The sequence below is a fragment of the Dermochelys coriacea genome, chromosome 24 (assembly GCF_009764565.3).
Source record: "Dermochelys coriacea isolate rDerCor1 chromosome 24, rDerCor1.pri.v4, whole genome shotgun sequence".
In the NCBI taxonomy this organism is placed as follows: Eukaryota; Metazoa; Chordata; order Testudines; family Dermochelyidae; genus Dermochelys; species Dermochelys coriacea.
The window spans coordinates 12748750-12881155 of record NC_050091.1 but is presented as its reverse complement, the minus strand read 5'-3'; the positions used below and the strand labels follow the sequence as shown (position 1 = coordinate 12881155).

Sequence of the window (132406 nt, the reverse complement as noted above, 5' to 3'; positions counted from 1 at the left end):
CTTCCTGGTGCTGATAGATTGTTCGTTTCAATCCTCCCTCTCGCTCAGTCTCTTCCTCTTGGCTAACTCCACGCCGACCCCTCCTATCATGCCCTTGCCCCCTAGACCCACTTCCCTTCCCATTTAGTGGATCCCCACCTAACTAACCCACCCTCCCCCACAAAAAACAATTGAGGCACTAACATGCCATTCGCTGCCCACCCATTGGTCACTCTGCTGGTGTGTTGTACCCTGTCCCCCTGCCCTGGTTTTGCTTGTCAAGTTACATTGTCAGCTCTTTGGGGCAGAGGTGTCCATGACTCTGGGTTTGTACAGGTGGAATCCAGGCAGGATTCCACCTGCCACCAAAATGCGGCCAGCTCCGGGGCACTGCCTGGCAGTTTTTTGGCAGCTAAGAATGACAATATGCAACCATGTGTCTCGCAGATAGACATTCACACAACAGGCCTGTGAAATGCCCCCTTAACAAGGGTTTGTGTACACTTCAAACACAGCACCGGCACAGCTGTAACGCTCCCGTATAGACACCTCCTACACGGGGCCAGTTGAGAAAACTGGCATGATTTGGGGAACATTTTTCCATAGACAAACTTTCATTGTGTTTGAAATGTTGTGAGGAGTTTTCCAATGAAGTGATTCAAAAAAACCAAATGAGGGATTTGGGCTTGGATTTAAAATTGGGGTAAAAATCCAGCAGGGTTTGTCTCCCTGCCTCCGTTTCAGTTCTGTTTCTTTCAAATTAGTTCATGGAGTCCTTTGAATGATGCAAACGTTGGTTTTTTTTAATTTTTCTCTAGTGCAAAATGCCGTTGTCTGCGGAACAAAAACATTTTTGCAAAGCCCTAGGAGATCGAGAAAGAAAAAGAGGGAGAAAGAACATGGGCTTGTCTACGCTACGAAGACACTACAGCAACAGAGGGAGTTTCCAGTCAATGTAACTAATCCCTTTCCCCAAGCAGAAACAGCTAGGTCAACTGAACCATTCTTCCCCGGGCCAAGCCACATCTACACTAGGGGTTAGGTGGGCATAGCCATGGTGCAGCGGAGTGTGGATATTTTCGCATTCCTGAGCAAAACAGAGTAAAAGAAGGGGGGGAGGGGAGAGAATTAACTCCCATGTGGCATTGTGGTTAGGCATTCACATGAAGCACAAGAAGAGTAACTATGTTGCATCATGGGAGATGTAGTCCAACCAGCGAGCCCAGCCTCTAGAGAATGGATGAGTGAGGCACATGTGCTAGAACTCCCATGAGGCATCACGGCAATGGAACTATTCCAGCTTTCAAATCTCCATCCGAGGGGAAAAAAGAATCAAAATTTTCTGCCAAACAAAATTTGAAATTCTGTGCCCAAAAAATGGAGAAAAATTTGTTTTCACATTCATCAAAATTTTCTAAGGAAATGCTGACTTGCTTTTCACTCTGCCAAAGAAGTACAGGGTGCAAGGCAGCGTGATGGGATGGATCACTCGTGAATTGCCTTGTTCTCTTCATTCCCTCTAAAGCATCTGGTACTGGCCCTTGTCAGAAGATAGCAGACTGGGTGAGATTGACCTTTGGTCTGACCAGGATGGCCCGTTCTTATAGGGTTATGCAGAGGGAGTGACTCCCACAAAACAGTGTTGTGAATGCTGGGAAAATCCTTCAACTGCCTCCCCTTGACAAGGAACAAGCAGACATCTGAATGGTTTCAATGCCATTTTTATTCAACCCACTGGATTCATTGATTTACTGATTTTAAGGCCGTCTATGGCTGATGTCCTGCATAACTGAAGCAGGAGAATTACACCTAGTTCCCCCCCACTCCCGCTGCACACCCGTATAGAGCCCAACATCCTGTGATGAACTCATCTCCCCAAAAGCACCCCTAAATCCCAAGGGGTATGTGTGGGGCGGATTCTCCAGGAACTTGCAGAGCAAGGGCAAATCAGGACAGCTGTTTCACCAGGAGCAGCCCAGCCAACGTTGGAAAGAACGCCAGGGCACGAACAGCAGTGTAACAGCCTTTGCTGGTAGCCTGAATGCAGTTGGCTTTGGTCAGCGTATACATGCCTTGGGAATAGTAGAAGCTGCCATTGACTTTCAGCTCAAAGGCGCTCTGGGTGGCGCAGCCTTTCAAGACCAATGAGGTGTTGGTGGTGTTAGCTGTAGATGGAAATTAACAGGAGATAAGAATCCAGAATGGCCTGGCCTTTTCCATCTTGTCCCCTCCCCAGCATCCTGGGCCACAGAGCTTTGCCAGTAGCCCATTTGGGGGGGGGGGGTGTCAGTTTCCAGCCTGACAAATCGTTGGAAACTCAGTTTTGAGTCGACCCAGAATGGACAGTTTTTGGAAAAATGGAAGTGGTGACAAGTTAGTTACATTTGGGGTTGAAAGGGAATGTTTCATTGGAGGGTTTTTTTGAGGAGTTCTTAATGCTTTTTTAAAATATAAAAACTGACAGAAAATGGTATTTTGAATATGAACTTTGTTTTTTTCCAGCAAAAACAAATTGGCAAATTTGATACATTCTCAAAATGCTTCAGTTGTCCCAAATCGGCTCTAACCCATTAGACCCCACCCTATCCCAGAGCTGGAGATAGAACCGAGGAGTCCTGGCACCCAGCCCCCTGGCTCTAACCATTAGACCCCACTCCACCCTCTATGAGCTAGGGATAGAACCCAGGAAAAACTAGGACTCCAGATGTTGATTCTCCTAAATCTTCGATGCTGAAAAACAGGGGCATGTATCAATGAAAATAAAGGTGTTGCTCGATAAATGTCACCAGTTGTAGGTTAGGGAATTCTGGATTTCACCAGCTCTAGTAGGAATTCCCAGCTGCCTGGGAGAGCTCACGTAAGTTCCCACGCTCCAGCCAGACTGCGCATTTGGAGGAATTACCAAGCGTCCCAGAAAAGTTGATGTAACAATCTTCAGAGCCCAGGCAGGGGATGTTCACATTGTCCTTGCACTGGTCAGCGTTCGGCTCATCACAGGCTGCGCACTGCAGCCCATTCTTGGCTGAACTTTTTGGTGGCACTGGGAACAATCGAAGAAAGAACCATGGGTCAGAATTTCAGGACACAGAGGCTCATGATGGAGAATCATTTGAACTATCCATCCACACGGCTAGAACTCTCAGTCAGATCTCATCATCTCTCCTCTCAATTCCCACACCAACCGGCTCTCTGGCTTTGACCAATGCAACCTGGCCCCGTTCAAATGCTGCTGCCAAAGTTCTCCAAGCCTGTCGCTTGGACCGTGTCACCCAATTCTTTGGGTCACTCCCTTTTTTCCATCACATCAAACATAAGCCAAATGTCCCACTGGAAAATCATTTTTTTTTCTACTGGAAATTCCTAAGTGAACATTTTCAATTTGCTGCCACTTGATTTTCATTCTGATTTTCAAAAGCTTTTCAGCTTTCAAGGCCAGCGAACCATTTTTTGCCAGCGAATGTAACAGACAGAATGAAATCTGTGTTTTCGGATGTTTTTTCCTGTAACGTTTCCAAACATCTCCAGTTTCGGGAAAAGGTGCAGAGCAGTTAAAGGAATAAAAATGAAATGAAGCATCTCCGGCACTTTGTAACTTTGCTAGCACTGATGACATTTGGAAGCATTACAGAGAGAAAAAAGGAGAAGACTGGAAATAGCTCAAACAAGCCCTGGGGTTTATTTAGTTACAAAATGCCAGAGGAAGAGGAAGAAGAGGGAGTTGGATGTGGGAGACCCAGGTTCAAAATGTGGGGCGGGGGGAACCAAAATTGACTTTTTAAATTTCCGGTAATGACTGAAAATATTTTGGATTAAACACAAGTTGAAACAAAATTTGTTCCGATTTTTCAGAGCTGCCACTGAACGGGGAAAAAAAAGTCAGTCTCTCTTCATTGTGGCAGGAGATGAAATGTGGCCAGTTTGAGTTTTTGTAAAACATTTCACACACGCAAAAATATAAAGCTCAGTTTTTAAACCTGTGAAACAGAAACAGTTTTGAAATTTCAGACGTTCACAGGCAAATTGTTTTCCTGCCTGTCAACCAGCTGTGCCTAGTATATACCGGCCATGGTTATATTCTGGTTGCAGATGCTGCCTGGAAGACACAGAGATGGTCCTCACTTGTTTGTCGGGCCCGACGAACAGGCTGATATAGTGCTGTTCTCCATGCAAGCTGTGACGGTCACGTTGTCCTTTCCTAGGTGCAGAGGAAAACGACAACAAAATCAGCCTGCGTGTGTGCACACATGCACCCCACATCTCCTCCGTCCACTCTCAACACAACCCACCCACTCAGAACACAAACCTTTCTTCACACAACCCTCCACCACACAAGCCCTCCACAACACACACTTCCCCCCACAACCCCTCCATCCACAGACCTGACAACCCACCCACACACCTTCCCCCCCACAACCCTCCCCACAACACCCACACATGCACCCCACAATCCCTTCATCCACACTTCTGACAAAACACACACACACCTTCCCCCACCCACAAGCCCCTGCCCCACAATAAACCCCATCACACACACAGTACCCAACCCATAAGCATAAGCTTTCGTGAGCTACAGCTCACTTCATCGGATGCATTTACAGCTTATGCTCTAATAAATTGGTTAGTCTCTAAGGTGCCACAAGTCCTCCTTTTCTTTTTGCGAATACAGACTAACACGGCTGCTACTCTGAAACCTTTAGAATAACAATCACTGACAGCATCCGGCCACAAGTGGCGATTTATAGGGGCCCGCGGTGCCCACGCTCCACCAATATTCAGGAAGGTGGACCCGGTTCCTCCAATGTTTGGGCCCCGGGGCTGAGACTGAGCCATTGCTGAATGAGCCGGGGGACATCAGGCCCATTAACCCCTCGGCTTGTTTGGAGCGGAGGGTGAGGACGGGGGCTAAGGGACATGTCAGGGTGACACTGTCACGCCACAGAAACTTTTTCTTTCTCCAGCAGGTTCCCTGTATGTGGCTCGTGGCTGCCTCTCGGGGGCAGGAGAATCCACCCTGGGTAGGTGACACCGCCGTCAACCCAGGCCATCGCGATCATCCGGCGCTCCAGCCGGGCAGCAGGGTCGGGGGCCGCTCCATGAGGCTCCTGGAAGCAGTGGAATGGCCCCCCTCTGGCTCCTATGTGCTCCAATGGGAGCTGCCAGGGCGGTGCCTGTGGATGGGGCAGCGTGCAGAGCCACCTGGCTGCGCCTCTGCTTAGGAGTCGGAGCAGGGACATGCTGCTGCTTCTGGGAGCCATTTGAAGTAAGCGGCGGCCCGGAGCCTGCACCCCGAGCCTCTCCCCGTGCCCCAAACCCCTGCCCCATCCCTGATCCCCCTCCCACCCTCCAAACCCCTCAATCCCAGGCCGGAGCACCCTCCTGCACCCCAAACCCCTCATCCCCAACCCCATCCCAGAGCCCACAGCCAGAGCCTGCACCCCTTCCTGCACCCCTGCCCCAGCCCTGATCCCCCTCCCACCCTCCAACCCCCTCAGTCCCAGTCCAGAGCACCACTCTACACCCCAAACTCCTCAGTCCCAGCCCCACCCCAGAACCCCAGTGGGAACATGGCTGTAACCCAGGTTACTATATGTAGACTCCAACAGTCCTCCAGTGCCTTACCCATAATTCCTTCGGGGCCGTGTTTTCCTGCCCTTCTGCCTACTCCCTTCTGCACCAGAAGTCACCTGCCGGTTGACTCCTTGGTGATTTGTAGCAGGGCAGTCACCCCGCTCCGGCCCTGAAGGGCTTCAAAGCAGCCTGGGAGAGGGCTGCGGCTGGGAACAGTTTGGCTGATTGGGGGAGGCATCCACAGCTGGGGCCATGCCCCAACCAGGGCCCAGCTGGCCCTTATAAGAGGGCTGGAGGCCAGAAGCAGAGGAGACTCCTTCTAGCCCTGGAGTGGGATGGGCTGAGCTGCCTAGGAGCAAGGTACCTGAAGGGAAGCACGGCAAACGGCAAACGGCAAACGGCAACGGGAGCTGGAGCTGGAGCTGGAGCTGGAGCTGGAGCTGGAGCTGGAGCTGGGGAGCCCCAGCCTGGTAAAACCCCCAGGGTGAGGCCTTGATAAAGGCCAGGAAAGGTGCTGGGGCTGCAGAGGGGCAGCCCGGGGATAGGCAGAGGCAGCTGGTCCTACCCCTTTGCCAGTGATGAGTGGTCATTACAGATGGCAGCCTGCCCCAGGGAAAGGGGGCTAGATGAGGACTGGCAGTAGCCACTGAGGCAAGGTGGGTTTAGAGGGTTGGGGGTTCCCCTAGGAGGGGAGTCCCAGAGTGTGGGGGTACTGCTGGGGCAGAACCCCAGGGTAAAGGGTACCGAGGTCTGGGAGGGACACGGGGGCCCTAAGGCAGGCGAGACACTGGCCTGCAAAGAGCTAAATCCCAAGATGACCAGCAGGAGGTGCTGCGCCGGTGAGTCGTCACCTCACTACTGTAATGTTTTAAACTCCACATTCCCTGCAGCCGGATTCATCTATACCTGCCTCTCAAGCAGAGACACCGTCACAGAGACTCACGGCAGAGAATGGCACAGCTCAGGGCAGTGCTAACAACCATGGGACATGCCCCCAAAAGGCCTAGCACTGCCCCGGGGTTAGTGCAGCACCGGCCTGGCGGTGTCTGGGTGGATCAAACCCCCGGGAGGCTTAGCAGTGTGGACGCTCACACCAGAGTGTGGCTAACCAGGGTTCTCTCTGCAGTGCAGCCACTGCCACGGATTCCTAGACGCCAGGGCCACAAGGGACCACTGTGATCGTCTCGTCTGACCCCAGCACAGCACAGCACAGCCCAGGCCAGAGACCTGCCCCCAGATCATCCCTAGAGCCTCTCAGTTCTGTTCCTTGTTTTCTTTCTTTAAAACAGGTGGGACACTGACCATGGAGTGCTCCAGAAGCTGTCTACAGGACTATACTGGCAGTGTAAAATAACCTCACTGCTGTTGCTCAAGATTTCCCTTTGCATCTCTTGTTTTCTATTTTGGTTTTCTGTCTTTAACAAAGAGGGGACAAGGACCCCGTTCTTCTACAAAGAATGTGTAAGTATCTATAAAAGTCCCCATCTCGCTCACTGTTGGGAATGGCACGTATCTGAGGATCAACACCAAACGATGCAACGACGCAGATAACTGTAACTCTGCTGTACTTGGAGGCAAGTTGTGAGTCTGTTTTTATTGTCCCTGTTTCATGGCTTGTTGACATGAACAGTTAGATGGCGCTGAGCTGGGGTGTGACTGCAGCTCTCAGCGTGCCCCCTGCTGATGCATGTGACCGTTGAAGTGCGTTGGAAGGGCACTAGCTCAAAGCACGTTAACAAAGGGTTCACGTGCGTCAGCAGGGCGCATATGGCAGCTAGGCTGTGGCAGGTTGGCACAGGGTCGATTCACACCCCAGCGAACCTTATGTCCCACCCCCCCACCACCCATTGTCACAGTCGAATGGTTCATTTGGAAAAGCCCCGGCACAATTGTATTTGTGATCATTTCTCCCCTTTCTTGCCCCCAACGTCCATTCACTCAAATGGCATTTCTATCACCATTGAAATGCCTGTAGCTGGTGGGTCTCCAAACCAGGGTGTGGAATAGTCCTGGCCCATGTGAAATCAGATGGGCGAGGGCTGCAGGTGAGAGAGGGGGCAGCAGCCAGGATGGGCTCAAATCTAAACCTCCCTGAGCCTATCAGCCTCCACTTCAAACTTGCTGAGGGCTTTGCCCCCCACTTACCGTGGGAAGCTGCTCCAAGATCTCCCTCTTCTGATGGCTGGAAACTGAGTTCAGAGACTCAGGACTGTTCATCACTGGCCAGTTTATCCCTGTTGGTCCTTGGGCAAAAAATTCAAACCCACCTGTTTGGCCATTTCCCAAAACAACTGGATTTCCTGTCGCTTTCAGTTTTTTTTTGATTGAGTGAGAGATCACAGCTGTGACATCGCCGGCGTCACAGAGATGTGGGTGAGAACATACACAGCTGGGATATTGGCCCCGAGGGGCACAGCTTGCTCCAGGTGGGCAGGGGTAAAGGGAGGAGGGGTTGCCTGGTATAGCAAAGGTGTCTGCACCTGCTCTGAGGCTGAGATAGGAATAGGAGATGGACTTGTTGAAAGTCTCTGGTTAGGGATAAAAGGGATAAAAACCTAGGGGGAACACCATGGTAGGGTCAGCTACAGACCAGCTAACCAGGAAGAAGAGATGAGTGAGGCTTTTTTAAACAACTCACAGAATCATCCAAAGCCCAGGCTGTGGTGTTGAGGGGGGCTTTCAACCACCCAGAGATCAGCTGGGAAAATAACAAAGCCGGGCACAGATCATCCAGCAAGTTCTGGGAATGCCTTGGAGACTCTTTTTGTTGCAATCTCCCCTGTCTTGCCAAGGATTCAGTGCAACCCTCTGTCACGGAGTCCCCGGCCGGGCGATGCTCTGGAACTGCTCCCTACAAAGCCAGGCAGGACTCTGGGGAAGTCTCCTCTCTGTGAGCAGACACAGAGCTCACACAACTTCCACCTTCCTGGGTCTGACCTCGGAGCATCCAGCATCCTCTGCCCCTCCGTGCGCTTCCCACAGCCAGTCCGCCCAGGCGGGGTCCTGGGGAAGCCAGAGGGTCCTGCCCCCCACCTCCGCAGTCAGACGTGACTCTCTCTCTGCATCGTGGGGGGCCTGTTCTTTTGGGACTCCTCCCTGCTACCCCCGGACCGACTGTTCACAGACTCGTCGGCCAGCTGCCCTGCATGCTGTGGGTTCTCTAGCTTTTTGTCCACCAACCGTAGCCTCAGGTCGGAAGGGCACTGTTCATACAGTTGCTCCAGTACGATTAGGTCAAGCAGGTCCTCTTTAGCTTGGGCCCCAGCTGTCCACTTGCGGGCATATCCCTGCATTCGGTTGACCAGTTGTAGGTATGTGACCTCAGGCGTTTTACGCTGACTCCGGAGCCTTTTCCAGTACATCTCGGGGGTCAGTCCAAACTCACGGAGCAGGGCCTTTTTGAACAGTTTGTAGTCCCCTGCCTCCGCCCCTTTCATTTGGCTGTACAGCCCCACGGCTTTGGAGTCCAGTAAGGGGGTGAGAAACTGGAACCTGTCTGCAGGCTCAACCCTGTGAATCTCGCAGGCATTCTCAAAGGCCGTCAGGAAGCTATCTATGTCCTCCCCCTCCTTACGCTGGGCCAGGAAGCACTTATCAAAGCTCCTTGCAGTCTTGGGTCCATTTTGGGGGGCAGTGAGCCAGACAACAACATCTGCACTTCACTCCATGTCCCCAGCCATCCCCCAACTGCCTCGCCCTCCAGCCCCTCCTCCTCTGGGCTTTGTCCCCTTCCCAGGCCAGGAGGGCACCTGATTCCTTTGTTCTCCAATCCTTTAGCTCTCACCTTGCAGGGGGGACGGGCCCAGGCCATCAGTTGCCAGGAAACAGGGTGTCGGCCATTCTCTGTGTCCAGATCCCTGCACACACCTGCCCTCTAGGGCTCTGCAATGATCATACACCCTTATCCCACCCCCTAGATACTTAAGAACTGCATAGGGGAAACTGAGGCACCCCCACAATATTCAGAGGAAACATTAAGAACAGTCCCACTTCATCACATCTCTTCCCCCCTTAGAGACCGAACTGAGCGGGGTCACTTTAGCCAGTGACCTGGGGAAGGTCGAACCCACCAACATTCCCATGGATGTCCCACCATCTCTCCCCTCCCTCGGTGGGAGTTACACCAGGCCCTTCCAGTTTCACACCCTCCCTTAGGTTGGGAATGGTTGATAGCACTCGCATGCCACATGTGGGGAGGTTTATGCGGCCCGTGCCCTTTTGCCACTCCAAAACTCCTGGGGGTCAACCTGGGATTGGGTCTTCTCCCAGAGCTCCAGTCTGGAGGGCTGCAATTCGGGCTCTCTTGGTTAAGAGCCCCCATCTTGACCTGGGTCACATACTGTTCACTTACAGAACTAGCATGGAAACATCCCTTTCTCAACAACCTTGTCTCCCCAACAAGCTGGCCAAACACAGCCACTTGGTGATAGGACCGTTTAACTTTCTTAACAGCTTTCACTCCATCTGAGACCTTCTCAAAGCCATCCACACTGGATCCTTCAACAGGAAAGTCAGTGGCTTCATTCACAACAGAAAATTTCTGGCCGTTAGGAACTGAAACTTTTTGATTAAATCACTTTCACACCCTTCAGTGGCAGTAAACTGCTTGCAAAGACTCCAGGAGGATTCCTTTCCCTAGGGGCTTTTCTATGCAACAATTCACCCTTCACAGAAATTCTGCCCTTTCCCTCTTTACCTAGGGCTTGCTCTAGAGGAATATTTTCCTGAGCAACAACAGACTCTTCCTGGGTCTCACTTACATCCAGAATCACTCTGGCCCATCAGGCGGATTCCTACACAATCCCCTTTCAGGCAAACTCACAGACTTCCTAGAGAAAAGGTTGGAAGCCTTCTCCTTCCCTTTGCCACACACAAGTTCAGGAATCTTTTCCTTCTTGCTACAGGTTTCCACACCCTCAGTAGGTTTCCACACTCTCAATCAAATCACATTTATTCTCTCCTTGTGCCAGACAGATTAGACAGAGTTGCTACACCCTTTCCCAGCCATACACTAGCAACAGGCAAAATACAAGCACCAGAATCGTCTGGGCTCTGGGATTTTACATAGACACGAATTCAATGCGACCTAGTTACAGGGCCATTCTCCCAAACAGACACAAACTTCGGACCATTCCCTTCCTGGGCTTTAGCTGAATCCAGAACCAACTCTGAGACAACTGCACTATCCTCAACCATCCCAGGCTGAAAGGCCCCTTCTGTCTGCTCCACAGACAAAGAAGAGCCGGAGACACTTTCTCCTTTCCCAGACACCCAGCTCGGGATCCCATTCCCCTGGTCCCAGCATACAGGGCTGTTCACAGACAACTGCTTGGAGACGGGGGTAGCTCGCTCCATAGGCAAGTCAATACCCCTGACAGACACAGGCACATTTCCCCCCCCCCGCCCCTTTTCCCCCATTCCTATCCCCCCTGGCCAGGTCTGTGTATATGTCCCCTTCATCCCCTTGCCCCAATATCCTCCTTCTTTCTGTCTGGGAGATCAGTCATTGTGGGTGTCACCATGTTACACCCCGGGGACGGTGGGCAGAGCAGAGATGGGGTGTCAGTGGGGCCATTGTCCAGGGTTTGATCTGAGACAATTGCAGAGGTGGCTGGGCTGATCACGTGGCGGGTGGGGGGGGGGTCCGATTTCTCCCAAAGACAGCAGGGTTCTGGCCCTGGGGGCCTAAAAAATGCCCAGAAATTGGTCGGATGCAGGATTCAGAGGTCGCCGTGCCCGCAGGCTGGGCCCTTCCCACGGTCAAGCAATGCAGGGCAACGGGCGCATCCACCAGTTTGAATGAGGTTTAATCCACCCATAATCATGTCTCTCTCTCGGTTCTTCATGCCCAAGGGGAGCACCACACAGTGCTTTGTGCTGAACTCCCATGCCTGTGACAGCCACATCGCCCCTTGTACAGGGGATGAGACCTATCGCATCGATTTCACTGGGGAGATACTGAATGGAAATGCTGCCAGCTGGCCGCAGTGCAGGAGCTACCCCAGGAATCTCACGCCTCGGGAACTCCCCAGAGAGCTGGTGAAACCTAGAGTCTGTGCTGAGCTCTTGGGCAGGATGAGGGTGGCCAAGGGAGGTTTTGGCTGGAAGGAAGGAGAGAGAAACTTGGAAGTTTTCCCTTCTGGACCAGCTCCCCCCGCCCAGTGTTGCCGCCCTGGAATTATGACAACACGGTCTCTTGCCATGGGAAGGGTTGTTATGTCAGTGATGCCGAGCTGGGAAGAGAACCCAGGAGTCCTGGCTCCTAGCCCCCACTGCTCTAACCACTAGACCCTACCCCCTGTACGTTTAAGGTGGAGCTAAGCCATTGCTCAGTGCAGAAGCTCCTGTTCTCAGTATCTGTCCAGGACTCCCAGCGCTTTGGGGTGTTTATAAAATAACTGAACCGAGCGGTCGGGGCTGCCGGCGATGCTGAGAGCTGGGCGTGTTCCCCGGGGGGCCATGCGCTGGGGAAGGAGCTGCCCCCAGGCGATCAGCTGGGTTCCAAACTCCAGCTTCAGTCTCTTGTGGAGCTGCAGAAAGGGGCACGGGGGAGGCAAGAGGGGACCAGATGCCCGGCCTGCCGGGCTGGTTACAGCGAGAGCAGGGAGAGCACCGGGTGGGTGGGAACGGGTGGCAGAGGCTGGAACTGCTGGATGGTGGAGACAGAGGTTCTGGGGGCAGAGAAGGAACCAGAGCTGCCCCTGCCTAATAACAGGCTGGTTTCCTCCCTCAGGTCCATCTTCTTCGACATTTGTTGCAAAAGGCTGCGCTACTGCGTCTGCTCAGGACATTAAACCTGCAACCTTCCTGGCTTCAGGAACCTACAGATTCCTCTTTTTAGAAGTGATCTCCATTGTGGCCACCCCGGTTCCAACCACCGCCAGCCCCACAGCAGCAACCACTCTTGAAACAACCACCCATCACAACACCACCCATCGCGACACAACCACCACCACCATCATTATCACTGTCATGAAAACAACCATCACCATCATAACACCCGTCACCACCACCTCCCTCATGACCATCACAACTACAACCACTACCACCATCCTCCCCCACAGCAAACATCTTTGAAACAACCACCACCACCGCTGATGTAACCACCACCCCTACAGCACCTGCTCTTGAAACAACCGGCCCACCACAAGCTCCCACTCTTGAAACAAACCCCTCCCACAAAAAACAACCCCTCTCCCCCAAACCAACCCCCAGTGGAGGCAGCCAGCCTCTGGGGAAATTCTCCTTTGCCCTCTACCTGCCTGGTCTGACTGGCCTGCTGCTGGTGAAGCTACTCTCCTGACCCCCCCCGGCCCTGCACGGGCCACGCAGCACCTGGTGCCTGTGAGTAAAGGCTGAATTCCCAGCATTGCCCCCTCCGAGGCCCCTCCGCGCTGCCGGGGCGATGCAAAGGGGCCGTTGCATAACCAAGAGTCTGCCCAGAATATGGGTGTGTGTCTGTCTTGGTACCTCATGGCTGGCTGGAATCTCTCTGTGCATTAGCAAATTCACTGGCATATGAATAAATCAGGATCCGAAATAAAAGCCCCCAGTGTGTTGTTATGTTTGGGTTGCCTGTTGCTGAGCCCGTCTGCTGGAGACTGGGGCACTGTCAGATTAATTTAGCCACATAAGAATTTGCTTGGCTCTGTGTGTTTCTGTACACACTGGGCAACCCGCATGATGTTCTGGGGCCCTGCGGGGTCTCCACTGCTAGGCCCACGCTGCTGGTCGCCCAGCGCTGAGATGCAGCTGTCTCTGGGGTGGGGCATGGGGGCTGTTTATACAGGGATCCTTTACCCAGCGCGGAGATGCAGCCACTTCTAAGGTGGGGCGGGGCAGCACAGCCCCGGAAGGTTTGATTTGGCACCCATGCCGACCTGCAGGGCAGATGACCCCACTGTTGTGAAATGGGGCTGGAATCAATACAGAACATTTATTTTGGGGTTTAGCCCCAGGGCAGCTGCACTGGTTGGGGGCTGGGGGAGCAGAGTGCCGAGCGAGCTTCAACCAGCATCACGATGGGGTGAGGCCCGGGAGCCGATTATTAGCTGTGGAGCAACTTTACACAGGAGCTTAGGGCAATTGTCATATTTACAGGAAACATTCCTGGCTTGAGGCCAAAGCCAAATAAGGAAACTGCCTGGTTACTGGGAGTCAGGGGATAAAGCTTCCACTCCGCCCTTGTCTCATTTATGGTCCTTTGTATTGACATGTCCTTTGCTCAGCAACTCTGGGGAAAGTCCATGTGCCCAGGAAATGGAAAGTGAAAAATACAGCTGCCCTCAGAGTCACTAAAACCAGAGTTGCGGAGAAGGATGGGAAACTGGCTTTCAAGGTCATAAGTTTTGCTACCACTCAGCAGAGAGGGTAACACTGGTGTCAGAGGTGGGATACTGATGTGAGAATGGGATACAAGGCAATCTCGCTCCCTCTTGGTTTCATACCCTGCCCATCCCTGTAGTAGCTCAGCGCCTACCACAAAAGCCGTGGCCTTCCAGCACCCACACAGCAGCCAGAAACTCGCAAACTCACTCCAGAACGTGTGTGTGAAATCCACCCCTCCCGTGGAGAGGGGCCGGCACAAAGTCCCCTCCAAGCCCTCGAAATAAAACCCTCTGTAGAGGGGTACATTTCAACCTTGTTGATTGAAATGGGCCCAGCTCCAAGCAAGGAAGGCTGCTTCTGTCATAGATTCATAGATACTAAGGTCAGAAGGGACCATTCTGATCATCGAGTCCGACCTCCTGCACAGCGCAGGCCACAGAATCTCACCCACCCACTCCTACAAAAAACCTCACCTATGTCTGAGCTATTGAAGTCCTCAAATCGTGGTTTAAAGACTTCAAGGAGCAGAGAAGCCTCCCTCAAGTGACCCATGCCCCATGCTACAGAGGAAGGCGAAAAACCTCCAGGGCCTCTTCCAATCTGCCCTGGAGGAAAATTCCTTCCCGACCCCAAATATGGCGATCAGCTAAACCCTGAGCATATGGGCAAGATTCACCAGCCAGATACTACAGAAAATTCTTTCCTGGGTAACTCAGATCCCATCCATCTAATATCCCATCTTAGGGGATTTGGCCTATTTACCCTGAATATTTAAAGATCAATTACTTACCAAAATCCCATTATCCCATCATACCATCTCCTCCATAAACTTATCAAGTAGAATCTTAAAGCCAGAGAGATCTTTTGCCCCCCCTGCTTCCCTTGGAAGGCTATTCCAAAACTTCACTCCTCTGATGGTTAAAAACCTTCGTCTGATTTCAAGTCTAAACTTCCTGGTGGCCAGTTTATACCCATTTGTTCTTGTGTCCACATTGGTGCTGAGCTTAAATAATTCCCCTCCCTCTCCTGTATTTATCCCTCTGATATATTTATAGAGAGCAATCATATCTCCCCTCAACCTTCTTTTAGTTAGGCTAAACAAGCCAAGCTCCTTAAGTCTCCTTTCATAAGACAAGTTTTCCATTCCTCGGATCATCCTAGTAGCCCTTCTCTGTACCTGCTCCAGTTTGAATTCATCCTTTTTAAACATGGGAGACCAGAACTGCACACAGTATTCTAGGTCAGGTCTCACCAGTGCCTTGTCTAATGGTACTAAAATCTCCTTATACCTACTGGAAATGCCTCTCCTGATGCATCCCAAAACCGCATTAGCTTTTTTCACAGCCATATCACATTGGCAGCTCATAGTCATCCTATGATCAACCAATATTCCAAGGTCCTTCTCCTCTTCTGTTACTTCTAATTGATGCGTCCCCAAGTTATAACTAAAATTCTTGTTATTAATCCCTAAATGCATAACCTTACACTTCTCACTATTAAATTTCATCCTGTTACTATTACTCTAGTTTACAAGGTCATCCAGATCCTCCTGTATAATATCCCCATCCTTCTCTGAATTGGCAATACCTCCCAGCTTTGTATCATCTGCAAACTTTATTAGCACACTCCCACTTTTTGTGCCAAGGTCAGTAATAAAAAGATTAAATAAGATTGGTCCCAAAACCGATCCCTGAGGAACTCCACTGGTAACCTCTCTCCAGCCTGACAGTTCGCCTTTCAGTAGGACCGGTTGCAGTCTCCCCTTTAACCAATTCCTTATCCACCTTTTGATGTTCATATTGATCCCCATCTTCTCCAATTTAAATAATAATTCCCCATGTGGCACGATATCAAATGCCTTACTGAAATCTAGGTAAATTAGATCCACTGCATTTCCTTTATCTAAAAAATCTGTTACTTTTTCAAAAAAGGAGATTAGGTTGGTTTGGCACGATCTACCTTTTATAAAACCATGTTGTATTTTGTCCCATTTACTATTGACTTCAATGTCGTTAACTAATTTCTCCTTCAAAATTTTTTCCAGGACCTTGCATACTACAGATGTCAAACTAACTGGCCTGTAGTTACCCGGATCACTTTTTTTCCTTTCTTAAAAATAGGAACTATATTAGCAATTCTCCAATCATTCGGTACTACTCCTGAGTTTACAGATTCATTAAAAATTCTTGCTAATGGACTTGCAATTTCAGGTGCCAATTCCTTTAATATTCTTGGATGAAGATTATCTGGGCCCCCCGACTTAGTCCCATTAAGCTGTTTCAGTTTCGCTTCTACCTCAGATATGGTAACATCTACCTCCATATCCTCATTCCCATTTGTCATGCTACCATTATCCCCTGACTGAGGCAAAGTATTTGTTTAGATATTGGGCCATGCCTAGATTATCTTTAACCTCCACTCCATCCTCAGTGTTAAGCGGCCCCACTTCTTCTTTCTTAGTTTTCTTCTTATTTATATGGCTATAGAACCTTTTACTATTGGTTTTAATTCCCTTTGCAAGGTCCAACTCTACTCGACTTTTAGCCTGTCTCACTTTATCCCTACATGTTCTGACCTCAATTAGGTAGCTTTCCTTGCTGATCCCTCCCATCTTCCACTCCCTGTATGCTTTCTGCTTCTTCTTAATCACCTCTCTAAGATGCTTGCTCATCCAGCTTGGTCTACAACTCCTTCCTATGAATTTTTTCCCCTTTCTTGGGATACAGGCTTCCGATAGCTTCTGCAGCTTTGATTTAAAGTAATCCCAGGCCTCCTCGACCTTTAGATCCATAAGTTCTTCAGTCCAATCCACTTCCCTAACTAATTTCCTTAATTTTTGAAAGTCAGCCCTTTTGAAATCAAAAGCTCTAGTTGCAGATTTATTTTTGTTAATCCTTCCATTTAGTTTGAATTGAATTAGCTCATGATCACTTGAGCCAAGATTGTCCCCTACAACCATTTCTTCTATGAGGTCCTCGCTACTCACCAAAATTAAATCTAAAATGGCATCCCCTCTAGTCGGTTCAGCAACTACTTGATGAAGGAATCCATCAGCTATCGCATCTAGGAAAATATGAGCCCTATTATTATTACTAGCACTGGTCCTCCAGTCTATATCTGGGAAGTTAAAGTCTCCCATGATCACGCAGTTTCCATTAGTATTTACTTTATTAAAGACATTAAAAAGGGCTCTATCCATATCCAAATTAGATCCAGGAGGTCTATAGCACACCCCAAGCACTATCGTAGGAGAGGCTTTACTAGTTTTCTTCCCCAATGTAATTTTTGCCCAGACGGACTCTGTCTTATCCATTGCATCGCTTCTTATTTCTTTACATTCTACCTCATCATTGATATACAATGCTACTCCACCCCCTTTACCTTTGTTTCTGTCTTTCCTAAACAGCACATACCCTTCAATACCTGTAGTCCAGTCATGACTACTATTCCACCATCTTTCTGTTATCCCTATAATATCTGGTTTCACTTCCTGCACCAGTAGCTCTAGTTCCTCCATTTTGTTACCTAGGCTCCTCGCATTGGTGTATAAACATCTTAATTTTTGCTGTTTGGCCTCGCTCACATTTTGTACCCTATTAGGCACAGTCATTCTACAGCCAGTATAACCTATTAGACTAGTATCCACACCGCCCTCGCTCCTTATATACATTCTCCTACCCACGGCTGTATCCTTTCTTACTTCGTCTTCTTCCCTCTCAATGCTAAAATCTGGCGTGGAGATTACCTGGACATCTCCCAACCATCTCCCCCAAATTCCTAGTTTAAAGCTCTCTTTATCAGTTGTCCCAGCCTCGATCCTAGGAGTCTATTTCCTTCCCTACTCAGATGAAGTCCATCCCGAGAGAACTGTCCTCTGTCCGTGAATGCCTCCCAGTGGCCATACATCCCAAAGCCCTCCTTATAGCACCACTGCCTAAGCCATCTGTTGACAGTCATAATCTTGTCAGACCTTTGTTGCCCTTCTCTAGGAACAGGAAGGATCCCGCTAAAGATCACCTGAGCCTCAATTTCCTTAAGCGTCTTCCCCAGCCTAGCATAGTCTCCCTTAATACTTTCCAGCGAGAATCTAGCCGTATCATTTGTTCCCACATGAAGGATAATTAGGGGATTCTTTCCCGCTCCCTTTAGGATCCTTTTCAACCTCAGGTCTACATCCCGTATCTTAGCACCCGGAAGACAGCACACCCTTCTATTCTCAGGATCAGCTCTAGTTACAGGCCTGTCTATTCTTCTCAATAAAGAGTCCCCGATCACATAGACCTGCCTTTTCCTGGTGACGGTGCTATTCTCCAGTCTCTCCCCTGTTCCCTCTGGCTGCAAGTTCTTTCCATTCCTATTTTCCCTTATAATCCTCTTCAACCCATCCTGTATCCTCCTGGGGCTCATATTTGGTGTAGTCTCCCTTGACTCTTCCGCTTTTCCTATAGGACTAGCCTCTCTTCTCTTCTTCCTTACCCTTCCACCTTCAGCGACTATGTGCTGAGCCCCTTCTTCATTTTCCAACTCTGCAAACCTGTTCCTAAGCTCTATTTCTCCTTCACTAGCCCGTCTTTTCCTCTGCCTGGTTCTTTTAGTCACATGCTTCCACTGACCACTTTCCTCACCCAGTCTCCCCTCAAAATTCCCCAGCCCTGCTTCCATCCATGAGTCTGAGCTTTTCCCTTCAGATACCTCATGTCTTTGCTCCATCATCTGCTCAAACCCCTTCCTAAACTCAACCAGACTTTCCACCTGCATCTCCAAACCTCGGATCTTTTCCTCCATCAGCTCTATCAGACGGCATTTCATGCAGACAAAACTCTTACCGGTTCCCCCCTCCAGGATCATGTACATACCACAGCTTCCACATCCAGTCATCCTCAATGTGTCTTTCACTACAGGAGTCACTCCCACAGCTGCCTCCATATCTGTCATCGCCTTCCCACCTAAATCCTGTTAATCTGGGAAACACAAGCCACACCAAAAAGACCACCCCGCCCAGCAAAAGCAAACCCCAAACAAGCACCACAATACAAACTCCCACTCAAACTCCTGTTTAGAGCTCTGTTTGCTAGCTCCTGTGCCGCTGCCTGATTGGCTAGCTACCTTTACCTGTCAACAATGGAGGCTGTTGCGAACCGGGCCAATGCCATTGTGGGATGTATTACCGGCGTGTCGTCAATCTGACCCGGGAGGTCGTTGGCCCGCTCCGCTCGGCGCTGCTGGGACCCAGCTGGAGCCCTGTGCCCGGTTCGGGGCACCGCGCTCTAGGAGAGATGTGGACAAACTGGAGGGAGCCCAGACAGGCAGCGGAAGTGCTTCGCGGTTTAGGAAACCTGCCCCAGGAGGAAAGGCTGAAGGAACTGGCCGTGTTCAGTCAGAGACGGGGGGTAGGGGCGGGGGACGACACCTGACAACAGCCCTCAGAGGTTTTTATACCGCGGCCGGGGAGCGATTGTTCTCCAGGCCACGGCGGAAGGAGAAGCAGGAGCCGGCTCAGGTGCTGCAGGGAGCTGGAGATTGGAGGCAGGAAACTCTCTAACTCCCAGGGCAGCTCAGCTGCAGGATCAGCTCCCCGGGGCTGTGGTGGGATCCTGGCACTGGAGGGTTTTAGCACCAGCTTGGACAAACCCCCATCAGGGCTGGTCTGGGTCACGTGGCCCTGCTTCAGTGCCGGGGGCTGGACACAGGGACCTCGCGAGGTCCCTCCAGCCCCACATGTCTCTGATTCTGAGCCCATTTCTTCACCATCCCTCACATGGACCCTGCCCCACGGCCCAGCCGGCTGGACTGAGACTCAAACCTCTGGTCACTGCCAGGCCAGTCCTGGGTTCTCTCCCTGGCTCTGGGCGGGGAGTGGGATCTGGTGGGTTAGAGCAGGTGGGGCTGGGAGCCAGGACTCCTGGGTTCTCTTCCTGGATCTGGGAGGGGAGTGGGGTCTAGTGGGTTAGAGCAGGTGGGGCTGGGAGCCAGGACTCCTGGGTTCTCTTCCTGGCTCTGGGAGGGGAGTGGGGTCTAGTGGGTTAGAGCAGGTGGGGCTGGGAGCCAGGACTCCTGGGTTCTGTCCCCAGCTCTGGGTTCCACTAAGCTCCAAATTCCCATTACATAGCCATACAGATGAAGGGACCTATGCAGTGCCCAGGCCCACAAATACAGCCCCAGGAGCACCCCGTATCCATGCAGCCCCTGTGGGTGTCCCAGTGAGGGGACTGGCCTCTGCCAGCTGGGAAAGGCCGACAGCTGCGCCAACCACGCTGCGATTCCCACTTCAGGCTGAGTCCAGGCGTGGTCCTGCAGCCGGAGTCATGCCCAGCCCACATGGCAGGGGGCAGCAGGGGTGGACCTGAGCCTGGGGGGGTCGCGTTTCCCACCCACCCCGAGGGACACTGCTGGAGAAGTGGAGGAGAAATAAAGCTCTGTGCTAGTTGAACAGGGGTTAATGCCGGGAAATCCCCTGGGCTGGGCCCCACAGGTCGGAGCAACTGAGCACGGAGATCTCAGCTGGCCCTAGAATCGAGTCAGTGGGGCCGGATCCCCCGGGGGCTCGATCAGCTGTCGCTCCGTTGGAGCCAGTGAAGCTGACTGGCACCGGCTGAGGCCCAGGCCCCTCGGCGCGCAGGATGCTGGGCAGGAATTCACCCACCTCACCGTCAGCGTGTGGCATTCATGGGAGAGTTTGTTTGTCGGCTGCCCCCACCCTCAGCTCAGTTCGGATCCAAAGGTTCTTAATTAATCCCCGACTGGGTGCAGCCTGCCGGAAAATGGAAAACGAAAGGGGGTGGAAGGGTTAGGATGGTCGCAGCTTAAATTGGAACTGGGGAGATAAGGGGTCTGTTCCCTGCTCTTCCACTGAGTGCGGGGGGACTTGGGCAGGTCATGTCTCCTCTCTGTGCCTCAGTTTCCCCCACCATCCTGAACACTTGTCGAGTCCACAGGACCGTCTGCTGTGGAGCTGAGGTTCAGCCCTCGGCCAGGAAACTCACGCAGGGGGTCAACTGCACCCTAGAGGGAGCTACTATAAGGTGGGTGCAAAACTGGTTGGGAAACCATTCCCAGAGAGTAGTTATCAGCGGTTCACAGTCATGTGGGAAGGGCCTAATGAGTGGGGTCCCAAGGGATTGGTTCTGGGTCTGGTTCTGTTCAATGTCTTCGTCAATGATTTTGATCATGGCATCGAGAGTACACTGATAACATTTGCGGACGATACCAAGCTGGGAGGGGTTGCAAGTGCTTTGGAGGACAGGATTAAAATTCAAAACGATCTGGACAAACTGGAGAAATGGTCTGATGTAAATAGGATGAAATTCAATGAGGACAAATGCAAAGTACGCCACGTAGGAAGGAACAATCAGTTGCACACATACAACATGGGAAATGACGACTTAGGAAGGAGTTCTGAGGAAAGGGATCTGGGGGTCAAAGTGGATCACAAGCTAAATATGAGCCAACAGTATAACACTGTTGCAAAAAAAGCGAACATCATTCTGGGATGTATCAGCAGGAGTGTTGTAAGCAAGACACGAGAAGTAATTCTTCTGCTCTACTCCGTGCTGATTAGGCCCCAGCTGGAGTATTGTGTCCAGATCTAGGTGCCACATTTCAGGAAGGATGTGGACAAATTGGAGAAAGTCCAGAGAAGAGCAACAAAAAGATTAAAGTTCTAGAAAACATGACGTATGAGGGAAGACTGAAAAAACTGGGTTTGTTTAGTCTGGGGAAAAGAAGCCTGAGGGGGGACATGAGAAGAGTTTTCAAGTACGTAAAAGGTTGTTACAAGGAGGAGGGAGAAAAAATTGTTCTCATTAACCTCTGAGGACAGGACAAGAAGCAATGGGCTTAAATTGCAGCAAGGGAGGTTTAGGTTGGACATTAGAAAAAACTTCCTATCAGGGGGGTTAAGTACTGGAATAAATTGCCCAGGGAGGTTGTGGAATCTCCATCACTCGGGATTGTTAAGAGCAGGTTGGACAAACCCCTGTCAGGGATGGGCTAGATAATACTTTGTCCTGTCATGAGTGCAGAGGACGGGACTAGACCCCTCGAGGTCCCTTCCAGTCCTATGATTCTATGATTTTGACTCCTCTCTGCGTGGGGAACCAGGCCTATGGAGCAAAAGGCTCACCCAGGGGGATCCAGAGCAGAACCTGGGGCTGTTCTGAACCCCGATCCCACACCTTGAACCCAGAGCTCAGCCTGCGACCTGAGTCCCAGGCTTTCCCCGCAAAGCACTGATGGCAGAGTCCCCGCAGGTCGGCCTTCCATTGCCAGTGCTGAGTAAAACTCAGGGCCCGGCCACCCCGTAGGGCCGCATGGTTATTTTGACCCCCTCTCCAGACGACGTCAACGCGCCTGTGGAGGCCTCGAGCCTCAGCCTCTAGCCTGGAGGGGTTTGCACAGGCAAAGCTGACAGGAGAACTGAGGAGCTGCAGCATGTGGGCAGGGTTTTGGAGGACGTTTTGGTGAGTAGCCCTGAAGAGCCTGGGGTTATTGCTGGTTGGAAAACAAGATTCTGCTCTGCAAGAAGTGCCGAGGTTTAGACACGGGTTTCTGTCTGCTCTGGAAAGAATCACACAGACACGCATGCCATGGCGGGGCAGCCACCCCACTCCTGAGGGAAAAGGCGGGGCGGATGGGGGAAGCAGCCACAGCTGGGGCCATGCCCCAGTCAGGCCACAGCCAGCCCTATAAAAGGGCTATGGGCCAGGAGCTAAGTCAGTCTCTCTCTAGTGGTGGAGAGAGAAGGACCTGGCTGCCTGGAAGAAAAGGGTCCCTGAAGTGGAGCAGGGCTGGGGAAAGGCAAGAGGGGCTGGGGAGCTCCAGCCTGGCAACTCCCCAGGCTGAGGCCTTGTGCAAGGCCTGGGCTGCAGAGAAAGGCAGCAGGTCCAAACCCCCCTTGCCCGTGATGAGTGGCCATTGCAGATGGCAGCCTGTCCCAGGGAAAGGGGGCTAGATGAGGACTGGCAGAAGCCACTGAGGCAAGGTGGGGATAAAGGGTCGGGGGTTCCCCTGGGAGGGGAGAGCCAGAGTGTGGGGGCACTACCAGGGGGCAGCACGCAAGGTAAAGGAGCACCGGGATCTGGAAGGGATACAGGGGCCAGCGGCAGGCAAGACACTGGCCAGGAGGAGGTGCTCCGAATGCTGGAGAGCTAATTCCCAAGACGACCAGCAAGAGGCACCACACCAGTAAGTCATCGCCTCGCTACAAGGTGGTGGAGAATGCGGGCACATGCTGTCCGCCCCGATACAAGGGGCAGGGCAAGGACTGTGGGACTATTGCCTGGAGAAAGGGGATGATGGAACCCGGGTATACTGGGGCTTTCTTTGCAGAGGCCCCAGGTGCTACCCCGGGGACAGGCATCAGTGCCCTGGCGAAAGGGGGCTGATGACCCACAGAGACTATGGGAGGTGCAGTGGGCCCTCCATGAACAGTTGGACCAGCTGGCGGAGGAGCAGCGAGCCCTGGTAAAGCTCCTCTGGAGGGAGTTTCGGAGGAGCCGCCGAGAGAGGGATGGAAAGCCCAGCGCCAGGACCCGGAGGCCGGGCAGGGAACGTAGGGCGTCTTATGCCTGCACAAGGCAGCGACATTTAAAAAGAGATTGTCCCTGTTGGGCTGGGGGAAGGGCACCTCGCCCTGAGCAGGGACAGGGACAAGTCCCTAAGACAGTCCGCTGGGTGAGGGAACCCCGGCGCCTATGGACATGTTGGGCAGCGAGGGCATCTCTGGAGGGGTTGCCCAGCCCAGGGAACACAACCCAGGGCAGCCCAGGCAGGGCTAGGCCAAGAAAGAAAGGGAAAAGGCCCGGGGAGGTGGGGAGCCTGCTGGGGCTGCCAGAAACCGGGCCATGTTAAGAGACACTGTCCCCTCCAGGGCAGGGTGGAGGCGGCAGAGATAATGGCTGACTGGCCACTGGGCCACCCACGGGAGGTGGCAGAGGCAGAAACAGAGATGGAGGGGACCCGGCAGGAGGTTGGGACCCAGACTGTCGCCGAGCCAGGCGCCAATGAAGAAACCCAGACAGAGTGGGGCCTGCAAGAGGCCGGGACCCAGGTGGTCATGGGACAGGTCACCAAAGGGACCCAGACCCTGAGGGTGGAGGGTCCAGGAGATACGGACCTGAGGGCGCAGCTCGAGGCCGCGGAAGGCAGAGGCCCACACGTGGGAGGAAGCGTCCGGGCCTGGAGGGGCAGTCCTGGAGGGCCAGCTTTGGGGAGCCCAGGCCAAGAGTCCCCCTTACCCCAGGGGCGGGGGTTTTGAGGAGGAGGGTTTTGAGGAGGGGGGATAGATGGTTGGGGGCTCCCCTGGGAGGGGAGACCCAGAGTGCGGGGCACTTCCAGGGGGCAGCACCCCAAGGTAAAGGGGCACCGGGGTCTGGAAGAGATACAGGGGCCAGCAGCAGGCAAGACACTGGCCAGGAGGAGGCGCTCCATATGCTGGAGAGCTAATTCCATATGCTGGGATGCGGGAAACCCATATTTAAGTCCCTGTTCTTCCTGATTCAGACAAGGTCTGTGCAGCGCCCAGTGTGATGGGGCCCTGATCTCAGTCAGGGTCTGTGCGGCACCCAGTGCGACGAGGCCCTAATCTTATATTTGGGTCTCTTCCAGCCTAGGTGAAAGCACTTGCCACTCGACTTTTGGCTAGTCTGGTGGGGACGGGGGTTGAGGGAAGGACTTTCTGTCTAGTGTTAACCAGACTTTCCGTCTTGGCCCTGAGAAATCTTCCAGACAAAAGTTTTGTTGACCCTGAGACAGTTCGGGCAAACATTTTAATTCCAACTGTAATTAGATGTTTGGCTATGTGTGTGTTTTTTCCTGTGTGCTGCCCCAGCTCTGCGCAGACAGCCAGCAAAGCAGACCTCGAGCAAACCACCCAATGACCACAAGATCCGTTAAGGGATGAAGACACCCGGCCAGGTTTATTGTTGACAAAGTATGGTACTAGTATCCCGCAGACTCTACTGGACCACCAATACAGGTATGCCTGTAACAATGGACCAGCTCAGTGACCGGCGGGACTTTCCGTTCCTCCCTAGGCCAGACAAAGACACTCCCTCTGAGAGACCTCTTTATACCCCGATACAAACAAGTTACATGCTGCCCCTCTGACATAGTTACTGCTCCCTGATGGGGCTCATTCTCACTGATCACCTTGTACATGTTGGTTCAATCAAAACCTCTCTATTATGTTCTGTCATCCTGACCTTCTCTTTTAGGAGGGGTCAGTGCATTCCAGTTATCTGCGGGGAATGGTTTTGTACCATCCTTGATATCGGGATGTCCTGATACCACATGATATCGGGCTGTGTTTGCATGAGTGCTCTGTGCCTAGTGCTTCGAAGTCATGTGTATTTCTGCAATATCCGCCCCGTGCTTGCCAGATTTCGTGAGCAGGTCCCGTCTCTTGCTCACAACTAGTCATCGTCGTAGTTAAGTTTTGACTACTTTAGCTCAGGCCTTATACCAGGCCGGAAACAAGGCCTTAGGTCTCAGGCTGTCTTCTTCCTACACCAACAAACCTGCATTTTCTCCCCGTTGATCAAACGGCGTCGAAAAGTTCCCCAACAGCTTGACCACTGTTGCTTTTCGGGGCTTGTTCGCTTCACTTTGTTGAAATTTCGCCCTGATCGTGCAGCGGGGCTGACCGCTCCGCTCCGCCCCAGAGCTGGCCACCGCTCGGCAGTGCCGCAGAGATAGCATTTGGGTGGCCCCGTGAAGCCCTGTCGTTGTCTCTGTTTATTGTGGTTCTGTGGTGCATGACCAACCGGAGGTGGCTGCCTTCTCTCCTGAGCAGTAAAAGGGGTTAAGAAATCACAAAGAAACAAACCGAAAGCAGAGACACTTAACTGAGATAGGCTTCTAGGTGCCTTTCCATTGGGCTGGGAGTCCAGACTCCTGGGTCCTATTCCCAGATCTAGGAAGGGATGGAGGGTCTAGTGGGTTGGGACTGAGAGCCAGGACTCCTGGGTTGTCTCCCTGGCTCTGGGAGGGGAGGAGAGTGCTTTCTAGTGGTTAGAGCTGGGGGGCTGGGAGCCAGGACTCCTGGTTCTCTCCCCAATTCTGGGAGAGGAGCGGGGTCTAATGGCTGGAGCTGGGAGCCAGGACTCCTGGGTTCTCTCCCCAGCTCTGTGCAGCACCCTGCTAACATAATAACAGCCCCTGATTCTCATGGCGATCTCCCGAATCCTTACTGGTTTTGAAGCATTTCATTTCTGGTTTGCAGGTCCCGGCCTCAGGAAACCAGCAGTGGGCGGCTCCCAGGCGCTGCGGCAGGGGCAATAAAAAGGGCTGAAAACCAGAAAGGAGACGCTCAGAATAGCAACCCCGGGTGACCGAAGGGGAAAAGTCTATTTGTGGAGGCAGCAGCTGTGCAAAGTGAACTGCTGCCGACAGCTGAGCGGGTGGCAGGGGGAATCCAGGGCCCAGCAACCTCCAGCCCAGGCGTGGCCCGAAAAACAAAGGGACCGTGGGGATCATCTGCCTGGCCCCCAAGGAGCCCTCGGGAGCTGGTTCCCAGCCACAAACTGCAGTTGCTTCTACTCAGGGCCCTGGGCTGTGGACTTGTTTCTGAGCCTCTCTGGCCAAAGGGGCCCATTAGCTCCTCTCCTGGGCCAAGCACCTGTAACCCCCTCCCCATGCTCCCCCACCACCAAGCCTGTTAGACCCAAGAATTCCAGGGAGCTGTCCCAGTATGCAATGGGGCAGACAGGGTTTGGGGGTTAGCACCCTGGGAGCCTTCCCAGAATGCAATGGGGCAGATGGGTAGGGGGTCAGTGGCCTAGGAGCCTTCCCAGAATGCAACGGGGCAGACAGCTAGGGGATTAGTGCCCCAAGACCCTTCCCAGAAGGAAATAGGGCAGATAATACAGGGGTTAGCACTCCAGGAACCTTCCCAGAATGCAATGGTGCAGACAGGGTTGGGGGATAGCACCTCAGGACTCTTCCCAGAATGCAACGAGGCAGACAGGGTAGGGGGTTAGTGCCGCAAGAGCCTTCCCAGAATGCAGTGGGTCAGAGAGGGTGGGGGGATGTGATGGCTGGTTAGAACCTGTGGCTTGTTTCTTTGAGTATCTTGTTCCTTCTAACCAGGGAAATTATCCCCTGCGTGGTGCCCTGTGGTGTCCCTCCCACGCCCGCTCCTTTGTATGCTGCTCCGGATTTGCATTGCCCTTTGCATGAGATGCCCTGGCATCTCGGCAACACCTGCTCCAGGAGGAGGCCCACAACTGGGCCCGTTTGCCTCTGTCCTGCCGACCCTCAGAGGGGTGGAGGCTCCCCCAGGCCAGGCCCAAGATACAGAACAGCTGAACAGAGATCACATGCATGGGAAGGGTTGTTCAGATACCACGGGGATGGATATAGAGGGGGTGGATAGGGATAGTCAGTCTTCCAATGTTGTTTGCAGAGGTGTAGCAATGCCGGTCCCAGGATATGAGAGAGGCGAGGAGGAAATAGCTTTTGTGGGACCAGCTTGTGCGGATGGGCAGGACAAGCTTTCGAGCTCACATGGACCCAAGGAAGAGTTCTGTGACGCTCGAGAGCTTGGCCCTTCCACCAACAGAAGGTGGGCCATTAAAAGATATTACCGCACCTAGCTTGTCTCTCAGATGGAGGGAGGGATGGATGGATGGGGTGTCTGGGGAAGGAGGGAAGCAGGGATGGATGGATGGGTATGTGTGGGGAGGGATGGATAAATGGATGTTATGGAGATGAATGGATAGACACAGATAGATGGGAGGTCTGGGGGGACGGATGGATGGGGGCGTTGAGGGATGGAGGAAGGATGGATGGATGGATGGGGGTGTCGGGGGATGGATGGATGCATGGGAGGGTATGGGGAGGGACGGACGGATGGATGGGGTGTCGGGGGATGGATGGATAGAGGGATGGGTGGATGGATGGACGTTACGGAGATGAATGGACAGACAGACACAGACAGATGGGAGGTCTAGGGGGGACAGACAGACGGATGACTGGCACAGAGTGCAGGCAGGAAATCATCTCCCAGCCCTTCCCAAGCAGGGGCTGTCATATTTTCCAGCAGCTCTCGGTGACCAGGCTCTGCCCACAGCACATCGTGTGCCCGTGGCACCGTCGGCTCTGCAGGCGGGTTAATGGTTGCTGGCTCCTGTGTTTCGAGGGGTCCCGTGCACGGCAAGCACTGGCTCCGGCAGTAGGAAGAATGCATCGGGGAGGGAGCAGCATACGCTGAAATCCACCGAGGGGCGGGAGCTGCCCTCACTCCCGGCGTCCCCTGCAGCAAGGGCTGATGGGAACTCCGCTCATGGCAAGGTTGGGTTGTTGGCGTGAGAAGGGGCCTGGGAATCTGGGCTCGGTTTCCCCACCTGCTTCCACTCCCTTCCCCTGTCACAACAGCCATGCCAGGAGGCTGGTAGTGGGATGGGTGGGAGGGAATGGAGAATTTGGTCCTCTCTGAAATGCCCATCACCATGGCCTCTGGCCGTTCACGCACCATGCAGGAACCCCTTCCCCGACGTGAATTCACCCCTAGAAATCAACGGGAAAGTCTGATTATTCCAAGCAGAGCCGGCAGCAAGCCAAAGGCCAGGGACAGGCCATCGCGGGGCATAACCGGCTGGGCCGCAGTGCTGCCGAAAAGGCTCTAGGGATGACGGCGGCTCCTGAACGGATCCGGCACAAGCAGCGTGATGCAGCTGCAAACAAGGTCGTTGTCCTTCTGGGGCGGATTACCCAGAATGTCGGATGTGAGACACGGGAGGGAATTGTCCCATCCCGGGGGGCCCCAGCTGGAGTCCCGTGTCCAGCATGGGACCCGCACTTTGGGAAAGATGTGGGCAAATTGGGATGAATCCCAAGAAGAGAAACAAAAGGGATGAAAGGTTTAGAAAACCCGACCTGTGAGGAAAGGTTAAAACCCTGGGTCTGGTTAGTGTGGAGAGAAGACAACTGAGGAGCGAGCTGGTAGGTTGTCAGATCTATGTTCGGGGCTGTTATAATGAGGACAGGGATCCATTGTTCTCCGTGTCCCCCGAGGGGGAGATAAAAGAATTGTTTCGTTTTCTGCCAGGGAGATTTGGGTTCAATTTTTACGGATAACTCTCAGGGGAGTTCAGCTCTGAAATCGGCTTCCAAGGGGGGTCTTGGGCTCCCCATCATTGGAGGGTTTGAAGATCAGGTTGGACAAATCCCCGTCAGGGCTGGTCTAGGTTGGCTCAGTCCTGCCTCAGCGCCAGGGGCTGGACGTGACGACCTCTCTGGGTCCCTTCTAGCCCGTCGATGCTGCATTGTTAAGCTAAAAAGCTGGCAGGTCCTGAACCTCTCATCCTACGACGGGATTTCCAGCCCTCATTCATTCTCGTCACTCTTCTTGGACCCTGTTCTGGCCACTCCTTCCTTGTCAGCGCCCATCGTCTGGAATCCACCGGGGGATTTCCATAGGACGTTAGATCTACGTCCACTTGTCAAAGACTTCCTCACCGGACCATGGCCCAATACGCAAAGTGGAGAAGAATTCCGTGGCCGGGAATATTTCCAGTCAAACAGGAAAACCAAAAAAAGAGTGTGCTTTATTGTACCAGAAAGTCCATTCCCTCCAACAGATCAATGGCCAATCGACCCCAGCTGGGGGTCTGGCCCCATTGACTCTCTCTGCTCGGTGACAAGCTATATCTCCGAGACCTCCAAGGGTGTCCTCCAGGGGAAACCAAAGCTCCCGCTGCTGCGATTGCCAAGACATAGGATATAGCACAGATCCCCTGGCCTTGTGGGGTGTCTTTCCTGGGTGCAGGAGGCCCTGGCTCTAGTACTGTGGCTTCAGTTTTTACTGTTTAACTTTTATGGCTTCTCGTGTCTAGTTCCCATTGTTTTAAATTCCATTGTCTCCAGGGAGGTTCCCGTTCTGCCGAGGATCAATATTTGTGCAGGTTTCCAAATAAGTCCAAAGCGGGGGAGTGCCCTAGGAGCTAGGACTCCTGGGTTCTATGCCCAGTCCGCAGAAGGGAATGGAGTCTGGTGGTCCAGGGGGTGTGCAGGAAGCCAGGACTCCTGGGTGCTATGTCCAGTTTGGGGAGGGAAGTGGGGTCTAGTGGAAATGCAGAGGCATGGGAGTCGAAGATGGCACCGAAATCTTTCAATCAGCACAAAGAAAAACACCCTCAGCTAAAGAAGAGGCCCAGTCTATAGCATATGTGTTCAGCCCCCAAGTCCCTGGGGCTCGAGGAAGGAATCCCTGGCTGAATTTCTGTGGCCTGGGTTACACAGCAGGTCAGACCGGATGGTCAGAGCAGTCCCTTCCACCCTGCGAATCTTTGAGTCTGATCCTCGATTGCTTTAAGGACCGGCGGGTACATCACTTTTGCCGGATTCAGAGGCCTCGAAGTGGAGGTCCGTGTATCTGGTGTGCAATAACCTGTTATATCATCCGACTCTTATGTTGTGTTTTGACTCGGAGCACGTTATACCCCCCATATTCCAGGTGGGGAGACTGCGGCCCAGAAAGGGGATGTGACCTGCCCGAGCTGGATCCAGCCGGCCTGTGGCAGAGAACCCAGGAGTCCTGCAGCCCACCCGCCCCCACAGGCGACTCTGACCCGGCCTAGAGGACCTGTGGATTCAGGCCTATAAATCCAGCTCAGCCTCCCTAGCTTGGGAGAAGCCGTTTCTCACACACACACCCCCCCGGGAAGGTGACTGAGGACGCTCTCCAGCCGAGGCACTGTCGTGCCGGGACGTGGTGCTCACCGGGCATCCCCTGCTTCCAAGCCAGGCAGCCAAAGCTCCGCAAGGGGCCAGTGGCAATGCGGGGGGGGGCGCGGGGGGGAAATACAGGTGCCCAGGGCGGAACTGTCGCCTCTCACGCCGACTTGTGAAACACGCCCGGGGGTCGGTGACCGTCCCCAGCTGCTCAGCGGTGCCACGACGCCCTCTGGTGACAGGCTGGCACACGGGCCTGGACCACAACCCGGAGTGCAGAGAGCGCCCCCTGCTGCCTCTCCGACGCCATCACACCGACCGATTTCTAAGAGCAGGTTTCAGAGTAGCAGCCGTGTTAGTCTGTATTCGCAAAAAGAAAAGGAGGACTTGTGGCACCTTAGAGACTAACACATTTATTAGAGCATAAGCTTTCGTGAGCTACAGCTCACTTCATCGGATGCAACCAAATGCATCCAATGAAGTGAGCTGTAGCTCACGAAAGCTTATGCTCTAATAAATTTGTTAGTCTCTAAGGTGCCACAAGTACTCCTTTTCTTTCTAAGAGCAGAAAACCCGAACACCCTGGCCCCGCCCCTTCTCCGAGGCCCCGCCCCCGGCGCACTCCATTCCTCCCTCCCTCCCTCCCTTGCTCACTAGCTCATTTTCATGGGGGCTGGGGCAGGGGGTGGGGATGCAGGGGGCTGAGGGCTCTGGCTGGGGTGGGGCCAGGGCCGAGGGGTTCGGAGTGTGGGAGTGGGCTCTGGGCTGAGGCAGGGGGGTGGGGTGTGTGGGGGGAGATACTGTCTCTGGGCTGGGGGTGCAGCTTCCAGGGTGAGGCCAGAAATGAGGTATTCATGGTGTGGGAGGAGGCTCAGGGTTGGGGCAGGGGTTGGGGTGCAGGAGAGAGTGAGGGCTCCGACTGCAGGTGTGAGCTCTGGTGTGGGGCTAGGGATGAGGGATTTGGGGTGCAGGAACGGTGCTGGAGCCGAGCTGTTCGAAGAGTGGGAGGGGGCTCCAGGCTGGGGCAGGGGGTTGGGGTGCAGAAGGGAGTGAAGGCTCTGACTGGGGGTGCGGGCTCTGGATGAGGGATTTGGGGTGCAGGAAGGGGCTCCAGGCTGGGGCAGGGGGTTGGGGTGTGGGAGGGGGTTCAGAGTGCAGACTCCAGGTGGCGCTTACCTCAGGTGACTCCCAGAAGCAGCAACATGTCCTCTGGCACCTAGGCAGAGGCGCGGCCAGGCAGCTCTGTGCGCTGCCCTCGCCTAGAAGCGCTGCCCTGGCAGCTCCCATTGGCAGCGGTTCCCAGCCAATGGGAGCTGCAGAGCTGACACTCAGGACAGGGGCAGCGCATGGAGCCCCCGTGGCCGCCCCTGCACCTAAGGGCCCCAGGGACATACCAGCCCGGTCAGCAGCGCTGACAGGAGCTGCCAGGGTCCCTTTTCGACCAGGCGTTGGCAACCCTATTGCAGCCGGAGACTAACCTCTTGTGCGCCACAGGCAGAGAATAGGAGGGGCCGAGGCGTCACCAATGCGTGAGGCAGATGGTCCACAGCCCAGGCTACAGAGGATGGGAAACTCGCCCCCCACCCCAGGGTCTCTGCCAGACTGAAGGAACTCCCTCCTGGGCCCAGATCTGGAGATCCGCTAGCCGCTGAGCACGTGAGCAAGACTCACTGGTCAGGATTCGCTGGATCAGTTCAGCTCAGAGCACCACCCCAGCCTGGGTCCCACCTCCCGCTGTGGCTGATCTCTGATCCTGCAGAGGAAGGAGGGGAACCCTGGAATACATGGGGGGGAACGGATTTCCCTCCTGACCCCAAAAGGCAGATGCCCTGAAGCATGAGATTAGAAACACAAGACATAGCACTAGAAGGGACCCCTGGGCCACACAACCCCGCTCATAAATGTACCGAGCTCTATCTTAAAACCAGCTAGGTTGTTTGTCACACACCCCTCCCACGGGAAGGCTGCTCCAGAACCTTTCAAATCATGTGGTGGTGAGTTCCACAGGCCAATCACGCACTGAAAAGTATTCCCTTGGAACCATTTTGAATTTTCTGCCTTACCTGTTGGAAAATAGGCCAGTTTTGAAATTTTTCAGGCCGTTTTGCGCTCCAGCCATTCTGGATCCTTGGTGGCACAGTGGCCAGTGTCCAAGAAAACCAGATGCTTCAATAAACATCTGAGAAAAATAGAGGTTTTATTTAATAAACATCCTTTGCTTTACAAAAATAAGGGGCTATTTTGTTACCACTGTCCAGTTAATGTAACAAGTGAGAGATCCAGAGGTTACCTGTATTATGGCTCTGAATTTGGGCTCTGACATCTGGATTTGATGTCCCAGTTCAAGCCATGCCCTGGATACTAAAAGAGGAGCCTAATTCTCAGTCCAGTGAGAGGGACGCAGCCTTTGCATATCGTCTCCCTCCACAGTCTCTCAGCCAAACCCTGTGGCCAAGATTGGCTCCTCGACGGAACTGGTCCAAAGTCAGAATTTCTGCTCCATGAGAAATTTGGATATTTTGAAATTTGGTTTTCTTCTGAATCAGGATGAAAACCAGAAATAAATTTGACAATTTCCCCATGAAACTAAATTGTTGGGGAAAACTATTTTGGTCTGGGGCTAATTGGAACATTCACGTTCAATAACATTTTAAAAACCTGATCAAATAATATCCAATATAATCAATTTGAATAAAATAAAATCTGATAAAATCCAATAAAATAACTCAAAATGTTTCCTTCTGGTTTTGACTTTTACAAAATGTAAAAGTTAATATAATAAAAAATGCAATCAAATAAAATCCAATAAAATGTTTCCCCTCTGATATTGATTTTTTTAAAATTAAAAAAATTAAAAATATCCAACACAACTGAAATGTTTCCTTCCAATATTGACTTTTTAAAAGTTAAACAAATCCAATGAAATAAAACCCACTAAAATCAAAATGTTTCTTTCCAACGCTGATTTTTTTAAAAATCAGAAACAACCAACAAATCAGAAAAAAATCCAATAGAATAAATCTGATAAAACTAAAACGTTTCCTTCCAATTTTGACCATCTACAAATTGTTAAAAATTGAAAACAACCAACCAGAATGTTGAACCCAGACATCCAAATGCTTGTATCAAAATGGAGTTTTTTCCTTGATTTTTTTTCCCCAAAAAACAACTGTGTCAGTTTCCCACGCACCGTTTCGATTCCGACAAGAGCCCGTTTTCTGACAGAAGGCTGCTCTGCTGGGAAAGTCCTGACCAGCTCCACCCCCAACCTCAGCCTCCTGTGATCTCCTATGCCCTGGGCCATGGCTACCCTATGGGGCGTTAGCACCGTAGCTAGGACGCCGTGGCTAGGCCGGCCTAACCCTGTACCATACTCACACCCGACAGCAATGGAAGAGGTTGGCCATCGCCATAGGAACGCCACCTCTCCAAGTGATGGTAGCTGCGTCAACGGAAGGTTCCTTCCATCAGCCTAGCGGTGTCTACACCACGGGTATGTCGGCCTAGCCACAGTGCTCGGGGAAGTGGTTCTTCCCGCCCCCCAGCAAGGTGGCTACGTTGACTTAAATTTGATGCATAGACCGGGCCTTGGCTTGCACAATCCCACGACGTGGCTGGAAGGAGGCACGGCCCTCACGTCTCCACGGGGAGCAGACGGTGCCTGTCCCGTCAGCACAGGAGACCGCCCCCACACCAGCCATCATCCTGCCCCACAGGCCACCCCACCCCCCTACTGGGCACCTCCTCCCTCAACGCTCTGCTGAGGTCCAACCATGGTCACACGTCCCTCCCAGGCTACCCACAATGCTCCTCGCGCTCCTGGCACTATCTGGCCCCACTGGAAGTCCTCCCAGCCCCGGCCCCCCCCATAGAGCTGGTGTGTGGATGGGGGAGTTATTGTTTTGTTAAGGGAGCCCCAGGGGACCAGGTGAAGGGAGAGAAGTGGAAGTGTGGGGGGGGGGGCTAGCAGCCAGAGGAGGGGGAGAGGGATAGAAGTGGGAGAGGGCTGGGGAGGGGGGCAGGCACAGAGGCTGGCGGGGGGGCACAAAGCCTCCAGCAGCCCCCCTCGCCCAGCAGATCCCGTCCCTCAGTCATAGAGGAACCCGGGATCAGGGGGGTCACAAGGCTCCCCCTCCTCCCCTGTCCCGTAGGCAGCCTCCAGCACCCGCTGGGCGTCACCGGCGAAGCCCTCCAGGGCGCTGTGCAGCAGGTAGTAGGCGGCCACAAAGGAGATGCCGCCGGCCACCAGGTTCTCCAGCAGCGGCAGGCGGGTGCGGGCCAGGCGGGCGGCTGCCTGCCCACAGAGCGCGGCCTGGCTCAGCGCGTCCCGCACAGCCGCCGGGGAGAGCGCCCGGCCCAGCGCCGAGCGCACCTGGGCCCGCAGCCGCTGCGGGGAGCCAGCGCCTGCCCGGGCCAGCGCCCCCAGGGACTCCTCATCCAGGCCGAAGCTGCGGCGGTAGGAGCCCAGCGTCTCCACCAGCATGGGCACGTTGATCTGCAGCGGGAGCCCCGGCAGCGCCGAGACCAGGGACGCCAGCAGGGCCTTCTTCCAGACGTGGCGCCGCAGAGTCTCCTTCCGGCGCCCCACGGCCTCGGCCGTCAGGGCCGGCAGGGCCAGGAGCAGCGCATGGCGCTTGTGCCCGGCCAGCTCGTCCGCCAGCGTGGCCTGCAGCCGCGGGAAGTCGAAGCGATGCAACTGGAAGGCGGAGAGCAGGAAAACCCGCGGGGCGGCCTCGCCTTCCTTCTCCAGCTGGCGGGCGCAGTCCGTGCGGATCTCGCCCAGCACCTGGCCCTCCTGGAAGCGGGTCGGCCGGCGCCGGCGGGATGCCCGCAGGTCCTGATCCACCTTGGTGCGGATGAAGTAGAAGCGCCTTCCCGCGGCGGCCAGGGCCCGGGCCAGCCGGGCGTGGCTCTCTCGGAACCGCTCCGAAGCCACGAGGAGGAAGAAATCGTAGCGCATCCAGCCCACCTGCTCCAGGTACCGCTCGGCCCGGAAGCTGGGGGTGCCGGTGCCGGGGAGGTCCCAGAGCCGGACGCTGGGGAAGCCGGGGTGGGGGTAGGGTGTGGGCTCAGCGGTGGTCTCCACGACGCCGGTGGGGGCGGCGCGAGGGTCCGAGTCACTCAGGCCACGGAGGGCATTGACCAAGGTGGATTTGCCGGCGCCGGATTCGCCCGTCACGGCGATGTCCAGGGTAGCAGAGTCCAGCGAATCCAGCAGGGTTTGGACCTGGGTGGAAACCTCCAGAACCACACGGGACTGGATCAGGGAGCCCATCTCGGTCAGGTCCTGCTCCTGCAGCTCCAGGCTCTGCATGGCGGGGGAGCTGACTTGGAAAAGAGGCAGGATCGAGGTTTCTTTGGCCTACAGCCCAGAAGATCCCGCTCCCCTCCCGCAGCCGGGGAGAGAACCCAGGAGTCCGGGCTCCCAGCCCCGCCCCCCCTTGCTCTAACCACTAAACCCCGCTCCCCTCCCAGAGCCCGGGAGAGAACCCAGGAGTCCGGGCTCCCCACTCACAGCATTTACCCGGAGGCTCCCAGGGAGCTGCTGGGCTGGTTTCGCTGCGGTCCCGGGGCCGGGGGAAACGGAAACCGAAAGCACCGGGCAGGCGGCCGGGGGAGGAGCCCAGCGCCGGGCCAGCAGCCAGCCTGGCACCGCACCAGGGCTTCTCCGCCGCAGCCCTGCCGGTGCCCCCCCTCCCGACCCGCAGCCCCCCAGCCCTGCCGGTGCCCCCCCTCCCGACCCGCAGCTCCCTGCCAGCCCCCCCAGCCCTGCGGGGCGCAAGGGGGACAGAGCCGAGGGCTGGGCTGGCAGGGGGCTGCGGGTCGGGAGGGGGGGGCACCGGCAGGGCTGGGGGGGCTGCTCTGTCCCCATCCCAGGCCTCCCTGGTTGCCATGGTTACCAGGGGGGGGCGATGAGGAGCAGGGTGCCCGGAGGATGTGATGTTCCAGAGTAGCAGCCGTGTTAGTCAGTATTCACAAAAAAGAACAGGAGGACTTGTGGCACCTTAGAGATGAACAAATGTATTTGGGCATCAGCTTTCCCGAGCTACAGCTCCCTGCATCGGGTGCTCAGGAAAGCTGATGCTCAAATACATTTGTTCGTCTCTACGGTGCCACAAGTCCTCCTGTTCTTTTTTGCGGAGGATGTGACAGACACAGCAGGGCGGGACATGGGGGGCAGCTCCCACCCCATTGGCTGATCTCTTCCACCGGCGTCCCTGATTGGCTGTGGGGGAGGAACCCTGAGCCGAGCCCCCGGTGCAGCGGCGGGGGGGAAGGCGGGCTGAGCCAGGCACTGGTCACAGAACCTGGGGGGGGGTCCCTGGCTGGGGAGGGGGGGTTGACTGGAGGGGTCCCTGGCTGGGGAGGGGGGGTTGCCTGGAGGGGTCCCTGGCTAGAGGGGGGGTCCCTGGCTTGGGAGGAGGGTTCCCTGAGGGGTGCCTGGCTAGAGAGGAGGGTCCCTGGCTGGGAAGGGGGGGTTGCCTGGAGGGGTCCCTGGCTAGGGGGTGGGTCCCTGGCTGGGGAGGGGGGTTGCCTGGAGGGGTCCCTGGCTGGGGAGGGGGGTCCCTGGCTGGGGGGGGTTGACTGGAGGGGTCCCTGGCTAGAGGGGAGCGTCCCTGGCTTGGGAGGGGGGGTTCCCTGGGGGGTGCCTGGCTAGAGAGGGGGGTCCCTAGCTGGGGAGGGAGGGTTGCCTCGAGGGGTCCCTGGCTACAGAGGGGGGTCCCTGCCTGGGGAGGGGCTATCGTAGTGCCCCTATGGAGCTGGGGAGCTCTAGACCAGACTGACCTCGATCCCTGGGGAAGCTACTCGAGCAAGTATCGAACACTGAATCTGCGAGTTCCTGGGGCCGAACCAGCCCAGTTCCTGCTTTGCCAGGGGAGCGGGTTTGGAGGACGGGGGATGTGGGGGACGTAACAGACCTGGAGTGCAGCCGAGCTCCCGGCCCCGGCCCTCATGACTAAGGTTGAGATTTTGTCCAAGGTATTTTCAGTAAAAGTCACGGATGGGTCACGGGCAAGAAACTAAAATTCACAGAAGGCCGTGACGTGACCCTGTTACTAAAAATACCCAGCAGGGGCGGGCGGGGGCAACTAACCGTGGGAGCCTTACCGGGGCCTCGACAACCGGCCACTGCTCCAGCCACAGGGGCTGACCACTAGCCACTGCTCCGGTCCTGCGCAACTCCTGGGTGAGGGTTGACAGCTGCTCCAGCCCAGCCGCTGCGAGGGACTGACGCCGAAGAAGTCACGGTCCGTCAGAGACCCAGCCCCTGTGACCTCCGTGACAGGACGTTCTGACGGGTCAGCTGGGGAACTGCGGCCATGAAGTGGGTACAGAACTGGTTAAACAACCGCAAAGAAGGAGTAACTGTGAATGGAAGGACGTGGGATTGGAGGGAGGTCCCAAGTGGGGCTCCACGGGGCTCTGTTCTGGGCCCCGTGGTGTTTAACATCTGCATCAATCCCCTGCGTGCAGGACTAGGGAGGAGGCTGATCAAGTCCGCAGACGACACAAAGCCGGGGAATGGGGTTGGGGGGAGTTGCCAACATTTTGGAGGATGGAGCTGAAATTCAGAGGGACCCCGATAAATTGGAGAACTGGGCTGTAGACGACACAATGAAATTCAACACAGACAAATGGCAGGTGCTCCACCGAGGGAAGAAAAGCCACGTGCCCCAATACAGACTGGGGAGAACTGGCCAGGCAGCAGCCCTGCTGAGAAGGAGCTGGGAGTTGGGGCGGATCACAAGCTCCACAGCAGCCAGCAATGCGATGCTGGTGCAAAAACAAGGAAATGCAACTTTCGGTTGCATTACCAGAGGCAGAGCATGCAAGTCCCGGGAGGTGCCAGTCCTGCTCTGCTCGGCGCTGGCTAGGCCTTAGCTGGAGGATAGTGTCCAGGTTTGGTCACCACTGTGTAGGCAGGATGGAGAGAAACTGAAAGGCCTGAGGCGAGTGACCCCAAAAATAGAACACAAGTCATATGAGCAAAGGCTGAAGGAACTGGGTATGGTTTGTTTGGAAAAGAGATTAAGGGGGGGACTTGACCAGGGTCTTCAGATACTCGCAAGGCTGCCATGAAAAAGATGGAGACAAGTTGTTCTCTCTCGCCGCAGGGGGCAGGCCAAGGGGCAACAGGTTCAAACTGTAGCAGAGCAATTTAAATTAAACCTCAGGACAAACTCCCCAGCTGTAAGACCCGTCAGCCAGTGGACCAGACGCCTCGGGGGGTCCTGGAAGCTCCTTCCCTGGAGGGTTTCGAGAGGAGGCGGACAGCATCTGTCAGCGGTTCTCAAACTGTAGGTCGGGACCCCATTTTAATGGGGTCGCCAGAGCTGGCTTAGACTTGCTGGGGCCCAGGGCCAAAACCCGATCCTCACCACCCAGGATTCAAGCCAAAACCCGAGGGCTTCAGCCCTGGGCTCCAGGACTGAGGTTACGGGCGCCCTGCGTGGGGCTCGGGCTTTGGCTTTGCCTCCCCCGCAGGGCAGTGGGGCTCAGGCAGGCTCAGCATTCGGCCCCCCCTCCTGGGGTCATGTAGCAATGTTTATTGTCAGAAGGAGGTCGCAGTGCAATGAAGGTTGAGAACCCCTGGTTTAGACCCAAGCAATCCTGCCTCTTGACAGGGGCTGGACTAGCTGACCCTTGCGGGCCCTTCCAACCTCTGGGGTCTGTGGCTCTGTGATTCCATATGTGGGGGGGGTTCCCTGGGTGGGGGGTTCCGTAGCAGTTGGACACAGCGTGTCTGTCCGAGGGGGAGCTGATGCCAGGACCCCAGAGCTCCCCCCCTACAGCCCCGCCCTGCTGGCTTGGGAGTCCACTGAGTACCGGCGGCTGCAGCAGGTCCCTGCCCCCATTGGGGTTCCTAAGCCCAGACAGGAGGGTGGGTAAAGGGGGGGTGAGCACATGGTGGGGGGCTGAACAGGGCAGAGATGGGAGGAGGAAATTGAGCAGAAGAAAGTTATTGGGAATTGAGGGGATCCAATCGGGTTTGGGGGGATCTGGGGAGTAATTGGGGAGATTGGGTTGGGTTTGGGGGATCTGGGGGTTATTGGGGATTTGGGGGATCTTGGGGGGATCAGGTGGGGCTTGGGAGTCCTGGGTGGGTTATTGGGGATCTGGAGGATTATTGGGGGAATCAGGTGGAGTTTGAGGGTCCTGGGTGGGTTAGTGGGGATCTGGGGGATTATTGGGGTGATCAGGTGGGGTTTGAGGGTCCTGGGTGGGTTATTGGGGATCTGGAGGATTATTGGGGGTGATCAGGTGAGGTTTGGGGGTCCTGGGTGGGTTATTGGGGATCTGGAGGATTATTGGGAGTGATCAGGTGCAGTTTGGGAGTCCTGGGTGGGTTATTGGGGGATCAGGAGGTTAGGCCAGAGAGATCTCCGCCCACCGAGCCCCAGGGCAGCTGCTGCTGTTCATGGGCCATGATCCCGCCAGGAGCTTTGCACTGACAGAGTCGATACCGGGCCATAAAGGGAACACGGATCCAGACTGGTAAACAGCTGATTGTGCCAGTTCCAACCCCTCCCCCGCCAGCTCTGCTGATGCCCCTCGTTCCTGACCCACAGCCCCCTGCTAGCCCAGCCCTGGGCTCTCTCCAGCTCTGCCTGTGCCCCTCGCTCCTGACCCACCGCCCCCTGCTAGCCCAGCCCTGGGCTCTCTCCAGCTCTGCCTGTGCCCCTCGCTCCTGACCCACAGCCCCCTGCTAGCCCAGCCCTGGGCTAAGAGGGCCAGTCAGGTTGAACTCTGCTCTGGTTCTGCAGGTCCCTTAGTGGGTTTTCTTGAGATTGGGAAATTCATTTCACGTGTGGGCTCTGACAGAATTTGAACCCAGCACTGCATAGGGCCTTTCCCCTCTAGAGGGCACCAGCCCCAATCCGGTCACAGAGCGGGGGGGGGGGGAGGGCTGGCTGGCTCAGGGGGGCGGGGAATGGGACAAGGGGCCTTTCCCCTCTAGGGGGCGCTGGCCCCGACCCAGCCACAAATCAGCAGTCTCGGGGGGGGGAGTTCTGGGGAATACACATGTGAAATGAGCTGGGAAGTTCTCAGCTTGTCCCAGAACCTGCCTCCCTGGGGAGCTCAGAACCTCCTTCCAATCCCTGGCCTTGATGGGCCCCAGCCCGTTTATCCCCATTTGTTCGAGTCCCAGCATTGTCCTCCGGCTGGAATAGCTGGTGCCATGGGCTGGGGGGCAGGGGAGGGGAGCTGGGGGGTTCGGGAGACCAGGTAACTAGTGTGAAATATTGGGACAGCGGTGGGGGTAGTAGAAAATCAGGACATCTGGTCGCCCTATTGGAGGTTGGGGGGGGCACATGGGCTGTGGGGGCGGGAGCATTTGGCCGGGGGCCTCTGGGGCCTCTGAGGGGGCATATGGACCTGGAAGCTGGGAGGGGATTGGCAGGGGAGGGGAAATTTGGCCAGGGGTTGCTGGGGGGAGATTGGGGTGCTCTGGGGGCCACACTGGCCAGGGAGGGGGCTCCTTTTTCCGCGGGGGCACCACCAGCAGTTAACCTGGAGTTATCTCTATGCCAAGCCAAAAGGGGGGGTCTCCCCCTCCCCCTTTATGCCACCTGCCCAATCCCAAAATAACCCCCTGGCCGGGCTACAATTAGACCCTCCCCGCCCGGCAGGGGGGCCCCGATGGGGGCGGGACCGGCTCAGCCCAGGACCCTCCCCGCTCCCAAAGGGTCCAGCCCGATGCCAATTCCGGCAGCTGCGCTCCCCCATTCGCTCCCCCCGGCCCGGTGACGGAGCGGCCCAGGCCGGCCCCGATTGGCCCAGGCAGGCGGCCAAGTCCAGAAGCTTCTGCAAAGGGGCGGCCGGGTGGGGGGCCGGACCCGTATATAGGAGGGGGGGCGGCACCGGGCCGGAACGTAGCCACAGCGGGGGTGCAGGGAGCTACCTAGGGCGCACGGAGCCTGCTGAGCAAAGGTAGTGGGGGTGGGATCCCAGCTGCCTGGGGGGCGATTCCTTGCGCGGGGGGGGGGGGGGTAAGTTAAACTGATTGGGGCAGATCCTGGGAGCCGGGGCTTGGGGAGAAGGGGCAGACGCGCAGCTGAGTGGGGCAGAGGCTGGCGGCTGCGGGGGGCGGCGGGTAGGTCCTTGGCAGTTCCCCGGAGAAGGGATCCGGGCTTGTTCACTTCAGAGCTGTTGTTACTAGTATTTATTCCTGTACTGGAGTGTGGTTTTCTCTCTGGTTGGGGCTGGACTGACAAGCGGGGTGCTCGGACTCCCTGGGTTCTTTCTTTGGGGAGACAGGTTTCTCTCCCCAGCTTTTCAGGGGAGTGGAGGCCGGGAGTCAGGACTCCTGGATTCTCTCACTAGCTAGGCTTGCTAAGTGCTGGGGCGGGGGGAAAATCCCCTTATGCCTCAGTTTCCCCCTCCCAGCAGAGCTAATAACTTGCCTTCCCGGGGGCCGGTTGAAAGTCTCCCCACCGGGACCCGGGCCATATACGGTACAACAGTGTCACCCCCATAAATAGTCTCTGGCTGGCAGCCCCTGGCACCATGCCCAGGGCCCCTTTCTGACTGGGCCGGGGTGGCATGGGGTGTTTCCTTCCTCTTAGGGCCAGCCAACCCCCATCTAGCCCCTGGCTCTCACCTCTCCCTGCTCCTCTTGGGACGTAACCAGGACATGCTAGCCTCAGGAATTTTAACCCTTCGGGTGCTGCAGCCTGCTCTGTACCTAGGGGTAACCCCCATGCACCCCCAAACTTTGCAGCTAAAACAGCTTCCCACCCTTGCTGCCAAAGGTCTGGGCATAATTTGGGGGCACGGGGAGCTCTGGCGGTGGACTGCCCCCGTCGGAGCAGGTCTCTGGTTTGAAGGGGCAGGGTGGGTATCTCCAGCTGCAGGGGCTCTGTATGGCAGGTCACCCCAATCGTCCTCCAGGGAAGCTGCCCCTCATTTGCTAAGACCGCGGCAGCAGGGGCTTAGGGGTTAATTAGAGGAATCCAGCCAGCTCGGAAGTTTGAGGCTGCAGAACAAGACCCGGGGCGACCCTCCATTGGGGCCCACGTATCTCCAGAGCCCTGGGTCCAAACCGCTTCAAACTTTCCCCCTCGAGCCTCCCCCACTCCCCGAACCGCCCGATCGATTTTGGACCCCATCGGCTTCTCCCTGGGGATTTTAGCCGGGACCCACCACTGGCCTCCAAAGCTGGCCCAAGTGGCGCAGCAGCGAATCCAGACTACGCCGGGCAAGGGGCTGTCAGCACGGCTGGGCGGGGCTGGGTTTGGGGCACGGCTCGGTGCCCCTGTCACTGCCCCACTGGCAGGGGGCCGGGAACAAACCGTGCCCGGGCGACGCCCTTCTGGCTGTAACGGTGGATCAGAGCAAAACACAGAGCCACAAACACAACACCCCTTCTTCCCCCCCCCCCCCCATTTATCTGCACGCCAGACATGGACAGCCCTGGCCGGGGGGAGGGGCGGAGCGGCTGTGAAATAGGCTCCTGCCCCCCAGCCCTGTGCAACTTGCTGCATTGGAAGCACCCCCTTCCCAAAGCCTGCGATAGAACCCAGGAGTCCTGGCTCCCAGCCTGCCCTGCTCTAACCACCCGACCTCACTCCCCTCCCTGAGCTGGGGTGCAAATTAGGACTCCATGGGTGATAGGGGCTGGGGCATCTAGTGGTTTAGAGCAGGGAGGGCTGGGAGCCAGGACTCCTGGGTTCTCTCTGTATCTGTTTGGACACCCGGCTCTCGTGCTGGCTGTGATGTTGGGAGCTGCGTTTTGTGTTGTCCGTTCCTGGCACTCCCCAGAGCCAGCGCCCTGCCCCAACTACAAGCCCCGTCACTGGCAACTAGCGGAGCCTTTCACCAAGTCTCTCAGACAAGGGCACAACCGGGCGGGGCTCTGAGCCGGGAGACCCCAGCTCTTATCGCTCTGACACCGGCACAGGATGTCTGATAGCCGGGCTGGGGGCGGTAAATAACTTGGGTCCTAACTCCAGTGGAGCATGAGCTGTGTGTGGCCCTGAAAACCGACCGGTCTCCTCTAGCGCCCTGCCAGGACTGGCGTTCGGGCCGGGTGCCCGGCTGGCGTAAAGAAAACCCCACTGCAGGAGAGCGAAGGCCTATGGACCCCAGCCGGGATCGGGCTCTGTTCTGAGTGCTGGCTAGGCCGGACTTTATAGAATTGTACACAATTGAGTGATGGGCGAGTGAGGTCAACTGGCTAGAGCCAGGACTCCTGGGTTCTCTCCCTGGATCTGGGAGGGGAGTGGTGTCTGGTGGTTAGAGCAGGGATCCCTACTTCACAGGGAGTAGGAATGAGCAGTTTATCCTCTGGGGTGCCAAAGGGTTAAGCTAGCAGTCTTGGGGGTGTGGGGGCATCGGCTGTATCCTGGAACCAGCAGGGTCCCCCAGGGAGACAGGCGTGTTACCCCAGGCCTGAGTTTGGAGGGCCCCCCTTCCTCTTGTGTAAACTCCCTGTCCCCCTGCCAGCTGGCAGCACTGCCCCATGGATCAGCTGGTGGTGGGGGCTAGGGCCTGCGATCGGATTGGCTCGGCAGCCGGGCGGGCCGCCCCCTTGGGCCAGGGGCCAGCGAGGGCCATGTTTCTAGAAGGGCCGGTGGGGGCGCAGGGCCAGGGAAGGTTCTGCAGCCCCCAACCGGGGCTGTTCCAGCAACTTCGCTCGACTCCCTCCGAAGGAGAGGGACAGACGGACACATGGGGTCACCCCCCCAGCAGGGGACAGGTGGGGACTTGCGCACACACATGCGATTAGCCTATCGATCTATCCACAGAATTTTGCAGTACTGGTGTTTTTTTATTATTTTGACGGTTAATATCGGTGTTGCCAAAAATCTATTTAAATGTTCACCATCCCAGGAAATTGGGGGGGTGGGTCTCGGGTGACCAGATGTCCCAATATTCGGGCCTTTGTCTAGGACCCTATTGCCTATCCTGATTTTTTTCACCCTTGATCTCTGGTCCCCCTGCGTAGGTCAGACATTAACTATTTAATGACCGCCTCTGAGATCACCAGCCTCCTGTGGGAATCACCGGAGCTGGGATTCCAAGCACTTCTCGGGCCGATGGGTCCAGCAGCGAGAGAAACGCGTCTGGGGGGTTTGTGTGTGGGCCGGGGCACCAACCTCAACAGGTTTCAAAATCACATCCTTCCGAGCCTCTAGAAACCACAGGACACTCAGGGCCCATCTGGCCCGATATCTCCCTTCCCCGCTCCTCAGATGGGATCCTAGAATTCAGTCTCAACAGTGGATCCTACTGAACTAAGTTCTGTTAACCTTAGTGTACCTAGGGAGGGGAGTGGGGTCTAGTGGTTAGAGCAGGGGGGCTGGGAGCCAGGATGCTTGTGTCCCTTTTGACCCCCTCCCATCCCCCTTTGCAGTCAGGATGTCGAAGGGCCAAGCTGTAGGCATTGACCTGGGCACCACCTACTCCTGCGTGGGGGTGTTCCAGCATGGCAAAGTGGAGATCATCGCCAACGACCAGGGCAACCGCACCACGCCCAGCTACGTGGCCTTCACGGACACCGAGCGCCTCATTGGGGACGCTGCCAAGAACCAGGTGGCCATGAACCCCACCAATACCGTCTTCGGTGAGTGCTGGGACACGGGGCCCGTCCCCTCTAGAGGGCGCCTGCTCTGATCCGGCCCCAGGGTAGGGGGACTGGCTGGCTTGGGTGATGGGGAAGGGGATCTGGAACTTTTCCCCTCTGGGGTGGTGTCCAAGGACAGTTTGATTCCTGTGTGAAACAAGTTGGTGGGTTCTCAGGCAGGACAGGGGTCCCTTAGCATCACCGCCCCCGCCAAGGGGTTTCTGCAATCTTTAGGAAGGAGCATGGAGCCCCTGGGTGGGACCACCAGGGGACCTCAGATGCCAAGGGGGCAGAGGGGTAGCTTGACCCCTGAGGGGACTGTGGGGGTCTCTGATCTGGGGAGGTGGTGTGGAGGCTGGAGCCCCTAGGGATCCCCCATCTCTGTCTCCCACTGACCCCCCACATGTCATTCCCCGCCCAGATGCCAAGCGTCTGATTGGCCGGCGCTTCGACGACCCGGTGGTGCAGTCGGACATGAAGCACTGGCCCTTCCAGGTGATCAATGACGGGGGCCGGCCCAAGGTGCAGGTGGAGTACAAGGGTGAGACCAAGACCTTCTACGCCGAGGAGATCTCCTCCATGGTGCTCACCAAGATGAAGGAGATTGCCGAGGCCTACCTGGGCAAGGTGAGGCCTTGGGGGCAGGGCATGCCTGGGTGTGGGGCCAAGAGGGCTGGGGATAGGGCCAGATAAGTCCTGGGGGCATGGGCCATGCTGGACCCTACTTTGGAAGCTGGAGTGGGGTTGAGTGGGTCAGAGTGAGGGGGGGGAAATGGGGGCTGGGAGCCAGTACTCCTGGGTTCTGTCCCCGGCTCTGGGGGGCATCTAGTGAGTTAGAGCAGCTTTCTTCCCCCTCCTGCAGGGGGCAGCATCTGAAGCACCCAGTGCCCATACGCTGCTAACCGGTTAACTCAATGGCTGGGCCTGGCCCCACAGCCGGGGCTCCTGTGCCCCTGGAAACACCACCGCCCCAGCCTGTCCCGAGGTGCCGGACACCCCCACTCACGGAGCCTCTGGCAGGGTTTGGACCTTCGGCACCAGAGCGTCCGCCGTGGGCTGGAGGAGGCTGTCTGGTAACCGGCAGCAGTAGTAGATCGTTACCCTCTGGGGCAGAAGGGATGCAAAGGGAGCTTCCCCCAGGACCTGTCCCCCCGCACATGTGCGTGCACGCACACACACGCACACACATATGTCCTTTTGGCCGGGGGGCAGCCCCAGCCTCCACTGACCGGCCCTTCCCCCCCGCAGACGGTCACCAACGCCGTCATCACGGTGCCAGCCTATTTCAACGACTCCCAGCGCCAGGCCACCAAGGACGCCGGCACCATCGCCGGGCTGAACGTGCTGCGAATCATCAATGAGCCCACGGCCGCCGCCATCGCCTACGGGCTGGACAAGAAGGTGAGCAGGAAATGGGGGGCCCTGCCCCGGCCTCTAGGGGGCGCCGATCTCGGACTGGCTGGCCCCATGGTTTGGGGGGGGAAGGGTTATGGGCCCTGCCCTGGTCTCTAGGGGGCACTGATCTGGGACTGGCTGGCCCCAGGGTGTGGGGGGATTGGATGGGATGGGGGCCCACCCTCTTTAAGTGGGGGGGGGGGGCGGGCAGGGAAGGGGTCTGGGGGGCTGCCCCTCTGGGGGTGGTGGGTGGGCTGGCTGGCCCAGATGGGGATGGGATCCAGGGGGCCGTGTCCCTGTTGGGGGTGGGGGGGGGAGCTGGCTGGGGAACAGGGTGTGGGGACTAGCTGGCTAGCTCGGGGGTGGGGGGAGGGAATGGTATCTGAGTGGGGGGGAGACACCTGGGGGTCCCTGCCCCCTGAAATGCTCCATCTTCTCTCCCCCCCCCCCACGCACACCCACACACAGGTGGGTGGGGAGCGCAACGTGCTGATCTTCGACCTGGGCGGGGGCACCTTCGACGTCTCCATCCTGACCATTGAGGATGGGATCTTCGAGGTGAAGTCCACGGCGGGCGACACCCACCTGGGGGGCGAGGACTTCGACAACCGCATGGTTAACCACCTGGTGGCGGAGTTCAAGCGGAAACACAAGCGGGACGTGACGAGCAGCAAGCGGGCGGTGCGGCGCCTGCGGACGGCCTGCGAGCGGGCCAAGCGCACCCTCAGCTCCTCCACGCAGGCCTCCATCGAGATCGACTCGCTCTACGAGGGGGTGGACTTCTACACGGCCATCACCCGGGCCCGCTTCGAGGAGCTCAACGCTGACCTGTTCCGGGGCACGCTGGAGCCCGTGGAGAAGGCCCTGCGGGACGCCAAGCTGGACAAGGCTCAGGTGCACGACGTGGTGCTGGTGGGGGGCTCCACCCGCATCCCCAAGATCCAGAAGCTGCTGCAGGATTTCTTCAACGGGCGCGAGCTCAACAAGAGCATCAACCCCGATGAGGCCGTGGCTTATGGCGCCGGTGAGGGGTGGAGTGGGGAACTGGGAGGGGCTGGATGGGGGAGGATCAGACGGGGGTAAATGAGGGGTGTGGGGGAAGGCTTGGAGGGGTAGTAATGGGGGGAGGGGCAGAGGAGTGGATGGGGGGTTCAGGGGCGGTGGGGGAAGGATCAGATGGGGAGGCAGTGGGGGCGGGTCAGATGGGGGGAAGTGGGGGAGGGTCACATGGGGTGGTATTTGCAGGGCATGGAGGAGACTTGGAGGGGCAATGATGAATAGACTTGGTGTGCAGGGGGGCTCAGAAGGGTGGGGGGAGGGTCAGGTTGAAGGGGGTAGGTGAGATGTGGGGGGAGGGGGCTTGGAGGGGCAGTGATGGGGGTAGATAGGGCAGCTGAGGGGAGGGGCACTGGAGGGTGGGGGAGATGGGGCAGGCTGGGAATGGGGGAGGGGTAGATGGGGAGGTGGATAGTGGGGGGGCATAGCGGGGCCATGGGTGGCATGGGGGGCTGGAGGTGATGGGGTGATGCTGTCCAGGGCCGTGACATGGCAGGGGGGCTGGCTACCAGCTCTGGAGGAGGAGTCGTCCTCCCCCCCGATGCAGCAATTGGGGTGACATCCAATGTTGGGCACCCCCTCCCAGCCCCAGGGAGGTGCCAACGGGGCAGGTGGTTTCAGTGCCAGGGATTTGCCGTGCGAATGGGGGGCCAGGGCACTTCTCTGAGCCTCCCCCCCCCCCCCCCCGACATGAATGATACAACTGAGCCATTTGTGGGGACATAAATTATGCCCTCTGGCACCCCTCTGGTGGCAGAGCCGATCCTGGACCCAGGCTGGGGGGGCCCCGATGCCTCACTGACCACTCCTGTCCCATTGCCCCCCTCCAGCGGTTCAGGCAGCCATCCTGTCGGGTGACAAGTCGGAGAACGTGCAAGACCTGCTGCTGCTGGACGTGACGCCCCTGTCCCTGGGCATCGAGACGGCCGGCGGCGTCATGACGGCCCTGATCAAACGCAACACGACCATCCCCACCAAGCAGACCCAGACCTTCACCACCTACTCCGACAACCAGCCAGGCGTGCTCATCCAGGTGGGGGGGGGGGACAGGCTGTGGGGGGCTAAAGGGGGCGGGGGTCAGGCTGTTGGGGATGGCGGGAGGGGGATGGAGAGCTCATGGCGGGTAGTGCCAAGCTCTACCTGCACAGAGCTGGAATATGCAGGCTATGCGGGGGTGCAGTTTTTGGGGTCTCTTTAGGGGGGTGCAGAGAGCAGGGGGGGCTCACCCAGGTGTGTGGGGAGGGGGTTGCAGGGAGTGAGTGACTCATGCAGTTTGGCTGGGGGGGCAGCAGAGGGCTGGGGGGCTGACCCAATGAAGGGCTTAGCCCAGTGTGTGGAAAGGGAATAAAGCACATGGGGGTGCAGCAAGACGGCTGTGTGGTTCGGGGGAGCCTAGGAGTCATGGGGAAGGGGACAGACCGGGGGGACACAGCTGAGGGGGTGCCTGGCTGCATTCAGAGACCTGAGGGGGAGGAGGATGGGCATGGGGCACCGCAGCTGCGGGGGGGGGGGGCCTTGCCAAGCTGTGGGGCATCACCAGGAGGGCAGCTGGGACAGGGGTGCAGAGAGCAGCGGTTGCCTAGAGATGAGCCCCCAAAAATGACAAGGAGGGAAGCCTGGGTGACAGGTTGGGCATGACCAGGAGAAGGGGAAATCTAATGCCCAGGGGGTGTGGTGCCCCATGCCCGTCCACAGGCTGGTATGGCTGGTTCCCTCCTAACCCCCTGCCTGGTGCCCGCCACAGGTCTTCGAGGGCGAGCGGGCCATGACCAAAGACAACAACCTGCTGGGCAAGTTTGAGCTGACGGGCATCCCGCCTGCTCCCCGTGGGGTGCCCCAGATCGAGGTGACCTTCGACATCGATGCCAATGGCATCCTCAATGTCTCGGCCGTGGACAAGAGCACGGGCAAGGAGAACAAAATCACCATCACCAACGACAAGGGTGAGAACCCAGGCGTCCGGCCCCCAACTTGGCTCTAACCCACAGGACCTCAGAGCCAGGGAGAGAACCCAGGCGTCCGGCCCCCAACCCGGCTCTAACCCACAGGACCCCAGAGCCAGGGAGAGAACCCAGGCATCCTGGCTCCCAGCCCCCTTGCACTCACCACTAGACTTCACTCCCTCCCCGAGCTGGCAGGAGAACCCAGGCGTCCGGGGGGGCCCCCCATGCTGAGCAAGTCTCCTGCCCCCACCAGGCCGGCTGAGCAAGGAGGAGATTGAGCGCATGGTGCAGGAGGCAGAGCGGTACAAGGTGGAGGACGAGGTCCAGCGGGAGAAGATCGCGGCCAAGAACTCGCTGGAGTCGCTGGCCTTCAACATGAAGAGCACGGCCGAGGACGAGAAGCTGAAGGACAAGCTGGCACCCGAGGACAAGCAGAAGATCCTGGACAAGTGCAACGAGGTCATCAACTGGCTGGACCGGAACCAGGTGAGGTGGGGGGGGCGGGGCAGGGCCTCTGGGCTGGGCCAGAACCGGGAGGCGGGGAAGAGTTGGAGAACCAGGCATGGTTGGAGGCCCATGGTGAGGGAGAGGTGGGGACCAGAGCTTCAGGGAGCCCCGAGCTCTCCTCCCAGAGCTTGGGAGAGAACCCAGGAGTCCTGGCACCCAGCCCCCCCTGCTCTAACCACTACACCCCCAGCTCTGGGAGGGGAATGGGATAGAACCCAGGTCTTCCCCCACCCCCTGCTAGAAAGTCCCAGAGCTAGGGAAGACCCACAGTCTCCCCTGGCTCCTAGCAGCCTCTTCTCTGGGGGGAGAGACCATGAGATTAGCCAGGGCCCTGCTGTCTTCCCCCCGCCCCACCCCACACACACACCTTCTGTGGGGGGAGGCTCCCTTGATCTGAGGGGCCTCAGGGAGCAACGGGTGGGATGGGGTGGACCCGCTGTGCTGTCCTGTCCTGTACAGGTGGGAACAGCTGCAGAGCACACCCCCATGAAACCTGGGTGGATACCAGCTGGGGGGGGTGCATTGGGGCTGGCGTGCAAGGGGTTAACACTGCCCCCGTGCCCACCCCCCAACAGATGGCAGAGAAAGAGGAATACGAGCACCAGCAGAAAGAGCTCCAGAACCTCTGCAACCCCATCATCACCAAGCTGTACCAGGGCGCCAGTGGCGGGATGCCCGGGGGGATGCCCGGGGGCTTCCCTGGGGCTGGCGGGGCTGGGGGAGCCTCCTCCGGACCCACCATCGAGGAGGTGGATTGAGAGACCCGGCCACGGACCTCGTCCTTCCCCTTCCCCAGCTGAGCCGACACACACATCACCCATCCCTGGGGAAGGGGGCGGGTCATTGGCTGGCTTACCCCATGGCTTTCCCATGAGCCTCCGCTCTAGCGGAGACCCCACTCCCCCCAACTATGACTTGCTGTGTTTAGTGGGGATCGGCCCCCACCCCCTGCCGCCGCATTGCGGATCCAGCTCTGTCGGCTCAGAATAAATTATTGTGCCACTGTAACATGCCAGGCTGGTGTCGCCTCGTTAGTGGGAGGTTTGGGGGCTGCGGGGAGCTGAAATACCACTCTAGGGTGAGACAGGGACCTGGCTGGACCTAGGGGATGGGGCAGAGCTGGGGCTGGAGTCCTGGGGACAGTGCCAGCTCTCTGCGAGGCCAGGAGCTCGAGCTATCCAATGCAAGCCAAGGACAGCTCGGGGTGACTTGATCCCTATGTCTTGGTACCGCCGTGGGGCACACGTATCGGATCACGGGCTCTTCAGGCGAGCAGGGGAAAATCTGACAGGATCCAACAGCTGGAAGAGGAAGCCAGCCCCATTCAGCATGGATGTCAATGGGTTGCCATGAGAGTAATTGCTCTGGATTCGCCAGCTGTCACAGGCTCACAGATCATCCCCGCTCTTGGCCCCGTGCAGTCCCTGGGGGGAACCCCCTTCAGTGTGACAGCCCCTTGTGGGGGGCTACTCTCTGGCAGGGGTTAAGCCCCTCCACCTCCTGGACCCTCACCTCTCTGGGCCTTAGCACACCTGTCTCGGCCGTGGGCCACTTTAGGGAGTCCCCTCGTTCTCAACCCCCAGGGCCTCCACTCCCAGGGGGAATAATGTCATGTCTCTGGCCCGAAACGACTCAGCCGGCGTAACACAGGAGGGTTTATTGAGCATCTGAACCCAGCATAGGAAACTCTCCAACCTCAGGCCTGGCCTCCCCCAGCCCAGCACATCTCAGTCTCCCCTGCATCCAGGGGGGCTCTGCCTGCTCCCTCCCTCCAGCCCTGAGCCCCCCTACTTCACCGCTGGGCATCTGAGATCACCAGCCCCAAGCCCCGCCTCTGTCCATTGTCTCCTCTCCCGGTAAACGGGGTCGCCTGGGCCCCCTCCCCTGGCCCCTGTGGCTGGACCCGGCTCATTATGTCACCAGGGTCCTCTCCCCGTAGCCTATTGTCTTTGCACGGTCCGGAACTGGCTGCGACTCCCAAGCTGGGTCACTGGGTCCCCAGTCACTGGGGTCTCCATTCCCCAGGCCATTGGCTGGGGTTCCAAGTTCCCTTGGTGGCCCTGTGTCTCCACAAACTCCCTCTCCCATCCCCTGGTTAAACTGTAACCCCCAGGGAAACTGAGTCCCACCCCCTCTGCATGCAACCCATTGGAAAAACAAGAAAATCCTCCACTTCGTCACACCAGCGCTGGCAACTTTTAAACCGGGTTCGGGTGGTTTTTCGAACCCTCCGCTCTTGTTCCCCCAGGCATTAATTCAGGCCCTGGCTTGGGTTTGTGTTAGGCAGGGGGCAGACGACACGATTGGGGTGCTCCCCTTCACGGGGCAGCAGTAGTCCAGCAGTTAGCTCTGTAGAGTGGAGAAGAGAGTGGACGTGGGCGCTGGCAGCAGTAGTAAAGCTGTTACCCGCTGTGGGCCCACCACAGCGGGCGGATGCAGAGCTCACTTTCCATGAGCTCCAACCTGGCCCCCAGCTCTAAGCCGATCACAGGGGGGCGGGTTGCATTCTGCAGGGCTTAAGAAGGGGTTTTTGTTGGCCGGCTGGAGTCAGGGCCTTTTCTTTTTCTTTGCCCTGGGAGCATCCATGCTCCACCCCCGCAGGGCTCCTGCCCTGAGCTCCTCCAGGGACATCCTCTTCTGGCGGCCGGCCCGCTTGTGTTCTGGATCCAACTGTGCACCAGTTGTGGGACTGGGAAGGAGTTCTCCCGCCAACTCAGACTGATACACCTGACCTCTCCCCCAGTCTAGCCCCTGGACCTCACTCCCTTCCCAGAGCTGGGGAGAGAGCCCAGGAGTCCTGGCTCCCAGCCCCTCCCTGCTCTAACCACTAGACCCCACTCCCCTCCCAGAGCTGGGGAGAGAACCCAGGCGTCTGGACTCTCATTTCCACCTGACCATGCTGCTTTTAGGGAGAGTTCTGCCTGCCCCCCACCGCTGGGGTTTCTAGCTGGCTCTTTCCTGCCCCCCCAGAGGAGATGCCAGCATCTGCAGGGCCTGGGAAGGGCCAGCCCACGTTCCCGGCTGCTCACCGGTTTATGGCCAGATGCCCTGACTCAGCCAGTGGCCAGGGATGAGGGCAGCTGCTCCCAGCACATTTTCTGGCCTGTCTTCCTTTCCCAAACATCTGCACACGTAGCCATCACAGGGCTTCCTGATCAGGCTCTCACCCTCTGGCGCATAGGGGGGAGTTTCTGCAATATTCATGAGGCCCACCTGTGCCTCAGTTTCCCTGTGTACTCTGCATGGTTATGCGGGGGAAGCAGGAGCGTTATGGCTCCTATGGGGCACACAGCAAGACTCAGGTGTGGGGAGAGCAGTCTGGCTGGGCTGCTGTGAATGGGGTCCTTAAGGAACCCCCCATCAATGCAGCATCCCAAAGAGATGAGGGAAAAGCCCCGCTGCCCAGACAGAAGGAGGTTCCCCCACCCCTCCCAGCAGAGCAGCTGAGCATCCCCACCCGCTGGAGTGAGATGGGACCAGCAGGGGCTAAAGAGTGGGCAACTGCTCTCCCCCAGTACCGACGGGGGCCGAGAGTGACAGAACCCACCATGGCTCTGAAAAGCTAGGGGGATCCAATGTCCTCTGGCCACGCTCCTCCCCAGCCAGGCTGGTCACACCTCTGGCTTGAGCTGGGTGGCTGTTTGGGGCGCAGGGCGATAGGAGCTGGGGGGTGCAGACCCAGCAGTTGGAAAGGGGACCCCTCATCACAATGGACAGGAACTGAACAGGGAGGGGAGGAAAAGCAGGTACCGGAGCCTCGGGGGGGGGGGGGGAGAAGATGGTGGTAAATCAGCAGGGCCAGGCCAGAGTCACATCAGTAGGGCCTGGCCCCAGCCGGGCTTCTGCATTCCTGGGGAGGGCTGGGGAAAGTCCCAGCTGGCTGCACGTGCAAGAAACGCAGGCCGGAGCCAGGGGCTTGAGGCAGGAGCCGAGTGTAAACAGCAGGGACGGCAGGGCTGGGGTGTGTTTGGATGTGGCAGGAGCCAGGTGCCAACGCCCAGGGCTGGTAGCCCGGGGGCCTGAGCTCACAGGGGAAGAGCTGGGAGCGGAGATTGGGGCCCAGAGATGGCTGGGGGAAGTCATGCAGCTCCAGTGCTCTGTTTAGTGCCACTGCAAGGCAGCCAGCTCTGGGGAGGAGCCGTGGAAGGTGGCAAAGGGGAAGATGAACCGTGCTCCGCGGGGAGCTGGTAATAGAACGGTAGCGTGTCTCCCCGGAGGGTGAAATCAACTGGGTGATAAATCATAACAACGGACGTGCTGCGGGGAGCTGGGGCCAGAACCCCGAGAGGGAGAAAGAATGACCGCGTGGATTTATTAGGAGCTCCATTTTTCAAGAGTCTGCAGAGAGACCCCCCCTCCCCCACAGTGACCCACTAGACCCCAATTCCTTCCCAGAGCTGGGAGATAGAACCCAGGAGTCCTAGCTCCCAGCCCCTCTCACTCTAACCCACTAGCCCCCACTCCCCTCCCAGAGCCGGGGAGAGAACCCGGGCGTCCTGACCTCCAGCCAGAGGGTGGCTGGAATGCCCCCAGGCTCTCCCATGCAGGGGGAGGACTCCAGTGACTCAGGCCTGCTGGTGGAGTCCCACATCCTGCCCCAGTTTCAGTGACCTGGTGAGGGTGCCCCGGGCAGGGGTGAGGCTGTTATTGTCTGGCTCCGTCTAGGGTGACAGCTCCCACTTGCTCAACGTGGGCACAGACTCATGCTGGGGATAAAAGGGCCCGCTGCTCTGGGAGGGTCGAGAGAACCCGGGCATCCTGGGGCCCAGCCCCACCCTGTTCTAACCACTAGACCCCACTCCCCTCCCAGGGATGGGGAGAGAACCCAGGAGTCCTGAATCTCACACACACACACCCCCGCCACACACACACTTCTAGCCACGGTCTGGTGGGATTATAGAGAGAGTAACAGAGGAGTCTTTGAGACAGAGGAAACCCTGTGATACCTGCACTGGTTCACCAACCTCCTCCTCTAGGGTGGGCACCAGGACTCCTGGGTTCTCTCCCCATCTCTGGAAGGGGAGTGGGGGCTCATGGTGAGAGCAGGGTGGGTTGAGAGCCAGGACTCCTGGGTTCTATTCCCAGGTCTGGGAGGGGAGTGGGTTGAGAGCCAGGACTCCTGGGTTCTTTTCCCAGGTCTGGGAGGGGAGTGGGGGCTGGTGGTTAGAGCAGGGTGGGTTGCGAGCCAGGACTCCTGGGTTCTCTGCCCAGCTCTGGGAGGGGAGTGGGGGCTGGTGATTAGAGCAGGGTGGGTTGGGAGCCAGGACTCCTGGGTTCTATTCCCAGGTCTGGGAGAGGAGTGGAGTCTAGTGGTTAGATCGGGCAGGGGGGGCTGGGAGCTCTATCTGCAGCTCTGGGAGGGAGTGGGGGCTGGTAGTTAGAGTTGGGAGCCAGAACTCCTGGGTTCTCTCCCCAGCTCTGGGAGGGGAGTGGGGGCTCATGGTTAGAGCAGGGTGGGTTGGGAGCCAGGACTCCTGGGTTCTATTCCCAGGTCTGAGAGGGGAGTGGGGGCTGGTGGTTAGTTCGGGCAGGGTGCTGGGAGCCAGGACTCCTGTCTTATGTTCTTCGCCTCTTGCCCCATCTTTGTGTCTCTCTTTCTTTCCTTTCCTACCCCTCAGGAGGTCTCTGGGGCCGGTCCCTACCCCTGTTTCACATCGGGAGTTGGGGCGGGGAGGGTCACAACTCAGCCCCCTAGAAAGAGCAGGGAGCAAGGAATAGCACAGAGAATGTCTCCACCCCTCTCTCCTTCCATCCCTTGCTCACGTTTTCCATCCCAGCTGCCCCCCACCTGCCCAGCCGGCCTGGCTGGATTCCCCAAGCCTGAGCCACCCACGCAGCTCCCCTTTTTCCAGCGGGATGCGCCTGGCATCCATCCCATCCCAGCCATGCACCCCACCCGCTCTGGGCCCCGTCTGCGCTCACACGCGCTAATTACCCCCTGGCCCTTCCAAGGAGCCATTCGGCGTCACTGGCAAACAGCTGGCTGGGTGCCCTCGGTGGATCTGCCATGTGGGTGGCACCCGCGGAGGGGCAGGGCCCCAGCGTGGGTATTTAGGGGTGATTAGTGGCAGCTCTTGGGCTTGGCGGTGAAGGACAGACGGACACAGGACGGGCGACAGGAGCACCCGACACCATGGCCAGAGTGCTGGCACTAATTCCACTGCTGGCGCTGGTAGCTCCAGGTAAAGGAGCCCCAGAGGGCGGGGGCTGAACTGACCAGGAGAGCCAGGCTGGCTGGGGTGGGGGGAAATCAGGATGCCTGGGTTCAGTTCCCAGCTGCTCTCGGAAGAGTGACTGAGCCTTCGAGTCCCCGTCTGTGAAATGGGGCAAAGGATCCTGCCATTGGTTGGAAGATCTCCTGGGGAGGGACTGTCTCTCGCTGTGTGTCCGTGCAGCGCCCAGCGCGGTCGCCATCTCTGTCTGGGGTCCCTGCAGCGCCCAGCGTAGTCCCTATCTCTGTCTGGGGTCCATACAGCATCCAGCTCAATGGGCCCTGATCTCTGTCCAGGATCCGTGCAGCAATGGGGGCCCCGGTCTCTGTGCGGCGCCTGACGGGACCTCAATGGCACTCAGGTGTCCTTTCAGCACCCGGGTCACAGGCAGGGTCAGTGCAGCACAGTGGGGGGTCCCCAAACTTTTGATATGGTTGGGGGAGGTGAGGAGGAGGGACGAGAAATCCTCCCCTAGCATTGACAGGTCTGTGGGCCTGTAAGGGACAATCCTGACCCGGACTGGGGAGGGGGGGGCTGCAGGGGAAGGACCCCAGCCAGGCTGAGGACTGGCTGCTTGTTAGCCTCCCCCACGCAGCTGTGTGGTTAGTGGCTCCCTCACCTCAGCCGGGTTTCCAAGCTCTTGGAGCAGGGGCTTTAGGGGCATCAACGGGAGCTGAGGTGGTGGGGGGGACAAGAAAGCCCAGCTCCAGGGGATTCCAAAACACTTGGGAAACACTCATGGCAAAAATCCTCTCAGAACTGGGGCTGTGCGGATCGGCTCACCCATTATGCAGGTGGGGAAACTGAGGCACAGGGCCGCATCCCTGAAAGGCCAGGGGAGGCACCAACCATGACTGGGAGCCATTGATAGAACCCAGGAGTCCTGGCTCCTGCCCCGCAACCACTAGACCCCACTCCCCTCCCATAGCTGGGGATAGAACTTATCCCATCCCCGCCCCCGCCAGCCGGTCCCACGCCCTGGGACCGGATCAGGGTCAGCGCCCCCTAGTGGGGAAAGGCCCCGTGCTCCATTCCCTGAGCAGCCCAGCTCGGAGGCTTCGGGGTGGCTGCACCCCAGGAACAGGCTGTCCCGGATCCCTGATAAACACCCCAGCGTCGCCTCTCACCCTCTCGGGGGGGGGGTGAAACTGGTACAACTTTCCCAGAACGGAGGAGCAGAACTAGCAAAAACAGACCTACCCCATTCCTAGCCCCTATCCCGGACTCCTGGATTCTCGCCCCAGCTCTGGGAGGGGAGTGGGGTCTAGTGCTTAGAGCAGGGGGACTGGGAGCCCGGACTCCTGGGTTCCTGGCTCTGAGGTCCTGTCTATCTCTCCCCAGCCGCCTGCCTGAAGTGCAAATCCTGCCACGGGGAGTTTGGCTGCTCGGTGGAGACAGAAGTGACGTGCAGCGAGGGGGAATCCAGCTGCCGGACAGCTGTGCGCAGCGCCGCCGTGTGTGAGTCCGGGGGGGCTGGGCGGCTACCCCCGGCTGGGACTGGGGGCGCGGACGGCTCGTGGGCGCTGGGGGAGAGGGGTAAAGTTACAGCATTGTATCACAGGCTGTAAAGTCTGAGGGCAGTGGGGGGCACTGGGGGGCAGGAAGCGTGCAGGTGGAGGGGCACTGGGGGAATACAGGGTGGGGGCAGGGACATGCAAAGGGATGTGGGGGGCATATAGACTCAGCTAAAATCGGGGGGGTCCATGATCTCGAGGAGGGGGGCAACTGCCCCCCTTGCCCTATAGGAACGGTGTCTCCTGGGGGGGGTTCGGGTCCGGGGTGCCCTATGGGGGGGAGCCAGACGGGTTTTTGCGGTATCCTGGCACGGGGGAGGGGGGCTGCCCTGGAGTCGGGGGCTGCTGTGAAGGGGCCCAGCAAGCTCTCACCAGTACCACCCCCCACCCCCCGCGCAGCCTTCCTGCGCTTCCAGGCCCTGTCCAAGGGCTGCGCTCGCCGCTCGCGGCCGGACGAGGCGCTGGCGCTGAGCTCGCACCTGCTGGCGCTGGCCTACCGCGCCTGGCACTGCCAGGGCGACCGCTGCAACGCCGCGAGCCTGGGTGAGCCCCCCTTGGGCCCCCCCGGGCCCTGCCCCGCGGGCCCCCCTGTCCCATGCACCCCCTGCCCGCGGCACTGCCAGGGCGACCGCTGCAACGCCGCGAGCCTGGGTGAGCCCCCCTTGGGCCCCCCCGGGCCCTGCCCCGCGGGCCCCCCTGTCCCATGCACCCCCTGCCCGCGGCACTGCCAGGGCGACCGCTGCAACGCCGCGAGCCTGGGTGAGCCCCCCTTGGGCCCCCCCGGGCCCTGCCCCCCAGCTCCCTGCCCCGCGGGCCCCCCTGTCCCATGCACCCCGTGCCCGCGGCACTGCCAGGGGGACCGCTGCAACGCCGCGAGCCTGGGTGAGCCCCCCTTGGGCCCCCCCGGGCCCTGCCCCGCGGGCCCCCCTGCCCCATGCACCCCCTGCGCCCGGCACTGCCAGGGCGACCGCTGCAACGCCGCGAGCCTGGGTGAGCCCCCCGTGGGCCCCCCCGGGCCCTGCCCCGCGGGCCCCCCTGTCCCATGCACCCCCTGCCCGCGGCACTGCCAGGGCGACCGCTGCAACGCCGCGAGCCTGGGTGAGCCCCCCTTGGGCCCCCCCGGGCCCTGCCCCGCGGGCCCCCCTGTCCCATGCACCCCCTGCCCGCGGCACTGCCAGGGCGACCGCTGCAACGCCGCGAGCCTGGGTGAGCCCCCCTTGGGCCCCCCCGGGCCCTGCCCCCCAGCTCCCTGCCCCGCGGGCCCCCCTGTCCCATGCACCCCGTGCCCGCGGCACTGCCAGGGGGACCGCTGCAACGCCGCGAGCCTGGGTGAGCCCCCCTTGGGCCCCCCCGGGCCCTGCCCCGCGGGCCCCCCTGCCCCATGCACCCCCTGCGCCCGGCACTGCCAGGGCGACCGCTGCAACGCCGCGAGCCTGGGTGAGCCCCCCTTGGGCCCCCCCGGGCCCTGCCCCGCGGGCCCCCCTGTCCCATGCACCCCCTGCCCGCGGCACTGCCAGGGGGACCGCTGCAACGCCGGGAGCCTGGGTGAGCCCCCCTTGGGCCCCCCCGGGCCCTGCCCCGCAGGCCCCCCTGCCCCATGCACCCCCTGCGCCCAGCACAGCCAGGGCCACCGCTGCAACGCCACGAGCCTGCGTGAGCCCCCCTTGGGCCCCCCCGGGCCCTGCCCCCCAGCTCCCTGCCCCGCGGGCCCCCCTGTCCCATGCACCCCCTGCCCGCGGCACTGCCAGGGGGACCGCTGCAACGCCGGGAGCCTGGGTGAGCCCCCCTTGGGCCCCCCCGGGCCCTGCCCCCCAGCTCCCTGCCCCGCAGGCCCCCCTCCCCCATGCACCCCCTGCGCCCGGCACTGCCAGGGCGACCGCTGCAACGCCGCGAGCCTGGGTGAGCCCCCCTTGGCCCCCCCGGGCCCTGCCCCCCAGCTCCCTGCCCCGCGGGCCCACCTGTCCCATGCACCCCCTGCCCGCGGCACTGCCAGGGGGACCGCTGCAACGCCGGGAGCCTGGGTGAGCCCCCCTTGGGCCCCCCCGGGCCCTGCCCCCCAGCTCCCTGCCCCGCAGGCCCCCCTGCCCCATGCACCCCCTGCGCCCGGCACTGCCAGGGCGACCGCTGCAACGCCGCGAGCCTGGGTGAGCCCCCCTTGGCCCCCCCGGGCCCTGCCCCCCAGGTCCCTGCCCCGCGGGCCCCCCTGCCCCATGCACCCCCTGCGCCCGGCACTGCCAGGGCGACTGCTGCAACGCCGCGAGCCTGGATGAGCCCCCCTTGGGCCCCCCCGGGCCCTGCCCCCCAGGTCCCTGCCCCGCGGGCCCCCCTGCCCCATGCACTGCCAGGGCGACCGCTGCAACGCCGCGAGCCTGGGTGAGCCCCCCTTGGGCCCCCCCGGGCCCTGCACCCCAGGTCCCTGCCCCGCGGGCCCCCCTGCCCCATGCACCCCCTGCGCCCGGCACTGCCAGGGCGACCGCTGCAACGCCGCGAGCCTGGGTGAGCCCCCCTTGGGCCCCCCCGGGCCCTGCCCCCCAGCTCCCTGCACCGCGGGCCCCCCTGCCCCATGCACCCCCTGCGCCCGGCACTGCCAGGGCGACCGATATAACGCCGCGAGCCTGGGTGAGCCCCCCTTGGGCCCCCCAGGGCCCTCCCCCCAGCTCCCTGCCCCGCGGGCCCCCCTGTCCCATGCACCCCGTGCCCGCGGCACTGCCAGGGGGACCGCTGCAACGCCGCGAGCCTGGGTGAGCCCCCCTTGGGCCCCCCCGGGCCCTGCCCCCCAGCTCCCTGCCCCGCAGGCCCCCCCTGCCCCATGCACCCCCTGCGCCCGACACTGCCAGGGCGACCGCTGCAACGCCGCGAGCCTGGGTGAGCCCCCTTTGAGCCCCCCCGGGCCCTGCCCCCCAACTCCCTGCCCCGCGGGCCCCCCTGCCCCATGCACTCCCTGCGCCCGGCACTGCCAGGGTGACTGCTGCAACGCCGCGAGCCTGGGTGAGCCCCCCTTGGGCCCCCCCAGGCCCTGCCCCCCAGCTCCCTGCCCCGCGGGTCCCCCTGCCCCATGCACCCCCTGCGCCCGGCACTGCCAGGGCGACCGCTGCAACGCCGCGAGCCTGGGTGAGCCCCCCTTGGGCCCCCCGGGCCCTGCCCCCCAGCTCCCTGCCCCACGGGCCCCCCTGCCCCATGCACCCCCTGCGCCCGGCACTGCCAGGGCCACCGCTGCAACGCCGCGAGCCTGGGTGAGCCCCCCTTGGGCCCCCCCGGGCCCTGCCCCCCAGCTCCCTGCCCCGCGGGCCCCCCTGCCCCATACACCCCCTGCGCCCGGCACTGCCAGGGGGACCGCTGCAACACCGCGAGCCTGGGTGAGCCCGCCTTGGGCCCCCCGGGCCCTGCCTCCCAGCTCCCTGCCCCGCGGGCCCCCCTGCCCCATGCACCCCCTGCGCCCGGCACTGCCAGGGGGACCGCTGCAATGCCGCGAGCCTGGGTGAGCCCCCTTGGGCCCCTCCGGGCACTGCCCCCCCAGCTCCCTGCCCTGCGGGCCCCCCTGCCCCATGTATCCCCTGCCCGCGGCACTGCCATGGGGACCGCTGCAACGCCACGAGCCTGGGTGAGCCCCCTTGGGCCCCCCCAGCTCCCTGCCCCCTGGGCCCCCCTGCCCCTTGCACCCCCTGCCCGCGGCACTGCCAGGGGGACCGCTGCAACGCCGCGAGCCTGGGTGAGGCCCCCTTGGGCCCCCCCAGGGCCCCCCAGCACCCTGACCCGTGGGACCCCATGCACCCTACATGCCAGCACTGCAGGGGGATGGCTGCAATGCCCTAAGCCTTGGTGAGCCCCCTTGCACCCCCCTACACCCCCAGTGCCCCACTGGACCCTGGTGCCCAGCACTGCCAGGGGGACAACTGCAATGCCCAAATCTCAGTGAGCGACCCCGCTCCCTTGGTGCCCCCCCGCACCTTCCCAGTGCCCTACGTGCCCCCCGTGGTTCCACCCCAAGTCTCCCCCACCTCCTGCACCCCCACCCATCCCCCCACACCCCTGAGCCCCCCCCCACACCACCCATGCTCCCCTTGCACCCTATCCTTCCACCCCATCCCTGTCCCCACCCCTGGGGCCCCACCACCTGCCCCCCCCAGCACCTGGCACTGTCAGGGTCAGCTGCAATGCCCCAAGCTTTGCCAGTGAACCCCCCAGTGCTCCCACCCCGGCCCCTAAATCTGCCGTGTTCCCCACCCAGCACCCCCAGTGCCACCACCTAGCCCTGCCCTCCATGCTCCCCTGCCTCCCAGTGCCCCCACCTGTGCCCCCATCCTGCATCCTTCTCGCCCTTCTTGCCTGCAGCCCCCCCAGCACCTGCTACCCTGCACCCCAAGCACCCCCACCCTACACCCCCATGTCCCCCGACTTGCGACCCCATTCTCTGCAGCCCCCGTGCCCTTCCTGCTTGCAGCCCTACCCCCTGCACCCCTCACCCCTCTGAACCTTCCAGTGTCCCCAACTGCCCTACTTTCAATCCACCTGCAGCCTGCCTCCCCAATGCCCCCCACCATTCCCCCGTCCCCTGCCCTCACCCCGCCTGCAGCCCTGCCCCCAAGTACCCCTCACCTGCATCCCCAGTCCCCCACTCTGCCCTCCCCCACCCAGCACATCCCCCTGGCAGTCCTACTGCCCCTCCGAATCCCCAGTGCCCCTCATCTCCCACCCTGCCCCCCATAGGTGACGGTTGCCCCTGCCTCCACTGACCCCTCCCGTCTCTCCCTACAGCCCCAGAGCCGGCCACCCCCAACCAACTGAGCTGCCATGCCTGCACCTCCCAGGGCGCCTGGTGCCCGCCCTCTGCCCGCACCCAGCTGGGGTGCACCGGGGCACAGGACCAGTGCCTGGACCTGGACATCACTGGCACCCTGGGTAAGGAAGGCAAAGGGCGGGGGAGGGAGGGAGGGACGGCTGGCTGGGGGGATGAGAGATGGGGAATGATGGGGAAGGGAGAAAGGGAGGCAGTGGGGGTGTAGCTGGGGGAGGGGAGAACAGAACTGGAGGTGCTGGGGGGAAGGCAGGGGCGAAGGGGGGGAGGGGAGAAGTGGAGGCCCTGTGGGTGAGGGGGAGGAAGGCAGTGGGGGGAGGGGGAGCTAGGGGAGGGGAGAAGCAGAGGCCCTGGGGGTGAGGGGGAGGAAGGCAGTGGGGGCAGGGGGAGATGGGGAGGGGAGAAGCAGAGGCCCTGGCAGGGGTGGAGGAAAGGAAGGCAGTGGGGGAGGGGAGAACCGGAGTGCTGGGGGTGGGGGTTGAACATCCCTGATGCCCCCCCCCCACCCAGGTGAGTTCACCAATATGAAGCTGAAGGGCTGCACCAGCCTCCCGCGCTGCCAGGACGGGCTGGGCTTCTACTCAGGCACCCGCGCCATCCATGCCCGCTGCTGCGACACGCCCCTCTGCAACCACCTGGACACAGGTACCCGCCGGGGGAGATGGGCCCCAGGGGGCTGAGCCTGGGGCGGGGAGGAGGCGGGATATCAGGGTAGATGGGCCCAGGGGGCTGATTGGGGGGGCAGGGAGGGGTGTGGGTTATCAGGGTAGACGGGCTCATGGGGCTGATCCCGGGACAGAGAGGGAGCACGATACCAGGGTAGATGGGCCCATGGGGCTGATGGGGGGGAGGGGTTGGGGGTTTCAGGCCCAGAAGCTCATGAATTCCCCCCCCACCCCAGATTTCCATGTAGAGGGCGAGTCGCACAACGGGCTGCAGTGCTACAGCTGCGTGGACGAGGATGGTGTCAGCTGCACCAGCAACTCGAGCTCCACGGTGCCCTGCATGGGGCACCACAACATGTGTCTGGAGGGGATCGGCCACAGCCGCACTGGTGAGAGGGACACGGGGCCTGCCCCCTCCGGGGGGGGCCGGCTCCCATCCGGCCCCAGGGCGGGGGGCTGGCTGGCTCTGGGGAATCCTGACCCTTTGCCCTCCTGCCTACAGGTGGTGCCGATTCAGGCCTGGTGACCTTTAAGGGCTGCGCCACCCCGGCCATGTGCCAGAGCTCGCTGCTGGCCCTGGTGCAGGAGCTGGACGACGCCGAGGTCTATTGCTGCACCAGGAGCCTCTGCAACACCCGCATCATGGACGGGCGGGTGGCTGAGGGGCGGCCCAGCCCCCCCACCCCCACCGGCCCCGTGACGTACCTCCCCCCCTCCCCCACTCTCTCCTCCACCCCTGAGCCAGACTGCATCCTGGAGGAAGGCGAGGAGGAGGACGTGGTCCCCGTTGCTGGGGGCCACCCTCCGTTGGCAAGGAGCCATGGCGACCAGGAGGCGGAGACCACCAAGAGTTCCGAAGGGCGGGGCTTGGAGGAGGGAGGGGCCTTTGCCGCCGTGGTGCCTACAGGCGGACCGGGTGTCACCCCGCACCCCAGCCACGTGGCGACAGGCGGCCACGGGACTGCATCTGCCGAAGACCGCGACAACGCCAGCTCCAGGGACAACGCCTTCGGTGCGGGAGGGGCCTTTTCCGAGAGCAACGCCGCGCGGCCGACGGGCGTCCCTCACCCCGATCCCGTGGCTAGAGGCGGCCCCGCTGCCGTCGTGCTGGAGGGGAGCAGCCGCTCAGAGCCCGGCACCAACGAGACACCGGAGAACGCCCGGGAGATTCCAGCGGGCGCCGGCCTGGCCCACACAGAGGAGGAGGAAGAGGAGTGCGAGGAAGAAACCAATTACTCTGCCTGGGACCACGTTACCGGTGAGGCCTTTGTCTCCGCCGGCAGCACCGAGTCCCCGCGGCTGGACCACAATGACGACTCTACTGAGGCATCATCCCACATCAGAGCCACCACAGGTCTCAGTGCCAGGATCTTCATTGCCGAAAGAGATGGCCACAGCTCTGCCAATTCACCGTCCGGTGCCGGCAGCACCACCGTAAGCCCCAGTGACGGGGTCGTTGCCGAAGGAGCTGGCCACGGCGCCACCAGTTCCCCATCTCTCTTTGCCGCGGGCAGCTCCGGCACCGGAAGTCGCACCGGGTCAGCCAGAGAGAGCTTCGTGGCTGAGGGCAGCGCCACCTCGGCCCCTGACAGCTCAGCCGCAGCCTCTGGTGAGGCCCGCAGCACCGACAGCCCGACTCCCGGCTCCCCCAGCAACCGGATCGACGCCGTAGTCCACATCCCCTATCTCGCCAGCAGGCAGAATGAGAGCTTCTTCTCTGAGGACAAGGAGGGAGGTTCCAGCCAGCCCAGCGCCACTGCAGCCAGCCCCACCGGCCCCGTCCTGGCCACCGGAGGAGCCAGGGCCGGGTCCCACCGGGGGAAGAACAAGACCCTCTGCACCAAGCACCCGGGAGTGGCTCTAGTCGACCACGGCCTGTTGTCCCAAGACATGCCGGCGCAGGCCGGGCATGCCGCCCCTCCCAGCTCCCCAGAGACAGTCAGCAAGCCGGAGGGCTCATTGGAGCGCACCGAGGGTGACCGGGACAGGCCAACCATCTCCTTCCCCATCACCTTGGAAACGCCCAACAACTCCCTGCGAGGTCCCCTGGGCAACGCCAGCGCCCCGGGACTGGATCCGGTGGAGGGGCTTGTGAAGAACACCAGCGGCTGGCTGTACACCAACACCCCGGGGAAGCCGCGCCCACCCTACCCCAGTGGAGCCTCTGGCCTCGGCAGCAACCTTGGCCTCGTCACCCCCACGCTCCTGCTCGTGGTACTGCTACACTGAGCCCTGCGCGGAACCCAGGAGTCCGGGCTCCCAGCCCCCCCTGCTCTAACCCCCTAGACCCTGCCACTCCCTGCCCAGAAGCAGGGAGAGAACCCAGGCGTCCTGGCATTAGTTCCACCCTTGCGCCACCATAGCATCTAGAGCCTGCAGCTGAGCGGAAAGAAAGCCTGGCCCGTACCGGAGCAGGCCGCCCGAGTTCTTTTGCATTTGCCTGAGGGTGCATCTGTGAAGGTGACACCATCACCCCCTGCTGGCTGGAATTGAAACTGCTCCCCCTGTGTGTCATAGGCCCCATAGTGCTAGTGGCAGAGGGAGATTTCCCTCCTAGAACAGGGGGCTGGGAGCGCTGTAGTGGCTGCTGCTCCAAGGGGCCCTACCCACTCTGTAGGTAGATATGTACAGATTGTCTCCAGCTGTAGACTGCCCTGTGATAGCTCCATTAACCCTTGAGATGCTGGAGGGGTTGTTGTTGTTTTTTGCCTGTTAAAGGCCTGGATTGGAAGAGGGGGTGCTACATAACACAACACAGCACTGCCAGACCACACATCCATAGGGCCACACGGGCAGACAACATACAAACACACACACCTCCACACTGCTGCTCCAATACACAAACACACACACACACACACACACACTATCCAAACACACGTACCTGGCAGACACACAAACACAAGTACACACAAGGCAGGCAGCGCGTCCAGACACACAGACAAGTTTATTTTGCTATCTATGAAGTCTCCTAGGGCTTAAATATTTATTCAAGAGAAACTTTACCCTATCAGACAACAGCCCCTGGGGATGGAGAGAGAGGGTCTCTCCTGTTTGCCCCCTTCCCCTTAGTGCCCCATGTCGCAGGGGAAAGGGGGTGGCGTGGTCTCACCACTCAGCTAGTTGGCTGCCGATAGGGCCGGTTACTGCCCTGTGGGGGGTGGATTACCCACCACGCCCTCTCCCCCAGCATCGCCCCAGCCAGTTCAATGATCCCCCCTCCGAGTTGATGCTTAACTTATTGCTGTGTCCTTTGGCATGGGGACAGGACCGGAGCCCTGCACGGTCTGGCTCAGCTCCCCTCTGTTCTGCCTCCGTGGCACCCCCTGCCTGCAGGGCGCCCAATAAAGACCTTTCCTTCCTACACGTCCGTTGCTGTCAACTGACAGAGGATGGGGCGAGGGAGGGTCCGTCCCCACCGCCCCCCTGCTCAGAGACATTCCCCCCCATCCTCCCTTTCCTCCGCCCTGCGGTCCCCCTTGTATCTCCCCCAGCTCCACTGATGCTGCCAGCGAGGGGTCCCCGGCCCTGCCCCCTGCGCTTTCGGACTCTGTCCCTAGTAGGGGCTGTGGCAGCTCAGCTGCTAGATTAGTGGCCCTGGTTGAGTTTCAGGGGTTCGGTGGTTTGGGGGTTCCCATGAGGCCCTGGATGGACGGACACACACCCCCTGATTGCTTCAGCCCTCTCCTCATCTCGTTTGGCAAGAGCCGGCCCTGCAAGCGGCCTTGTGGGAAGGATGGCTGAAGAGTTCCTGGAAAGGCAGAAGTGGGGGCTGTTGAGCAAACCCAGGCATCCTGGCCCCCAGCCAACCCCTGCTTTGACCCACTAGACCCCACTCCCCTCCCAGAGCTGGGGAGAGAACCCAGGAATCCTGCCCCCCAGCCCACACACACTCACTGGATCCCTATACCTGGGCACGTGAAGCCGGGATGTGAGTCGCCGGGGCAAGGAGGATTCATGGGAGAGGCCGGGAGAAACCGCCCCCAGCCCCACCCCAGCCTGTCATGGGGCACGGCCCTGGCTCGTCACCTGTGCCCCTCCGTGCACCCCGCCAGGTGGGGCCTGACCTGGCCGGCTGGCACGCTGCGGGGCAGGGGAGCTGGGGGTAGGCTGCCGGGGTGGGGAGCTGGGGGGCATGCTGCTGGGGGGGAGCCGGGGGCACGCTACGAGGGGCTGCTCAGGGGATGGCAAAGGGCTATAGCAACTGTCTGAGACTGTGGGGGGCAGCAGGCACAGAGCCTGTGCGGAGAGGGCTCCTGGGGGGCTGCCAGGCAGCATGGGGGGCAGGGAGCTGGCACTGCTAGGCAGAGACTCAGTGGGGCAGGGATATTAGGGCAAACAGGAGGGAAGATGCTGGGGGACAGTGGAAGGAGCCGCAGTGGGGGCCAAAAAAGGACCTTGCCCCCCGCCCCCGCGTCCCTGGGACACCACCTGGATGGGGGGGCTGGGTTCCCAGGGTGGGGCAGCACGTGTGCAATGCCGGGGGGGTGAGCAGGGGGGCAGATGGCACGTCAGGAATTCCCAGTGACTCAGTCTGACCTGGGTTTCGGGGAGGGGAGGGGCCTCTTGTAGGTGAGACGTCAGCCCTGTGGGAGGAGAACCCAGGAGTCCTGACTCCCAGCCCCACCCCTGCTTTACCCATTAGACCCCCCTCCGCTCCCAGAGCTGGGATTGACCCCAGAAGTCCTGGCTCCCAGCCCCCTGCTCTAACCACTAGACCCCACTCCCCTCCCCCCCCTGGCCAGGGATAGAACTCAGGCATCCTGGTTCCCAGCCTGCCCCTGCTCTAGCCACTAGACGCCACTTCCCTCCCAGACTAGATGTGTTATGAAGTCACTGGCTGACCCATCGCTTACCTCAACCCATGCTGGGCACTTCCTTCTCCTTCCCTATTAGATCCACGTCATGGTGAGGCACATGGGCCTGGTGCCCTAGGAGCGGAAATGAGGCAGGGCGGTGGGGGGCAGTTCTCCCCTCCCCTTTGCTTCCCAAATCACGTCCTGGCTCCCCGGGGGCCTGTGTGGCAACTGGGGGGCTGATGGGATTGGCTTGTGGGTAGGGCCCCAGACTGGGCTGCAGGACACCTGAGTCCTTGTCCCAGCTCTGCCACAAACTCCCCCTGTGACCAGGAGCAAAGGGCAGTATGCCCCCGCCTCAGTTTCCCCAGCTGTACAATGTGGGAGAATGAGCCTTGTTGTGTCTGTTTAGGCTGGGAGCTCCTGGGGATGGGGTCTGCTTTCACCATGTGTCCCGGCAGCACCTGGAAGGATGGGGCCCCAATCTCAGTGGGGGGAGGGTCTGTGCAGCACCTGGAACAATGGGAGGCCCCCAATCTCTGTCAGGGGGTCTGTGCAGCACGCGGCACAACAGGGTCCAATCTCAGGCGGGGATCTGTGCAGGGGTTTATCCATCCCAGCCACATCCCTCCCAGCTTTCTCTGCACCAGCCCTCACCCTGGCATCTGGCCTCCCACTGACCTGTCTAGCCCGTGGGTGGCTCCGAAGCGTTGACCCCCCATTGAACTCAAAGGCCCAAGCAACATGGTGGAGAAAAGCCCTCGGGGTTAAAGACTCATCAGCCCTCAGCTCTGCCGGGAGGCCGGGGAGCAGCTCCCCTGGCATGTTTCCCTGGCCAGAGGACTGGTCCCCAGTGAGCCAGGACTGTGGGGCAGGGCAATGGGGCAGCCAGGCCAGAGGCTAAAGTCCCATCCTTGACTGCTCATTAAACCCCCAGCCACATTGGGCAAGCAACCAACCACCCCTGGACAGTGTCCTGGTGGGGAGGCAGAGGGGTGGGAAGCAGGGCTGTGTCTGGGGGGCAGGGGGCAAGTGGAGTTGGGGTGGGAAGCTGTGGGGGGATGGGAAGGGGTGCTGGGGGTTGGGCAGTGGGGCTAGTGGGGGTGGGCAGGGGGCTGTGGGGGAGGGGAAGTGAGGCTGGGGGCTTGGAAGTTGTGGGGGGATGGGAGTGGGGGGATGGGAAGGGGTGGAATCGAGGGGGGCAGGACCGGGGCTAGTTTTGAGCAGCTCAGGAGCGGGAAGTGGTTTGTGGGTTTTTTGTCTAATTCCTTTTTCTGGGTTCTGCTGAACACAAATAGTTTTTTTTGCTTGATAAAACAAGACGGTTTTATGGGGGGGGTGGCATGGGGGCATTTGTGTGTGCGACAACCAGGATGTGTGTCAGTTGGGGTTTGTGTGTGTGTGAGAGAGAGAGAGAGAGAAAGAGAGAGAGAGAGAGCTGGTGTGTCTGTGTGTGTGTGTGTGTTTGTATGTACAAACCACTGTGTGTGTGTGTGTGTGCACATGCAAGAACCAGGGTGTGTGTGTGTGTGTGTTTGTGATCTTGAACAATCTCTCGCTACACCCCAGTGGGCAGGAGGGCGTCTGGGCCTGGTGCTGAATTTCTTCCATCCATGTTCTGCTCAAATCAGCTCCATTTCGCAAGCTAGCTGGGGATTTCTGTAAACGGGCATGTGTCACACACACTGACACACACACACACTGACACACACACACACGCATTCCAAGGCCAGAAGGTACCTTGTGACCTTCCAGCCTGACCTGATACAACAGGCCAGAAAAAGTCCCCTCGCTGCTCCCAGAGCTGGGGAGAGAACCCAGGTGTCCTGGCTCCCAGTCCCCTCATTCTAACCACTCCTATTCTGGTGCTGTAACAGGGCATCACCCCAGGATTCTGCACCCCATAAAAGTCCATGGGGCACCCCAGCTGGGCCAGAGCCATGTTCTGGGGAGGGGGGACTGGAAAGCCCCGGTCCTTTGGCTCCTCAGCCCACCGGCCATCAGAAAGCAGCAGTAGTAGAGCTTTTACCCTCCACTGGCATTGGCCACAAGGGGGTGACATGAAGCAGGGTCACCACCCCACACAGGACCATCCACCCCCTCCCCCAAATGCTGTGGCAGCCCCCACAGGGTAACCCCCAGCTGCCTGTCCCCAGGCAGACCCCCCAGCTGTTCCCCCCCCAATTTCCTGCCAATGCTCTAACCACCCCACCTCCCTCTGGGAGCCCCCCAAGGGAACAACCCAACCAGACCCCCTGCCCCGGGGGACCCCCCCCACAGGACCCCCTGCTGTTTCTCACCCAGATACCCCCCCTACCCACCTCCCCTAAAAGCCCCCACGAGGTAACCCCCCAGCCCCTTCCAGTGGAGCCCCCCAGCACCCCCTGCTGTTTATCCCCCAGATTACGCCCCCCCCGGCTCTAGCCCACCTCCCCGAAGAGCCCCCGCCCCACTCTTGGGCTCCCCGGCCCAGCCCCGCAGCCGTGGGGGGGGGAGGGGTGTGTCCCAGGCGCGGAGGGGGAGGCAGGGGGAGGTTCTTAAGGCGGCCCCGGCGCGGGACGGCAGCACACATCAGCCAGAGGCAGGACGGAGCCATCGCGCCGGGATCGCAGGTTCGAGCCCCGAGGCCATGGAGTCTGCGTGGGGCTGCATCCTGCTGGGGGCGCTGCTGAGCCAAGGTACTGGAGCCCGGACGCCTGGGTTCTCTCCCCGGCTCTGGGAGGGACGTGGGATCTAGTGGTTGGGTGCTCGGACGCCTGGGTTCTCTCCCCGGCTCTGGGAGGGACGTGGGGTCTAGTGGTTGGGTGCTCAGACGCCTGGGTTCTCTCTCCGGCTCTGGGAGGGACGTGGGGTCTAGTGGTTGGGTGCTCGGACGCCTGGGTTCTCTCTCCCCCTCTGGGAGGGACGTGGGGTCTAGTGGTTAGAGCGGGGGGGGTTGGGTGCTCGGACGCCTGGGTTCTCTCCCCAGCTCCGAGGTGCAGCTGTGGCTGCAGGATTTGCCCCGCTCAGCAGGGGGTGGCAGGGCAGGATGTGAGTCGGTGGCCAGGTGGGCCGCGAACGCGGGGAGCCGCTTGGCGGTTTTGTCACGGCTCTTAGCCCTGAGTCAGATCCTGAAGGGGGGGCGGGAGGAGAACCCAGCGGGGGAGGGGCTGGCCACTTCCCTGGTCAAGTAGGGCTCGGCAGGGAGGCTGAGCCCTGCCCCAGGGGAGAACTGTGAGCTGGGGGGTCCCCTCCCCCATGGAAGGGCCGGGAGTCCCTGGAGGAGCAGATCCTCACCAGAGTTCGGGGGCCCCTCTAAGAGGGATGAAGACGTGAACTCATCCACTCATTTCCCCTTAGCTCTGATTCACCATCAGCTGGGGACTGGATCTGGTTAGAGCGGGGAGGGGGACTGGGAGCCAGGACTCCTGGGTTCTCTCCTTGGCTCTGGGAGGGGTGTGGGGTCTAGTGGTTAGATCTGGGGGGGGTGGGACTTCTGGGTTCTGTTCCGATTCCTCCACGTCTCTCCCCACAGCGGCTGCCCTGAGATGTTACTCTTGTGATGGGGACCAGAGCTGCCAGGAGATGGAGGACTGTGGGGAGCAGCAGGGACGATGTCGCACAACTGCCCTCACCATGATCTCCCGTGAGTGCCCCCCAGTGACCAGCCAGCCCCCTGCCAGCCCAGCCCTGAGCTCCCCTGGCCCAGCCCTGCTGGTGCCCCTCACTCCCGACCCACAGCCCACTGCCCGCCCAGCCCAGCCCTGAGCTCCCCTGGCCCAGCCCTGCCGGTGCCCCTCACTCCCGACCCGCAGCCCCCTGCTAGCCCAGCCGCAGGCTCCCCCGACCCAGCCCTGCCAATGGCTCTGACTCTCTCCTCCTCTCCCCCAGGCTCCGGGGTCTCCGATCGGATCCAGAAGGGCTGCGACGAGCAGGGGAAACCCAACAATTCCATCTCCTTCTTCTCCCACGGGCAGATTGTGATGCTGGCGGAGGAGCACTGCGCGACCGACCTCTGCAACCAGGGGGTGCCAAACGGTCAGTCCATGGAGCCGGCGGGGTCCTTCCCCTCCAGTCTGTTCCCCCTCCCCCGTGGGGTCCCATTTTCCCCTGCTCACCCCGCCTCTCTCCCCCCACAGCTCTGAGCTCCTTCCCCTCCAACACCAGCCTGGATTGCCTCTCCTGCTCATCCTCCGACCACTCCTGCTCCGGCCCCTCCTTGATGCGGATCCGGTGCCTGGACCCCCGGGAGCAGTGCGTGGACATCACAGCCATCTCCATGCCTGAAGGTGAGTAGGGACCCGTCCCGAGACCCCCTCCCCGCCCCACATAGGGGGCCCAGGCCCCAGAGCCTGACAGGCCTCTGCCTCTTTGCTGGAGACCCCCTGAGCCAGCTAGCCCCCCAGCCTGGGCCATATGGGGGCCAGCGCCCCCTAGAGGGGACAGGCCCTGTGTCCCATTCCCAGCCACCCTGAGCCAGCCAGTCCCCAGCCTGGGGCCAGATGGGAGCCAGCACTCCCTAGAGGGGACAGATCCCACCTCACCCCTGCTCTCTCTGTCCCCAGAGTTTCCCCAGGACGAGCAGCGTATCAAAGGCTGCGGGCAGATCTCTCAGTGCCAGGAGCCCCTGGGCTTCCACAACCAGGACAACTTCTACTTGCTGCAATGCTGCAACTCCAGCCTGTGCAATAATGATGCTCATGGTAACCTGGGGGCTGTGGGTCGGGAGTGAGGGGCACTGGTAGAACTGGGGGAGGGGGCAGGGCTGGGCTGGCAGGGGCTGTGGGTCGGGAGTGAGGGGCACAGGTAGAACTGGGGGAGGGGGCAGGGCTGGGCTGGCAGGGGCTGCGGGTCGGGAGTGAGGGGCACCAGCTGGTTTTTGGGCTGCCCAGTGATCCATTCTGACCCAGTTTCCCCTCAGATTACCAGGAATCCCCCCTGCCCCTGAACGGAGTCACCTGCTTTGCCTGCGAAGGGAACTCCAGCCATGGCTGCACCCCAGAAAACATTACCCGGTTGCAGTGCCGGGGGCCCATGACCCACTGCATGGAGGCTGTGGGGAGCCATGGTGAGTAGCCGCAGGGTTGCAGAACCAGCAGGGGGTGCCATGCTGTGGGGGGTGGGGCAGGGGCCATGGTTCTGTGGGGGGAGAGGGATGAAGGACAGGGGCCACCAGGGTGAGGGACTCAGCAGTGGGTGCCATGCGGTGGGGGTGCAGGGCTGGGGACTCAGCAGTGGGCACCAGGCTGGGAAAGGGGCTCAGCTGGGGACACCAGGCCATGGGAGGGCTGGGGGGCTCAGCTGGGGCACAGGGTGGGGGCATCTCACTCCAGGGGGCTGGGTGGCAACTTGGGGGCTGGCTCCAGGCTCCATCTCACTCTCCTGCCCTCCCTCCCCAGCGCTGAGGGGGCCGGGCGCCATGCTGAAGGGCTGCGCCACCCCGACCTGGTGCGACACCCCCTACACCTCCATCTACAAGCGCCTGGCCGGGGTCCAGGCCCGCTGCTGCCGGGGCAACTTCTGCAACAGCCGGATCCAGGCGGGCGCCCTCCCCCCGGCTAGGAGGAGCCAGGCCGGCCACGGGCTCGGGGCCCAGCCAGGCCTGCTCTACGGCGCTGCCCTCTTGGCCGTGCTCATCCTGCTGCCCCACAGCTCCTGATGCCCCGTGGAGAGTGGGGCGGCTGGGAGCCAGGATTCCTGGGTTCTCTCCCCAGCTCGGGGAGGGGAGGGGGGTCTCGTGGTTCGAGCAGGGGGGGCTGGCTGTCCAATGAATCTGTTCTCCCCACGCACACACTGTGTGAGCCACCCCTGTTCCCCTGGAATATCTCCATGGGTTTGAAGGTCTATAATTTATTTTCCCATTAGGCTAAGACCTGTCCAACTCAATCCATCCGCTGGGGTCCCTCCCCAGCCCCTCACTCCTCTGCTGGCAGCTGACAGGCTGCGACCCAGTGTTTTATCATTATGATGATAGTTATTTTATTATAATTTATGGTGGTTTTGTTATTTCATTAATAAACTTTATTTTATTGTAATTCCCGCCCTGGCGCTGCCTGCAGTTCCTGTGTGGGTCCGGGTCTGTGCTGGGGGAAAGGGCAGTATTGGCTCCAGGAGCAGAGGGGGGGAGGCCCCATGGAGTGATTTGGGGGGCACCTGGATTTCCCTGGGCTACTGGAAAGTGAGAACATGGAGGCATGTGTGTGTTTTGTGTGACATCCCACCACCACCTCACAATCACACCTGCATACCCTCCCCCCCCCACACACACACACACACCATGGGACCTGTTGTGGCTGCCTTGTTTTGCATGTTTGTGGCACTAGGTATTTGAGTGCATTGTGTTGGCAGCTTGTTTGTGTGATTGTAGCTTTGTTTGACTATGTTGCATTGTGTGTGTGTTCAGGTTCTATTGTGAGCATGTCTGATTGTGGCTTTGTTGGTGTGTTAGAAGTGTTGTATTGTGGGTGTATTTGTCAGAGGTTGTGAGTGTGGATGGATAGTGCATGGAGCACTGTGTAGTGGAGACTGTGGTGGGTTTGGGTGTAACTGTGGCGGGGGGTGCATTTGCAAGTTGTGTTTGCTTCTCTGGTTGTTTTTTGGTGTATATTTTTGCCAGGGCAGGTATGATTATGTGTGTGATGCTCTTCCGTGGGAAGTGTTGTGTGTGTGGCTGCAGAGGCTGCGGTGTGGGGTGTGTGGTTGTGCATTCAGACATCTGGGTAGTGCTGTAGGTCCGCTGGCCATGCAGGCTGGGAGTGGGGGGAGTTTGGACGGTGTCTGTTTCTCTGCCAAGAGTCTGTGTCTGTCCCCCTGCCACCAACCTGCTGGGGGTGAGCCCTGCTCGGGGTGAGCCCTGCTCTGTGTCCCAGTCCTGCCCAGCCAGAGCTGGGGCCAGAACCCAGGAGTCCTGACTCCCAGCCCCCACCTGCTCTAACCACTAGACTCCCCTCCCCTCCCAGAGCCAGCCTGGACCCCATCCCCCTCCTCTGAGTCCCTGTCCTCTGAAACCAATCACCCCCCTGATTTGCTTTCTCTTCCCTCCCCCCAGCCCTCCTTCAACACCAGGCCCATTTCCTGCCCCCGCCAAGTCCCTGTGACCCTCACCCTACACTGCCCCCAGTCCCCCGACACATTCATCCTGCCCCGACCTTCCCCCCGACGCCCCAACCCATCACTGTCTTGCCTTGACTGCTTTGTATAAACAGCCCCCGTGCTGCCCCATCCCAGAGGTGGCTGCATCCCTGCATATGTGGGGTTGATCTCCGGGCTGTTTGGTGGCTCTTTGTTTGTGTCAGTGTTTTTGAACCTGACAGTTACACACACAGGGCTAGAAAGCGGCCACATGAGACCCTGGGGCTTTGCCAAGACACAGGGGCTGTTGAAACACCCCCGGGGATGGGGTGGTTCCGGCTCCCTGCTTGCATCAGCCCTCGTTGGGAAAGGTGCCGTTAAGCAACAAGCAAGCCAACCAGACTCCATCAGCCCAGCAATAAACAACAACCCAGGGCGCTGGGGGGGGCGCGTGGCTTTATATGGACTGGGGGGCGAGGCAGCATGGGTTCATGCTCAGTCTGTGTGTGTCGCTGTGAGTTTGTGTCATGTGTGTTGTGTAGCTCGGTGTAGTGGTATTTGCTCTTCATGCTTTGGTAGCAGTAGACAAAAATCAGGGGTGACTATGTGCCAGATGCCCCAGGGACCCCCTGGCTGAGATCAGGGCCCCAGATGCTCCTCAGACACAGCCACCTCCACCCAAGGCCTTACGTGCTACAAGGATCATTCCGCCCATTTGACAGATGGCAAAACTGAGCCCTGCAGCAGGGCAGTGACGGGCTCCGAGGCCTGCAGGCAGCCAGCAGCGAGCTGGGGTGAGAGCCCGGGTGTCCTGCGGCCCAGCCTGCCTTGCGAAAACCACCTCCTGTCACAAGCTTTCAGTCCACCTGACTCACGAAACTCACATCCTGTTACATCGCGTCCAATCTCCTCTGACCTGCCCCAACCTGGTCCCTGCAGGAGCCAGAGCAGAGCTGTGAGACACAGCCCCACGGGAGTTAATACTGCCAAGATGGAGAATCTCATCCCCACGGTTCATTCCCCGCCCTGGTTAAAACCGATGCCTTATTCCCAGGATGAATTTATCCAGCTTCAACCCTCAGCTGCTGGCTCATGTGCCCACATCCTCTGCTCAACTGACCAGCCCTGAGCAAATCTGCTCCCTGCATAGGGACGGACAGACGGGGAGCACGACGCCCCCGGAGCCTGCCCTGGGCTCAGCTCCTGGCGTCGCTCGCTTTGCGGCAGGGCTTCAAACCTTCAAATCGTCCTCGGGACTCTGCTCTGACCAGTGTTTTCCCTGGGAATTGAAATTGGGGGGGGGTGTTTGAATATATGGTGGGGTGAGGGCCAACAAAGGTTGAGACCATGAGGGCGAAGGGGGGCTGTATGGCACCATCATAAAAACTGAAAAATGTTTCACGACCATTTTATTAAATATAACTCAGGTTTTAAAATCATCACAAAAATAAATGTGTTAATCTCTAAAGTGCCACAAGGACTGCTCGTTATTCTCACAAAAATTAAAGTTGGCTAAATTAAATGTGGTGCCCAGAACTGGACACAATACTCCAGTTGAGGCCTAATCAGTGTGGAGTAGAGCAGAAGAATTACTTCTTGTGTCTTGCTTTCAACGCACCTGCTAATACATCCCAAAATGACGTTTGCTTTTTTTTGCACAGTGTTACACTGTTGACTCATATTTAGCTTGTGATCCACTCTGGCCCCCAGATCTCTTACCTCAGGACTCCTTCCTGGGCAGTCATTTCCCATTGTGTGTGTGTGTGCAACTGACTGTTCCTTCCTAAGTGGAAGGCTTTGCATTTGTCCTCTTGAATTTCATCCTATTTACTTCAGACCATTTCTCCAGTTTGTCCAGATCATTTTGAATTTTAACCCTGTCCTCCAAAGCACTTGCAACCCCTCCCAGCTTGGTATCATCCACAAACTCTATAAGTGTACTCTCTCTGCCATGATCGAAACCACTGATGAAGACATTGAACAGAACCAGACCCAGAACTGATCCCTGCGGGACCCCACTCGTTACGCCCTTCCAGCATGACTGAGACTTGCTGCACTTGGGGGGGAGTGTTTTTTCACACCCCTCAGGGAGAGCAGTGAAGTGCCTGTGTAGACGAGCCCTATATTTGCCCTTTTCCAGTCTCTGGAATGTCTCCCGTCTTCCACGACTTTCCCAAGATCATCATGCACGGCTCAGATATCTCCTCAGTCAGCTCCCTGAGTGTTCTAGGATGCGTTTCATCAGGTCCTGGTGATTTCAAGACATCGAACTTGTCTAAGTCATTTTTAACTTGTTCTTCCCCTATTTTAGCCTCTGATCCTACCTCATTTTCACTGGCATTTGCTATGTTAGACGTCCAATTGCCACCAACCTTCTTGGTGAAAACCGAAACAATGATGTCATGAAGCACCTCTGCCATTTCCACATTTTCTGTTTTTGTCTTTACCCCCTCATTGAGTAATGGCCCTGCTCTGTCATTGGTCTTCCTCTTGCTTCGAACGTATTTGTAGAATGTTTTCTTGCTTCCTTTTATGTCCCTAGCAAGTTTGATCTCGTTTCGGGCCTTGGCCTTTCTAATTTTGTCCCTACATACTTGTGTTATTTGTTTATATTCATCCTTTGTAACTGGACCGAGTTTCCACTTTTTGTAGGACTCTTTTTTGAGTTTCAGACCATTGAAGATCTCCTGGTTAAGCCAGGGTGGTCTCTGGCCAGACTTCCGATCTTTCCTATGCAGTGGGATAGTTTGCTATTGTGATAATCACAGGTTTCAGAGTAGCAGCCTTGTTAGTCTGTATTCGCAAAAAGAAAAGGAGGACTTGTGGCACCTTAGAGACTAACAAATTTATTAGAGCATAAGCTTTCGTGAGCTACAGCTCACTTCATCGGATGCATTTGAGCTGTAGCTCACGAAAGCTTATGCTCTAATAAATTTGTTAGTCTCTAAGGTGCCACAAGTCCTCCTTTTCTTATAGTGATAATGTCTCTGAAAAACTGCCAACTGTCTTCAATGGTTTTTCCCCTTAGACTTGCTTCCCGTGGGATCTGACCTACTAGCTCCCCGAGTTTGCTAATGTCTGTCTTCTTGAATCGCCCTTTGACTGCATCACCATACTGTGTGCTACTCCCGCGGGCGCTGCTGATACGGGCGACTCACGGAGTCCCCAGGCGGGTGATGCTCTGGAATTGCTCCCTACGAAGCCAGTCAGGACTCTGGGGAAGTCTCCTCTCCTTGAGCAGACACACAGCTCACACAACTTCCACCTTCCTGGGTCTGACCTCGGACCATCCAGCATCCTCTGCCCCTACATGCGCTTCCCACAGTGAGTCCGCCCAGGCGGAGTCCTGGGGAAGCCAGAGGGTCCTGCCCCCCAACTCCGCAGTCAGACGGGACTCTCAGCCAGCCAGTAAAACCGAGGTTTATTAGATGACAGGAACATGGATTAAAACAGAGCTTGTAGGTGCAGAGAACAGGACCCCTCAGCCAAGTCCATTTGGGGGGCAGTGAGCCAGACAACCACGTCTGCACTTCACTCCATGTCCACAGCCAGCCCCAAACTGAAACTCTCTCCAGCCCCTCCTCCTCTGGGCTTTGTCCCTTTCCTGGGCCAGGAGGGCACCTGATTCCTTTGTTCTCCAACCCTTTAGCTCTCACCTTGCAGGAGGGAAGGGTCAGGCCATCAGTGGCCAGGAAACAGGGTTTAGGCCATTCTCTGTGCCCAGATCCCTGCACACACCTGTCTTCTAGGGCTCTGCAATGATCGTACACCCTTATCCCACCCCCTAGATACTTAAGAACTGCCTAGGGGAAACTGAGGCACCCCCACAATATTCAGAGGAAACATTAAGAACAGTCCTGCTTCGTCACAGCGACCCACTCCAGTCCCTTCTCAGGGGCCTGACGGACCCGCTCCATCCGGGAGATGGTGACCGCAAACCCAGAGGCTTTACAGGAGAGGCGGAGAGAGGCTCCGGGTGTTTTCACATCCCCTCCAGACTCCAGCAACCCCTGGGACCCGGCACCTTGGAATAAAGATGCGTTATGGGGAACATTCGTATCGCGGGCACTGGCATAATAATCCCCTGCTTCCACAACCCATGGAAAGGAAGAAAATCTGTTCCCGAGCTGCTGCAATGAGAGCGCAATGTAACCAAAGCCTCGTTGTCGCTGGTGCTGGCAGGGAAAGTTCTCCAGGGGGCTGACTGGTAACTGCACAGAGCCAGGGGGCTGCGGATTGTCTCTCCGGGGGCAGCCTGGGCAGAGAGAGGGACAGATTTAAACCGGACACTCTGACCGCCGTTTGCATATCCCCCTCTTTAGAAGAGACACCCTGTATTTCCTAGCATGAACCCAGGTTCTTTGTGTAAGGCTGGGAGAGAAACACTGAGATCACCCTTCTCACGGCAGGGCTCCTCACAGGATCGCATTTGAGAGTCCTCTCTGAATTTATGCAGGTCAAAATCACGTCTTCTGTATCCTCTTCCCTAACTCCCAAACCCAGTCCTAACCCTAAGGAGAAACTCTAACCCGAACCTGAGCACTTCTCTTAACCTTAACATTTAACGTGTACCTTAAACCTATCATCTTAACTCTACCCCTCAAGTGAACTGTAACCCTAAATGTAAATTTGAACCCTGATCTCAAATATTAACCCTAACCCTACATTTTATCCTGACTGACCTCTCCCTGACTTACTGTGCGCCCCAGAACTGGACCCAGGGCCTGGCAGCGTCACCCCTGGGTCAGCTCCAGAGGGAGAATCCCCTCCTTGCTCCACCTTGAGATCCTCATTTAGCCAGCCCAGGACAGCATTAGCCCGTCTGGCTTCAGTGTCATGCAGGGCGGCCCTGTTTCACTGATTCTCCCCCAATGCCCCGAATCCCTTCTGGAGTCGCTGCTCCCCAGTCCCCTGCTGTGTGTCTGGCCAACGCCCCTCGCCCTAGTCGGTGATATGTGGCGGTATTAAAATGCCCAGTTACCTGCTGGCCCGGCGGGTTTCCTGCGCCCCCAGCCCGTGTGGCTCGGGGCCTTTCTCAAAGCCAGCAGCAGACACACTAGTTATTTCACCTGAGAAATTGCAAGAGCGTTTTAGGCCTGTTCAGAGTTTCCCCTGAGCTCGCCCATCGCTGGTTTTCCCTGAGACCAGCCCATGCTGAAGTCAAACGGCCGCTCAGCGGGTGAAGCCAGCCCGGTGCCACGTGGGCAGAAGGTTCGGTCCGAACGAGCCATTTTCTGGAGAAACCGAGTGTCGAGCATGACACCAGCTTGGGTGTTTGCGTTGCTCCCTGCTGCGCTCGCGGATTTAGCGCATCACCCATGCAAGCCGTTGTGGCATGATTGTGTGTGCACACCAGTGAGGCTGGGTGTATATGTGGGTGTCAGGCTGTGTTTGGGTGTGTCCATGTGTGTGTGGGGGGGATTCCTGTGTAGGTCTCAGCCCTAGTGTCCCTCTTCCCTCAAGCCCAGGTTCCCCCCTGGCCAGCGCCCACATGTGGGGCTGGATTTTTCGGCTCCGGGCCCGTTGCCCACCCAGGCGCTGGGGTCGTCGAACCCACCCACTGACACACAGAGCAGGGCTCAGCCCCTCCAGTAGGGGGCAGCCCCCCAACCAGATCATGAGCCGAACACCTGACCTCTGTAGTCTGACCCAAAGCTGGGTATATATAATTGTAACTTGAGGATTAACGGGTTCTTGTCCCAAGATCAAGCCCAGTAAGATTATTGTAAAATTATCATATAATTTGGGAACCCCGATGTTCACAGGTGCAACACTTACACCATCGGAACTCTCTCCACATATATAAAGATATAATTTATTAATAGTTTAGCAAAGTTATACACACACTTAAACTCAATGAGGCAGATAGAGATAACACAGAAAATACATTTGGACGGCCATCCTTACACGCTGGACTGCTCACCATTATCTTTCTCATCACCGTCACCGTCCTCATCTTCCCATCAGTCTGGCCCCCCACAACCTTCTTGTCAGCTGTTGGAAATGGGCCGTCCTGATTATCACTACAAAATATTTTTTTCTCCTGCTGATAATAGGTCACCTTAACTGATCACTCTCGTTATAGTGTGTATGGCAAACCCCATTGTTTCATGTTCTCTGTATATCTATCTATCCATCTTCCTACTGTATTTTCCACTGCATTTATCTGATGAAGTGGGTTTTAGCCCATGAAAGCTGATGCTCAAATGAATTTGTTAGTCTCTAAGGTGCCACAAGGATTCCTCGTTCTTTCTGCTGATACAGACTAACACGGCTACCCCTCTGAAACCTATAACTTATGAAATACCTAAGTCTACCTGTGCCAAAGGTTATAGGTCTCAAGCTTCTCACTAGCTAGGAAAGGCAAATCTTACAGGATCAAAGCCAGCTGGTTCCTTGCATTATTACTAAATAGAATAAAGCAGGATAACAAAGCAATGCATGTGATACAGGTAAGCTGGCCCCCTGGGCCACACCTCCCCCCGGGCGTGAGGGACGGGGACTGGGATGGCGAGGAGAACGGGGAGGAAATTGGGCACAGGGGGGGTGTCTCTGGGGCACCCCGGCTGCCCCCACATCCAGGGCCTGGGTACCGCCTGTCTCCAGCCAGGGGCTGCTGTGGTACCAGTTGCCCAATGAGATCATTGCACCAGAGCTGCAGAAGTGGCGCCGTGGTGCAATCCCGCTGAGCAGCGCGCGGGAGAGGGGGACTATAAATTAGAAGCTCCCCCCCACACACATCCGTACGTGGCTGAGACTCACCCCCTTGGACACAGCTGCACAGATCCCGGGCGGGTTGCACCTCTCCGGCAACTGGGCTCTCTGGGGCCATGGAGGGCCATGGGGCGGGACATGGGGTGCCAGCGGCAGCACTGCTGGCAATCCTGGCTTCGGCTCTGCTGATCCCAGGTACCAACAGCCTGGATTCCTGGGTTCCCTGGGAGGGGAGTGGGGGCTGGTGGGTCAGAGCAGGGGGGCTGGGAGCCGGATTCCTGGGTTCTCTCCCCTGCTCTGGGAGGAGAGGGAAGGGGGAGCCTAGTGGATAGAGTGTGCGGGGGGGGGGGGTTCGGGAGCCAGGATTCCTGGGTTCTCTGGGAAGGGAGTGGGGTCTGGTGGTTAGAGCTGGGGCGGGAGGAGGCTGGGATCCAGGACTCCTGGGTTTTCTCCCCAGCCCTGGGAGGGGAGTGGGGTCTGGTGTTGGGGGAATGGCTGGGAGCCCGGACTGCTGATCCCAGGTACCAAGAGCCTGGATTCCTGGGTTCCCTGGGTGGGGAGTGAGGTCTAGTGGGTGAGAGTGGGGCTGGGAGCCAGGACTCCTGGGTTCTCTCCCCTGCTCTGGGAGGAGAGGGGAGGGGGAGCCTAGTGGATAGAGTGTGTGGGGGGGGGGTTTGGGAGCCAGGACTCCTGGGTTCTCTGGGAAGGGAGTGGAGTCTGGTGGTTAGAGCCGGGGCAAGAGGAGGCTGGGATCCAGGACTCCTGGGTTCTCCCTCTGGCTGTGGGAGGGGAAGGGGTGGCCTAGTGGACACAGCTGGGAGCCAGGACTCCCCCTGCTTAGCCCCTAGTGGGCACATCCTGTGGTATTGTTGTTTCGCTGGCTCAGGCACCGACTTTGTTGTGAGTGCACACACAGAATTCTAAACACACAACACTGCTCGCCTCTCTCACCCACCGCAACCACTAACACACAGAGGGACCCACAAACCATCACGTCCACACAGACCCACCATGGCATGCAGAGAAACACAATCTCACACACACATACAGAGCAGCGCTCGTCCCCTCCAGCAGGGGGCAGCAGGGACAAACGTGCACACATACACGCACACACACCCCGGTGCCCACCCGCTCCACGTCTCTGTCCCCTGCAGAGACCAGTTCCCTGCAGTGTCACAGCCACAGCTCCGTCCTGCTCCACGACCGGGGGGGTAAACGCCTCGACAGCGTCGTCACCCCCAAAGGCACCGAGTCCTGCACCCCGACCCACAGCGCCTGCATGGAGGCTGCCGTCACCCTCAGAGCAGGTAACAACCCCACAGCGCAGGGAGGCCAGATACCAGGCTTGATGGGCCCAGGGGGCTGAACCCAGGGGGCAGGGAGGGGGAGGGATACCAGGGTAGATGGGCCCGTGGGGCTGATCTAAGGGGCAGGAAGGAGGTGGAACACCGGGCTCGATGGGCCCATGGGGCTGAGCCGAGAGGGGCAGGGAGTGGGCGGGATACCAGGGTAGATGGGCCCGTGGGGCTGATCCAAGGGGCAGGGAGGAGGCGGGACACAGGGCTCGATGGGCCCATGGAGCTGAGCCGAGAGGGGAAGGGAGTGGGCGGGATTCCAGGGTAGATGGGCTCGTGGGGCTGATTCCAGGAGTTCCCCAGAGATGGGCCCCTCCCCAGGGTCTGTGGAATTCCCTGCTACTGTCTTCACCTGCCTTTCGTGTGGTTCTTTCTCTCCAGGGGGCATGTCTGTGACTCTGATCCAAAGGGGGTGCAGAGATGGAAACCCCAAGGGAGGGACCGAACCCCCCGCTAGGCCCAGCAGATTCCTCCACATCCAGGCTGATGTCCGCTACTGCCAGTCTGACCAGTGCAATGCCAAGGGGCTGGACCTGGGGAGCCCTGGCCAGGGCACAGGTAACAGGAATGGGGAACAGGGCACGGGACCTCTCCCCTCTGCGGGGCGCCGGCTCCCATCCGGCCCCGGGGCAGGGATTGGCTGGCTCTGGGGGGCGGGGAATGGGGCACGGGGCCTGTCCCCTCTGGGGGGGCACCGGTTCTGATCTGTGTCTCGTTGCAGCTCCGGCCCCCAGCGGCCCCACCCAGTGCTACGCCGGCCTGAGCCTCGGCCCCCAGCCCCACACTCTGGAGCGGGTGACGTGCGACGGGGACGACACCCGCTGTTATCACGGCAACGGCACCCTCACAGCAGGTGGGTGGGGAGCAGTGGGGTGACGCTGGGCTTTGTACCCCAGCAACACTGGCTTCCCCTGCTGCCCTTGGGGTGCATTGCAACCCCCACACGCCAGTGACCAGGACGGCACAACTGGCCGGGGCACTGCCTGGGTCAGGGTGCTGCCTCCGGCCCCCAATGCACCCTGTACCTGCCCCATTGCACTCTGGGGAGGATGGTACAACCACTGCCTCCTTGCCATGGAGGCCTCATCGGCTGCCCAGTTGCACTCTGGGAAGGTTGGCGTGACAACCACCACTTTGCCGTGACCTCTCAATGGCTGCCCCATTGCACCCTGGGAAGGTTGGCACGATGCCTGTTGCCCCATGGCACATAATGGCTGCCCCATTGCACTCTGGGAAGGTCAACACGATGCCCGTTGCCCCATGGCACATAATGGCTGCCCCATTGCACTCTGGGAAGGTTGGCACGATGTCCCTCTCCCATGGCACATAGTGGCTTCCCCATTGCACCCTGGGAAGGTCAGCACATGCCCGTTGCCCCATGGCACATAATAGCTGCCCCATTGCACCCTGGGAAGGTCAGCACGATGCCCGTTGCCCCATGGGACATAACGGCTGCCCCCATTGCACTGTGGGAAGGATGCCATACCAACCACTCCTTTGCTGTGGACCTCTCAATGGCTGCCCCATTGCACCCTGGGAAGGTTGGCACAATGCCCATTGCCCCATGGCACATAGTGGCTGCCCCATTGCACCCTGGGAAGGTTGGCACAATGCCTGTTGCCCCATGGCACATAGTGGCTGCCCCATTGCACCCTGGGAAGGTTGGCGTCCCTCTCACACACGTCCCACTTGTGCCCCCAGGGAAGCTCACGGTGCCCATCTTCATGTGGAGCTGCCAGGCCCCATCCTGCGCCATGCCACCCAGCCGCCACTTCGGTCCCCTGCAGCTCAGCCAGGCTGGCGCCTGCTGCTCCGGCAGCTACTGCAACGGGCAGGGGGCCCTGGCACCGGTCTCCCTGGGCCACAAGATCTCTTCGGGCCATGTCCCCACCGGGATACCCGGCTACAGCCTCCTCGCCCACGCCACGGCCAGGAAAGGCCACAAACACCCCGGGCGCAGCCACAGCACGGCAGCCACGGAGCTGCCCTACCTAGACCACACCGACTACAACGACAGCATGGATCTGCTCAACCCCAACTACGAGGGGGACACGCCCCACAGCACCCGCCCCCGCACGCGCCCCACCGAGCCTGGCAACAAAAACAGCTACCCCACATCCACCGTCCGCCCCAGCCACAAGCACCCCAATCCTCAGTCCCACAGCTCCCAGGCGCCCAGCCTACGCCTCTGCCCCCTACTAGTGGTGCTAGGGATAGCCCTCGCGGGGCTGGGGGCCAGGACACCTGGGTCCTCTCTCCAGCTCTGGGAGGGGAGTGGGGTATAATGGGTTGGAGCGGGGGGGGGGCTGGGGGCCAGGACTCCTGGGTTCTCTCCCCAACTCTTAGTAGCTATGAGGCAGTCACTCCGCCTCCTCCCGCCCCCACATTGCATGCCTCAGTTTCCCCACATTTACAGGGAGGGCTCCCAGAGGTGGGGGGGGGGTTAAATTCCCTCCCCCCCATTCTCTCTCTTTAATAAAGTCTCTTACCCACAAACCCTTGCATCGCCCAGCTGGTCTCTTTCCGGTGGCGGGGTGCGGGGGTGACAGGAATCCTGGTACCGGAGAATTGAGGCCGCTGGCCTGGGTCATGTTCTGTGGTTCCGCTTGCTTCTGCAGCCCCCTGGCCCTGTGCCACTTAGATCCACCACTTGGCCCACAGCCCCCTTCAGGTCCCCCATCGGAGGGGACATGCCAGCCCCCCCTCTGGCACAGATGGGACTCACCCCCACCCCAACCCATCGCAGTATAGAGGGGAGGGAGAGAATTGCTCCCCTCCAGCCCCCGTTCGTTAGCATGGTGAGAAAAAAGGCAGGGGCCCTTTAAATGTAGAGGAAAACTGAAAAATGGACCCAGGCATCCGGGTGGGACTTCAAATTAGACAATTCCATACTGAACACCTCCCCCCCTCCCTGGTTCTTACCAGCCCCCCTTCGCTCCCTTGAGTCGTTACACAGCTGCCCTGCCCCAGAGACAGCTGTATCTCAGCGCCGGGCGAGGGGTCCCTGTGTAACCAGCCCGTGCCCCACCCCAGAGACAGCTGCATCTCAGCGCTGGGAGAGGGGTCCCTGTGTAACCAGCCCGTGCCCCACCCCAGAGACAGCTGCATCTCAGCGCCGGGCGAGGGGTCCCTGTGTAACCAGGCCCCCAGGTGGATGATTTCCTACATTCTGCCGACAGAGCAGGTTCTATCCAGCCCCAGCCTGGCTGGGAGCCAGAAGCCAGCTAGAGGGGTGAGGAGCAAGGGGGGAGCAGGACCACTGGGGGGGCCAGCAGATGGGGGGGGTCATTCACAGGAAGCAGCCGCTCCTTGTCAGTCTGGCCGTCCTACCCTGTCACTCATATGCAGTTTGTGACCACAGAGCGGGGCTTCGGGATCCCCCGTCACAGCCACCCCCCCAGCCCAGCCGAGACCCTCTTCTGGACCCCAGCACAGGCTGAGCCACCATGACCCATGGGAACCGGCACCGCCCTATCTCCTGGCATCGGCTCTCCTGATACAAGGTACTGGGGTGGGTTAACGGAGCTCAAAAGTAAGCAGGCCTGGGAGCCAGGACTCCTTGGTTCCATCCCAGCTTTGAGAGGGGAGTGGGGGCTAATGGTTAGAGCGTGGTGGGGGGCAGGGAACGGGAGTCAGGACTCCTGGGTTCTTCCCCAGCTCTGGGAGGGGAGGGGTGTCTAGTGATTAGAGCATGGGGAGGGGAGCCAGGACTCCTGGGTTCTGTCCCGCTCTGGGACAGGAGAGGTGGGACATGGAATTTCATCTAGTGTTTGGCACGAGGCCAAAGCTGGGGCTTCTTCTGCCCGAGGCCAGTGAGGTGGGGGCAAAATGGGGGGGGAACTCATCCCTCTGTGACACAACCCCCCCCCGGCCGGTCAGGGGGCCCTGCTACTGACTCCTGTCTCCTGATGGGCCCTTGTGTCCAAACCCAGGGGGATTCCCAGATGGCTCCCCCATAAGCCCCCGATTCTCTCATGCAGCAGGCACCGCCCTGAGATGCTACAACTACAGCAGAATTGACGACGGCGCCTTCACCCCACCGCACCCTGCCAGCCACAGCACCGCACCTGCGTGGAGGGCATCAACACGGGCGGGGCCCCCGGGGCTTCCCCGGGACTTCCGGGAACCAGGCAGCAGGGGGAGCCGCTGAGCCACGGGGCGGGGGAGAGATGCGGCAGAGCCTGCTGGGGCGGGATCCGTGGGAAGCACAGGGCGGGGCTGGCGGGTGCTGCAACGAGACAGAGACGAGTTTGATGGGGGGCCTGTAACTGCTACAGAATTACTCCCAATTTCCACTGGGATTATGCTCCATGGGCATTACTCCCAGTCGACTCCGGAGTACTCCCAGTTACACTAGAGTTACTCCTGATTGGCAGTGATAATACTCTCAGGTTACTTCTGATCTGCAATTGACTCACTCCCAGTTTACATTGGAGTTACTCTAAATCTACATCAGAGTTGATCCTCTTGTATACCAGGGCTCCTTTCCTTTTACACTGGAGTTACGCCACATTTACTCCAGGGTTACTCACTATTTACAAAGGAGCTAATCCTGACGTGTACTGGTCTCATTCCTAATTTACTCCATAGTTACACCCAATTTAAACCACAGTGACTCCTGAATTACACTGCAGTTATCCCCGATTGCTCAATGGGTTTACTCTCAATTTTACCCTGGAGTTACTCCCAATTCACAACAGTTACTCTAGTTTTACTGGTTTCAGAGTAGCAGCCGCGTTAGTCTGTATCTGCAAAAAGAAAAGGAGGACTTGTGGCACCTTAGAGACTAACAAATTTATTTGAGCATAAGCTTTCGTGAGCTACAGCTCACTTCATCGGATGCATTCGGTGGAACATACAGAGGGGAGATTTATATACACACACAGAGAACATGAACCAATGGGTTTATCATACACACTGTAAGGAGAGTGATCACTTAAGATAAGCTATTACCAGCGGGGGGGGGAGGGGGGAAGGAGAAAAACCTTTTGTAGTGATAATCAAGGTGGGCCATTTCCAGCAGTTGACAAGAACGTCTGAGGAACAGTGCGGGGTGGGGTGGGAGGGAGAAATAACATGGGGAAATAGTTTTACTTTATGTAATGACTCGTCCACTCCCAGTCTCTATTCAAGCCTAAGTTAATTGTATCCAGTTTGCAAATTAATTCCAATTCAGCAGTCTCTCGTTGGAGTCGGTTTTTTGTTGAAGAATTGCAACTTTTAGGTCTGTAATCGAGTGACCGGAGAGATTGAAGTGTTCTCCGACTGGTTTTTGAATGTTATAATTCTTGACGTCTGATTTGTGTCCATTTATTCTTTTACGTAGAGACTGTCCAGTTTGACCAATGTACATGGCACAGGGGCATTGCTGGTACATGATGGCATAGACCACATTGGTAGATGCGCAGGTGAACGAGCCTCTGATAATGTGGCTGATGTGATAAGGCCCTATGATGGTGTCCCCTGAATAGATACGTGGACAGAGTTGGCAACGGGCTTTGTTGCAAGGATAGGTTCCTGGGTTTGTGGTTCTGTTGTATGGTGTGTGCTTGCTGGTGAGTATTTGCTTCAGGTTGGTTTTACTCTAGTCACACCGGATTTGCTCCTGATTTACAGTGACATTACTCCTCTTTCACACTGGAGTGACTCCTGATTTCCACATCTCAGTTACCAGACTGACACTGATTTGACTCTGGATTGACACTGATTTTACTCCCATTTCAATGGCAGTAACTCATAATTTATACTCCATGTGCAATGCTGCTACCTCCAATTTGCAACAAAGCCACTCCTGATTTACACTGGAGCCTCTCCCCATCTCCACCATAGCCCCTCCCCATTCCAACCAGATTTTCTCCCCATTTACACCAGATTATCTCAGGATTTAGGACTAGTCCTGCCCCTTTAACTCCCTTTAAGCCTCACCATCCCCTGCAGCTCTGCCTTCGGCGCTGGCAAACCCAGGGCAAGGTTCCCGGAGTAAAAGGCGGAAAACCTGCCTTTGAGTGAGAGACTCCAGGAGCTCCAGCTATTTAGCTAAACAAAGAGACTTGATCCCCGTCCATGCGTCCCTACGAAGGGAACAACTATTGAAAACAGGCTCTTCGGTCCAGCAGAGGAAGGTCTGACCCGACCTGACGACTGGGAGCTGAAGCAAGACAGATTCAGACTGGAAATAAGATGGACATTTTTAATGGTGAGGGTGAGTTCCCAAGTGGGGCGGTGGATTCTCCATCAGGCCAAGTTTTCAGTCAAGCTGGGATGTTTGTCTAATAGCTCTGCCCCAGTTCACACAGGTCTACGGCACACAGAGCGTCTACACTCGTTGGTAACTCTGGGTTAGGCAGGGTTGAGCCCTGGCCCCCGGTTTAGGGCCCCTGCGTCTACACTGCAGAGCGATAGGGCTTGACTCCGACTCGACCACCACGGTGGGGTCCTGGGTCGGTGTGTAGACAGAAAGGGGGCAGGGCTAGGCCTGCACCGTGGATGGGCCCCGGAGCTCCGCCCGGCTGGTGCCAGCTGGCCTTGGAAGAGGGGATTGTACCAAGGGTGGGTGGCATCTGGCCCTCACCGTGAGCTCGCCTGGGGGCTGTTTTCCGCTGCTCTCTTCACCCCCCACCCCCAGCTTTGATTTCCAGGCAACTGGACGGTGACCATGGTGCACCCAAAAGCCCCTTCTCGGGCACCTCGGCATCGTCTAACCCCAACCTGCCTGGCTACTCCTGCCACCACGTCTGCAACACCAGGCTCCGCAACTGGCTGGGAGAGTCCGGGAGCCAGGCAGGTAACTGCAGCTCCGGGCATCTAGGGGGCACCGGCCTCGGGGGGTGGGGAATGGGGCACAGGGCCTGTCCCCTCTAGGGGGTGCCAGCTCCCATCCTGCCCCAGGGCAGGGCCTGGCTTATGGAGGGGCAGTAACCTCTCAGGTGCGTCTCCCCACCCAGAGCCCCTGCCCAACAGCGTTGGGTGCCTGGTGTCTCTGGCTCCCATCCAGGAGGCCTGCCCTGCTGCTGAGAAGATCAAGTGCCTTGGGCAGAACAGGAACTGCTTCAGTGGCACCCGTCCCAGGCCATCAGCATCGGTGAGGGATGCCCGGGGTCTGCCCTGGCTTGGGGAGGACAGTGTGGTCCAGTGGTTAGAGCAGGGAGGGCTGGGAGCCAGAATTCCTGGGTTCTATCCTGGCTCGGGGAGTGGTGTGTAGTGGTTAGAGTGGGGGGGCTGTAAGTCAGGACTCCTGAGTTCTCTACCTGGCTCTGGGAGAGGAGTGGGGTCTAGGGGTTAGAGCAGAGGGGGCTGGGAGCCAGGACTCCTGGGTTCTCTCCCCTGCCCGTGCTCTCCTTGTACAGTGGATGATCCCAGCAGGGCCGGTGCCCAGGGCTCTCAGCTGTGAGCTGTGGCGGCCCCAACCACTCTGTGCTTTTCTTGCACAATCCGGCGGTGAGAGGAGGGATGGGCCCACCCGGCCCGGGGCTGAAGAACAGACCTTGGACTCCAATAACCTTGCGCCCGGCCCCCTTCTGGGCACTTTGCAACAACCAGACAACCCCAGCAGCTTCCTTCTTCTCCTCTGCTGTCATAAATCCACCCTATGGACATGGCCCCACCTCGATGGGATCAAGGGCCCCCTTGCCCTCCTGCCATTGACTCTGTGTCACTGTGCGGTTGGTCCCCGGCTGCCCCGCCCCAGAGGTGGCTGCATCTCAGTGCCAGCCGAGCCAATGCCATGCGGCATTATGTGTCACTGACCCTTGCCTGCCCCACTCCAGAGATGGCTGCATCTCAGCGCCAGGTGAAACATCCCAGTGTTATGTTTCCAACCCTGAAGCTAGCTGCTTTATTCCTGTAGCCGTTCCCTTCCCTGCTGGGGCCCAGCGGAGGTTACATGGGGGGAGAATGACTCAAAGAAAGGGGCACCTGGGGGGTGCCACCCACGGCCAGGCCTCTGGCTCTTTAAGAAGGGTGAGGAGCAGTTGCCTGGCACCCCATGTCCTCTTAGCAACAGGATGTGGACACCCTGGCTCCCTTGGCAAGCTGGGATGGAGACTGAGGCTTTAGCGGGCTGGACAGGGGCTGTCCAGTGCACCACCCCTGGCAGCTCATGCTAAGTAGGGCTGGGCTGGGTTATGGCTTGATGGCAGGGGGCAGGGCTCAGCAGGGGGTGCTACACTGCAGGGAGTGGAGGCCAGTGGTTAGAGCAGGGCCGGAGGGTTGCTGGGAGCCAGGACTCCTGGGTTCAATCCCCGATTCTGGGAGGGAAGTGGGGTAGTGGTTCGGGGGCTGGGAGCCAAGACTCCTGGTTCTCTCCCCAGTACCAGCCCCCTCACCTCTTCCTAGGGGATGCCAAGGTCTGTATGGTGCTGCAAACCTGCGTGCAGCCGAAGTTCTCCTACATCCAGAACCTCAACACTATTGAAGAGAAGGGGCACTGCTTCCCCGGGGGTGCCCCACATCGTCTCCAGCACCTAGGCCAGACCCCTCCCTGCTGCTGGCACTGGCCACTCGCAGACTGTGATGGGGAGACTGGATGCCGGGGTAGAAGGGCCCGTTGGCTGATCCAGGGGGCAGGGAGGGGGCAGGATACTGGGGTAGTCAGGCCATGGGGCTGAGCCAGGGGGAAGGGAGGAAGTGGGATACCGGAGTAGATGGGTCTGGGGGGTTGATCTTGGGGGGGCAGGGAGGATACCAGGGTAGATGGGCTTGTGACACCTGGCACCCCCATAGTCACCACTGTCATATAGTTATGATATGTCTTGTACAAAGTCTGCTTTGTGAGGTATCATTCTAAAAGTCTTAATCTGTTGAACATTAACCTCCTGTTAATTGTGTGTGCTAGCATTGTATGGGAAGGTATGAAGCTTGGGAACACCCACGAGCAGCCTTTCAAGTACAATAGTAAAAAGGCCAACCAGTGTTGATGGCTTATTGAGGAAAAACACAAAAAGCACAAGGATTACACCCACTTTGTGTCTTTGTTTATTTGCTAGGTAATCTGCTTTGATCTGTTTGCGGTCACTTATAATCACTTAAAATCCATCTTTTGTAGTTAATAAACATGTTTTATCTTAACCAGGGGGGTTTTGGGAGTGTTTGGAAAAACCTCAGCTTGGCTAACACAGGCTTGTTGCACAACTTCCCCACATTGAGTTAATTAAAGAGCAAATTAATTAATGAGCTTGCACCGCAGAGATCCCTGTGCAGTGCCAGATGGTCTAATTCTGGGTTTATACTCCAGCAGGGTTGCAAGGGGGGGGAGCTGGGAAATTGGCTGGTGTTTCATTGTTAGTCTATGAGTGGCTTATGGTAAAGCACTCAGGTAACTCAGTTGGGTGTGTGGCCCCACTTGCTGTCGTGTTGGGTGATAACAGGGCCTGGAGAGGCAGCCTGAGCCAGCCCCTCTGAATAATCAAGGGGGCACAGCAGTTCCAACAGCTCCCAGACTGCACCCTGTGGGGTACAACCCTTCACAGGGCTGATCCAGGGGGCAAGGAGGAGGCGGGACACCAGGGTAGATGGGCCCTTGGGGCTGATCCAGAGCAGCCGTCCCTCAGCTACCACTGAATACCCTCAGGTTGGCCAGATGGGGCGGCTCCGGGGTCTCCGGCTCAGCCATTGAACGTTTGCAAAGAAATCCCCAATCCGCACATGAAGTGCAATCGGGCTGGGGAGTTTGGTGTGGGGTGGGGACACCTAGCGTCTCCCCTGTTCCAGAGTGACGGGTATTAAAGAGCCCTGGGCAGCATCTCCATCACTTCATGGGGGCTGTGGTGCATTGGGGGTGGGATTCTCTGGGGTGGCTGGGAGGAGCTGGGCACAGTGGGAACTGGAGCACTGGGATATTGGGCTGGGGCTGGCTCAACGGACCTTATGGTGCACCCAGGACTGGGAGGGATCCTCTAAAGGGGGTGTCTCCATCCCTGCCCTGATCCCAGAGTAGCCCTCTCAGCCCCACAGGCCCAGCCCCCCAGCAGCAGCAGCAGCAGCGTGGGCAGGGGCAGCCCAGGCCGGGGGCTGGCACTGGCGGGGCGGTCCCGGGTGGAGGCTATGTGTGAGGGGTGGGGGCTGGCCGTGGGCGCCGGCTCCGGCGCGTGGTTGCACAGGGGCTGGGCACAGCAGGATGTCCTCTCAAGCTGGATGTTCAGCCAAGGGTCCCCCGGTGTGATTGACACGCAGCCCACTGTCTGGCAGGAGCGGAGATAGATGGGGACTGCAAAGCCCCCTGGGAAGCCCAGAGAGAGGGTCAGACGGCTGTCTGTCTGTCCCTCACCGGACACACCCTGATGCCCTGCCAGCCACGTATAAAGCTGTCCAGCCAGCCATCCCTGTACACATCTATATCCATCTATCCGTCGTCTGTCCATCCGTCCATCCATCCATCCACTCCCCCATCCATCCATCTGTCCATCTACCCATCCGTCCGTCCATCCATAAGAACATAAGAGCGGCCACACTGGGTTAGACCAAAGGTTCATCCAGCCCGGGATCCTGTCCACCGACAATGGCCAATGCCAGGTGCCCCAGAGGGAGTGACCCTAACAGGTAATGATCAGTGATCGCTCTCCTGCCGTCCATCTCCACCCTCTGACGAACAGAGGCTAGGGACACCATCCATCCATCCATCCATCCATCCATCCATCCAATCCCTGAACCCCACACGCACCTCTCCATCCAGCCATCCCCCCCACCCCTGGACATCCCCCAGCCAGCCATCTAACCAGCCCCCCCACCCTACCCCCCTATGCACTCCCACCAGCCCTCCCTAGGCCTAGACACACCCAGCCAGCCATTAGGATGCCTCTCACTCCCATTGGCCCTCTCCCCAGTGCCACGGACGGTCCCCTTGAGCTGCACTTCTGGAGCTGCCCCCAATGGGAATGGCCTGACCCCTCCAGCCCCCTCCACCAAGCCAGCCAGTCCCCAGTCTGCAGCTGAATCAGAGCCAGTGCCCCCTAGAAGGGAAAGGCCCCATGTCCCATTCCCTGATCCTACTGCACTGGGAACCCAAGAGTCCTGGCTGCCCCCCCACCTGGCAGCTCCGAGCCCGGCCCCTCCCTACCGATGGTGGCTGTGCCCATCCCGTCGTAGCACCATGGGGAGTCATCGTAGCAAAGGCTCTGCTGGGCGTTGTGCAGGGAGCAGCTCTCCGGTGTGGTCCCAATGCAGGTATAGCACAGAAGGCTGGTAGAGGTGTTGTCTGGGGGTGCTGCGGGGGAGGGAAGAGGGGAAAAGGGTGAGGAACTAGCCCCCCCTGACCTAGACGGAGTAGGGGGGACAGCGGGATGAGGGGAGATGCAGAAACCCAAGCTCATCAGACATCCCTTGGCAGGGGTGGCCAAAGGTGGGGGGGACCCGTTAGGACCTGAGCTGAGACCCAGAAAATCAGTTCACACAGAGCACCCCAAATAGCTGTGGATGGGATCGGGGCTGGCACCCCCTGGAGGGGAAAGAGCCCGTGCCCCACTCCCACTCAGCCAGCCATTCCCTGCCCTGGGGCCGGATGGGAGCCAGCGCCCCCCGGAGGATGGAGCTGGTACCTGTGGGAAAGGCCGGGATGTGGCTATTGTCCCGGTACCGGTGGTTACAGAGGCTGGCGTTGCAGAAACGGATGTGATAGTAGATGGGGAGATACGGCTCGTCGCGAACGACGGAGAGGTCCCGATACTGCGCCGCATGGCAGCCCTTCTTCATCACAACCAGCATCCGCTGGCCCCCTGGGGAGACAGGACCCCGCCGCGGGAGAGTGAAGGGAGCAGCAGGGAGTTCCACAGGCCTGCACCGGCTCATACCCACAGGCCCAGCCACGCTGACATCCTGCCCCCTCCTCCCCTGCCAGGATCAGCCCCATGGGCCCAGCCACCCTGATATCTTGCCCCCTCCCGCCCACCCAGGATCAGCCCCACGGACCCATCTAGCCCGGTATCCCCCTGCCCTGGATCAGTCCCATGGGCCCATCTAGCCCAGTATCCTGCCCCCTCCCGGATCAGCCCCCGATGATCTCAGCTCTGTCCCTCGGGGAGTGGCACAGTCCCGGGGTGCACCCAGATCTCCAGGCAGCATTACCGATGCTCAAGGCGATCAGCCCCTCGGCACAGACGTTCTGCGCTGGCCCGCACGTAACCTTGGGCACCTCGCCCAAAGAGACACTGCCCGTAAAGGTGCCCATGTAGCTGTAGCACTCCAGCCCGATGGCCACTAGGAGAGAGGAGATGGGAGAGGATGGGACAGAACCCAGGAGTCCTGGCTTCCAGCCCCCCAGCCCCACTCTAACCACTAGACCCCACTCCCCTCTCAGAGCCAGGAGAGAACCCAGGAGTCCTGGCTCCCAGCCCCCCAGCCCCACTGTAAGCACTAGACTCCACTCCCCTCCCAGAGCCAGGAGAGAACCCAGGCGTCCTGGCTCCCCGCCCCCCTGCTCTGACCCACCAGCCCCCACTCCCCTCTCAGAGCCAGGAGAGAACCCAGGCGTCCTGGCTCCCTGCCCTCACCTGCTCTAACCACTAGACCACACTCCCCTCCCAGAGCCAGGAGAGAACCCAGGCGTCCTGGCTCCCCGCCCTTGCCCCCACCAGTAAACACAGGACCCAGCTGGACTCTGTGAAGATGTGTCAGCACCTTGGAGCTGCAGAGCTGAGAGCAGGGAGCAGAGCAGCGCCCCCTTCAGGGCCTGCCTGGAATCACTAAGGAGCATTTTCTTGGACACTCTCCAGTTTTCTGCAGGGAAAGGGTTAACATTGGATCGGGCCTCTCTGTGAGGTGAGCCAAGGACCCAGGAGTCCTGGCTCCCAGACGTCCCCCGCTCTAACCCACTAGATCCCGTTCTCCTCCCAGAGTCAGGGATACAGCCCCAGAGTCCTGGATTCCAGCCCCTTTCACCTAACAGCTGCCCCACTGAAAACGTCTCATAGTCTGCAGCACCTAGTACACTGGGGGGGCCCTGATCTAAGCCTGGGGCTTGCCGGTGCTATATCAGTCCTACTGCTGCAGCTCAGGATAATAATAAGTAAATATTAACCAATATATATTTACCCTATGCAAAATTACCCCATGGAACTCACTGATACAGGACCTTGCCGAGGCCCTGTGCTTGGGGACGGCTCATGGGGAGCAGGGGAGGGCTGTACAGCCAATGAGAGAATCCAGGGTTCCTACAAGGGGGATTAGAATAACTATAACCCCCATGCTCCAGGCTGTGAGCGAACCGCCCCCTCACAAGGGTCAGGAAGGAACAACTCCCTTGGGCAGCTTATTCTACCACTTGCACCTTCCTCTGCAACTACTGTAAGGATAAGACCTTTGTCTGCAGCCATATTGTACGGCCTAAAGCCTCAGGCCTTCGTCTGAAGCCAGATTAAAAGAGCAGCCGAGCAGCAACCATCAGCCGAGAAGCAAGAAGTCCCATCCTTACATTCCATCTAAATTCCATTAAAACAATGTCAGATCCGGCTGGTAAGAAGCAGACCCCGTCCTAATGGCCCCCACTATCACCCCATAAAGAAACAGATCTTAAGATGGTTAAAGGAAACGTAGTTTGATACAGTCTGTCTGGCAAGAAATCACTTCTCAAGAGCTGTGGTTGTGAAATCCTCGTTTCTGTGTTGTTTTGTCATTACGGTCCCCACGTCCCTCTTGTTTATCTCTCTGGTCTCTGTCTGGTTCTTTAATTGTTTCTGTCTGTTACATAATGAATTTTGCTAGGTGTGAATTAATGAAGGTGGTGGGGTTGGATTAGTTACAGAATTTTGTTGCACTGTATTAGGGTTGGTTAGTAACATTTTAGTGTAATAATTGGTTAAGGTATACCTAAAAAAGGACTCAAATTTCACCATATAAATTGGGGTCCAAAAGGAACCAGCTCCAGGTCACAGCACCAAAGATCAGAGATGCCAGACCTCAACCCTCTGCCAATGATGCCGGGCAGAAACTGGAGTCCCCCAGATGGACCTGATCCTGATTGGCCATCAGGAAAAGGTGAGGGCTGTGGGGTGAGGCTGGGGATGAGGGGCTCAGGGCTATGACACATGGTTGGGGTGCGGGGTGAGGGCTGTGGGGTGGGGCTGGGGGACTTGGGATGTGGGAGGGGCTCAGGGCTGGGGCAGAGGGTTGGGGTGCGGGGTGAGGGCTGTGGGGTGGGGCTGGGAGGTTTGGGGTGTGGGAGGGGCTCAGGGCTAGGGCAGAGGGTTGGGGTGTGTGCGTCCTGAGGATTTATGGGGCCCTACACAGTGTTCTTAAATGGGTGCCCCTGGGCCTGACAGTAGCCTGAGCTCGCAGCCTGGGGAGGCCTGAGGGGACGAGGCAGCAAACGATAACAAGATGGCAGGGAGTCACAGTTCCCCGCAGAGACCCCCGGTCCCTCCCTCACGCACAATGGACGTGCAGAAGGTACCTAATAAAAAGCACTAAACTTGGGAATAAAAAAATGTCAGCCACAGGTTTTTTGATATGTCCTGAAGTTTGTCAGACATTTATTTGCAAAAGCTCTGTAGGAAGGACAAGTCAGTGTCCTGCTGAACACAACCCTAAATATGACGGGACACGTAACACTAATTTACTTTGTGTCCGGTGGCACCTTAAAGACTAACAGATTGATTTGGGCATAAGCTTTCGTGGGCTAGAACCTACTTCATCGGATGCATGGGGTGAAATTATAGATGCAGCATTGTTATACGGACACATGAAGGGACGGGAGTTACCTCACAAGTGGAGAACCAGTGTCGACAGGGCCAATTCAATCCGGGTGGATGTGGTCCACTCCCAATAAGAGATGAGGAGTGTCAATTCCCGGAGAGGCAAAGCTGCTTCTGTAATGAGCCAGCCACTCCCAGTCCCTATTCAGGCCCAAATGAATTTTAGTTCTGCTGTTTCTCTTTGAAGTCTGTTTCTGAAGTTTTTTTGTTCAAGTATAGCTACTTTCAAATCTGTTATCCAACGTCCAGGGAGATTGAAGTGTTCTCCCACTGGCTTTTGTATGTTACCATTCCTGATGTCTGATTTGTGTCCATTTATTCTTTTACGTAGAGACTGTCCGGTCTGGCCAATGTACATGGCAGAGGGGCATTGCTGGCACTTGATGGCATATATCACATTAGTAGACGTGCAGGTGAATGAGCCCCTGATGGTGCGGCTGAGGTGGTTGGGTCCTCTGATGGTGTCGCTAGAATAGATATGTGGACACAGTTGGCAACAGGCTTTGTTGCAAGGATAGGTTCCTGGGTTAGTGGTTCTCTTGTGTGGTGTGTGGTTGCTGATGAGTATTTGCTTCAGGTTGGGGGGCTGTCTGTAAGCGAGGACTGGCCTGTCTCCCACGGTCTGGGAGGGTGAGGGATCGTTTTCCAGGCTAGGTTGTAGATCGTTGATAATGTGCTGGATAGGTTTTAGCTGGGGGCTGTACGTGATGGCCAGTGGTGTTCTGTTATTTTCCTTGTTGGGCTGGTCCTGTAATAGGAGATTTCTGGGTACCCGTCTCGCTCTGTCAGTCTGTTTCCTCACTTCCCCATGTGGGTATTGTACTGTAAGAACACTTGATAAAGATCTTGTGTTTGTCTCTGTCTGAGGGGTTGGAGCAAATGCGGTTGTATCTTAGGGCTTGGCTGTACACAATAGATCGTGTGATGTGTCCTGGATGGAAGCTGGAGGCATATAGGTAGGAATAGCGGTCAGTAGGTTTCCGGTATAGGGTGGTGTTTATGTGACCATCACTTATTTGCACTGTAGTGTCCAGGAAGTGGATCTCTTGTGTGCACTGGTCCGGGCTGAGGTTGATGGTGGGATGGAAATTGTTGAAATCCAGGTGGAATTCCTCAAGGGCCTCCTTCCCGTGGGTCCGTATGATGAAGATGTCATCAATGTAGTGCAAGTAGAGGAGGGCACTAGGGGACGAGAGCTGAGGAAGCCTTGTTCTGAGTCAGCCCTGAAAATGTTGGCATAGTGTGGGGTCTGGGAGTGGCTGGCTCATTACAGAAGCAGCTTTGCCTCTCCGGGAATTGACACTCCTCATCTCTTATTGGGAGTGGACCACATCCACCCGGATTGAATTGGCCCTGTCAACACTGGTTCTCCACTTGTGAGGTAACTCCCGTCCCTTCATGTGTCCATATAACAATGCCTGCATCTATAATTTCACCCCAGGCATCCGATGAAGTAGGTTCTAGCCCATGAAAGCTTATGCCCAAATCAATCTGTTAGTCTTTAAGGTGCCACCGGACACAAAGTAAACTAGTGTTCCCTTTTTCGAAAAGCAATGAGCATTGCTATGAATGCACTAACCCTCTGGGACTGATTAATTTAAAATAATGTCTTTCTTTCAGTGAGTTAAATATGTAGTAATCTGGAACGATGAAGGCTTAAGAGTACATTTAAAATATAAAATCAGTTTAGAAATACTGATTAAGAAAATGTAAAACAGAGAAGAGCTGCCTCAACCTTCCAAGGGCCAAGGGCTCCTCTGTGTTCAGCACCCCAGCTCCAAAATCCCGGGCTCCCACCGGCCCTCGCCAGGCGGCCACTTCCCAAGGAAGCTGCATTACAGGATGTTGCCCAAGAAAAAGCTCCTCCATTGGCACAAACAACCCAGGAGTAGGCACAGCCCCGGAGGCCTCCATCCCCTCCCACCGCCCGCCTCCCCTCTGCAAGAAATCTCGTCGCAGCCTCACGCAGACCCGGACAGAACCCAGGAGTCCTGGCTCCTAGCACCCCCTGCTCTAACCCACCAGCCCCCACTCCCCTGCCAGGGCTGGGGAGAAAACCCAGGAATCCTGGCTCCCAGCCCCCTCTGCTCTAATCACTAGCCCCACTTCTGTCCCAGAGATGGGGTAGAACTGGGGTACTGACCACCTTTTGCCCCAGAGGGCACTCACGCCACATGACATGGCCTGCACTGATTTTGCAAGGCCTCAGCAGCCACCAAGAGGCCCTGACCCCCCCCTAAGTCTCAGCTGCCCTGGAGCTGACGCCCAAAGAATCCCCTGCAGCTGCCCTGGGACCCTCGGAGCCAGGCTGGCAGGAGAGCCCAGCACCATCTGGGCAGGGCCGGCTGAGGGGAAATGCCCCCTTCTTTGCTAGAGATCGCCCGGCATCGCCCATGCACAACTGTGTGAGCTGGCGCCAGTCCCCTCGCCTGGTCTGCAGCGCTGCCTGCCCCTACCCCCCAGGGAGAGCTCCGGGAAGGGAACGTGGAGGGGATGTGGTCGCCCCAACTCAAAAAAGATCTATTGGAATTGGAAAATTCAGAAAAAGGGCAGAAAAGGGCAACCAAAATGATGAGGGGTCTGGAACGGCTGCCATGTGAAGAGAGATGAATAAGAGTGGGACTTTTCAGCTTGGAAAAGAGACGACAAAGGGGGGATATGATTGAGGTCTATAAAAGGTTGAAGGGTGTGAAGGAAGTAGATAAGGAAGTGTTGTTTACTCCTGCTCATAACACAAGAACAAAACAAACAAAAGGAAGTATTTCTTCACACAACGCACAGTCAAACTGTGGAACTCCTTGCCAGAGGATATGGTGAAGACCAAGACTGTAACAGGGTTCAAACAAGAACTAGATACGTTCATGGAGGACAGGTCCATCGATGGCTATGAGCCAGGATGGGCAGGGATGGTGGCCCTGGCCTCTGTTTGCCAGCAGCTGGGAATGGGCCACAGGGGATGTGTCACTTGACGATTCCCGGTTCTGTTCATTCCCTCTGGGGCACCGGGCACTGGCCACTGTCAGTAGACAAGACACTGGGCTGGATGGAGCCTTGGTCTGACCCAGTCTGGCCGTTCTTATGGTCTTATGAGGGAGAGCTCGTTCTCCGGGTAGGGCAGGCGGGCGAAGTGAGCCCCGGTGCCCGTTTCCTGCCCGGACTCCCCGAGCAGCGGTTGCCAACAGTGCTCACCCGTAAGGCCGGCCCTGCCACTGCCAACCCATCGGGGTACGTCTGGGCCCTGGGGAACCCGGCTGGGCACCCAGGTAGAAACCCGCCCTCGAGGGAGGCGGTGGAATAGAACCCAGGAGTCCTGGCTCCCAGCCTGCCTGCACAAACCACTAGACCCCACACCCCTTTCAGAGCCAGGGAGAGAACCCAGGAGTCCTGACCCCCCACTGCGCTAACCACTAGACTCCCCTTCCCCCCCTCCTGCCCCCCTGAGTCAGGGAGAGAACCCAGGAGTCCTGGCTCCCAGCCCCCCCCCAACCAACTCGATCCCAGCCCCCCAAGGACAGATCCTTGGCGTGCTGTAGATCCACGGTGCCGTCCCCTTTTACCTGCCCGTCCCCGCCCTGGAGCCAGGTGGGGCTTGCGCCCCCTGGAGGGGAAGGGCCTCCTGGCCCATCCCTTGCCCCCTCCCTCTGAGTCTTCCCCTGGGTGTGTCCCTGTTTCTAAGGCTTGGGACAAGGGGGCCCCATGCTCCCCACACCCCGGCCCCAGTGACTCAGGCGCTGCCTGGCAGCAGCTCTGGGGAAGCAAAAGATTCGCCCTGGGCTGCAGGGGGGCGGGTGAGACAAGGGAGGGGCAGCTGCGTGTCTGGACTCGGGGGTCTGTTCCCAGCTGCACCCCAATATCCTGGATGTCGGGCCTCTTCCTCCCCTCCCCCAGCTACCTCTCTGCTGGACCTGAGCAGCCTCGGGATCCACCCAGGCTGGGATCGGGGTCCTCGGGGGTGGCACTGTATGGCAGGGGGGGCAGAGCTACCCAACAACACACACAGCACCTCCACACATGCTCATATCCCCACCCATCTACCCAGCAAAACACAACCCTGCCCGGGAGAGAACCCAGGCGTCCTGGCTCCCAGAACCCCCACTCTAACCACCAGGCCCCACTCCCCTCCGAGAGCCAGGGAGAGAACCCAGGCGTCCTGGCTCCCAGCCCCCTGCTCTAACCACCAAACCTGGTGTCTAAGGGGCTGGTTGCCACACATGTGAGCACCCATGTTGGCTGCGTGTTCGTGACTCCTCCGGGTCAGGGCTGAGGCTGGGCCCTTGGTGCCAGCTCATGCCAGGGGCCAGATGCTGAGTCAGTGCTGACCTCAGTGCCCTCAGGCAGCAATACGGGGCCCCAGGGCAGGCTGGGGTGACTCAATAAGTCAGTGTGTCCTGCTGACCCAGTTCTGGCCCCAAAGCCCCAGTGTGACGCCAGGGGGCTCACCAGGGGGTGCTGGACCACAGGGCACGGGGCTCAGCAGAGGGCACCGGGCCACAGGGAGCAGGGCACAGGGGACACAGCCGGGGGCACCGTGCTGTGGGGGTGCAGGACAGGGGGGCTCAGCAGGAAGGCAGGGGCCTCAGCCAGGAGGACTCCCTGTGGGGGCGCTGTGCTGTGGGGAGCAGGGCAGGGGGCTCACAGGGGTCGCCCTGGGGTGGGAGGTTCAGAAGGGAGGTGGGGGCCACTGTGCTGTGGGGAGCAGGGCAGGGGACTGGGCACCGGGTGCCATGCCATGGGGAGCTGGTTGGGGGCACTTACCCCTCGCCATTGCTGGGGGCCTCCCCAGGTCCAATCCGCCCCGAGGCCTCCCCGGGCTCCTGCTCCCCCCTGTGCTGAGCCCGCGAAGGCGTTGCCCGCTCCCCCAACTGGCCGGACCGGTTCCTGGGAGAGCCACCACCCTGGTACCGACGCGCCGGGGCTTGGTACTGGGGAGGAAACGTGAATAATCACCAGCCCGGGGCCCCGCAGCAAAGCCAGGGAGGGTGGGATGTGCAAGGTGGGGAGTGGGGACGCCCCGCCCCACCCCGCCCCATCTGCTTCCTCTTATTTATCATCTTAGCTTGGCGCTGGCAGCCAGAGTCGCCTGGAAGCTGCCGGGAGCCGAGAGAAGCCGCCTGGTCGAGGCAGACGCAGCCATGATAGCCCCCCGCCCCCCAAGAGCCAGCCCCCTTCTCCTGCTGGCGGCCGCACTGCTCCTCCAAGGTACGGGACCTGGGAGCACACCGCTCCAGACGGGACGAGCCTGAGGGTGCCCCCCTACGTCCCCCGGCTTGGAGGCGTCGATCGGGCCCAGGGCACATTGATGGGGTGTTTTCATCTCAGCTGCATCTGCCGGGGGAACCCTGCTCCTTCGAGAGAGTGACTGAGTCATGGCAAGATAATCCAGCCCCAGGCCGGGGGGCTGGCTGGGGAATGGGGACACGGAGCCTTTCCCCTCTAGGGGGCGCCGGCTCCCATCCAGTCCCAGAGTGGTGGGCTGGCTGGCTTGGGGGGGCAAGGAATGGGGCACAGGACCTTTCCCCTCTAGGATCTCCTGAAGAGGGGACCCCCAGCTCACCGAACCCCCTTCCTCAGTTCTGGGGACTGGGAATTGACTCCGTTCTCCATGCTGGAATGGGAGGGGGCAGCCATTAGGGCCATGGGATGGGGGGGGTGCAGGGGAGCCGTGCATGCTGGGACAGATCGCTTCACCTGTAATGGGTCTGGGGCACAGTGCCAACTGGGAGGACTCCTCCCAGGGACGCCAGCCTCACCCCGGGGTGGGGTCACCCCCATCCTGGAGCTGACACAGCCACCCACCGGAGAAGCGGGGCAAAGGGGGAGGTCTGTCGCCCATACAAGTGTTCATGAGAAACAGTGCAAAACAGAAGTGCAAATGCAAGTGCAAGTTCCCAGACAAATGGTGCGAAGAGGAAAGCCAGCGTTCAAGTGTCCGTGGGAAAGCCTGGAGAAAACGGTGCAAAGAGGAGGGGAAAGGTGGCAAATCTCTGCAAATGTACAGTGGAAATAACGCAACGAGGGCAGGGAGATGGGCCACCCACCATGAGAATTTACAGAGCCGGGGGCAAGGGGGTCCATAGAGGAAGGAAAGTGAGCGCACTTCTAGCGTGTTAAAACTGGTGCAAAAGGGGAGAGGAAATGTGCCACCGAATTTCTACGAAGATGCACAGGGGCATAAAACACAAGCAGACCCACTCGAATGTTTATGAAGCAGGAGTTTGGGAAACAATCCATGAGGAGGAGAAAGGGGACATTGACATGGAAAATTACAGAGGGAAACGTGTTACCCAGGAAAGGGTCCAAATTGACGTGCCAAGCTATATGGGAAAGGTGAAAATTGGCACGTAAGATGAAGTGAAAATTGACATGCAAAATTACATGGGACAACATAAAAATTAACAGGCAAAGTTGCAAGGGAAAGGTGAAAATGAAGATGTCAATTGTCATGTTTCCATGTAATTTGACGTGCTAATTTTCACCTTTCTTTGCAAATTTGCATAATAACTTTTACGTGGTCCCATGTCGATTGTCACGTTTCTGTGTCATTTGACATGCAACATTACAAGGGAAAGGTGAAAATTGTACAGACGGAGTTATACAGGAAAATGTGTGAATTCACATGGAAAAGTGCAAAAGTGGCGAGGGAAGGGTGCAAATCTGCATGCAAAAGCAGGTAAGAATTCATGCAAAGAGGAGAGGGAGCCGGGCAAACAGCCGTGCAAGATTACCTGGGAAAACGCACAAACGTCACCCGCCTTTGAGAGATTAGGGACCCTCCACTACCGGGAACAGGCCCAGGCAGGTCCCCCTACAGGTGTGCCAGCCACGCTGGGTTTCACAGGGATTCCTTCCCCCCATGCAGGAGCCACGGCCCTGGAGTGCCACAGCTGTGTGGAGCGCAGCGACGGTGGCTGCAGCCCCGAGAAGATGAAGACAATCTCTTGTCCCGCCAACACCCAAGTGTGCGTGGAAACCGTGGCGGCCGTGAAATGGAGTGAGTGGGCCCTCGGGGTGAGGGCTGGGAGCCAGGACTCCTGGGTTCTATCCCTGGCTCTGGGAGGTGACTGAGGTCTAGTGGTTGGAGCAGGGCACGCTGGGGACAGGACTCCTGGGTTCTCTCCCTGGCTTTGGGAGGGGAGTGGAGTCTAGTGGTTAGAGCAGGGAGGCTGGGTTCTAGCCCTGGCTCTGGGAGGTTGGAGCAGGGGAGGCTGTGGACAGGACTCCTGGGTTCTCTCCCCAGCTCTGGGAGGGGAGGGGAATCTAGTGATTAGAGCAGGGGGGCTGGGAGCCAGGACTCCTGGGTTCTCTCCCTGGCTTTGGGAGGGGAGTGGAGTCTAGTGGTTAGAGTGGGGAGGTTGGGTTCTAGCCCTAGCTCTGGGAGGTTGGAACAGGGGAGGCTGTGGACACGACTCCTGGGTTCTCTCCCCAGCTCTGGGAGGGGAGGGGAGTCTAGTGATTAGAGCAGTGGGGCTGGGAGCCAGGACTCCTGGGTTCTAGCCCTGAGTCTGGGAGGCAACTGGGGTCTAGTGGTTGGAGCAGGGCAGGCTGGGGACAGGACTCCTGGGTTCTAGCCCTGGCTCAGGGAGGGGAGTGGAGTCTAGTGGGTTAGAGAAGGGGGAGCTGGGTTCCGTCTCCAGGTCTGGGAGGGGGAAGCTGGGATCCAGGACACCTGGGTTCTCTCCCGGCTCGCTCACCCCCCGGCTGTCTCCCCAGGCCACGGGCAGTTCCTGGTGGGCGAGAAGGGCTGTGGCCTGGGCAGACCGGGCACCAACGACAAGGGCGTGGACCTGCATGGCATCCTCGCCTTCTCCCAGGTGCACAATTGCAACAGCAGCCGCTGCAACTCCCGGCTGGACATCCAGGCCATGGCGCTGCAGCCGATGGGTAAGTGCCCCACCAGGGTGAGGGGGGTGCGGGGAGGGGCCAGCCCCCCACCTCCTCCTACATTCATAGATTCATAGATACTAAGGTCAGAAGGGACCATTCTGATCATCTAGTCCGACCTCCTGCACACCGCAGGCCACAGAATCTCACCCACCCACTCCTACGAAAAACCTCACCTATGTCTGAGCTATTGAAGTCCTCAAATCGTGGTTTAAAGACTTCAAGGAGCAGAGAAGCCTCCCTCAAGTGACCCGTGCCCCATGCTACAGAGGAAGGCGAAAAACCTCCAGGGCCTCTTCCAATCTGCCCTGGAGGAAAATTCCTTCCCGACCCCAAATATGGTGATCAGCTAAACCCTGAGCATATGGGCAAGATTCACCAGCCAGATACTACAGAAAATTCTTTCCTGGGTAACTCAGATCCCATCCATCTAATATCCCATCTCAGGGGATTTGGCCTATTTACCCTGAATATTTAAAGATCAATTATTTACCAAAATCCCATTATCCCATCATACCATCTCCATCATATCATTTCCTCTCTAACTGCCCCCCCTTGTCTGGTCGCCAGGTAACGAGAGCGCCCGGGTGCCCAACGGGCTGGAGTGCTACAGCTGCCAAGGGAACGAGGCCTGCTCTCCCGGCAACGCCACGGTGGTGAAGTGCTACGACGGGTACCAGGGCTGCTTCCACGGCAACGTCACCATGAAAGTTGGTGAGGCCCGGGTGGGACACTCAGAGGCAGCCCCTTCTGGGGCGCAGCGCGGCAGCTGTTTGGCCACCGCAGGGAGCCGTTTCGGGTGGGAAGCCAGGGCGGTTCCGGGGAGCCAGGTGCAATCCCCACGACGGCGGGCTGGCCAGGACACTGGGGTCCGCGCCCCGACGCGGGGCCAAGGGCCTGGCAGATCTTTGCAAGTCGTGCTCTGCCTGTGCATCTCCCCCCGCCTCCAGCCCTGACTGCCGGGGGAGGGCCCCCCACTCCCGGGCCATAGCACTGCACCCCCTAGTGGCACATTGGGGCCTCCACGGACAGCCAGGGGAGGGCCCCTCCACTCCCTACGGCACAGCGCCCCCTAGTGGTGCATTGGGGCCAGCCCTGACTGCCGGAAGAGGGCCCCCCACTCCCGGGCCATAGCACTGCACCCCCTAGTGGCACATTGGGGGCAGCACGGACAGCCAGGGGAGGGCCCCCCCACTCCCTACAGCACATCGCCCCCTAGTGGTGCATCTGTGCCAGCACCAACAGCCAGGGGAGGGCCCCCCCGTTTCCCCCACACACACTCCCTACAGCACAGCCTGGGCCGGATTAACCTTTTGTGGGCCCGGCGCCACACATATTTGTGGGCTCCCATGGGGCAATGGAGCCTGGCGCGGGAATGTCGGTCCCCGGAGCAAGGGGCCAGCCAGAGGCAATGGGGCATGGCAGGGGCGGCCCTGCTCCTCCCAGCCCAGTGCGAGGGCACCATTTACAGACCGGCAGCTGCCAGACGCACACTGGGCCGCCCAGTCCTGTGCTGCCAGTGCGCCCCTTCCCCTCAGGGGTGCGCCCATGCCACGCCACCCAGCCCCCCCAGCCATCACCAGAAACCCCCCATCCCGATTCCCTATGGCCAAAGCCCACCCGGACCCGCTATGCCCAGTACCCCCGCCCCACCACAACTGCCCAGCACCCCCCACACAACCCCCACTCCCTAATGCCCCAACACACGCAGATCCTCCCCGCCCCCTCACAGCCCAGCACCCCCCAGAGACCCACTCCCCTCCCTCTGCCTCCCGGTCGCACTCTCCGGCCCTGTGTCTGCCAGGCTGAGCTGGCAGCGCAGCCAGGGCTGGTCCCGGGGCCGGGAATCGCTCCGGCCCCTCGGGAGTGGCGCAATCAGCCAGGCCAGGACCTGCCCCGCTAAGCTCTCTGAAGACGCACTTGCCTGGGGGGGCCCAGCCAAGCCCCCCACACTGTGTCCCAGCCCCCCCCCCACCCCTCCTGGACTGAGACTGGCCAGGCTTCTGCACCAGTTCCAGGTGGCTCGGCTCCGGGGAGCCAGGCTGGGTCCCACAGGTGGTGGGAAGCAGAGACTGCCCGGAGCCGGAGGTGCCCTGGGGTCCGGCCGGGGGCAGAGAGGAGCAGGCGGGTGGGGCCAGGGGGCGGAGAGGAGCCCTTGGCCTGAGGAGCAAGTGATGGGTGGCAGGGAGCCAGCGGGCTGGCGGGGTCTCGGGGCGCAGGGCAAGCGGAGCCGGCTGGGGCCCCTTCTGAGACTGGGCCGGGCCCCTGGCGCCACTGTAAACCCGGCACTGAGCACAGCACCCCCTACTGGTGCATCGAGGCCAGCATTGACAGCCAGGGGAGGGGGCCCCCACTCCCTACAGCACAGCGCCCCCTAGTGGTGCATCGGGGCCAGCACCGACACCTGGGAGAGGGTCCCCACCCCGCTCCCTGCAGCACAGTGCCCCCCAGCACCGTGGCCCTGCCCCTGACTCTCCCCCGTCCCGTCTCCTCCAGGCAATTTCTCGCTGAGCCACCCCATCAAGGGCTGCGTGCAGGACAAGGACTGCACCAAGGAGGCAAAGGGCAGCGCAGCCGTCAACCTGGTGGGCTCCTGCTGCTCCGGCCACCTCTGCAACAGGGACCTGGCCAACAAGACCTTCTTCGCCCCCAACATCCCCCGGCTGGAGGTCATGCCCGGCCACGGGGCCAACGCCACAGGTGCCAACGCCACAGCCAATGCCACGGCCGCCGCCACGGTCACTGCTGCCGCCACGCCCCTGCCGCCGGACCACGGGGAACACGAGGACCTCATCCGGGACAACCGCCACGTCACCGTGGAGAGCGAGCGGCGGAACAACCCGGGCGTCAAACTGCCAGGCGGCGGGAAGGGGGGCGCGGCGGGGCTGAGCGCCTCAGCCTGGCTGGTCTTGCTCGGGTCTGCCTTGCTCCTGTGAAGGGGGCACCGGGGAGGGGAAACGGCACGAGATGCCCCCCCCACCCATTGCTCCCCCCATCATCCCCACCCCCGCTCCGCTGGCCAGCCTCCCCCTGACTTCTTCAACTCCAGCCAGGCTTCGGCCTATGCACGGCGGCCATCTTCTTAGTTGAGCAGCAGCTCTTGACGTCAAGCCAGGTCGTCCCTGTTGGCGCTGCCAGGCAGGGCTAAGTCTGCAGGTTGCACCTTCGTGTGTCAGAGCCCCATTCTCACGACACCTTGCCTTCCCTTCGGCCTCCCCACAGCAGCCATCTTGGTCTGGAAGCAGCGTGGCTTGATGTCCCTCTAGGGCATCTTTTGTAGTTTCCCCGTCATGCAAAGTCTCCATGGGTTTTTTTGACCATCAGGGAGCCGTTCTCGTGGCACCACCACAAATCCAGGCTTCCCTTTGGCTTGCACAAGGCAGCCATCTTGGTTGCAAGTGGCCTAGTTTTGCCTAATTGCAGTGGCCAACTTGTTTTTTAAGGTGGGGGGGGAACAACACGGAGTGGGAAGAGCGACACTACCCCTGCCCTCCAGAACCAATTCCCACATGTTGCCTTCCCAAATCACAGGCCACATTCTTATAGCAGTGCAGCAAATTCAGGCTTCTCTTCAGCCTGTACACGGTGGCCATCTTGTTTCTACATGGCCTAGTTTGACCCCCGTCTGGGAAGGGCTGTGATGGCCACCTTTTTCTGTTAGCTTGGGTGGATCCCATCCCTTCTTCACCTCGCCGAGACGTGTGTTTTGCCACGCCAATGCACCTTCGAGCTTTTGTGTTATCTGCCAACACTGGGCAGCCATCTTGTTTCTTTATGCAACACCAGTTGACATCTGTCTAAGGAAGGTGGCCACTGCTTGGTCTTCATTCCCCGGGGCAAAGTCCCAAGGCTGCTCCAAATCACATACAGGACTACATGCAGCAGCCACCTTGCCATAATTCTGGGTCAGCCATTTCGTCTCCAGCCAACAGGGTGGTGGGTCCTGTTGCCATGGCTCCGAAGGCAACTCAGGCTTCTAACAGCCTGCTAGGCCTCAGAATTGGGACCCACAGACACTGGGAAGGGATGCCTAGTCTATGCCCCCTCCCCCCCACAAAGCTGGTTGTGGAAGATGGCGCAACAAGATGGCCACTGGCGCATGAGTCGTAGACACGGTGGCCTGGGCACAACAATGGGAAGGAAAGGGCACTCATGGCTTGGTGAGCTTGGGCACTCTCTCCCCCACCACCACCTTGCTGGCTGGGTATTTAGCCCCAATAATGGGGTCCCAGTGCAGCTTCCCATCCTTCCACCAGCCCCGGTGGCACAGCTCAGAGAAGGATGGGAAAGTGCTAAGAGAGCGGAGGGGTCAATGAGTTCCTCATGGCCCCACTGGGGCAATAGAGACTATCCCAGATCAGCCCCACAGGCTCATCCAGCCCGATATCCTGCCTTCTTCCTGCTCCCCCACCCAGATCAGACCCATGGGCCCATCCACCCAGGTGTCCCTGCTACCTAAAACCTCTGGCCCCATTACGCCCCCTCACTGTGCAATATTCCCCTTCCTGACCTCTCAGCTCAGCACATGCCCTGGAGCCTGCGGGTGAGGCGTCCCGGAATCGTTCTCCCAGCTGGCACGGCTGCAGCTGCCCTTCCCAATGTAAATAGTTTCAGAGACTCAACTCTCGCCATGGGAAGGGGGCCAGGAATTCCTGGGGAAGGGTTTAAATGCTCATTAATAAAAGTATTGTAGCTGTGTTTAAAGGGGTCTGGCTCTGTTTCTTTGGGGGTCCGATTTTTTGTCTGGGTCAATGGCTGCCTTAACATCCCCGCCCTGCTCTGTTTAAGGAAAATGTTTCTTTTAGTGTCACTGAGGCCAGATCCCCAGCTGGGTGGGGAATGGGACATGGAAACTCCCCCCCCCCAGGGGGCATCACTTCTGATTTGGGCCCCCACCACCAGGGCACTGCACGAACCCCCCTGGACTGGGCTCGGAGCCCCAGTCAAGTCAGACACACTCCCTGCCCTGAGGCACATACTACATAGAGAAGGATGATTACCCCCGACTTTACAGATGAGAAACTGAGGCACAGAGAGGCGCTGAAGCAAGGTCACCCAGCGAGTTAATGTCAGGGTTACAAATTGAACCCAGCTGTCTGGGGTCCCAACCCAGCCCCTTTACCACAAGACCTTCAACAGTTCCTAGGCTGGAAAGGTCCCTTGGGATCATCCCCTAATGGAGCCCTGATGCAGCGTGAATCAGGGCCCAAATCCAGCTGAAAGGAAGGACTGGGGCAGCCTGGGACCCTCGCTATGCAGTCTCTCGGGCAAGGGGCGCTCTGTGCATCAGTTTCCCCACCACCAGTTTGGGGATAACAGCCCTGCCCTCCCCCATGGGTGGCAGGGAGGGTGACTAGGATCAATGTGTTAAAAACTGCAAGGTCCCCAGAGGCCACAGTGATGGGCAGACCAGGACTCTAGCCACTGCCGCAAAACATCAAGGAGGGCTGATGGCAAAGCCAGGCGGGGCGGGGACGATCTCCCTCGCGTTCGGGACCCTAGAGCGCGTCTCCATCTCCTCACCTGGCCCCTGTTTGGGCCACCTCTGGACCATGCCGCCCTGCCCGCCCATCGGGTACAGGGGCTTGCCGGGCTGCAAGGCAGAAGCCCCGTGAAAGCCATCCCATGAGATGAAATGGGCAGCACCGAGCACGTCACCGCCGCTGGCTCCAAGCGGGAGGGTCACGGGCCTCAGAAAGGAAGCCGTAGCTATCAGCAGGATCAGCCTCATGGTCTCTACAGCTCGGTATCTCCCCATCACCGTGAGCAACCTCCCGCTTCGCAGAGTATCACAGGCCCTTTCTCCGGAGCAGCCTTGAGGTTTCTGCTCTGCTCAAGGCACACGAGATAAGACCTGGTAGTCAAAGGAGAGGAGCTTTTTGCAACTGAGTCTGTCCTAGGCGAGGGCAGCGGGGCTTCAGCCTGCACGTAGAGCGCAGGTTCCCCTCACACCCCAGCTCAGTCGGTGCCCCGCAGTGCTGACTCACAGCCCCTGCTAGCCAAGGCCTGGGCTTCCCCTCTACATATAGCTTTAAAGCCTATTGGGCCAGATCCCCAGTTGATGTAAATTCAGTGCTGTTACAGCCAATTGACACCAGCTGGGGATCTGGCCCCATTGACTTAAATGGAGCTATGGCTGATTGACACCAGAAGGGATCTGGCCCCACTGACTCCAATGGAGCAATGGCTGATTGACATCTTTATTAATGATCTGGATGGTGGGATGGACTGCACCCTCAGCAAGTTCATGGATGACACTAAACTGGGGAAGAAGTAGATATGCTGGAGGGTAGGGAAAGGGTCCAGAGTGACCTAGACAAATGGGAGTATTGGGCCAAAAGAAATCTGATGAGGTTCAACAAGGATAAGTGCAGAGTCCTGCACTTAGGACGGAAGAATCCCATGCACCGCTACAGGCTGGGGACCGACTGGCTAAGCAGCAGTTCTGCAGAGAAGAATCTGGGAATTACAGTGGATGAGAAGCTGGCGATGAGTCAGCAGTGTGCCCTCGTTGCCAAGAAGGCCAATGGCATTTTGGGGTGCATTAGTAGGAGCGTTGCCAGCAGATTGAGGGACGTGATGATTCCCCTCTATTCGGCACTGGTGAGGCTACATCTGCAGTACTGCGTCCAGTTTTGGGCCCCCCACTACAGAAGGGATGTGGACAAATTGGAGAGAGTCCAGCGGAGGGCAACAAAAATGATCGGGGGCTGGGGCACATGACTTACGAGGGGAGGCTGAGGGAACTGGGCTTATTTCGTCTGCAGAGGAGAAGAGTGAGGGGGGATTTGATAGCAGCCTTCAACTCCCTCAGGGGGGGTTCCAAAGAGGATGGAGCTCGGCTGGTCTCAGTGGTGGCAGATGACAGAACGAGGAGCAATGGTCTCAAGTTGCAGTGGGGGAGGTCTAGGTTGGAGATCAGGAAACACTATTTCACTAGGAGGGTGGTGAAGCGCTGGAACGGGTTCCCTAGAGAGGTGGTGGAATCTCCATCCTTAGAGGTTATTAAGGCCCGGCTTGACAAAGCCCTGGCTGGGATGATTTAGTTGGGGATTGGTCCTGCTTTGAGCAAGGGGTTGGACTAGATACCTCCTGAGGTCCCTTCCAACTCTGATATTCTATGGTTCTATGACCCCAGCTGTGATCTGCCCCATTGACTCCAATGGAACTATGGCAGATTGACCCCAGCTGGGGTCTGGCCCTGATTCTATTCCCCATCAGTGTTTGCCCCTGACGGGCCCCCAGCCCTCAATCTCGGGGTGGGGGCGTGAGCTCCTGGATGCCCTCCAGCAGAGGGGGACTCCTGAAAAACAGGAAACACAGTGTTGAAATCGAAACCCCAGCTCGCGCTGCATGAGAGGATGGGCCAGATAATTATCTTGCTGAACAAGAACAATCTGCTGCTGAGGCTGCTGCAACCTGGCCTCCCTGCAGCACACGAGGGGTTAATTCCCTGCTGCTCAAAAGCCAGGAGAATCATTGTTGCCACGGCTGGTGTAGATGGCAGCCGCAGGTGGGATTCCTATGTTGGCACCGGAGGGGCACTCAGCCCTGGCTTTGTGGATAAGAAAGGACTGATAGGAAATCTAGCTAGACAAGCAACGTGATCTAGTGAGTAAGGACATAGGGCTGGGAGACAGGACTCCTGGGTTCTCTCCCTGACTCTGGGAGGGGAGTGGGGTCTAGCGGTTAGAGCAGGGGGGGGCAGGGAGCCAGGACTCCTGGTTTCTCTCCCCAGCTCTACCACCAGTCTATTGTGTGACCTTGGCCAAGTCTCTTCCCCTCTTGCTGACTCGGTTTCTCCTTCCAGCCTTTGCCTATTTAGACTGGGCGCTCTCTGGGCAGGGACTGTCTGTGCAGCACCTGGCACAACAGGGTCCTGAGCTAAGACCAGATTTCCAGGTGGCCCCTTACTGTGAAATATACATCGTGAGCTGCTTGCACAGATGGAGAAACCAAGGTGGGAGGATGGAAGTAACATGGGCGGTTTCTCACAGGGAGTCTGCGGCAGAGCAGAGAACAGAACCCAGGAGTCCTGAGTCCCAGACTCCTCAGTCACAAGCCCCCGGCGCTACGCGGCCCCAGAAGAGACCCAGCAACGCTGCATCAATTAAGAAGCTTAGTCAAGGAAAATCCAGGCCAAGGCCACAAGGCAATGCCAGGCCCAGCCATCGCCGTCAGGAGGCACTTGTGTTGCAGTCAGGCCCCTGCTCCGGATCGGGGCCCCACTGCTCCAGGGACTGCACAGATGCATTGCAGGAGACGAACCCTGCCGCAAAACCAGTTGCACCAGTATAGCCATTATCCCCTATGGGGAGCTAAAGGAGTAGCTCCATTTGCTGGCAGCACTAGTGTAGCTGTTATCCACCCTGCGCACCAGCCCCTAGAGGAGCATGTTGCTGTCCTTTCCCCCAGCATCCTGGTTCCTCGTCTGTCAAAGACCTCTACACCTGCGGAGGGCATAGGAGAGCCAGGATATCCAGCCCCCCAGACCCCCATGACCCCTGCCCCCACCCAGACCCCTTCAGGAGACACCAGGCTGGGACTGCCCATGCTGAGCCCTCCCCTCATCCTCCGCACCTGAGATCTCCTGCTCCCAGCCTTGCCTTGCGCTGCTCTCCTGGGGCGGGGACCACGCTCCTCCCCAGAAGGGGCACATCTAATCACTTCCTGCCAGTGCCCCAGCTTTACTCAACTTCCTACCTTCTGGGCAGCCTGCAGAGCCCCAGCTTCAGGATTGCTGACAGCACTCAGAGGAACAAGCCCTGGTCTATCTCCAACCACAGCTCCCTGGCCCATGGCATCCCCCTTCCCCACCAGGAGCTGGGGGCAGGTAAGTCCAAGCCTTGATTTGGCAGAGATTGCAGGGAGCCAGCCATGCAGCAGGGACAGCCACCTACCGGCACCAGAGATGGGGAGAGCCCATGTCCCCATCCCTCCCAGCAGCCAAGACAGAGAGAACCCAGAGACCTGCCCCACTGTCCAGCCAAAGAGGGTCCCCAATGGAACCCAGAGTCCCACTCCCATTCCCCTCCCAGAACCAGAGGGAGAACCCAAGGGTCCTGGCTCCCAGCTCTCCTAGTGTAACCATTAGACCCCACCCCTCTCCCAGTGCTGGGGATAGAACCCAGGAGTCCTGGCTCCCAGCCCCACTGCTGTAAGCCACTAGATCCCACTCCCTTCCCAGAGCCAGGGAGAGAACCCCGGAGTCCTGAGTCCCAGCCCCACCTTTTCTAACACTGGAGTGGGGGTGTGCGTAGAGGGCAGCAGCCAGGACTCCTAGGTCCCTCTCAGCAGGCTGCTACCCCAGCACTGGACACACCCAGGGGAGTCAGGCCCCCAAGCCAGCCTGTGGGTCAGGTGAAGTGCGAGGGCATTGGAACGCACCTGTAACAAGGACCTCATCATCAAGTATGGGAGGGTCTCCAGTGGGGTCCTGCGGGGATCGGGTCGTGCCCTGAGCTAGTTACCACTGGGATCAGTGTCCGGGAAGGGAACATCAAACTGTCCCAGCTAACGTCAGCAGAGGGCCCAGAAATCGGGAAATCCTGAGGGGTTCGGGGCAGGGACCCACAGTGCGTGGGCGAACGACGGGTGTTTTAACATATCCACACCTCCCCGCCCACGGCAAGGAACCGCAAATGTCAGCCCGGCGCACTCCCCTGGGGGGCAGCGACTCTGGAACAGATCTGGGGTGATGGCAGAGAGTCGGCTGGACTGGGGCTAATGCCATCCTGGGCACTGTAAGCAGGGATCTCAAGGAGGAGCAGGGAGGGGATTTTCTCTCTGGAGCTGATCCAGGGGTGACTCTAGGTCCGGTTCTGGGGCGCACAGTCAGTCGGGGAGGGGTTAGAGCAGAGCCCCGAGGACGATTTGAGGGTTCGAAGCCCTGCTGCGGAGAGAGTGATGCCAGGAGCTCTAGCTCGTGTGCTGAGCCCAGGGCAGGCTCGGGGCACCGTGATCCCTGACTATCCGCCCCTACGCAGGGAGCAGAGAGTTGATCAGGGCTGGTCAGTTTTTACCGGGGTGGGGTGGAATTAACCATTGGGACCAAGTACCAGAGCCAAGGGTGATTCTCCATCCCCAGCAGATTTTCAGTTCATACTGGGGGTTTTCCTAAAAGAGCAGCTCTGGGGATGGTTTGGGAGGCAGTCTCTGGCCTGGGCTAACGGGGGGGTCAGGCTAGACGGCCACAGGGACCCCTGCTGGCCGGGGATCTGGCAATGACTGAAATCAGGTGAATACCCACGGGGCAGCTAGAGACCAGCCCAATTGGCTCAGGGGCTGAATGGAGCAAGAGGGCTACTGTATAACAGGGTATGGCAGAAGAGCCAGGACTCCTGGGTTCTCTCCCCGACTCTGGGAGGCGAGTGGGGTCTAGTGGGTTAGAGCAGGGGGGGATGGGAGCCAGGACTCCTGGGTTCTCTCCCCAGCTGTGGGTGGGGATTGGGATCTAGTGGATTAGAGTGAGAGGGTCTGGGAGCCAGGACTCCTGGGTTCTCCCCCTGGCTCTGGGAGGGGTGTGGGGTTGAGTGGGTTAGAGCAGCGGGGGATGGGAACCAGGACTCCTGGGTTCTCTCCCCGGCTCTGGGAGGGGTGTGGGGTCTAGTGGTTAAAGCTGGGGAAGTCTGGGAGCCAGGACTCCTGGGTTCTCTCCCCAGCTCTGTCTCTCTGTGTGATCTCCAGAAAGTCCTTTCACCTCAGTTTCCTCTAGTACAAGTCGGGGTTGATGCTGCTGAAGCTGGTGGGGAGGAAGAGCTGGGACCCCCATAGCCAGAGTTCAGGAGGGGCTGCGTGGCTCTCCGAAGGACGAAGGATGGGACCCTGTAGCACAAACCCGGGTTGGTACCCCCGGGGGGGGGGCTGGCTGTGTGTGGTGCAGCAGGCTGTGGGGGAGGGGTAGCACTCCGGAGAACACAAGGTTAGCACCAGGGAACAGAAATCCCCTGAGACAAGAGGTCCCGGAGCTGGCTGGGGGGGAGGGGGGCAGAATAGCAGGGGCTGCGAGTTGGGAGTGAGGGGTTGTGACGGAGTGTGGGGGAGTCCGGGGCCTGCACCCCTCTTCCTGGGAATCACTGTGACTCTCAGCCAGCCAGTAAAGCAGAAGGTTTATTGGACAATAGGAACACAGCCTAAAACAGAGCTTGGGGGTACAACCAGGACCCCTCAGTCAAGTCCTTCTGGGGGGCAGGGAGCTTAGAACCCAGCCCTGGGGTTCCCTGTGTTTGACACCCAGCCCAAAACTGAGACCAAAACCCCCCCAGCAGGCTCCCTCCTGCAGCCTTTGTCCAGTTTCCCGGGCAGAGGTGTTACCTCCCCCTCCTGGCTCAGGTGACAGGCTCTCAGGTCTGCATCCCCAATGAAACCCCCCAGCCACATTCCCAGGCCAACACTCCCCCTGTGGTGCCAGTCCTTCTTGAGGTCACCCCCTCTTTGCCAGGGTCGAGCTGCAGACTCCTCCGCCCCTGGGAGCACTCGCTGCAATCCCCTGGGGAACCCTATTACTGCAAAAGTCTTTCTCTCTGGTCACACACCCCCAGGGTTAACTGCCCCCGGAAACCGTCTCTCTCTGAATCTTCAGCATGCCTGGTCCCTGTCAATCCCCCGTCGTTTTACTGTTCCCCAGTCACTTACTACAGGAAGTGCTGTCCATGGGGCGCAGTACATCCCACCTCTGCCACCAGTTGTCACGGAGTGTGGGGGAGTCTGGGCCCTGCACCCCTCTTCCTGGGATTCACTGTGACTCTCAGCCAGCCAGTAAAGCAGAAGGTTTATTGGACAATAGGAACACAGCCTAAAACAGAGCTTGGGGGTACAACCAGGACCCCTCAGTCAAGTCCTTCTGGGGGGCAGGGAGCTTAGACCCCAGCCCTGGGGTTCCCTGCATTCCAGCACCCAGCCCAAAACTGAAACCAACCCCCCCCCCCCGCCCCAGCAGGCTCTCTCCTGTAGCCTTTGTCCAGTTTCCCAGTCAGAGGTGTTACCTCCCCCTCCTGGCTCAGGTGACAGGCTCTCAGGTCTCCCATCCCCAATGAAACCCCCCTGCCACATTCCCAGGTCAACACCCCCCCTCCCTGCTGCGTCACAGAGGCATCGACAGAGCTTGGGGAGGAGGGGGTTAGGAGAGGAGGGGCTGCGGGTCAGAAGTGATAGGCACTGGCAGAGGTGGTGGGGGAGACAGCAGGGGCTGCGTGTTGGGAGTAGGGTTGCCAAATTTCTAATTGCACAAAACTGAATGCACTAGCCCTGTCCCCTGCCCCACGCCCTCCCCGAGGTCCCGCCCACCACGCACTCCATCCCCCCTCCCCCCCTCGCTCTCACTTTCATTGGGCTGGGGCAGGGGATTGTGCTGTGGGCTCCAGCTGGGGGTCTGGGCTCTAGGATGAGGTCAGGGATGAGGGGTTTGGGGTCCAGGAGGGGGCTCTGGGACAGAGGGAGGGGAGTGCAGGGTGCGGGCCCTGGGAGGGACTTTGGGTGCGGGAGGGGGTGCAGGTTCCAGGAGGGAGTTTGGGTGTGGGCTCCAAGAGGGGGCTCAGGGCTGGGGCAGGAGGATGGGGTGCAGGGAGGGGGGAGGGGTGCAGGCTCTGGGAGGGAGTTTGGGTACAGAAGGGGGCTCAGGGCTGGAGTTGGGGTGCAGAAGGGGGTGCAGGTTCAGGAGGAAGTTAGGGTGTGGAAGGGGGTTCCGATTTGGGGCAGGAGATCGGGGTGCAGGCTCCGGCCAGGCGGCGCTTACCTCAGGCAGTACCCAGCCGGCGGCGCAGTGGGGCTAAGCCAGGCTCCCTGCCTACCCTGGCTCCACGCTGCTCCTGGAAGAGGCCGCCATGTCCGGCTCATAGGCACAGGGGTGGCCAAGCAGCTCTGTGCAGAGCGCACTGCCCACTCCCACAGGTACCGCCCCCGCAGCTCCCATTGGCCACGGTTCCCGGCCAATGGGAGCTGCAGAGCCAGCACTCAGAGCAGGGGCAGCACACGGAGCCTCCCTAGCAACCCTACACCTAGGAGCCGGATATGGAGGTCACTTCCGGGAGCCGTGCAGCGCCAGGGCAGGCAGGGAGCCTGGCTTAGCCCCACCATGCCGCCAACCAGACTTTTAACGGCCCAGTCAGCGGTGCTGACCGGAGCCGCCAAGGTCCCTTTTCAAACAGGCGTTACAGTCGAAAACCGGACGCCTGGCAACCCTAGTTGGGAGTGAGGGGCACCGGCCAGGCCACGTGCTAAAGTGGTCATCTCTCCCCAGGTTTCCGGCAACGCCACCCCACTCGTGGCCAACATCAGCACCACACACACCTCCAACGTCCTCAATCAGCTCTCGGTGGCCATCTTCATAGTCTCCTCCCTGCTGGGCATGGTGGGCAACGGCCTGGTGGTCTGGGTCACCAGCTTCCGCATGCGCCGATCAGTCAACTCGATCTGGTTCCTGAGCCTGGCGCTGGCCGACCTGCTCTACTCCCTGCTGCTGCCCTTCTACGCCGCCAAGACCACCGCGGGCAATCACTGGGCCTTCGGCAACTTCCTCTGCAAAGCTGTCAACTCCCTCCTCTTCCTCAGCATGTTCGCCAGCGTCTTCCAGCTGACGCTCATCTCAGCCGATCGCTGCCTGCTGGTGGCCCAGCCCGTCTGGGCCCAGCGGTTCCGCACACCGCGCCGGGCCTGGAGGGCGGCCGGCGGGGCCTGGCTGCTGGCCGGGGCTTTCTCGGTCCCCTACCTGGTCTTCCGGCAGGTGAGCTGCCAGGCCGAGCACTGCAGATGCATCAACAATTTCGGGGAGGGGGCGACGGGAGTGGTGCGGAAGAAGGCCCTGATCGTGGTGCGGTTCGTGGCCGGCTTCCTGGCACCGCTGCTGGTCATCACGGCCTGCCACGTGGTCGTGGTGCTGCGGGCCCGGCACCGGGGCTGCCGGCCCAGCCGCACGGCCAAGGTAGTGGCTGCCGTGGTGCTCAGCTTCTTCCTCTGCTGGCTGCCCTACCACGTCTTCAACTTCCTGCACAGCTCGCCGAGAAACCGTGCGGCCATCAGGATGGGCGCCTCCCTGGCCTTCAGCCTCACCTGCCTGGGCTCCTTCCTCAACCCCCTGCTCTACGCCTCCCTGGGCCGCCGCTTCCAGGAGGGGCTGCGGGGCAGCAGCCGCGCCCGCTGGCTGGAGGCCGCCCTGGCTGAAGACTCGCTGGGCTGCGGCAGCGGGCACCGGTGCAAACGCTCGCTGGGCTCCACCACCTCCTCTGAGCTGCGGATGGCGCAGCCGTGACGGGGCAGGGGCCAGGACCCCATGGGGGGCAGCTGTGAGAGGGCTCCAAGCAAGACGTGCTGGGAGGCCTTGGTCCACGCCGGAGCAGTGCATGCTGGGAGCCCAGGGCCGTGCCGGAGCAGTGCATGTGGCAGGCCATGGGCCACACCGGAGCAGTGCATGCTGGGAGGCCATGGGTTGCACCAGAGCAGTGCATGCTGGGAACTCTTTCCCTCATTGGCCACACCGGAGCAATAACAGGTCATGCCCCTTTCCCAGGCTGCAGGAACTCAGTGGTACTCACTGGCCACCACCCCCACAGGGTGGGCGGGGCTATTACAAGGCTGCGGCCGTGGTGGTTGCCATGGATACCACCCACTGGCCACCATTTTGGGGCCTGATTTTCAGACCGCGGCGGAGTGATTCCTAAAACCAGGCTCTTTTTATACAGACGGCTCAGATCTACTTTTGTGACATTGACCACCCCATTGGTTGGTGCATCCTTCCACCAATTAATGCAGCCTGTCCCAAAAAAAAGAACTCTGGAAATCCAGCCCCCTTTATACAGGAGCCGGCTCTACTTTCAAGGGACAGCAACTAAGCATCCTTCCGCCACCAAAGGAGTCCCTCAAAACAGGTCTCAAAACTGGATTTTTTTATACAGGAGCCAGATCTACTTTCAGTATATACTGGTTGTATGTCCTTCTGCCAAAAAAAATAGTCCCTCAAAAAAAAATAGTGGAAAACCAGGCCCTTTTCGTACAGAAGCCCTGTGACGTTCCTCCATAACTTGTGCGTGTGTCCTCCCACCAAACAATAAAAGGTAAAATAGCCCCTTAAAAATCTTAAAATTAAGCTCCATCTTCTGCAGGTCCTGGGTCTACTTCCTTTGTCATCTTCTCATGCTCTGTTTTGCGGCCTTCCACCACAAAATATAGTCCCTGAAACCCACATGGGAAAGCTGCGCCCTTTAAATACAAGGGCTGTCACTTATTACGCCCCCTCCTGTCTTGTTCCACTCAAAAGAAGTAGTCCACCCAACAAGTAGAGGGCGTCTCCTTGTCTCCTTTGTATCCTATTCCAGGCAGATGAACCCCAGCAAAAATAGTCCCTCCAATAAGCACCCTGAGAGACATGCTCCGTGATACAGGCCAGAACTTCCCCACCCTCCCCCTGAGCTTTGTATCCTTCCGCCGTCTCGGCAATAGCCTCTCCCAAGAAACGGTGAATAAAGCTGCCAAAGTGGCTCGGGTTTCTATGAGAGACCAAAGGCAGCGCTTGTGACTTTAGCCCCGGGGGGCGCTGCCTGGATGGAACAGCCAGTGGGGTAGAGCTCTGCAAGCCCCACCCCTGGGCGGAGTCATGCTGCTTAGTGGGCAGGGCTTGGTAAGCTCCTCCCATGGGCGGCGCCATGTCTTTTAGTGGGTGGGGCTGTGGCTCTGGCGCTCCCAGTGGCCATCTGGGGTGTTTGTTACAGAGAAAAGAACGGGCGAGACTCGTCCAGTCACATGGTGAATCAGTGAGACAGCTGGGAACTGAACCGAGGAGTCCTGGTTCCCTGCCCCCCTGCTCTAACCACTAGACCCCACTCCCCTCCCAGAATTGAGGATAGATCCCAGGCATCCTGGCTCTCAACGCCCCGCTCTCATCCACTAGACCCCACTCCCCTCCCAGAGCAGGGGAGAGAACCCAGGAGTCCTGGCTGCCAGCCCTGCTGCTCTCACCCACTAGACCCCACTCCCCTCCCAGAGCAGGGGAGAGAACCCTGGAGTCCTGGCTCCCAGCCCACCTCGCTCTCACCCACTAGACCCCACTCCCCTCCCAGAGCAGGGGAGAGAACCCAGGAGTCCTGGCTCCCAGCCCACCTCGCTCTCACCCACTAGACCCCACTCCCCTCCCAGAGCAGGGGATAGAACCCAGGAGTCCTGGCTCACAGCCCACCTTGCTCTCACCCACTAGACCCCACTCCCCTCCCAGAGCCAGGGAAAGAACCCAGGAGTCCTGGCTGCCAGCCCTGCTGCTCTAACCTACTAGACCCCACTCCCCTCCCAGAGCAGGGGATAGAACGCAGGAGTCCTGGCTGCCAGTCCCGCTGCTCTCACCCACTACACCCCACTCCCCTCCCAGGGCTGGCAAAGGGAGCCAGGGGTCTCTTTCCCCGGGCATGGCGGGTGGGCTGGGCTCCAGCCTGGCTCGCAGAGGGAGGAAGACGATACCTCCGGTTCCAGATCTGGAAAGGGGAAGCCAAGGCCCCTGCTCTGGGGCCACGGGAGTTTTTCACCAGAGGATGAAGCAACCCAGCTTCCCATCCCACCGGTCCGGGAGGAAGCGAAAGCCCCGGGCAGAGGTGGGCGAGGGGTGGCAGAGCACCCATGAGAAAAAATAGTGGCTCAGCACCCACCGGCAGCCCCACAGTTCAGCCCCTCCCCCTCCTTCGCAGGCCAGCACCTCCCACCCACCGTGATCACCTGGGCGGGGAAGGAGAGGAGCGGGGCAGGAAGAGGTGGCAGAGGGGGCGGAATGGGGCAGGAAGGGGCAGGGGTGGAGGCTTGAGGGAAGGGGTGCAGTGGGGCGGGGGCTGGGACAGAGTGGGGGTCGAGCACCCCCTGGGAACTGAGGCAGTCGGTGCCTATGGATGGCTGGGCGCTGATGAGACGCCCACCAACGGCAACACCCCAGCCAAGACCAGCCCAGCACCCTAGGGCCTTGCCCTACAAGGGGAAGCAGAGCATGCTGGGAACTCTTGCCCCCCACCCCCGCCCTTGGCCACGGTGCAGCCGTGCATGCTGGGAGCTGCCTGACACCTCGCTTGGCCGCTCTGAAGCAGTGTATTGTGGGAATCCTCCCCCTCCCCAGTTGGTCACACCTGGCTCCTAAGCGAGCCCTGCCCTGTGTCTCCACCTGCTCCTCCCGGACACCTGGGTTCTCTGCTGCCAGCCCCGCCATGACCCCACAGCTCCCACCCTGATGGTCCCCCGCCCCAGCCCCCATGCTGGCAGCAACAGGCAGTGTCCCCCCCACCCCACCCCCCAGCCCAGTTCTCCTTTTTAGCGCATCACTGCCCCAGCGCGTCCGTTCTGGCTGGGGCCCAACCCCGGGCAGGGGGCGGGGGCGGGTGACTGTCTGGCAGCCAGTGGGTTCCTGGAAAATAAGCTCAGGGCCAGACACAAGCGGACGGGGCCAGCGGGCGCTGCCTCCCCAGGTAATGGGGCGGGGGCCACGCCTGTCGTGGCTGGTCTGGGAACACGGGCAGGGGCGGGGTGGGGGTGTAATAGTCTATCTCTGTGCATGGGGGGGTGCACACGTTGTGTGTCAGTTGTGTGTGCGTTATAACCATCGCTGTGTGGGTCTGCATGCACATGTGTGTCAGTTGTGACAGTGTACGCTTTAAAACAATCGCTGTGTTTGTGTGCACACGTCGTGTGTCGGTTGTGGCTGTGTGTGTTATAACACTAGGTCTGTGTGTGTGCACACGTGTGTCGGTTGTGGCTGTGTACACGTTATAACACTCTAGGTCTGTGTGTGTGTGCACACGTTGTGTGTCGGTTGTGACATGGCATGCGAATTATAACAGCCTAGCTCCATGCGTGTGTGTCTGCCCTGCAGCCGGACCCGTGCTGCCCCATCGGGGTCAGACCGACCCAGGCCAGGCAACAGGAGAGCCAGGGGCTGCGTGGGGTTGTTTTCAGCACCGGCTGGAGCAAAGTGAGGGTGTGTCCGTCTGTCCCGCAGTGTAGACAGATGGGGGGGGGTGTCTGTGGCTCTGTTGTGCCGTTCTGAGGGGGGGCCAAGTATGCTCCATGTGCGAGCTGGAACGGGGCTGTGGTGGAGGGGGGCTGAGATTTGTCTTGGTTGTTCTATGCCGGTGGTTGGGCTCTGATAGCTTTTGGGGGGTGGGGGTGAGTCTGGGCCATGTCCCTGTTCTGGATAAGTGGGAGGGCTGGGCCTGCCCTGCATAGAACCCAGGAGTCCTGGCTCCCAGCCCCCGCTGCTCTAACCACTAGCCCCCACTCCTCTCCCAGAGCCAGGGAGAGAATCCAGGCGTCCTAGAAGCCCTGCACAGGGTTATTTCCCCCTTATTCCTAGTTGAGAGGCACCACCACCGCCGACCGCAGGGGCGGGGGGGAGCAATGATGAAAACTAGGTGTGGAAATTGGCATGGTGCCCTCTGTCCGCCTACAGCTCGGGACACTGGGCAAGAAGCCAGATGTACACACACCCCCCAGGCTGCCAGGGGGTGATCGTGCCCCCGTGCCACCAATAGCTCCACCGCTCTTGGGGCCCTTAGCTGGGAGCCTAGAGACGGACAAAGGGCTCCGCCCCGCAGCACCTGGGGAAGATGCAGGTTGAGCCTGGTCATGCAAATAAACCTGGCCCCACCTCCACAGAGGGTTGCTGTGAACCCTTCCCTGGCTAGGGGGTGCTGCTCCCAGGGCAGGGACTGGCGGGCTCAGTGGGGCAGGGAATGGGACACGGGGCCTTTCCCCTCTCGGGGGCACTAGCCCCACTCCAGCCCCTGGGCAGGGACTGGCTGGCTCAGTGGGGCAGGGAATGGGACATGGGGCCTTTCCCCTCTCGGGGGCACTAGCCCCACTCCAGCCCCTGGGCAGGGCCTTTCCCCTCTTGGGGGCACCGGTGCTGGTCCGGCCCTAGGGTGGGGGACTGGCAGGCTCTGGGAACAGGCCTCCCCTCACTCTCAGTGTCTCTCTCTGTCTCAGGTCCTGGCATGGAGGCCAACGTCTCCGGTCTCTGGCTGACCAGCCCCGGTCCTTCCCCTGTGAAGGCAAAGTCTGACCTGAGCACCATCATGGACCTAGTCCAGGTCATCTTCTACACCGTGGTCTGTGTGGGGGGCTCGCTGGGCAACGGGCTGGTGATCTGGCTCACCGCCCGCCGGGCCGGCCGCTCCATCAACTGCGTCTGGTTCCTCAACCTGGCGGTGGCCGACTTCATCTTCTCGGTCACCCGGGTGGTGCCCCTGGCGAAGAACGCCTTCTACCGCGGGCACTGGCCCTTCGGCGCCTTCCTGTGCCGGGCCACCAGCTTCACCAAGTACCTCAACATGTTCTGCAGCCTCTTCCTCTTGGCGGCCGTCAGCCTGGACCGCCTGGCGGCCGTGGCCTTCCCAGTGTGGTCCAAGAACCGCCGGGGGCCCCGCCTGGCGTGGGCGGCTGCTGCCGGGGCCTGGGGAGCGGCCGCCGTGGCCAGCCTGCCCTTCTACCTCTACCGCAACCTGGTGCCAGAGGGGAAGGCCAATGGCCCCAAGTGCTCCTTGACGCTGGGAGAAGGGCCCAAGCTGGCGCTGTATCTCCTCCGGCTGCTCTGCGGCTTCCTGGCCCCCTTCGCCATCATCCTGGCCTGCTACGGGGCCCTGGCAGCCATGCTGAGGGGGCGCCCGGCCACCGTCCGCTCCAGGAAGCCCTTCAAGGTCATGGCGGCCATCGTGGTGACCTTCTTCCTCTGTTGGGCCCCCTACCACCTCTTCCTCCTCCTCAAGCTGGCAGGCATCAAGGGCCAGGCCATAGCCGTGGGGCTGCCGCTCGCCTCCTCCCTGGCCTATCTCAACAGCTGCGCCAACCCCGTCCTCTACTTCTTCATGGGGCTGGACTTCCGCCGGGCGCTGGGCCGCACCACCTTGGCCGGGGCCTTCCGCCGGGCCCTGCTGGAGGACACGGGCTACGCCGCCGGGTCCCACAACCGCAGGAAGCAGGCGGCCTCCTCCATGGACGGGCTGGCTGAGAGCTCGGTGGCCCCCAACCTGGCTTGAGAGACCCCGAACTTATCCAGAACAGGGAGCAGGGCCTGTTGGGCCGAGGGAGGCAGGGACTGAGTGAGGGGGGTGCCCCTGGCATGGACGGCAGGGGCGAAGAGAGCAGCCCAAAGGCAGATGCCAAAGAAGCCCCCCAGCCATCCCACCGTAGACACCAATGTGCTTCTTCCTGACCAGAGACCTGCGGGTGTCCCCAGAGCGGGGACAGCAGCAAAGAGGGCTACACACAGCCCTACACACACACACAGCACCACTGCTCACAGCCTTTATCCATCCCACTACCCCCACCAACGTGAGTGCCACTGTCCTAGAACCAGACTCCTCCATCCACCCCCAAAGCACTTGGAGGAAGAGCTCCACAAACACAGCCTCTGCCCACCCCCAACACACACATGCACACAGCCCCTCCCGCACCCAGCCATGAGGTATCCCACCAGCCCCACCAATGTGCTTCCCTGTCCTAGAGAGACTTGTCTGTGGTCTGCAGAACATAGAGCAGCTTGGGTAGCAGCGAAGAGCCCACTGCCCGCCCAGAGCTCCACCCTCCCTTCCCACCCTGCACTGCTCCCTGCACGCACACACACACACAGATCCACCCTGTGCACACCCATCCATCCCACCTCCGCCAGTGCCTGATTCTCTTATGGCCTGGCCCCTCCTATATCCCTCCAGGGCAGGAGGCCACCAAGCCCTGCCCTGTTGGAGAGGGGGGCCCCAGTCAGGCCAGGTGGTCCCACTGTCAGCTTGGTCTGAGTCCCCACAAACTCATGCCATGGATCGTCCCATTAAAACAACGGCTTCTCCTTGAACATCTCTGGCCTGTTCGCTGCACGTGAGCCCAGCCCCAACATGGGGGAGGGAGCTTGGCACCTAGTGCCCCCCAGCGCAGGCCCAGGAGACAAAGGGCTCCTTGTGACTAGGTGCTGTCGGCACAGGAGAGGTTGTGGTTACAGTGGGGGCGGGGAGGCTGGGAGCCAGGACTCCTGGGTTCGCTCCCCAGCTTTGGGAGGCCCCGCCAATACTTGTGTGCCTAAGACATCCACAGTCTGGGGGGGTCAGAGCTGCCAGTCACAAACCTCCCAGTCTATCACCTGCCTACTTGCTGCTTTGTGATCCACCCGGGGCACCAGCAGAGCTGCGGGTCGGGAGTGAGGGGCACCGGCTGCGATAGAACTAGAGAGACACAACCCGTGGGTCAGATGAGTTTCTGTAATAAATAGTTGGCGCCAGCAGGGGGCAGCGACCCTGGGGCCCACAACAGACACAGGGGAGTGGGGTACAGATGAGATCCAGAGGCGTAGGGGGGTCCCCCTGCTGCCACCATTGGGCTCAGCCCCGGCCCCCTGAGCCTTGGCCACATGGCACAAAGCATGCTGGGAAAGGCCACACAGCCACCAGATTCTTCGCCGCCCGATCAGAGGGACTCCACACTCCCCATTGGTGGGGACTTGGCCACAGTGCACTCCAGGGACGGCCACCATTGGCCAGTTCGATCCCGGTCTCCCCTGATTGGTGCGTCCCTGAAGTCTGTTCCCATTGGTCGAGATTTTGGAGCGTCAATGGGAAATCCAAGCCGCCATCGGTCAGTTCAGTCCATGTCTCCTCCAATTGGTGCAAACTCCAGCTGAGTCTTTTGGGTAATTGGCCAGGTTTCAAAGCCAGGCCGCATGCAATTGGTGGGAATTCCAACCCCCACCCCCACTGGTTGGCATTTAAGGCAGGTCTCCTCCTATTGGTGCAGATTCTGAACAAGTCTTTTCCTGTTGGCCAGGATTCAACCCTTCTCTCCTCTGATTGGTGCAGGCCTGGGGTGAGCATGCATCCAATAGCCCGGCCTTCAAACCAGAGTGAGCCTCCTCCCATTGGTCGGGATTCAAAGCCACTTGCCTCCCATTGGTGCCAATTTTGGGAGCATCTGTGTTTTAGAAGAGTCCTGCTCTGATTGGAGGCAAACACCTGAGCCCCATTGCTCCCCGCTATGGCCGAGGTCCAAAGGGACGGGGCCAGCACGGCGTCACACCTTGAAGAACCAAGTCCATCCCCCATTGGCTGCCCTGCCCTGAAGCCCCTCCCGGGGGCGGAGCCAATGGCCCGGCTGGCCACGCCCACCAGGTGGTCAATGTCTTTGGTGGGGGGAGTGGGCGGTTGGGTCCCTGGGGGGCTCCGTGGCCCGGCTCAGTAGCGGGTGTTCTCCTCGGCGGCCGTGACGATGGCATCCATCCAGATGCGCATGGCCTCCGCGCTGGGCGCCACCAGGCAGAAGAGCCGGTCGTAGGTCTTGACACAGAAGGTCAGTTTGGGGTTGGGGCTCTGCGGGGGAAGGGAAGGGCAGGGTCAGCCAGTGGGGGGTGGCTGGGACCCTCTGGGTCCCTGGGCTGGGGGGAGCTGGGGTGCTGGGAGGGACGATGCCAGAGTTCCGGGGCTGGGGGGCAGGATGCCGTGGGTCCCAGCGCTGGGGGTCTGGACGGTTGGGGTGGACGCTGTGGGTCCCCATGCTGGAGGGCTGGTGTGGGGGACGCCATGGGTCCTGGTGCTGGTGGGGGTGCTGGGGGAATCCTGGGGGGGCGCTGGGGGTCCTGGCGCTGGGGGGAGGGGGCATACCTTGAAGGCGCTGCGCAGGTGATCATAATATACCTCCTCGATGGCCTGGAAGTAGATGACGCCCTTTAGCTTCGCCTCCTCTTTGTCTGCAATGAGAGGGGGCAGCGATTAAGAAGAGGGGCCAGGGAGGCCGGTTGGGGGCCAGGATACAGGGGGATGTGGGAGGCACTGGCTCTCCAGTGGGGGGTAGCAGAGAAGGGGGCGCCCAGGAGGGATACCTGGAGGGTTCACAGCAGGCACCTCTGGGGGCGGGTGAGCAGAGGAGGGGGCTGCTGGGGAAGGGGGGTACCCGGGGGTGCTGTGGGGCAGGGGGTGCTTGGGGTACCCAGGGGGCATTGGGGGGCACTGGGGCTCACCCACGTAGTAGGCCAGCAGGCGCCGCTGGCGGTCGAAGCAGAACCAACGTTTCTTCCAGGTTTTGATGCGCCCGCCCATCTTGACCAGGAAGCCACGGCAGGCCCTGCCCGTCACCCACACCTCGGGGCAGGTCTCCAGGCTGTGCCCCGAGGCCTCCAGGTGGGCACGCAGGTCCAGGGGGGCAGGGGCAGGGGGCTCCCGCGCCGGTCCCGGGCTCTGGTCCTGCAGGGGCAACATGGGGGGGGAGGTAAATGTGGGGGGGAGGGCAGGGGGAGAACGCCGGGAATCCCGGCCCCAATCCAGCCCTGGGGGTACTGGCTGGCTCGGGGGGGTCTCACCTGGGCAGGTGGGAGCGGCTCCGTGTGTTGTTTCCCCCCCTGGGCCACTCGCTTCGCCTCCTGCAGGGACAGACAGGGGGGTCAGGGCCCCGTGGCCACCGCTGGGGGACCCGGCCCCGCACCCCCAAAAGACCCCAATCTGGTGACTCCCAGCCCCCACCCGCGGCTTCCTGAGGAGCCCCAGAGACAAAGCTGCCCCCCCACCATCCTGCTCCACCCCTACCCCCCCATCATCCTGGCCTCGCCCCCACACCCCCACCTTCACAGCAGCCCCCTTCCCCCACCTCTAGCTTGGCCCCCCAGCTCCTCCCCCCTGCCACACACCCCCACCTTGACCCTGCCCACCCCTACCCTTCTGTCCAGGCCCCTTCTGCTGCTGTCCCTGCCTCCAAGCAGGCCCCGGCCCTTGCCCCCCCTCCCAGGCCCCGTCTCACACCTCCCTCCCTGCCCCAAGCATGGTGGATCCCAGCCACTCTGTGCCCCCCACTCTGGCGCGGGGGTCGGGGAGAGGAAACCAGCAGCTGATGCAGCGAAACTCCAACTTCCCTATTCCCGGCCTGGAGACCATGGGACAGACACGTGGGGGGATGTGGGGTTCCGTGGTTAGAGGGGGGGAGGGGTGGGAGCCAGGACTCCTGGGTTCTCTCACTGGCTCTGGGAAGGGGATAGGGTGGAGTGGTTAGAGCAGGGGGGTGGCTGGGAGTCAGGACTCCTGGGTTTGATCCCTGGCTCTGGGAGGGGAGTGGGATCTGGTGATTCAGAGCGGGGGGGGAGGTGGTCGGGAAGTGGGGGGAGAGCCAGGACTCCTGGGTTCTTACCCGTGCCTGCAGCAGCCGCTCTCTCTCTGCCATGGCCTCCCGCACCATCCGCTCCATTTCGGCCAGTTTGGTGACGCAGGAGCCCACGCTGCTGTGGAGGGAGCGGGACATGGAGTCGGTGGGGAGTGAGGAGCCTGGAGTGACCCAGGGTTCCCCCCTCCCAATGGGTAGGAGGGAAATCCAAGGGGAGGGGGACAGAATGGGATAGGGGGCTTCTGAGTATGGGGGGAATTTGGAGGGGCCTGTGTCTGGGAGACCCAAGGGTAGGGCAGTGCAAAGGAGGGGGGCAGAGGTGCATGGGGGGCTGGGGAAAGGCATGGAGGGGTGGGATGGGGGTGATCGGGGGCATAGAGGGGACAATGGGGGAGCGAAGAAGCCCCAGAGCTGGGGGGGCAGTGAAGGAAGGGGGACTATTGTGGGAATCTCACCTGTATGGCCCCCCCAGAGGGTACAGGGGGGCGTTGAGATGTGTGAGTGGCACGCAGCGCCGGTCGCCCCCCGCCGAGAGCTGCAGTGCCAGGATGTCCGAGTCTAGCCCCCCTGAGAGAGACAGAGATGGGGGGAGGAGGGGTATCAGCACCCCACTGGCACAGAGCACGCCCCACCCCATAAAAAAAATCCACTGGCTCCAACCGGCCCCACACCATGCCCTGGAGATGTCCCAGCCCCACAGCCCCCCCCCAAATATACCCCACAGCCCCCCCCTAAATATACCCCACCCCCTCCTTCCCAGCCACTCCCCTCCTACCGTTATCATTGAACGAGAGGGGGCGTGGGGTGGGGCGGGGGGCTGGCCAGTTCCCCCGTCTTCTGGGAAGGCTTGCTGATCTCTGCAGCCCAAAGGAGCTCTGGAGAGAGAAAGCAAGGGGTCGAGAGTGGGGTTCACCCTCCCACACCCCAGATACCCCAACACTGCCCGCCAAGAACCTTCCCTGCCCATTGGCTCTGCTTTTGGGGTGGGGGTAGGAAGGGGCACAGACACAGGCGAGCACAGACAGCCAGAGCAGAGGCGGCGGGGGACGGGCACAGGACAGACGGACACACACACCTGGACGGAGCTGCGGACAGAGAACACGCAGGCTGGGTCGCGCTGGTCGCAGCCCAGCACCACGACCTTCCGATCCGTCTTTTGGGTGAACATGAGCTGCAGAGACACAGAGACATTGACATACGGACAGACACACGGACACGGCAGGGGTGGGGCTCCCAGCCCTCCCTGCTCTAACCACTAGACCCTACTCCCCTCACAGAGCCAGCGAAAGAACCCAGGTGTCCTGGCGCCCAGGCCTCCCTGCTCTAACCACTAGCCCCCACTCCCCTCCCAGAGCCAGGAGAGAACCCAGGAGTCCAGGCTCCCAGCCCCCCCCCCCCACACACACACACACTCTAACTCACCAGACCCCACTCCCTTCCTGGAGCTGGGGCAAGAACCCAGGAGTCCTGGCTCCCAATTCTCCTTGGAGCCACCTGTCTGCAATGCCTGGAACTCATCAGCAGGTGGCAACATGACCCCACCTGCCCAGGTGTGAGGAAGTGGGAATGTTCCTACAGTCTTCTCTGAAGACTCGGTGTGTGCCTCAGTTTCCCCTATGTGTTACTCAAGTATCTGGTGGTGGGAGGAGAGTGTGTGACCGATGCAGCGACCCCTAGAGGGCAGGTGTGACGCTGACTGGCTGCCTGGGACAGAGAACTGGCCGGACACGCTGTAGCTTGGCACCTGATGGCTGGCCCCCCTCCTCTGCCAGAATCAGCGGGTGGTGTTGGTGCTGGCCCGCATCAGAGACAAAGGAACAAGGAGGGGAACAGGTAATTCTGGGGCCAGGCAACTGGGACTCAGAAGGGAGAGTCCAGGGCTCTGGGCCCCCCAGATGGACTTCGCTGCAGGTCCCTCCTCCCTGCGCTCACAAGCGCTGTTCTTCACCGGGTTCCCGACCCCTCCGTGTCGCACGCTGCCGGGGAGTCGCTGCTGGCCTGGGTCTCCGGGACACCAGGCCAAGGTGGTTCTTCACCAGGGGCTCCCAGCACGCAGCTGGAGGGACCCAGGCATCCGGGGGAGGGGGGCAAAGGGGTGGTCAGAGCTTTGGGACACAGCAGAGAAGTTTTGACCTGAACTGGAGCAGACAGGGCCGGGGTGGGTCCGGGGGGGGGGAACCCAGCGGGTGGGGCGGGGAGGTGTGGGCAGGCTGTGTGGTGACCCCAGCGGGGAGTGAAGGGTGAAGTGGGGGGCACAGGGTGCAGGGGGGACCCTGGCAGGTGGGAGACAAGTAGGTGGGGGAACAGGATGGGTGTGCTGGGGAGCACCCCGGCGGGTGGGGAAGTGGGAGGGTGGGGCACAGAGGGGCTGGGGGGGTTACCTTGGTGAGCTCCTGGTTACTGACGGGCGAGTCATTTCCACTCTGGTCCTCACAGGCTTTGCCCAGCTCCTCCAGCCGACGCCTCTCCTGGGGACACAGGCCAGGGCAGGGGTCACGCCCCGCCCCCTCCTCTGCCCCACGGGGTCCTGCCCCATCTTCTGCTCCAGCCCTGGGGTCCTGCCCCACCCTCCGCCCCGCCCTACAGGGTCCTGCCCTGTCCCCTACTTAGACCCATGGGCCCAGCCGGCCCGGCGACCCGTCCCCC

General features: G+C 59.4%; 9 protein-coding genes across 17 annotated transcripts in view; 6 read left to right on the top strand and 3 right to left on the bottom strand.

The window, feature by feature from the left end:
* Nucleotides 1-32724: 32724 nt before the first annotated feature.
* LOC119847646 (interferon-inducible GTPase 5-like) lies at nt 32725-36170 on the bottom strand. 3 transcript variants are annotated; one of them, XM_043502057.1, is made up of 2 exons: nt 36062-36170; nt 32725-35870 (listed from the first exon to the last, which is right to left on the bottom strand). In XM_043502057.1, exons 1-2 carry the CDS (start codon nt 36064-36066, stop codon nt 34634-34636), a joined length of 1242 nt encoding a protein of 413 aa, XP_043357992.1. In that variant the 5' UTR covers nt 36067-36170; the 3' UTR covers nt 32725-34633. The 3 variants fall into 3 exon arrangements, with proteins under 3 accessions (XP_043357992.1, XP_043357994.1, XP_043357993.1); XM_043502059.1 differs by having other exon boundaries at nt 32725-35874; nt 36071-36120; XM_043502058.1 differs by lacking the exon at nt 36062-36170 and adding an exon at nt 35998-36017.
* Nucleotides 36171-41344: 5174 nt separating this feature from the next.
* On the top strand, nt 41345-51024 carry LOC119847633 (heat shock cognate 71 kDa protein-like). Of its 4 annotated transcripts, none has more exons than XM_038382567.2 (9): nt 41345-41481; nt 44906-45115; nt 45537-45742; nt 46364-46516; nt 46979-47534; nt 48397-48599; nt 49311-49509; nt 49763-49995; nt 50592-51024. In XM_038382567.2, the coding sequence occupies exons 2-9, from the start codon at nt 44911-44913 to the stop codon at nt 50772-50774; spliced, it is 1938 nt and encodes a 645-aa protein (XP_038238495.1). In that variant the 5' UTR covers nt 41345-41481; nt 44906-44910; the 3' UTR covers nt 50775-51024. The 4 variants fall into 4 exon arrangements, with proteins under 4 accessions (XP_038238495.1, XP_038238496.1, XP_038238494.1 ...); XM_038382568.2 differs by having other exon boundaries at nt 41362-41481; nt 44910-45115; XM_038382566.2 differs by lacking the exon at nt 41345-41481 and adding an exon at nt 44104-44248.
* Nucleotides 51025-56149: 5125 nt separating this feature from the next.
* On the top strand, nt 56150-66566 carry LOC119848076. Its single transcript, XM_043502285.1, has 8 exons — nt 56150-56198; nt 57570-57764; nt 58142-59287; nt 59680-59763; nt 62498-62641; nt 63048-63182; nt 63439-63591; nt 63705-66566. The coding sequence occupies exons 1-8, from the start codon at nt 56150-56152 to the stop codon at nt 65429-65431; spliced, it is 3633 nt and encodes a 1210-aa protein (XP_043358220.1). The 3' UTR covers nt 65432-66566.
* Nucleotides 66567-70557: 3991 nt separating this feature from the next.
* Nucleotides 70558-74012, top strand: LOC119847635 (urokinase plasminogen activator surface receptor-like). The gene is made up of 7 exons (XM_038382569.2): nt 70558-70676; nt 71513-71623; nt 71869-72015; nt 72117-72266; nt 72543-72680; nt 72899-73045; nt 73377-74012. Exons 1-7 carry the CDS (start codon nt 70628-70630, stop codon nt 73634-73636), a joined length of 1002 nt encoding a protein of 333 aa, XP_038238497.1. The 5' UTR covers nt 70558-70627; the 3' UTR covers nt 73637-74012.
* Nucleotides 74013-81786: 7774 nt separating this feature from the next.
* LOC119847793 (ly6/PLAUR domain-containing protein 5-like) lies at nt 81787-85624 on the top strand. 2 transcript variants are annotated; one of them, XM_043502065.1, is made up of 6 exons: nt 81787-81957; nt 82917-83069; nt 83499-83675; nt 83839-83970; nt 84819-85353; nt 85420-85624. In XM_043502065.1, exons 1-6 carry the CDS (start codon nt 81879-81881, stop codon nt 85562-85564), a joined length of 1221 nt encoding a protein of 406 aa, XP_043358000.1. In that variant the 5' UTR covers nt 81787-81878; the 3' UTR covers nt 85565-85624. The 2 variants fall into 2 exon arrangements, with proteins under 2 accessions (XP_043358000.1, XP_038238808.1); XM_038382880.2 differs by having other exon boundaries at nt 84819-85616.
* Nucleotides 85625-92086: 6462 nt separating this feature from the next.
* Nucleotides 92087-102765, bottom strand: LOC119847761 (ly6/PLAUR domain-containing protein 5-like). Its single transcript, XM_038382809.2, has 6 exons — nt 102554-102765; nt 95727-95825; nt 95175-95306; nt 94649-94825; nt 94171-94317; nt 92087-93333 (listed from the first exon to the last, which is right to left on the bottom strand). Exons 1-6 carry the CDS (start codon nt 102561-102563, stop codon nt 93011-93013), a joined length of 888 nt encoding a protein of 295 aa, XP_038238737.1. The 5' UTR covers nt 102564-102765; the 3' UTR covers nt 92087-93010.
* On the top strand, nt 102705-110381 carry LOC119847760 (ly6/PLAUR domain-containing protein 3-like). The gene is made up of 5 exons (XM_038382808.2): nt 102705-102997; nt 104658-104789; nt 105509-105679; nt 106250-106393; nt 108176-110381. The coding sequence occupies exons 1-5, from the start codon at nt 102931-102933 to the stop codon at nt 108613-108615; spliced, it is 954 nt and encodes a 317-aa protein (XP_038238736.1). The 5' UTR covers nt 102705-102930; the 3' UTR covers nt 108616-110381.
* Nucleotides 110382-114381: 4000 nt separating this feature from the next.
* LOC119848075 lies at nt 114382-125925 on the top strand. The gene is made up of 5 exons (XM_038383449.2): nt 114382-114512; nt 118917-119920; nt 122031-122250; nt 122955-123105; nt 124622-125925. The coding sequence occupies exons 1-5, from the start codon at nt 114477-114479 to the stop codon at nt 125668-125670; spliced, it is 2460 nt and encodes an 819-aa protein (XP_038239377.1). The 5' UTR covers nt 114382-114476; the 3' UTR covers nt 125671-125925.
* Nucleotides 125926-126864: 939 nt separating this feature from the next.
* Nucleotides 126865-132406, bottom strand: part of PHLDB3 (pleckstrin homology like domain family B member 3) — a 12272-nt gene continuing 6730 nt past the window's right edge. The window contains exons 9-17 of one of the 3 annotated variants that reach the window (XM_043502018.1): nt 132142-132228; nt 131183-131302; nt 130536-130635; nt 130216-130327; nt 129788-129878; nt 128970-129029; nt 128631-128853; nt 128275-128360; nt 126865-127983 (exon numbers count right to left, since the gene is read on the bottom strand). In XM_043502018.1, coding sequence (XP_043357953.1) covers nt 127849-127983; nt 128275-128360; nt 128631-128853; nt 128970-129029; nt 129788-129878; nt 130216-130327; nt 130536-130635; nt 131183-131302; nt 132142-132228 — 1014 coding nt within the window. In that variant the 3' untranslated portion in view covers nt 126865-127848. The remainder of the gene's footprint in view (nt 127984-128274; nt 128361-128630; nt 128854-128969; nt 129030-129787; nt 129879-130215; nt 130328-130535; nt 130636-131182; nt 131303-132141; nt 132229-132406) is intronic. The other 2 variants (XM_043502021.1, XM_043502020.1) reach the window with 2 other exon arrangements.

Excerpts from the sequence above, each read along its gene's own strand:
- LOC119847633 (XM_038382566.2), top strand. The coding sequence starts at position 44,221 with ATGGGGTCACCCCCCCAGCAGGGGACAG. Across the intron at positions 45,116-45,536 it reads CCCCACCAATACCGTCTTCG|ATGCCAAGCGTCTGATTGGC; the intron begins GTGAGTGCTGGG and ends TTCCCCGCCCAG. Across the intron at positions 49,510-49,762 it reads CACCATCACCAACGACAAGG|GCCGGCTGAGCAAGGAGGAG; the intron begins GTGAGAACCCAG and ends TGCCCCCACCAG.
- LOC119848076 (XM_043502285.1), top strand. The coding sequence starts at position 56,150 with ATGGCCAGAGTGCTGGCACTAATTCCACTGCTGGCGCTGGTAGCTCCA. Across the intron at positions 57,765-58,141 it reads GTGGGCGCTGGGGGAGAGGG|CCTTCCTGCGCTTCCAGGCC; the intron begins GTAAAGTTACAG and ends CCCCCCGCGCAG. Across the intron at positions 63,183-63,438 it reads CTGCAACCACCTGGACACAG|ATTTCCATGTAGAGGGCGAG; the intron begins GTACCCGCCGGG and ends CCCCCACCCCAG.
- LOC119847635 (XM_038382569.2), top strand. The coding sequence starts at position 70,628 with ATGGAGTCTGCGTGGGGCTGCATCCTGCTGGGGGCGCTGCTGAGCCAA. Across the intron at positions 72,267-72,542 it reads AGCCATCTCCATGCCTGAAG|AGTTTCCCCAGGACGAGCAG; the intron begins GTGAGTAGGGAC and ends CTCTGTCCCCAG. Across the intron at positions 73,046-73,376 it reads GGAGGCTGTGGGGAGCCATG|CGCTGAGGGGGCCGGGCGCC; the intron begins GTGAGTAGCCGC and ends CTCCCTCCCCAG.
- LOC119847793 (XM_043502065.1), top strand. The coding sequence starts at position 81,879 with ATGGAGGGCCATGGGGCGGGACATGGGGTGCCAGCGGCAGCACTGCTG. Across the intron at positions 81,958-82,916 it reads TTCGGCTCTGCTGATCCCAG|AGACCAGTTCCCTGCAGTGT; the intron begins GTACCAACAGCC and ends TGTCCCCTGCAG. Across the intron at positions 85,354-85,419 it reads GCCCTCGCGGGGCTGGGGGC|GGGGCTGGGGGCCAGGACTC; the intron begins CAGGACACCTGG and ends TGGAGCGGGGGG.
- LOC119847761 (XM_038382809.2), bottom strand. Across the intron at positions 94,826-95,174 it reads GCTGATCGCCTTGAGCATCG|GGGGCCAGCGGATGCTGGTT; the intron begins GTAATGCTGCCT and ends CTGTCTCCCCAG. Across the intron at positions 93,334-94,170 it reads GATGGGCACAGCCACCATCG|GGGGCTTTGCAGTCCCCATC; the intron begins GTAGGGAGGGGC and ends TGGGCTTCCCAG.
- LOC119847760 (XM_038382808.2), top strand. The coding sequence starts at position 102,931 with ATGATAGCCCCCCGCCCCCCAAGAGCCAGCCCCCTTCTCCTGCTGGCG. Across the intron at positions 105,680-106,249 it reads CATGGCGCTGCAGCCGATGG|GTAACGAGAGCGCCCGGGTG; the intron begins GTAAGTGCCCCA and ends TCTGGTCGCCAG. Across the intron at positions 106,394-108,175 it reads CAACGTCACCATGAAAGTTG|GCAATTTCTCGCTGAGCCAC; the intron begins GTGAGGCCCGGG and ends CGTCTCCTCCAG.
- LOC119848075 (XM_038383449.2), top strand. The coding sequence starts at position 114,477 with ATGGCATCCCCCTTCCCCACCAGGAGCTGGGGGCAG. Across the intron at positions 122,251-122,954 it reads AGCGAAAGCCCCGGGCAGAG|CGCATCACTGCCCCAGCGCG; the intron begins GTGGGCGAGGGG and ends TCTCCTTTTTAG. Across the intron at positions 123,106-124,621 it reads AGCGGGCGCTGCCTCCCCAG|GTCCTGGCATGGAGGCCAAC; the intron begins GTAATGGGGCGG and ends TCTCTGTCTCAG.